At 36.4% G+C, this 144,179-nt stretch overlaps 4 protein-coding genes and 1 non-coding gene across 26 annotated transcripts in view; 2 read left to right on the top strand and 3 right to left on the bottom strand.

Annotated features, from left to right (window-relative positions):
* Positions 1-9,494: 9,494 nt before the first annotated feature.
* On the top strand, positions 9,495-19,884 carry LOC104601861 (putative LRR receptor-like serine/threonine-protein kinase At2g16250). The gene is made up of 4 exons (XM_010265352.3): positions 9,495-12,527; positions 13,718-13,846; positions 17,005-17,027; positions 18,868-19,884. The coding sequence occupies exons 1-4, from the start codon at positions 10,606-10,608 to the stop codon at positions 19,476-19,478; spliced, it is 2,685 nt and encodes an 894-aa protein (XP_010263654.1). The 5' UTR covers positions 9,495-10,605; the 3' UTR covers positions 19,479-19,884.
* A 111-nt stretch (positions 19,885-19,995) lies between these two features.
* On the bottom strand, positions 19,996-20,067 carry TRNAQ-CUG (transfer RNA glutamine (anticodon CUG)). Its single transcript has one exon. It is a non-coding gene; the product is annotated as a tRNA-Gln (tRNA).
* A 26,775-nt stretch (positions 20,068-46,842) lies between these two features.
* On the bottom strand, positions 46,843-79,352 carry LOC104601863 (uncharacterized). 10 transcript variants are annotated; one of them, XM_010265353.3, is made up of 19 exons: positions 79,146-79,342; positions 77,972-78,555; positions 74,852-75,147; positions 70,335-70,412; positions 69,896-70,116; positions 69,558-69,650; positions 69,311-69,394; positions 67,410-67,493; positions 66,300-66,416; positions 62,230-62,335; positions 62,063-62,125; positions 61,883-61,936; positions 61,341-61,398; positions 59,048-59,124; positions 56,215-56,285; positions 55,348-55,408; positions 54,365-54,424; positions 53,268-53,330; positions 46,843-47,121 (listed from the first exon to the last, which is right to left on the bottom strand). In XM_010265353.3, the coding sequence occupies exons 2-19, from the start codon at positions 78,279-78,281 to the stop codon at positions 46,999-47,001; spliced, it is 2,019 nt and encodes a 672-aa protein (XP_010263655.1). In that variant the 5' UTR covers positions 78,282-78,555; positions 79,146-79,342; the 3' UTR covers positions 46,843-46,998. The 10 variants fall into 10 exon arrangements, 9 of the variants coding, with proteins under 9 accessions (XP_010263655.1, XP_010263659.1, XP_088749401.1 ...); XM_010265357.2 differs by lacking the exon at positions 79,146-79,342 and adding an exon at positions 77,665-77,742 and having other exon boundaries at positions 77,972-78,033; XR_735980.3 differs by lacking the exon at positions 61,341-61,398 and having other exon boundaries at positions 79,146-79,350.
* A 2,809-nt stretch (positions 79,353-82,161) lies between these two features.
* Positions 82,162-125,830, bottom strand: LOC104601865 (vacuolar sorting protein 39-like). 2 transcript variants are annotated; one of them, XM_010265362.3, is made up of 13 exons: positions 125,226-125,826; positions 124,494-124,705; positions 121,904-122,035; positions 121,639-121,782; positions 108,235-108,347; positions 98,368-98,803; positions 87,972-88,301; positions 87,329-87,550; positions 86,953-87,195; positions 85,279-85,716; positions 83,329-83,427; positions 82,636-82,859; positions 82,162-82,524 (listed from the first exon to the last, which is right to left on the bottom strand). In XM_010265362.3, exons 1-12 carry the CDS (start codon positions 125,665-125,667, stop codon positions 82,656-82,658), a joined length of 3,015 nt encoding a protein of 1,004 aa, XP_010263664.1. In that variant the 5' UTR covers positions 125,668-125,826; the 3' UTR covers positions 82,162-82,524; positions 82,636-82,655. The 2 variants fall into 2 exon arrangements, with proteins under 2 accessions (XP_010263664.1, XP_010263662.1); XM_010265360.3 differs by having other exon boundaries at positions 82,162-82,859; positions 125,226-125,830.
* Positions 125,831-140,837: 15,007 nt separating this feature from the next.
* Positions 140,838-144,179, top strand: part of LOC104601866 (plasma membrane fusion protein) — a 15,770-nt gene continuing 12,428 nt past the window's right edge. For 2 of the 12 annotated variants that reach the window (XM_088893215.1, XM_088893207.1), the window contains exons 1-4: positions 140,838-141,225; positions 141,304-141,411; positions 141,485-141,612; positions 142,367-142,454. In XM_088893215.1, coding sequence (XP_088749341.1) covers positions 140,991-141,225; positions 141,304-141,411; positions 141,485-141,612; positions 142,367-142,454 — 559 coding nt within the window. In that variant the 5' untranslated portion in view covers positions 140,838-140,990. Of the gene's footprint in view, positions 141,226-141,303; positions 141,412-141,484; positions 141,613-142,366; positions 142,468-144,179 lie in introns of all 12 variants that reach the window. The other 10 variants (XM_088893205.1, XM_088893202.1, XR_016079513.1 and 7 more) reach the window with 7 other exon arrangements.

Here is a 144,179-nt window from a genome sequence, read left to right as displayed (position 1 = left end):
TAGGCAAAAGTGAACCAGAATACAAATTTACCTTGAACCGGAATTTATACTCCATTTGCATCATTTCCAAATACAGCCTTAAGGCTGAGTTTGAAAGAATATAAATACAAATATGTATAATACAAATACATAAAAAATAATACAAAATATATGGCTTTGTATGAACCTAACATGCACGCCATAAATCATTCTTTGGCAGTTGATGAACTTGTGTAGAGGAAATTTGATAATTAATTTCTACTAAAGCAGATTATGGAAAAGATTTTCAAGGATACTATTGGTATATGATAAATTTTTAGAGAGAAAATAGTCATCCCAATGTCTGCATTTCATATTTTCAGCAATTAAGTAGATCTCAATTTGCTAGAATATTGAATGATGATGCTTTTAAATATTAGAATAATTTTCAAAATTCCACTTTCAGCTTTTATTGTGGAAGCTATCAAAAGCCGCCTTGCCGTTCCTTTCAGTATTATTCTTCTCAGACTCAATCTTAGTTTGAAAAATCAAAGGCTACTGGTCGGCAAGCATTCTCTTGGAACCATTTTTTCCAAGTTGAGAATAACAGGAAAGTGACACCGGTTGCAGATATTTATTGACTGCTTTGGTGAGTTTACATTCATTTATATTTTACCATTTTCAAAAGAAACACAAATAAATAAACATCAATGCTGAAGGTGAAGGTGGTGTTGACCCCACCACCTCAATCTAGGAAAAATTCATATCCTTAGGCTGTGTTTGGTTTGAAGAAAAAATAAGGAAAAGAAGGGAAAGGCAAAAAAACTTATATAGGGTTTGTAAAGATTTTTTTACATTTTCCTTTCTTTTTTTACCTTTTCCTTCAAACCAAACATAACCTTACACTAAAAATATGAATCACAGGTTTTAATGTATTGGGGCTACAGCAATCCATGAAAGGCCGTGATACAGTCCAAGGCTATGCCTAAAATTTCACATGAGAACATGAGATAATGTTATGATGGGGTCACATAATACATCAAAGGCCATAATTTTACGATTTTAGCCCAAGACTACACAAAGGGGTAGTGTAGATATCACATATCACCACCTCATCAAAATTGTCTGTAAAGACAAAGATGAAGCTTTTTTTTTCCTTTTTTATAATTTATGGAGAAGGATATCACGATAAAACCTCGTGATGCAGCTTTAGCCATTTGGCAGATAATAGCTCCACTTGATAGGTATCAAATAAGAAAAAGTAAGAAAAGATTTTAATCATGCATGCATGAATTTAGGCTGTATTTGGCTTGAAAAAAAAAAATAGGGAAGGAAAGGAAAGGTAAGAAAAACTATAAAAAATCTGTATAGACTTTCCTACCTTTTCTTTCAATGATTGATTGGATGGTCTTTGGTCACCCCTTTCATCTCTCTTTTTATTTCTTTTTTCTTTTTCTTTCTATGAAAAGGATGCATTTGTTTCCTTCGCATTCCTTTAATTAACAAAAAGAAAAAGGTAAAACTACTCGCAGGAAAATCATCGTACAAGATGTGAACTATTTAATTCAATTTGGAATTGTTAGTGAGAGAGCGGTGACTTACATATGAATGTAGTAATAACTATATATAATTTATGATCCTGCGCACGTGACACCTTTGAAAGCCATACGATTGAAATCTATAAGGGCCTACCTAAGCTCTTGTTTGGCCCACTAAGCCCCAGGTGGGGGCCCATTCACTGGTGGGCCTCAATCATCAGACCATTTCCACAAGGCCACAACAATGAGACAATGCAAGCTTGGGATTTGGTTGCTAAAGAATTTAGCCACGTGGTACATTACATAAGCTGACAATATAAATGAGCAAACGTAATTTCCCAAATTACCCTCTCTCTTTTTTTTTTTTAATTCGACAAGTTTCAGGCTTTCAGCAAATGAATCCCACCCAGTCGGTAAAGCGGGTATTTTATTTTATTTTTCTCCATAACTTATAATATATCTTGTCACGTTATATTAAACACGTGAGCTTAATCTGCTGTAAACCAATCTCATGGCTTCCAAAAAATAAATCTTACCATAAATTAGGATTTTATCAAGTGATATCATCTACTGGCTATATTTGTTTGTTTGCATGGCAATTTTATTTGCACTAATTCAAATGCATAAAGGGTGCAAATGAAAAGATTGCAAAATTTAGTTTATTTTTACTTTAGATTTTACTTTCTTTGCACTGCAAGAAAAAGAGACAAAGTATAAAACTTATAACGAAATTAAACCCAATTCTAAACTCAACTCAATTTACACTCTTGGACTAGTGTAATGAAACTTCACCACAAACAAACTAGTTAGGAGATTTTTCCAAAGCAAGGTCGGTATTGGAAGATGGTTTAGGGAGGGAATATTTTGACAAATCCCATTGAATTGTTCATATTCGCCACACTACTCTTTCAAGTTGTGGAAAACGTGCTGGTTCAATATACAAGTCTAATTGGCCTATTATTATTATTATTGCTATTTATTCATTAGGTTTGTGTTTGGTTGCAGTGCAAATAAGTTTGCACTGATACAAAATTATGGCGATACAAATGATTTGAGGGTAAATTCTGATTTATTTTTGTTTTAAAATTAGATTATTTTGTTTGGCTGCAGTACAAATAAAGTAAATTAAGACATGAAGTAGAATAAAATAAAACCCAAAATAAAATTAAACAAAAATTTATATTTTTTTCATTTGCACTCCCATGCATTTGTACTAGTGCAACCAAGCATAGCATTAGGAATTTACAGTACAAATTTGAACTGATTAATCAAACCGGGATAATCCTAATGAATCCAGGTACTATTGATCGATAAATCTGACTATAACGATTAAAGGGTGGAGGTGGTAACAGCAAATTTGTGTTAACATTGTCAATTTTAGTACCAGCGGGGAAGCAAGTAGGGGCAAAATTTAAAAATGCCATTTGCTGATACAATTTTTTTTTATGCTTATTTGCAGAGATACTATGGTTTTAAAAAACGACCCAGAAATGGAACCGTTCTAGCCACCCATTTTCGGGTCGATGATTTGATCACCCAGTTTGAATAGATGACCCGTTTTGACAAAAAAAAATAAAAATAAAAAATAGAAAAAAACCATTGAACGGGTTGATAGTTCGACCGCCCGGGTTAACGAGTCATTGACTGATTCAATTGTTTTTGAATAGAGACCGGGTTTGGGGTAAAATGGAACTAGATGCCTGAATAGTTCCTGGGCCAAACGATCCGATTGTTCGGGTCAACAATGGTTCGAAAACCATGGGAGATACAATAATAAATTAGGTTATATTTTTTAAAATAAATTAACTATAACTATATTATTATGAATAATAAACAACCACGTAGAACCAGTCTTGAACCGATTATTTAATTGGGATCAAATCATAGACCTCAATATATTGAAAACAATAGTCAAAATAATACTAATTTATTTTTATGTTAATAAGTTAAACATTTTTAACTAAAATTATCTTATTTATTATTTATCAAATTTACTATTTCAAACATGAAACATAATAAAAAAATACAAGATAGATAAAAAATTATATATTTCATAAAATGTTTGGTTTTGGACCTGAATCAATTCTAGACAAATAAGAATGAGAATCAATCAATAATTAATCTAGACAAAATCATGGAACCAAAACCGTTATAACTATGTTCAGTCAATTTAGCTCCATCAGGATAGACCCAAACCATTGGTTCAGCCCTAGTTTTTGTTAAATAAATAAATAATAAATAAAAGTCTATTGGGATGGGACTAGTATAGGCTATCTCAAACCAAACCCAACCTGTTGGCAACACTAAATATTGGGCTCAAGGGGAGAGAATAATTTGTTAGTAAATTATTTCTAAATAAATAAAAATTTAGTAAAATAAATAAATAAATATTTATTGAAATCTATCTCTTAATGTCACATCTCTTTTATTCTATTGATTTATTTTATTAAAATAAATAATTCATTTAATTTTATTAAATAAATAAATGTTTAGATAATAATAAATGAATAAATAAAAGTTGAGATAGAAAATAGGAGAGAGAGACTTGAGAAAGAAGAGGAATGACATTTTATTTATAGGATGTCATAATCGTAAATAATTGTATGTGGCACTATTTTTCGAATGCCATTGAATCAATTACATGAGGAGATTTGTCTTATATGTGGCATTGTTGTAATTTTTGAGTATTATAGAGGTAATTATATAGAGAGATTTGTCTTATATGTGACATTTTTGTAATTTTTCAGACAAAGAGAAGTGAGATAAAAGAGAGAATAAAGAAAAGAAGGGAGAGAGAGACATGTGTCAATAATTTAGAGAACAAAAAACATATAAGTATCTGGTTTTAAACCTTTTTCTCTCGTTATTTCTATTCCTTTTGCAACAAAAAAATTATGTCCATTTGAATAAATTTTTTGATTTAAGAATGTAAAACTGTGTTTTAAAATATAAAAGAAAGGGGAAAAAAACCATCTTGTAGGCCCATTGTTCATTTAAATAGGAAAAAAAAACTATCTGAATTTTTAATTCTAATTTGAATAGGGAAAATTGTTTTTTTTTATTAGGTCGGGCCGGGCTCGGGCTCGGGCCTAGCATATTTCCCTTAATGACAAGTGAAAGCCCGGCCTGGCCCATGAACAAGTCTATTCATGATATGCTCTGGATCGATATACACGAATGCAACAAAAAATATATGATATACAAAATTTTACAAGTATATTACACTAGAAATAAGGTTGAAATAACTATAAATAATGTATAATCACATTAGAAATTTATACTCTGATAATATATATAATGGGTTTGACTATGATATGAAAAAGATATAATAACAAAAAAACAATTGACCAATAAACTAAAATCATAAACACGATAACAAATAAGGTGTTATTTATCAAAATTTATGGGTGGGTTTTGATTGGTCAAAATTCTTTCCATATCATATCTTTTCTGTATCATAGATTTCCCCCAACACAATACACCTTCATATTATGTTGATATTTCAAACCTTGGTGTGCCTTTGCCAAAGTTTAATGCCCAATTCTCCATCCCCACTCAAAAATGGGGGGAAAAATCTCCAAAGGGAAAGATGCATATTCCAACATCTTTGTAAGCTTTGCTATACTAGTTCTAGAGACTGATAAACCTAGTATTTGTTTGGGAGGTCTTTCACACAATGACTTTTTGGCTACATCCATGACTATGATAAACCTAGTGCTTGTTTGGGAGGTCTTTTATACAATGACTCTTTCGCTTTGTAGACATTCTAAATGTTGTTTTTGTCAACCAAATATTTGGAAGGAAAATTCCCGATTAATACCCTATACTTTGTGCCTAATGCCACTTGGGTCCCCAAACTTTAAAATGTTCAGTACCCAAACTTACAAACATGCCAATTTAGTATCTATTGTTAACCAACTGTTAAGTGACATTTGAAAAAGACACAAATGCCCTTTGAGTGTCATCTAATTTTCTTATCAACCATTCAAACGTTGACAAAAAATGAACAGCCCCAAATTCTTGCCACTTCTATTCAATAAAGTTGAGGTCACCAGGTCCAGAATGCCCATTGAGACGCGACCCCAATTTCCTTGAATAGAAGAGAAAAGGATTTGAGATTGTTCACTTTTTTAATAAACATTTTGATGGTTAATAAAGAAAATTAGATGACACTCAGAGAACATTTGTATCTTTTCAAATGTCATTTAACAACTAGTTAACAATAGGTATTAGATTGGCACTGATGATGCGCGACTTAGCTGCTCCCTGCTGGAGGTGATCTGGCTTCTAGGCGGACGGCGAACAGTTGATCTGCAAGAGGATCAGAGAACCCGGGGTTGCTAGCCCGGCGAGGTCGCTCCGATGCTTAAGTCAGTATACTAGTTGCGAGCTAAAGATAGCTTAAGAATTCAGAGAGCTAGAGAGCATATAAATCACGCGTCATCATTTGGCGCCGTTTGTGGGAAACGCGACAAAAAGCCTTTCTCCACCAACAAACACAATCAAATCCATGGCTTCCTCTAACAGCGCCGGAGAAAATGACATGAACGTCTCTGGGGGGCAGCCTCAGTTCCCTTCTATTTGCATTGGTCAGTTCACCATCCTGCTTACCGCAGCTGGGGTTCCAATGCTGACCGTGCCCCAAGCGACCACACAAGTGAACGCGCCACTCCCTCCTGTAGTCGGTGCGATGTTCGCTGAACCGTCTGTGGTTCCCTCTGGAGCCGGACAGTCCCAACTCGACGACCTGGTACACTGTGTTCGGGCCATTCAGGTTCAAATGCAGTAGGTCCAGCAGTATCAACTATACCAACAGCAAGTACTTCATCAGTTTTATCAGCAACAATACCAGTAGCAGTTTCCTCCGCTACAGCAGAATCAACAGCCGGTTCCACCTCGGCACCTGGCAGCGCAACAGAATCTGTCCCGTCGCCAGAACACTCGCCCTCCTCGCCGGGGAGAGACTTCCTAGGTTCCACATCCTCTTGGGAGCTAGGTCTCATCCCGCGGTAGGAGGGACAGACAAGTTACTCCTCCTGCTTCGCAAAACGTGAACAGATTGGGAGACACTCAGCCTGCCAGAGCCATTTCACCCTGGCCTTCGCATCATGAAGGTTCGCTTGTAGGGAACCGGTTCGGGGTTCTAGCCGTAGACTCCAGGCGAGGATCTTCTGTTCACAGCAGGCAGCATCAGCAGTCCGAGCCACTCTGTGCCAGGACGGTACCTGACCACACGGAGGTCAGCAACACTAATGCGGAGCCGGTCAGGAAGCAACAACAAAAGCGTCGCAAGGCACGACGAACTACAGTTCGCAGCCAGCTCGCCGTTCCCAGGCAACCAGAACAAGTGAAAGGTAAAGAGGAGGCGAGCTCAGCGGCCACAAAGACTACTACACTCCTGTTAGGGTCGTCTCCTTTGTCTTCTGAGCTCCTGGCGGCCTCTATGCCTAAAGACTTTAAAATGCCTCCGCTGGACAAGTACGACGGATCGTTCGATCCAAATGATCACGTGGACTCATTCTAGTCCCAGATGCATCTAACTGGGGTTGACGAGTCCTGCATGTGCGTAGCCTTCTCCACGACATTCAAAGGGATAGCTCGCACATGGTACAAGAACCTCATGCCAGGGGCGACCAAAAGCTGGGCGCAGTTCGTGCAGATGTTCACCTCGCACTTCATCACCAACAAGAAGTGCCCGAGGTCTCAAATAAGCCTCCTCAACATAGTTCAAAGAGAAGGGAAATCGATCCGAAGCTACATAAAACGCTTCAACGACACCTGTTTACAGATTCCTGACCTGGATCCCGCTGTAAGACTCACGGCAGCAAAAAGAGGAATTACTCACAAGGAATTCAAGTGACACATAGTAGCCAACAAGCCCAAGGACATCACTGAATTCCTCAAGCTCGCCGACCAGTTCATCGAGACAGAAGAGGAGATGAACCAAAAGAACGAAAATCCAGCGGAGAAGAGAAAAAGAGAAGATGACAAGTCGAACAATAGTGGCAACAAACGAAGAAAAAGTAAATCCCCAACCAGGGGAGGAAACAAATCAGATCACCTCTAGCAGGGAACAGTTAAGTCGCACATCATCAGGCACGTTTTAAAGCACTGGTACTGAATTATCGCATTTTGATAAAGCGACTGAATTGATCAAAGCTTCAACCCTCTAAGAGTACTTTTACAAAAGAAAAGAAAAATGAGAAAAAGCTCTAAAAAACATTAAAATATGCTGCAAATGCACGCATGCATGTATAACAAGCTAACTAATCATAAATGAATACACTTTGTGTTCTCTACACATGAAACCCACATGCTAATTGAGTTGAGTTCGAATTAAGTGCAACTTGGTTCGTAAAACTTAGTTCTAATCGAACTTATATTATATATAATATTTCTAACTTTTCATATATATGTATATAACCTATTATACTTTATATGCATAATTTTTATTTTTATATAAAACTTGGTTTAGTATCGAACTCAATAAACCAAGTTTTAGGCCATGTTCGGGAGTGCTTATTTAAAATAAATGCTTATTTGGGTCATTAAACACTTATTGGTATTTGGGAAATAAACTCAAAATAAGAGCTTATATTTTAACCTCAAATTTCTAGTTTTTTTTTCAAGTGTTTATACAATTTTTTTCTTCCAAAATTATCCCTAGTTGAATTTTAAAATACCATTCATAAAATTTTATAAAAGCACTTTTATGAAAGCACTTTTATAAAAATACTTTTATGAAAGCAGTTTTATAAAAGCACTTTTGTAAAAGTACTTTTATGAAAGCATTTTTACAAAAGCATTTTAAGTGATTTCTTTTATAAAAATGCTTTCATAAAAGTAATTTCTTAAAAGTGATTTCAAATGATATATTTTGAAAATTTAAAAGAAAATGAAGAACAAAATAGCCACAAATGCTTATTTAAGTGCTTATTAGAGAAAAAGACTATAAACGCCAAATATAAAACAAGTGCTTATTCACTTGAAAAAATTGGATGTCAAATATAAATAATAAACACTTATTCGATAAGCACTTAATTTTAACTTGAACACTACCAAACATATCCCTATTACAAGAATTTATGAATCGAGTAGAATTCAAAACCCATCTTTTTGTTTTAAATCGTGCATAAACGTAAACTCAGCCACATCCACCCATAACTATTCAACTAGCTCTTCAGAAAAATTCATTACGTGTATATCCTGGGGCACTCGGTCCAACATGGAAAAGCAGGTCTGCAGAGGACGAATGCTACACGTAAGCAGCAATAAAGTGTTGAGGGACGGAGAGTCCCAGTTCCCAGAGATGAATGAATGAACTATGAAGAAGCTCGACGCGTAGTCAGCCACCCAGGTGGGGAGTACGCATTGGAGCCGTGCCACGTTATTCTTTCTCACTCATCAGTTCCCTCCTCTTCTTAAAAATTCAGTTTGCGCGCGAGATCTCTCCCTCCTGGGAGAAGGAGAGATTTTCATCTTTTTTCATCGTCGTCGTCGTCAACCGTCATCATTATCTTTTGTTACTCCTGCTCCTGCCTTGGAAGTTCAGATAGATGTAGGGCGAGAGTCGAGAGAGTGTTGGGAGATGAGAGCTTGACTACTGATGGAGACAACGTTGACTCAACGAGAACCAGAGAGAGGATAGTGCCGGCCCGGAATTCCCTCAATTTACCAAATTGCCACGTGATTAATTAAGAAACTACCATATATGCCTTTTTGGCTTAAGGATATGGCTCGCATCGGCATCCCTATGGGCTCAAACACTCTGAATGCATTTCCAGGCCTCCAGGTAGTTCCACAAATACTTACGTATATAGAAGCTGAGTTGGACCCACCGACCCATTTATCCTGACCAGATCAGAAACGTAAGCCCAACAATAATTAACAGCTATATAAAATCAATTAATTATGGAGGATTGAAATAATTAATCACAAAAGATCTCTAGATCATTGGATGAGGTCAAATTTGTAATTTAGGAAAATGATTTGAGTACACTTTATGGCAATAATTTTCTGTTTCCTCTCTGAAGAAAAGAAAAAGTAAAAAAAAAACATCGAAAGCTGTTTTGATTTGATTTGAGTGAATCCCTGATGCATACCTCCAGCAAGTAATCAAAATACAGAAGCGGAGAGAGATTTTCATTAGGTGTGATTTCCCCTCTTTATCTCTGCAACCCATCTGATATTCTAATGGGAAAAGGTTTCCACCCAGAAAGGGAAATAATGAGTATTAGTAGAGTGCGGTTCAGCCTCTTCTGGGTTTAGTTGGCTTGGCGCTTGGGCGGGATTACCGGAGGTCAACGCTGGTAAATGAATCGGTGCCGTTGTCTCTCCCCTATCAGTGCCAACTACCAAGTACCAACCCACCTCCTTCGATTCGAACCACCTATGCGGTGGTGAGGTCTTGGTTCGGCCGCTCCTCGACTCAGCAAGTTTGCCCCAGACAAGATTTACAGCTCCGGCAACGCTAGAAAGACTTGAAAAGAAGCAGCTTTTAGTCATTAATGGCGTCGATTAAATGAGCCCCATATTCGCTTCTTTTCTATCCTGTAAGCAAGAAGAGCAACTGTGTAAGAGAACGCGCGTTGGATAGATAAATCAGTGCTCCTTTTAATCTCTCTCTTCACTTATTATTATTAATTATTTTATGCTTGCTTTTCTATTCTCTTTCTCTTTCATCAACCAACCACTAGAAAAGAGAGAGAGAGACAGACAGACAGACAGAGAAAGAGAGATCAAATAGATTGATTAGGTAGGGCGACGGGCATAATTCGGGAAATGGAAAAAAGAGAATCAAAATGGAGCTTCTTCTAGTTCGTTCTTTGTACTTGGGATCTGCACTCAAAGATGAGCCGCAACTGCTGCATTGACGCTCTGGTTTAAGGTAATATAGATTCAGAAGAGAGAGAGAGAGAGGGGACAGATTAAAATAAGCTGCATTTCTGTTTAGCGGTGAGTCCCCAAAACCCTGAAGCTCTTTCAGAGATTCACAGATACATGTGCCTCTAGCTAGTAATGGGATGCATGAGTAAGAATCAAAGATGAAGAAGAGGGAGATGCAGAGCCGTTCATCAACATCGTCGTCATCCAGTGGTCTTATATAGGCATGGCAAATCTTCGAACTGTAATAGAGCTTGCTATCCTCTTCTTACTTTATCAGTCAACGTTCGGGCAGCAGGTGCCGTTGAGTTCCAGCAGCGAGCGGGCTGCCCTGTTTGACTTACGATCGTCATTAGGACTGAGGAGCAAAGACTGGCCGAAGAAAGCCGACCCGTGCTCGGCGTGGGCCGGCGTTCAATGCCAAAACGGTCGGGTCGTCGGGATCAACATATCGGGGTTAAAACGAACCCGCCTTGGTCGTCAGAAACCTCAGTTCTCCGTCGATGGCCTCGCTAACTTGACACTCTTGGCCACTTTCAATTCCTCTGGTTTCTCACTCCCGGGCTCCATCCCCGACTGGTTTGGGCAACGCTTCCGGGCACTCCAAGTGCTTGATCTCCGGTCCTGTTCCATCGTCGGCTCTATTCCTGTGTCGTTGGGAAACTTAACCACCCTCAACTCTCTCTATCTGTCCGACAACAGGATCACCGGCATTATTCCCACAACTCTGGGTCAGTTATCGGGCCTTTTGGTTCTTGATCTCTCGCAGAATTCATTCACTGGTTCCGTTCCTTCCTCTTTCTCCGCTCTCGGCAATCTTACCCTCCTTGACCTTTCTTCGAATTTCCTCACTGGGCCAATACCTCCCGCCCTTGGGACCCTCCCCAAGCTTCGAATTTTGAATCTTTCCAGCAATAGCCTTTCTTCTGCTATACCCGTACAACTTGGTGACCTTTCTCAACTGGTTGACCTTGATCTTAGCGCGAATTCTTTGTCTGGATCATTGCCTTCAGATTTGGTAGGGTTGAGGAGTTTGCAGAGAATGGTGCTTGGGTATAATCTTTTAGTTGGCGCATTACCGGATAATTTATTCTCCAGACTCACTGCGCTCCAATTTTTAGCCCTGAATAACAACAATTTCTCTGGTTTTCTTCCTGATTTGTTGTGGTCAAGGCCAGAACTGCGCTTTCTTGATGTATCCAACAATAACTTCACTGGCATTCTTCCCAACCTCAGCTCAAATGTCAATGCCACCAACGCAGTGTTCAACATTTCTCACAATCGATTTTATGGAACTCTGACTTCCCTACTTAGGAAATTCAGCTTTGTTGATTTGTCCTATAATTATTTCCAAGGGCAAGTTCCAGCTAGTCGGGCTAATGTGTCCCTTGGTGACAATTGCCTTCAGAATGTGCACAATCAGAGGAGTTCGGAGGACTGTGTTTCATTCTATACAAGCAAAGGATTGAGTTTTGATAACTTTGGTGAAGGAAATGTATCAGGGCAACCACAGAAGAGTGACAAGAGGTTGAAATACATACTGGCAGGAGTGTTTGGGGGATTTGGTTTTATTGTGCTCTTGGTGTTTGTGATAATCATGATCCTACGCGCTTGTGGGAGGGATGGCGTGGCTCAAAGAGGGATTGGTGTAGGGCCTATTCCTGCAGGAGGTGATACACCAACTGCTGGGGCCTCTATTAACTTTTCAAATCTGGGAGAAGCGTTTACATATGAGCAGCTGCTCAGGGCCACTGGTGATTTTAGTGACTCAAACTTAATCAAACATGGTCACTCAGGGGATCTCTTCCAAGGTATGCTTGAAGGTGGAATTCTTGTAGTCATCAAGAGGGTTGATGTGCGGTCACTCAAAAAGGATTCCTACATGGTCGAGTTGGATTTGTTTGCTAGGACTTCACACACTAGGTTGATTCCCCTCTTGGGACATTGTTTGGAGCATGAGAATGAGAAGTTCCTGGTTTACAAGTATATGCCCAATGGGGACTTGTCAAGTTCTCTGTTCAGGAAATTCAATTCTGAAGATGACAATCTACAATCTCTGGACTGGATAACCAGACTGAAAATTGCAATAGGAACTGCAGAGGGATTATCCTATCTACATCATGAATGCAGTCCACCTCTTGTCCACAGGTATTCCAGAATTTATTTGTAATTAGTTCCCATCCATGTCCCATTTGTTGTCCTTATGCTTCTTCATCTGCAAACCTGGTGAGTTGGTGTATCATGCATGTTATGGTTATGGTGTAATAGAATCTTTTGCATTTGAGCATGGCATTATGTTAAAGCAGCACTATGCACCAAGCAAATGTAGTTTAGCATCTTCATTGTGTGAACTGTTGGGCATGCCTTGAAGTTTATATTGGTGCTTTGTGCCATGGCATCAAGATTGTTTTGATTGAATGTGAGTGTGCACACATAAACCATAAGATGAATCTTTTTTATTTTTTCATCATCCAAGTTTCTGTTATCCTCTTTTCATGGAGTTTCTTATGTCTTTCTCACACTACCAGAAAGGTGTGTCAGTGAAAAAAACTGGGTCTCTATGTTTTTTGTTGCACTGACACAAGTTCACTTACCAAATGCAAGTTTTAGTGTTGTATAGTAAAGATTTGTTTTAAATGTTAACAAAGCCATGAGCTATTCCAGAATACTGGCTACACATCATGAGTAGGGGTGAATATAATTAGAATGTTGGTAGTAACAGTTTCCTGTAAATTTATAATATTGCTTATCATGGATGAGATTAGCAGTCAGCAAAACTTGGATTGCTATATATTGGAACTTGTGCTTGAATTTGAGGAAAGCCTTATGCGAGGTTGGAGGTGATTTACTGTAACTGAATGTTGGAAAAAGGAGGAATATGGTGCAGGTATGCATCCTGATGAAGCTGCTTGCCTACCAAAGTTGCAGCTTCTTTGATGAGGTTTCACAGAAATGGAAGGAAAAGCCAGAGAAAGGAAAGTGAAGGTAAAGAGAGAGTGAAGGAATTAATGGCATCACCACTAAGAAAGGACTCCTCAAATACAAGGGCTCCAAGATTGCAGAAGCAAACTTTATTCAATACTTAACCTTCAGTAACTTCAAAAGTGAAAGAGAAAATAGCTATTTATGTAGAGGCAAAGGCCTTTTTAAAGAAATTATAATCCAAGCTTGTTTTGATGTCACAAACCTGTGTTTATAATTTGTATTTAATGCTGACCCACTAACATGTTTACATATTTGAAATAATAGTGAAAGGGATTGTTTGTTATCTTGCTTTCAAAAATATTTATCCTTATTACTTCAAGTACTAAACTTTTTTTTTTGGTTGGTGGTTAAAGGGATGTTCAAGCAAGTAGTATCCTTCTTGATGATAAATTTGAAGTGCGGCTTGGAAGCTTGAGTGAGGTTTGTAACCAAGAGGGGGATGCTCACCAAAATGTGGTCACCAGATTCCTGCGGTTGCCACAGTAAGCACTCTAAGAATAGTTTGATTTGGTCAATCATTTTGTATTTGCTACATGCTTGTTGGTTGGATTGCATGTTAGCTTGCACTGCTTGCATTTCTTTGGTTCCTTGGTATGAGGACTTGGTCTTTAGCTGTTCTACCCATTATCTGGTGTTAAGCCTTGATGATGCATCATCTTTTAACCCCTAATGTTTATTCCATGTTTTCTTCTTTAATATTTGATAACTTTTATTAACGAATTAGATGTGTATAGACATTGAAGCTCTAATCAATTGTATACAAAATCTCTATGCCAGAATGCTTTGAAATCCTTGAGAACAATAGCCCAATCCATCAAAAGGGTACTAGCCCACAATAAGACACACCATGGGCCTTCCCTTTGGAGATTTACTTTTTTTTTCCCCTTCTTCGTGGGGGTTACACCATGGGGTTAGGTTAGTCTGTCCCAATTCCCATATCTCTCCAACCTGGGTGAAGGTGGAATCAATCCCAAGTCCCTGCTACAGCCAGCCAGAGACAATTCTAAATGTTTTTTCTTGCTGATATCCAATTACAACTTATATGCATGTGCTTGTGGTTTCATATTCCTCATTGTTAAATTGCATTTGTATCAATATTTAATACTACGAATAGCCCAATCCATCAAAAGATTTCTAACATCTAAAGTAAGACACATCATGGGCCTCTACAATGGAGTGGATATTTACCTTAATTTTGTTTTCTTGATATCCAATTACAACTTACATGTGTGCTTATGGTTTTGTGTATTCTTCATTGCTAATTTGCATTCTGATCAACGTTTTGTACTACACTTTTTCTTTAATTGGTAATTATTGAAATTTTGTTGAGGTACTTGAAAAAACGAGTGTGTGCTATAAGTGACAAGCACCCTAAGACAGAGGCTAGCTTTTGTTACCTAAGTAACCGATATACCCGTTCCTTTCATCTCTATACTAAGGATTCTTTTACAAATATCCCCGAAATGTTTGAGCCCTTCAATCCCCTTGTTTAGCCATCATGTCAACCAATGAATTTGCTGATCTTTTAAACCGAAAAAACAGATAATTATCAAATCTTTTTGCAGATGTTATTTCCTTTATAGCATTTCTGAACTGAAATGCACTGAAATGCACTCTCATGAATGTTTCTTAGCCATCCCATTATCACTTTAGAGTCCCCCTCCACAACTAGATTTTTGAAGTTAAGAGATATGCACAACCTCAATCCCCATAAAGTTGCACACACTTCAGGTCTTGTAGAGTTTCCTGTGCCTATGGGGCCTGAATGGATGACTAGAAAACTTAACCCTCAATTGGAAGATGAAAGATTTTGGTCCTTGGAAACTTCAGGTGATTTCTCAATCAAATCCTTCTTGGAACTTTATCCCTATTGCAGGTTTATCAGAATTTGCTTGCCCTTGGGACAAAATCTGGTGCTCCCACATCCCTTAAAGGTTGCCTTTCTTGTTTAAAAGCAGCCAGCCCATGGGAGGTGTCTAACAGTAGACAGGTTGATAAGAAAAGGAATGGCTCTGTCTAGCCTTCTTTGTTCTTTATGTAATGAAGTTCCAGAATGCACAAACCACCTCTTCATTCACTGCAAATTTTCTTACCAGCTGTGGGCAATGGCAATATCCTACTTTGGTTTACATCTTTGCTTTCCAGAATTTGTGCTTCAGCTTCTGCAAGGTTGGTCAGCTAGGGGTCTGAACAGGAGGGGCAAACTATTGTGGAATACCCTCCTGGCTGCTATCTTCTGATTAATTTGGAAGGAAAAAACTCATCGCATTTTTTACCATAAAGTCTCTAACTTAGAGGAAATTAAAAACAATCTTATAGGTCCTCATTATACATGGGCTTATGTACTTTTGCTTCTTATCAATACAATACAATACTTTGCCTTCTTCAAAAAAAAAATGGTGTTTGAGAATTTGGGCCAGGACTCTGGAAACAAATGAAGACAAAACCTAAAGGGAAAGATGGTCAAGGAAACCAAGAAGATAACGAGAATAACTAGAACTGAGAGAAGAGAAAATGATAACTAGATAGAGGCATATATACACCTTATAAAAATAGATTTTTGTACCCAATATATCATTCACATAAACTTCTAGGAATGAAACTACTTGTAAGGCTACTTTCTCCCAGAAATAATAAATCCTAAACCCAGTGGACTCCAATTTAAAAATTCAAGCAATATATTATTCATATAAACTCCAATAGTTTGGAAGGAGTACAAATACAAATATGTAGAGTACAAAACATTGTATTTTGTATTATTTTTTATGTATTTGTACTGTACATATTTGTATTTGTACTCTTTCCAAACTGAGCCAATGTAACAATTATCATCATGGACTCGTAAACTGTGTGTTTTGATTGTAATTCTCCTGTATCATGAATTCTGTGATCTTGCATCTATTTGATAAGATTTTTTATGATAATAGAATATCGGCATGTTCAAAATGAAAAATGTTGGCCAAAATAGACTTACCTATGCTTGTGCTTGTGCTTCTGCTTCAGTTTAACATGGTTACCTAAACAGCCTCTATTCTTGAGAAAGTTAAAACCTAATAGCACCATACTACATGGTTAACAAAGATTTTTATTTATGCGTGCTTACTAAATCAAAATTTTGAAATATCAATTCATAGCATCAGTTAGAGAAAGTCCAAATACATTGTGATATATAAATATATAGCTGACATAAACCTAGGAAGTGAAATCATGTCCAATCCAGATGACCTAGAATGACCACTTCATTCTTCTGTGGTTAAAGAAAGATAACCTATTCAGAAGACCTCCGTGTGAGTGTTTGTGCACCACATTTTTCTGTGATGTGTTACATTCACTGAAAGAAATTGAATGACTTCCATAGGAAATGCTACTTTTTTATTTCTCACTTCAAAAATATCAAAGTTGCATGTGCACTGCTGGTCCATGTCCATTTATTGTAAACCTGAATGCTTTGTCTCATTTTGTCCTATGAAATGGTTAGTTATAGGTTATGTCCTATTGGAATTTCAATTACTTGCCACATTATATATGCTTTTTTTGGTATTAAATTATATATGCTTCTTGATGTAGATCTTACTGCTTTTAGGTTATCATATCATTTTTTGTTTTTTTCTAATAATAGTATTCTGTTCTTGATGTGCAGGACTTCTGATCAGGGCCTTTCAGGTTTGTACAATTAAATTCCCTTTAAAACACTTCTTAATGTTTCACATCATCTGCTTATTGGGGTGTAAGTTCATAACATGGGTTGGATCTGGAGAGAATCCAGTCAAATCAAGATGCACATTTGAATGGGGAAAACAGATCTGGGTTAGGGTTTCAATCGTAGTCTATCTGATCCATTTATGTACTCAGGTTGGACTCGTGAGAAATATACATGTATGACAGGCTCTTTATGCAATGCATATTTTCAATTGGATCCTTGTTAGATTTGGAGTTGATTTGTTTGGGAATATGGATCTTTATGAGGATCCAAATCCACAAAATAGGGTATTGATCCGAGTTGGATACTGTTTACCTCTCCATCTCATGCTCTACTGTTTGCGGAAAAAGGCCAATCCCAGCTATCTTGGGTCTTAGGAGTGGACTGGATAGGGACCCATCCTTGTTTTTCTCCTCAAAGTGACCACTCTCAGACTCCAAGAATGGCCCTTCATGCTCTACCATGAAGTTCTATGTTGCTCCTGAAAGTCTGAATCTTGACCATCCATAGTCTGCTGCTTGTAGCCAATAGCAAACAAACCATTAATACTTTGATCTGCCCCTAGCTGTTCTAGCCCTTTCAACTTATAACAGATCACTTCTTACTGGTCTTCTCTGCATGTGACCAAACAATCTTGGTCTACTTCATTTTATCACCTATTGGAGATACTCCTAGGTTCCTTAGAATAAGTTCATTTCTGACTCTGCTTTCTAGTGTTCCCACTCATCCATCATGACATTCACATTTCTTCCACTCATTTTTTGGGCATTTTGTTTCTTGATTGTCCAACATTCCACTCCATGCAATGTTATTAACTCAGTGACCTTAGAGCTGTTTTGTTTTTTATTTTTTGAGCAAGTGTAGAAAATAAGAATGTCAATGCATTTTCTCGGAGTCAAACCCAACGAACATTGTTGGCCTTACAACTAAAAAAGGCCATTACCCAATGTTGGTCCCAGCAGCTATCTGGTCTTGGGAGGGGTAGACTGGATAAGGTCTCTCAACCTTTGGCCTTTTGTGTACTAAGTGGCTGTTCTCAGACTCAAACCTGCGTTCTCACACTTGCCAACCCAAGATTTTACCATTACACCAAGTAAATGAGTAATGGTATTCTCCTATCACATTAAGACTTTAGATGCACCCTCCATTTTGCCCATCTTATTCTAATTCTTTGGGTGATATCTTCCACATTTTCTTGTTATGGATTATTGAACCATGATTAAAAAAGGTGAGGTCTATTACAGTCAACTTTGGGTGGTTTCCATACCTTATGGAGTGTCATCCCATTATTGTCAATCTAATTGACCTACAATCAGTTGCATTATGCTAATAGTTTTATTTTCTAGCAGATCAAGTAGGTGTTTGGCATCTATGCCGTTTCCTCAGAAAATGGTGCCACATCAGCACCACATCAGAAATCTGTTTTTTTGGAAAACGGCTGCTGTTTGGTTAGCTGTTTTTTTTTTTTTTTTCCGAAAAATGTTCTCAGACCATGCCTTGGAAATCAGGAAAGGTGTGGTCTGAGAAAACACCCCTTTTGGTGTTTTCCCGTTTTTCTATTGTTGCTAGCAACAGTATGCTGACATGGCATTGAAAAACACTTGTGTGGCATCAACAACAATGGTACCAAATAGAAAATCTGAGGAAACAGCTTACTTATGCAGCACTGTTTTCTGAGAAAATGCCTCAGGAAACGACCGCCCAAATGTTTTGGATATTCAGAATATCGGTTTTGCACTGAAAACCTTCCTTTTTAACTACTAGAACTGATGCCTAATTCCTCTTTTGGTTGAAAATGGGCAGGCTCACCTTCAGCAAGCTGTTCTTATGATGTTTATTGCTTCGGGAAGGTGTTACTTGAACTAGTAACAGGTAAGCTGGGCATCAGCGCATCTGATGAAGCCACAATGAAGGAGTGGTTGGAAAATACGCTGCCCTACATTAGTATATATGAGAAGGAACTTGTGACAAAAATTGTAGATCCGTCTCTTATAGTTGATGAAGACCTGCTGGAGGAGGTGTGGGCTATGGCAATTGTTGCTAGGTCATGCCTTAATCCCAAGCCTTCCAAACGTCCCCTCATGAGGTACATCCTTAAAGCATTGGAGAACCCTTTGAAAGTGGTGAGGGAAGAGAATTATGGCTCTGCACGGTTGAGAACCACATCATCCAGGGGATCATGGAATGCAGCCCTTTTTGGTAGTTGGCGTCACAGCTCATCAGATATAGTGGCCGCTCCAAGCAGCAACAGCAGGGAAGGGATCAGTGGTTTAAAACAGTCCGGGACGGCAGGTTCTCAGGGGAGTGGGCAAGGTAATGGATTTGACCACTCATCTTTTCACAAGAGGCAGTCCAAAGAGATTTTCCCTGAACCTGTTGATGTGCAAGACACAGAGAGACATGGCCAAGACTAGTACTGATTGGGGTTATTGATTTTTCTTTTTGTCAATAATACTGTGGGCTTTTCCATTCTTATGCCTGTTCCATTGTATTTGGATCCCCTGCAATCTTAAGGGTTTGCACTGGGGGTATCCCAATCAATTCTTTGGCTGCTTCAATAGCCATAACGCTTCCTACCATTCAGGTGTGTTGCTGGCAACCCTCAAGGGAAATGTCTACGAGGCAGTGGTTCTTAAGTTGAACAATTCTGGGTTGAGACTTGAGAGAGATGCCAGCCTGCCATATGTGTATTGTGCCAGTGCCATATTTGTATTGTTTCTAAAGTTTGATTTTTTTGGTTCAAGCGAGCATCAATTTTTCTGTATTTGATCATTGTTATTGGTACGTGGAATGTAAATTGTAAAAGGTTTTTTTTTCCCATTGGATTCTCTTATTCTTGGTTTACCCAAATAAATCTAATGTCTGATTATTTTTCTTGTATAGTGTGGTAAAAAAAAAAAAACGCGAAGCTTAAGAAATATAAAATTCTGAAGGTCCCACCGAGATTTGAACTCGGGTTACTGGATTCAGAGTCCAATGTCCTGACCACTAGACCATGGGACCTTTCTGGTGTATCTCTTAGATAGATACTTTTAAATCTTTTATATGAGGATAGGTTATTTGCAAATTCCTACTTCAAAGAATTTCTTCTCAAATGAATTTAACCACTGTGTGCCCTTACCTGATCAACATGTATACCATTTCCTCCTACGTAGACATTGACATTGATGGAAATTGAAATGTAAACTCTGAAACGTCCTAGTTTTTTGTTTTTTTTTGGGGGGAGGCGGGAAAATATATTTATCGTATATAATAGAAAGAGGAAAGAGGGGAGGTGTCCTCACTACATAACTCACATGTGCCTCTCTTATTCTTCTTATTTACACATGCATATTTATTTTTAAATAAAATCATTAAAAATATAACAAGACAAAATTAAAATCTTCATGAGTCTTCATTGTCTCTTATAAAATCCATATTTTCTCTAATAAAATCATTATTCTCTCTCTCTCTCTCTCTCTTACACACACACCTTAATAGTCAGTATTTGTAACATATCCCTTCCCCATTTTCCTTTTAAATCTCAAGTTTTTTTTCTATTTTTTATTAATTTAATGTAGATCTGTTTCATGGGTTCTTTTGGTTCAACAATATAATACAGTAAAAAAACACTTAACATGCGCCTTTGGTTATTTTGGTTATTGATCTCATGTCAAACAAATGTTTTGGCTTTATAGAGCTACAAAACCATGGGGGAAGCCCATCCCCCAAACCCTTAACCCCCCCAACCTTAATGGTAGAGGGATTTGATTCCAGGTCTATGGTACAATTAGCCAAAGAACCTATCAACTAAGTCACTATTAGTTGGTTAAGCAGTTGAATCTCAATAACTAAAAAGGAAAAATATATTTTTCTACTATTTTATACGTAAAGAACTAGAAATATATAAAAGTTTTGGTGAATTACTGTTCATTTTTTCCTTAAAAATAAATTTTAAAAAGCAGCTCGTGCATTGCACGGGTCACTACTAGTTACCTATATATACCTTGAGATGTGAAAAAACTACTTATATTACCTTATGGTTTAAAAAATTACTTATATATCTTAATCATCTTAGAAGGTTAAATTTAACACAATAAAACTTGAAAATGACCAAAATTTCCTTAATAGTTTATTAAATTTCCAAAACATGTCACTCCCTCTTTTATTATTCTTTTTTCCTTCTTTCCTCTCTTCCTTTTTCTCCTTCTACCCTCAATTTTCTGTCGTTGCAAACACCACTAAACGTTCATCAATATATATATATACACTAGCAAGGACCCCATGTGGCGCACATGCTTTGCTAAGTGAAAGTTAAACAATAGAAATACATAAGAGTATATAATTGTTTTATATTTTAACTTTTTAATAACCAGTCTGATCGAACTCAACTCGAGTTGGTTGATTTTCTTATATTTTCCGATTAGCTTTGGTTTAGCAATTTTTCAACCCGACCAAATTAGGTCAATTTTGGTTTGGCCATTTGTAAACCGACAAAAAATGAATCAACCCAACCATAAATAAATAAATAAATAAATATATATATATATAAATCTTTTATATTTTAAATTTAATTTCTTTAATACGAGAAAGTGGAAAAAATCCCATATTTCTTAGTCTAAAATATTTTTCTATCATAAATTTATTTTTTTAATTTAATTTTTTTTAATAATATCATTGTAATTTATTAAATTTAAATTTAATTTTTAAGTTTAAATCTTTTGAACAAACAAACCAAACTGAAAATAGACTCAAACTGATACAACCTGAGTTGATGGGTTTTCACTAATGGTTAATCAGTTTCGGGTGACATACTCTCGACTTGACTAGGTTGATTTGGTTGGCGAAACAACTTGCAACTGAACTGACCCAATCCTTGAACACTCCTAATTTCAGCTAAATTAATAGTCTAATCTTTATTAAATATCAATAGTTTAATCTCCAATAATTATTGAAAATTTATAGAAAAAGTACACAATCATTGAAAATAATGTGCTATTTGGATAGACTTCTACTTTTGTACTTTTAAAAATAACAATTTATAAAGTACATAAAATATTTTTACTTTGGTAATTTTTCTTTCAAAACTGTTTGAATAAAAAATTGAAAAGTATGCTTTCCAAAACAAAATTACCATTTTCTTTTTGACAAAAGCACGTCTGTTTGTACTTCTAGTGATGGTTTCTGGTGGTTTCGGGGGTCTGAGACCGGTGATGGTAATCTAATTCTAGTAGTAGCAAGTAGAGGTAAGGTCGATAGTTTATTGAAGGGTGGTTATACATGTCCACCCATTCATGCGAAAACGAAAGCACAATTTTTCCAAAAGCACTAAGTATAAAAAGCTAACTTCGTGCTTTTGGGTTTTTCATACTTTTAAAAGTATGAAAACAAAAAGTATAAAGTACATAATACAAATACTATGTCGAGTTTTTCGTACTTTTATACTTTCAAAAGTACGAAAGTACTTCATAAAAGCCTATCCAAACAGGGCATAAATTTATGGTGAAAATATAATAGATATCTAATAAAAATACAATAATTACAAAAATACATACATACATACATACATACATATATATATATATATTAAAACAAAGCGGTCAAGAAATTCTCCTTTTTTTGAATTTTTTGTTTTTTTATTCCATGTCAATTTTAAACAACCAATGAGATGCACTTTCCCAATCACCTAAATAATCTATTCTCCTAAAATTTATCCTAAACTACCTCCTCCACTTTCTCCAGAATTATCTCTAATTCCTATTTATTTTCACAATTATTTCTAATTTCGTAGAGAGTTTCTCTCCTAAATTATCTCTAATTTCTATTTATCCTCTCCCCTACTTTTTTATCTATATCCATCTAAAGAAAGTCTGGATTAAAAAAATTAAGAATTATTTAAATATTCTAACAAAATCATATAATAATTTTAAAATATTTATTAAAAACACAAAAAATAATTTTACATTTTTACAAAATATATCACAAAATTATGTACTAACAATTTAAATTCTGTTTTTTCTAGATTATCAACTTAAATGCTTTTCAAGTATCTAATAATATGTAATATATTTAAATAAATAAAATTCGAATAATAAAAAATTTAAATATTTTATAGATTATTTAAATAATTAAATAACTACATATTTATCATAACAATATTTTAAATAGTTAAAATAACGAAATTATCTAATAAATAATTTTATATTTTTACAAAATATATCACCAAATTATGTACTAACAATTTAAATTATGTTTTCCAGATCATCAATTTAAATGTTTTTCGAACATTTAATAATATGTAATAGCTATAAATATATAAAATCAAAATAACAAAAATTTTAAAAATTATTTAAATATTTAAATAACTACATATTTATCATGACTAGGTTTTAAATTGTTAAAAAAACGAAATTATGTAATAAATTTAAAAAATTTCTTTAAAGAAAAAATAATTATAACATAATATTGAAACTAATAATAATTTAATATATTACAGAATTAATAATGAAATTATGTAATAATAGTATAAATTATGATTTTATGGATAATCAAATTCCATAAATAACTAAAATTTTAAAATTTAAATATTTTACATATTATTTAAGTATTTAAATAACTGGGCATTTTAAATAACAAAATATTTAACATAACTAGATTTTAAATGGTTAAAATAAAGAAACTATGTAATAAATTTAAAAATTTTCTAAAAAGTAGAAAAATAATTATAACATAATTCGAGAAAATAACTTTCAAAAAATATTATTTATTAATAATAATTTTAAACTCTTTAGTCTGTATTTATTATATAATTATATATACTAAAATTAATATTTATTGTTTTTTGTGATAAATGTATTTTCAATGATTGTGTATAAATATATTTTGTTTTTTATTTAATAGAAAACTTTCAATAATCATTGGAGATTAAACTATTATTATTGAGAATTTAAATTTAATTTATTGTACTTATTGTATTTTTGTTATAACTTAATAATTATTATTTATTAGATATTAAACTATTATTTAAGATTATACAATTTATTGACTACGTTAATATATTTTTAGTACTTGTTGTATTTTTGTATTTATGTATTTTTTTCATTATCAATATATTTTCAATAATTGTGTATTTTTGCTATAAATTTTCAATAATTATTGGAAATTAAACTATTGTTATTTATTGGATATGAGACTATTAATTTAGCTGAAATTATGAGTGTTCATGAGTTGGTTCGGTTTGATCGTAGGCTATTTGGCCCACTCAAGTTGAATCAATTTGGGACGATTTTTTGGTTTGGTCAGTCGGTTCAAAAGATTTAAATTTAAAAATTAAATTAAATTTTAAATATTATAGTGCAATTATTAAAAAATAAATTTAAAAAATTAGATTTATGATATAAAACATTTTAGACTAAGAAATATGGGAAATTTCCCGCTTTTTCATATTAAAAATTATATTTAAAATAATATATATATATATATATATAGAGAGAGAGAGAGAGAGAGAGAGAAAGTGAGAGAGAGAGAAAGAGAGAGAGAGAGAGAGAGAGAGAGAGAGATATCCATGGCTAGGTCGTACGATTTTGGTTGGTTTACAAATGGCCAAAGTGAAATTGATCCAACTTGGTCGAATTGGGAAATTTTTTAACCAAAGCCAACATAAAATACTAGAAAATCGACCAACTCGGGCCGAGTTGATTGGGTTGGTCGGTTTCATCTGTTTGATGAATAAACCTAATTGAAATTAATTATTGTTATTTTTGTATTATAAAAAATTTATTAAAAGTCGTATATAAAATATGAATAATTATTAATTATTTAAAAAGTTGAAAATATAAAACAATTGTATGCTCTTATGTGATTCTATTAAGGTCATTTACTAGAACACATCTTATAGTTTTATAAATTTACTTAAACCTACCTTATAGTTTTCATTTTATGAAAACATCCCATATATTTTACAACTTATTTACTTAATCAACCTTTCACTAAAGAGTGTTTATTTTGCCATTAGGCCCATGATTTTTTTATTCCAAAAATACCCACAACACTTTTTTTGTACAGAAAACAAAATTAACCAAATATAGCGAATAGAGTGGTTTCTCATGTCTTATAAAGGGCAAAAATGGTATTTTTATTTTCTTTTGATTGAATTTATTTAAATGACCATTAGGGTCAACACTATCATTTTCCACTATCAACTAATGGAAGATTGATTAAATACATTACAAATTATAAGTGGTGTTTTAGTAAAATTTTAACTATATGGTAGACTTTAGTAAATTCATGAAACTATAAGGGTATTTAGTAAATGACCCTTTCTATTATTAAGCATTCGCTTTAATAAATCCTGTGCATTGCATGGGTCCCCACTAGTAAATACTAAAAATATATTAAATTAATCAGTAAATTGTGTAATCTCAAATAATAGTTTAATAGCTAATAAATATTAATCTATAAATTATAAAAAAATATATAATTACTAAAAATAAATTTATAACAAAAATACAGTAAATACGGTAAATTAAATTTCAAAAGTTAAATAATACTTTTTAATCTCCAATAATTATTGATATTTTTTGTTAAATAAAAAAATGGATTTATAAATAATTATTGAAAATATATTTATCAAAAAATATAATAAATATTAATTTTAGTATATATAAATATATAATGAATATACACTATTAATTTTTTAAAGTTATTTTCTATAATTATTAATTGATATAAGTGAAATTAGTTATTTACAATATTATTTAGTTTTTTAAATAATATTGTTATTTAAATTTTTAAAATATGAATTATTTATTGAATTTAATAATTTGTAATATTATGACCAGTAGTATTATTACATAATTTGTTACTAATTTTGTAAAATATTTAATTATTATTAATATGAATATTATGAAATCTATTAAATTATTTTTCTACTTTAAGAAATTTCTTAGATTTATGACATAATTTCGTTATTTTAACTATTTAAAATATAGTCATAGTAAATATTTCGTTATTTAACAATTTCATGATGAATTTTGTAAAAATATAGAATTATCAATAATATGAATATTATTAAATCTAGGGTAAAATACAAAAACCTCCCCTAAAGTTTCTAACAATTATAAAAATCTCCCCTATAGTTTCATTTTAGCAAAAACCTCTCCTCTATTTTTGATAAAATCAACAAATATCTCCCTTCTGTCAATAACCAAGGCGGAAAATGTTAAAAAGATGATATTTTTTCAAATACCTATTTTACCCTTTCTGAACATTGTTCATCTTCTTCCCCATTCAAACCCAGCAGAGGTAGTGGCGGCACTCCTCTAAATCCGATCTCTTCCTCTTCTCTCATCTTCTTCGGCTTCTTGTTCTTTTCCGTTCTTCTTCTTTTTCTCCTTCTTTTCTTCTTCTTCTTCCTCTGCTTCTTCTTCTTCTTTTGGCATTGTCCCCTTCCATTGCCCCTGTTTTCTACCACCGCCCTTGCAACTCTCAACAGCGGCGGTGCTTCATACGAAGCATCTCCCTTTCTGCCATTCTCTCCCTCTCAATCTCTCTTTCCTATTCCCCCTCTCCCCCTCAACATAAATCAATCGAAAAGGCACTATTCCTCCCCTTCCCCATTCAAACCCAGAAGCGGAGCGGCGGTGGCGACACCCCTCTCAGCCACTCCCTTCCTCCCTCTCTCCCTTTCTCTCATTTTCATCTTCTTCTTCTAGTCAGTTGGAAATACCCCCTGTTCATCGCCTTCCATTTGAGACCGAGCGGAGCAACGGTGACAGCAGTAGCAGAATTATGAGTGACAACACGCCCAGTTTGTCGTTATTGTTCTGGATTCCATCGCTGAAGGTGCTTGCATACACGTAAAGTGGAGATGTCCCTATGTTCCCATACACCACTCCTATGCTCTGGAATGCCAGATTCAACGTCGTTCTCTAATCCATCTGTTATATATAATTATATATAGCACACACGGTTAGTCAATCAGCAGAAATTTGTATTTTTTCAGCCCAAAAACAGAGATTAACAAAGAAAAAAATAGATGAATTACTCTCAGACCTTCGTAGTGTGGTTCATCCAACCATTTGAAACTCTCCCAGCCTCCAAGTGGAGCAAGTCTACACGGCGAAGCTTCGCCCATGACAACTTCTGGTCTTGCATAGTCTTTTCTGGTTCTATAATCTCTATTTCTTCTTCTAGATTAGTTTCATTTTTCTCTCCATTAACTTCTTTCCTCTCATCAGCTGGATCTACCATTATTCTTGCTGTATTTAGTTTCTCTATACCCTTTTTTTTCTGGGCTCAGGTTGTGTTATCATCCTGCCTTCATCTCCTTTTATAGGCAAAAAAAACATAGTTTGAATGCGATATAGGAAAAGGCATTCTATTGGAAATTATTTCCAACTGTCACCGTTGCTCCACTCGGTCTCAAATGGAAGGTAATGAACCGGGGGTATTTCCAACTGACTAGAAGAAGAAGAAAATGAGAGAGAAGGGAGAGAGGGATGAAGGGAGTGGCTGAGAGGGGGTGCCGCTGCCGTTGCTATGCTTCGGGTTCGAACGGGGAAGGGGAGGAATAGTGCCTTTTCGATTGATTCATGTTAAGGGGGAGAGGGGCAATAGGAAAGAGAGATTGAGAGGGAGAGAATGGCGGAAAGGGAGAGGTTTCACATGAAGCACCGCCGCTGCTGAGAGTTGCAATGGCGGTGGTAGAAAACATGGACGATGGAAGGGGACAATGCCAGAAGAAGATAAAGAAGAACGGAAAAGAACAAGAAGCTGAAGAAGATGACGGAAGAGGAAGAGATCGGATTTAGAGGGGTGCCGCCACTGCCTCTGTTTCTGGGTTTGAATGGGGAAGAAGATGACTATGTTCGAGAAAGGGTAAAATAGGTATTTGAAAAAAATTATCATCTCTTTAACGTTTTCCGTCTTGGTTATTGATGGAAGGGAGGTATTTGTTAATTTTATCAAAAATAGAGGGGAGGCTTTTGCCAAAATGAAACTATAGGGGAGGTTTTTATGATTGTTAGAAACTTCAGGGAGGATTTTGTATTATACCCTAAATTTTAGGAGAAGAGATTATTTAGGTTATTGGGAAAGTGCATCTCATTGGTTGGTTCAAAAATGACATGGAATAAAAAAAATAAAAAATTCAAAAAATGGAGAAAATTTCTTGACTGCTTTGTTTTAATATATATACTAGCGGAGGGGGCCCTGCATTGCAGGGGCTCACTCATAAACTATCAGGCTCAAGCTCAATTCGAATTAGAGACTTGAGTTCGAGCTCGAGATCAGCTCGAGTAAAAGCTCGAAAGTTTGAGCTTAATTATCTTTGATTGCAGGTCTCTCAAGCAGCTGAGGTGCCGAGCTGAGACCAAAGCTGACCTAGGCCCATAATTGAGACTATAATAAATCGGGCTTTGGGTGTAAGTGTAACCTGTTAAAGATTTGATTACACTAATTGGCAGGTCTTAAATTAGCTTGGTATTTTCATAACAAACCTATCAACTCTTAGTTTGCTCTCTCTTTGTCAAGAATATATTAATGGGTAACAGCTTACATTTCTCGCGATTGGGATAGACAATTTTTGGGCCCTAATATCAATAAAGATAATCTTTTTAACATAATTATTAATTAGAATAGGCTATTTTTTTAAAAAAATATCAAATAGGGGTAGAAACACTATTCATTTCCTTTCTCTTTATAACCACTGAACAAATCTCCCACAAGATTAATAAATATTGATCAAAGATCTCTACTTTTTGTTCACCCTTGTAGTTGTTGTCTTGCTGCAAGCAAAAATGGCGAAGCCCACTCTTGCGTTTTTGCATTTCGTTATGTGTATCTTACTTCTCCACTTAGCATACTCGTGGACCTCTTCCAATCCCAATTTTAAGGCTTTAATGGCATTCAAAACTGCTTCAAGTACCTCTAACAAGCTTAGTAGCTGGAACCAAACCACCGATTCGTGTACCTGGTATGGTGTTTCATGTATTATTATTCTAAATGCTTTAGAAGAATAACTCATAGCAGCTTTGCTCTGAGATGTGGGGGAGAGAGAGATAGAGAGAGAGAGAGGTGGGGAAGATTTGTTCGGTGGTGTGGGGGAAGGAGATGAACAACGTTTCTACCCTTATTTTATTGATATTAGGACTCAAAAATTACCCTTATCAGTTAGAATCCCAATTTTATACAGGTTGGACTTAGACTTTTGATCCTCTGGTTCAGTTTGGATCTAAGATTTTGAGCTTTTTGTTTTTTGGGTTGAAACTGAGACTAGTCATTAATTAATCCAAACCTGATCCACGGAGTATACACATTCATGTATAGATATATATTAGACACCTAAACTTTGTATGAAAATAATAATATAATCCATAAACTGACAAATCAATCATATTTACATGCTACATATAGCAGTGCATGAACATAACAGGCATTTGTTAACTAAGCAACCTGACCTCTTAAACCTAACAAATATGATTGAAAATCTACATATATAATCAAGTTTTCTAGCCAATCCATGAATAGTGGATTACAACTGGGCAAAAATCAAATTGAATTGTGAGTGTTCTTGTCAAATACAAAGATATAGCTTACCAAATACAAAGGGTTTGGAATGTAACTTACCAAATACAAAGATATATAGCAGATCGCGAGTGTTCTTGTCAATAAATAACCTTCACATCATGGACTCAAGCCTAACTACCTACGTATTGCATGGAGCTCACATCAATTACTAGTATAACAATTTATCCTATGCTTATCATTATCTTTTTGTACTTATATCTCTCTCTCTCTTGTAACTAATCTCTATACATGTATGTATACAATTCAAATCAATAAAGCAAATTGATAGATTCACACCTCAAGCTTGACTAGATCTATTATGGTATCAGAGCCTTTGCTTGGCACATGTTTCCTCTCAGTATATATCTTCCATATATCAACCATTCCAACTAGTGTATCTTGTACCCAAACTCAGGTGAGAGAATTGAAGTACTGCTACACGAACCATCAGGTACCCGTCATAGCCCTATCCAACTTCACGAATTTAGTTTTTGTCAAACTTGACTGACACAATTACCTCCTTTGCTCCTCTAATAAATCCAGGATTCACGATCTGAAGTTGGAGCTTGCCCATGTTCATAAAGGTGATTTTTCTTTCACTGATTACATATAGAAGGTGAAGTCTCTATCTGATGCTCTTATAGCATCGGGCTATGTGATTTTGGACTCTGACTTTTGAACTCACATTCCCGATGTTCAAAGCTCGTTGCTTACTTTTGAAAATTAAAGACACTTGCTTGTCACTCTCTTGTTGGTGATTTCCCATCAACCAATATTGCTAATAGAAAGAGAAACACAGGATCTTCACAACAACATTATACATTCAAACCTCCTCGGTTTCCTCACTCCAATGGTAAGAAGCCTCCTATCAATGGTAATTACGTACAAATTCGTGGATACAATGAACATACACCAGCCACTTGCAGGCATTACTTAGAACTTCTTGGGGTCAAGGAATCTGCCAAGAAAGGATCAGCTCTTACAATTTCCTCAACATCTGCAACCAGTGACTCCACCAGCTGGTATCCAAACTCTAGAGCTTCCAATCATCTTACCGCCAAAATCTAAGCAACCTTTCCATTCATGAGCCCTATCTTGGCTTTGATGAAATTGCTGTTGGTATTGGTTCTCACCTATCTATTTCACAGGTTGGTTATGGTACTTTTCAAACCGATAATGGTTCTTTTATATGTTAAGAACATTTTAAGGGTGCCTACTATTACTAAAAATCTCCTCTTTGTGAGCCAATTTTGCAAGGACAACAACGTTATATTTATACTTGATTCTCTTGTATTTCATGTTAAGGATTGGAAGACGGGGAAGCTTCTCTTTCAAGGACCAATTGAAAATGGGCTTTAATTAATTATAAATTATCCTTAGTTTGCTACGAGTTCTGGGTTGTGCATGTTTTCCAAATCTGCGACCATACAAACGCTCGGAGTTGGAACTTTCCTCTAATGAGTGTGTTTTCATTGGTTATAGCCTCCATCATAAAAGCTATAAGTGTTTGTATACATCTCTAGAAATGTGGTTTTCAATGAAAATAAATTTCCTTTTGCCACTTTTACTGGGTTGTCTATCTCGCCACCATCTACTTCTCCTGGTTTAGCTATTGGACCCCCGTTGGTTATCTCTCCTGAATCAGCAGTGCTCAGTCCTTCATTAACAGCTAAGACTTTACCAGTTTCTCTTCTACTGTCCTCTGTCACCTCACTAGATGATGCTACCACTATGATTCCTAGTACTTCCATCTCCTACCAAGAACCCACCCATTGTATCTACACCCTCGATGTGCTATGGAAACCCGCTCTCAACATGGAATCTTTAAACCAAATCCCTAGTATGATTTTGAAGCTATTAGAGCAAGCTTATCTTGATGGATTCCCTCTCAGATCTGCAACTCACTATAGATAGAGTTCTACTGTGAAACAGAAATAGATTGAATGCTCAAAAGAGAGTTTCTAATGACTTGGTTTATTATCCGCGAGCTTACATGTATATATAGGCTTTTGCAGAGAGTTTGAGTTACATCAAAACAGGATTACATCCGAAGGTGATGAACACAGGAGAGTCTGTGGCGGCTGTGGCTCTTAATGGATTGTATCCTTATCTTGTGAGAGGTTGGCCAGGCTATCTCTATCATGTGAGAAACGTGTCCCACTATCTCACTTACATGCCCCCTCAGGCTCAATGGAGGAACATATGTTCAGCTTGTCTCTGAAAGCAGCAAACCGGGAGTGCGATAGACTCTTAGTGAAAATATCTGCAAATTGATCTTCAGTTGGAAGGTAGAGTATAGAGAGTGCCCGTTGTAAAACAAGATCAAGGATGAAGTGAAAATCGACTTCCACATTAGACCTATTCATGGGCCGGGTGGCCCGACGGGCCGACCCGGCCCAGCCCGGCCCCCGGACGGGCTTGAACACGCAAATGGGCCCGCGGGCTTAACCTCGGGCCAAAAAGCCCGGCCCACAATAAATTCGAGTCGGGCTCGGGATTTGCCGAAATAGCCCGGCCTGAGCCCGGCCCGACCCGACCTATAATTAAAGCTAAAAACCCTAGTCGAATACCCCTCTTTCTTTCACCTCTTTTTTCCAGCCGAACCTTTCTTCTCCACATCCTCCACAGTTCTCAGTCCTCACACTCTCAGGCAGCCACACAACCGGCGAAGCGACGAACGTTCACCGACGCAACAACTCCGACGGTGAGTCATCTCCTTCTCTCTCTCTCTCTCTCTCTCCTCTCTCTTTCTTTCTCTCTCTCGTTCCTCTTCTCAAATCTCAGACACCGGCGACAGCGAGGCGGCGAATATAGGCACCGGCGGTGGCGGTGAGTTCTCTCTCTCTCCCTCTCTCTTGCTCAGATGCGAACTGGTCACTGTTAAAATCGCATGTCGCAGCTCACAGTCACCGCGAACTCAGCTCCGACGAACACAATCACCAGCGTTGAGTCCTCGGGCTTCGGGCTTTTTATCAGGGTCGGGCTTGGGCCCAAGTTGTAGGCCCGTTGGTCGGGCCGGGCTTGGGCTCGGGCTCGGGCTCGGGCTCGGGCCTAACAAATTTCCATTAATGAAGAGTAAAAGCCTGGCCCGAGCCCGGCCCAGCCCATGAACAGGTCTATTCCACATGTTTCGTACGAGCTTTGAACATAAGATTCACACTAAGGCACAAAGCACCAAGATTATCACACCAGAAGATTGGTGGAGTAGGTGAAGAAATGTGTAATTCTTTCAGCAAATGTTGTGCCCAAATAACCTCTATAACAACAATAGCCAGAGCCTGAAGTTCAGCTTCCGTGCTAAGAGAGAAATTGGCACACTTTATTGACCACAAAGGTTACATCAGGTCTGGTAATGGTGATGTACTGGAAAGCGCCAACTATGCTTCGGTAAGTTGTTGGGTCTGGCAAGGGAGTGCCATTGATCTTGGAGAGCTTGCAGTTAGCTGCAATGGGTGTGTCCATGGGCTTAGCATCAACGAGACTAGCTTTCTAAAGTAAGTCAATAATATATTGGTTCTAAGAGAGAAGAAACCCAGAGGACGTATGAGACACTTGAATGCCAAGAAAGAAATGAAGTTCATCAAGATCCTTGATGGCAAAGCACTTAGATAGTGCAGTAATGAGTGAATTCACAACAGTGGGCTGATTACCAGTGACAATGATGTCGTCGACATAAACCAAAACATAGAGGGTGATACCTCGATCATGAAAAAGAAAGAGAGAGGGACCCAAGTGGACCCGTGAAAGCCCAGTTGCAAGAGATAAGCATACAACTGGAAGAACCATGCTCGAGGGGCCTTCTTGAGGCCGTACAAGGCCTTATGGAGCTTACAAACATAATTGGGCCGAGTAAAGTCTACAAACCTCAAAGGTTGCATCATATAAATATCTTCATTTAGAACACCATGAATGAAGGTGTTGTGAACATCTAGTTGTCTTACTGACCAATTCTAAGAGAGAACCACTAATAACACGGTATGAATAGTCACGGGTTTGATAACTGGACTAAACGTATTAGTATAGTCAAGCCCGTACTGTTGAGTAAAGCCATGGGCCTCTAAACGGGCTTTGTAATGGGCCAGAGAGCCATCAAAATGCCATTTGAGTTTGAAGATCCATTTGCATCCAACAATATTTGCATTAATCGGAGTAGGTACAAGAGACCAAGTCCCCTTTCGAATAAGAGCATCATATTCACTTTTCATAGCTTGTTGCCATTCAGGATACTTCTTAGCAGCAATGTAAGACATGGATTCAATTGACGCAGCCTGAGCAAGAAAAGCCTTAGGAAGCTGATGTCGTGTCCATCAGGGAACAACACCCGAGGGAACAATAGGAGCATGACAGAGAACATCCTCCAAGGGAAGCATTTTGCAAGGAGGTGTTTCTGTATCAGATTCAATAACAAGTACAATAGTGGGCCCATTTGGTGGAGATGGAGGAGTAGACGCCATGAGCTCATGTGACAATGTAAGTGGTGAAGCTGAATTGGAACTATCTTGTATGGGTTCGGTTGGAGCTGTAATAGGTGATGTGGGCCCACTAGGAGTAATCGGCAACATGGGCTGAGAAGGGGCTGTCAAAGCACTTGCACAAGGAGCAGTAACAGCTGGCGGAGATGTACGTGGGCCCATGGACTGCGACTACAACCCGATAGTGGATGAAACAAAAATAAAAGTACCCGTAGGCTGTGTGGAATGTGGCTGTTGTGGTGAGTCTTCTGCAAACGGAAAACAACCTTCATCAAATTGTACATGCTGGGAAATAATCAACTAGCCTATAGCAGGAAAATAACACTTGTGTCCTTTGTGCATAGCACCGTTACCAAGAAACACATAGCGATCAGATTCGTATTGGAATTTAAAATGGTTATGTGGAGCACACCTAAATGTTCAAAGAATGGTATAGTCAGGTGGGCGACCAAAGAGTTTTTCAAAAGGAGAGATATTTCCAATTACAGGAGATGGGAGACGATTGATTAAGTATATAGCACAGTGAGCGGCGTTAGCCCAGAACCAAAAGGGAAAAGAGGCATGACTAAGGAGGGACAAGGTAGTCTCAGTGATGTGGTGGTGTTTGCGTTCAGCAACACCGTTTTGTTAATGAGTGTGAGGGCAGTGACACCTGATGAGAGATACTGCATTCAGCAAAGTGTTTGGAGAGGCATCGGAATTCTCCTCCCCAATCACTTCGAAAATACTTGATTTTATTAGAAAAGAGGTTCTCCACATTGCGTTGGAATTGAAGAAAAACAATAAACACATCTGATTTGCAAGCAATAGGATATAACCATGTGAAACGAGAAAAATGATCAACAAAAATAACATAATAACAGTATCCATTATTTCCACTATAAGGAGAGGGACCCCATACATCAGACATGACTAATTCAAGAGGGAAGCGAGACTGAAATTTCAAAGGCAAAAAGGGTAACTAATGCCCCTTGGCACATTGGAAAGAATAGCAAAGAGCACCAGACATATCATTATTTTCATTAACACCTAATGAAGCAAGAACTTGACAAACCACGAGAAGAGCTGGATGGCCCAAACGGGCATGCCACTGAGAAGAACTGACACAAACACTGCTAAAAAGTTGAGGAGAAGAACTGATGGACGAACTAGTTGTTGAAGGAGATAAGAGATAAACACCATTAACATTGGGACTGCGAAGCACTTCCTTCCCCGTGATAAGACCCTTAACAACAAAGAAAGATGTATGGAATTCAAACACCAAGTTATTATCTTTTTTAAACTGATATGCAAATAACAAATTCTTGGAAATGGAAGGAACATGAAGTAAGTTGTTAAAATGAAACAAACGATTCTTGTGAGTAAAAGTAGAGTGCCCAACATGACTAATAGCCAAACTTGAACCATTGCTGACTTGTACTTGATCTGTACCACTATAATCCGTTTGTGATTGTAGATTGCTGAGATTCGGTGTCATATGATTTGTTGCGCTTGAATCGGGATACCAATTAGGATCAAATGTTGAAGGAAGCAATGTTGTATTGGCATGATAGGATTTCATAGAAGCATTGTTCTATTCACCATGAAAAGAGACATCGAACCGTCGATAGTAAGTGAGTACAATATGACTAGGACAGTTGGAAAGTTGACAAACAATTTCATTGTTCGAGTGATAATTATTGAAATTCTTACCACGACCACAACCACCTAAATCGCGGCCTCGTCCACCCCTATTGTTGTTGTTCTGGGACCCACAACCACCATTATTGGATCCTCGTCCACCAGTCTGATGTGAATTGTTGTGATTCCCAACATGAGCCATATTGGCTATAGGAGAAACTAGATCTAAACCAGATAGATGTTGGTGTTGTTGCTAAAGCCAAATTTCATGGCTTATAAGAAGTTCTTGCAGATCTTCAAGGGTGAGAGAATATGCATCTAATCTTGTAGTAAGGGAAGTTACAAATGATTCATATTCTAGCCCGAGGCTAGCAAGAAGATATAAAATCATATCATTATCTGAAACAGGTTCAGAGACTGCTGCAAGGCAATCAATAAAATACTTAGCTTTCTAGATGTATTCATGCATAGGGCATGCACCCTTCTTCAAGGTTTGAAGCTAGAGCCATAGTTGAAACACACGTGCTCGGGAAGGTGATCCATACGTTATAGCAAGGGCTTGCGATACTGCAGCTTTTGTTGGGAGCCCAACAACCTGGGCTATAACACTTTTTGATAAGGAAGAGATGATCCAGCTCAACATGAGCTGATTAAAGTGCCGCCATGTATCTGCAAGAGGGTTATCAATCATCATAGTGGAATTCAGGGGATCTGCAACTTTAGAAGGTGGGCAAGCCATCAAACCATCAATAAGGCACATAAGATCATGCACATTAAAGATGGGAAAGAATTGGGCTTGCTAGATGTTGTAGTTTTCACTGGTCAACTTGATTGGTAGGTAGTGTGTGACATTGGGCATTGTGGTAATTGAAATGGTAAGGAATGAAGGTAGGCTGGTATCTAAGTGTTTAGAAACTACAACAACATCAGATTGGGACAAAAGACTACCTTGACCATTAATAGCCATTGTTGGCTCTGATACCATGAAATAAAAACAGACTGAATGCTCAAAAGAAAGTTTCTAATGACTTGATTTATTATTTGAGAGTTTACATGTATATATAGGCTTTTCTAGAGAGTTTGAGTTACATCAAAACAGGATTACATCCGAAGGTGATTAACACAGGAGAGTCCATGGTGGCTATGGCTCTTAATGGACTGTATCCTTATCTTGTGAGAGGTTGGCCAGGTTATCTCTATCATGCAAGAAATGTGTCCCACTATCTCACTTACATACTGTAACTAATCTCCTAACTTGAGTGTTGTACACAAACTCTAACACCTAGTAGTTGTATTGTACTCAAACTACAACTTGTTTCTTATAAATAAATTAAGGTTTGACCAACCTCATTGTCGAACCATTCTCTTAATTTTCTATCTTGGTATTAGAGCCTACCAACATGGCCTCCAACAGCTTGGTTTCTGCTTTAGTCCAGAATTCTCAATCGAATGTGTCTTTAACCAACGGTTTGGTCTCTTCTCCCATCTCTACTTCTTCTCATTATCTCTCCATCAAGCTAAGTGGAGATAACTATCTACTCTGAAAGACTCAACTTTTCCCAATTTTCTACACTGATAAGGTCATGGGCATCGTTGACGGTTCAATCAACGCTCCCCTAAAGGAAGTCAATGATCCTAATGATCCTAATGGTAAGGTGCTGAACCCTGCGTATGTTGACTGGTTTCAACAGGACCAACAGGTCCTTAGCTGGATTATTTCTACTCTCACTGAAGGGATCTTCTCTCAAGTGGTAGGTCTTTGATCATCTCATGAGGTACGGACTGCTCTTGCAAAATCCTTCCTTGCTCCTTCCCAGTCTTGAATTCTTCAAATGCGTAGATAGTTGCAAAGTCTAAAGAAAGGCAATCTTTCTATTACTGAATATATTAGCAAAGCCAAGTGTCTATCTGATAAATTGTCTGTCGTTGCCAACCCCATTAACTCTACAGATCTTGCTTTTGTTTGTTCTAGTCAGGCTAAGTCATGAATACGAATCAGTGGTAACTGCGGTTACCAATCAATCTGATTTTGATCAGCTCGGTATTGATGATGTTTTGGGTATCCTCCTTAGTAATGAAGCCTAGTTATAACAACAACATCCTTCATCCATGGACAACTCGCCATCAACTAATCTTAGTTCTTTCAAAAACAAAAATTAGTCAAATCAATTACCTCAACAGCAGCCCTGTACTGATTCTTCTTCTTCTACTCGTGGCCACAAGCATGGACATGGCAATTCTGATGGACGATCTACTGGAGGTCGAGGTCATGGACATTCTACTATCATCTGTCAAGTGTGCAATAGCCCTAGTAATGGTGCACTCAAATGTAGATGCCAGTATGATCTTAACTTCAATAATTTGCAAATCGAAGAATCTGAACCAGTAGCTTTCCATGGAGGTGTCTCCTCCAATTTTGATATGACTTGGTATCCCGACTCTAGCACCATGCATCGTATGACACCAGACATAGACAATCTGCAAAATTGTTTGGATTATGGAGGTTCAGATTAGGTTAAAGTCGGCAACAGGGCAGATTTTCCGATTTCTCTTATTGGTTATTCGTTAATGTCTTATGCTTCTCATAATTTTAATTTGAATGATTTGATGCATGTACCACACATTTCGAAGAATCTATTATCTGTTAGCAAGTTTACTCGTGACAATGATCTCTTTTTTGAATTCCATCAGGATTATTTTGCTTTGAAGGATTATACGGGGAGACAAATTCTATGAGGATCCAATAGAGACAAGCTTTATTGCTTCCCGAGTAGTCTCGACATCAAAAATGACCGTCCAGTAGCTTTTGTAGGTGAACGTACCTCTGTTCAAGGTTGGCATCAATGACTAGGACATCCAGCTCTTCGCCTGGTGCACCAAGTGATTTTCTAGTTTGGACTCTCGTCTTATGCCGGTACTACTTCGTCTTTGTGTGAGTCTTGTCAGTTAAGGAAGAGTCGTCGTTTGCATTTGTCTTATTCTAGTAGTCAATCTAGTGCTCTTTTAGATTTAATTTTTTCAGATGTTTGGGGTCCTGCCCCTATTGTGTGTAACGATGGGTATAAATACTATGTAAATTTTATGGATGATTATAGAAAATTTACTTGGTTATTCTTGATGAGGAATAAATCCAATGTATTTGATATTTTTCTTAAATTTAAGAAGCATGTAGAGGTGTTATTTGACATAAATATTAAGTGTTTACAATCCGATTGGGGAGGAGAATCAAATGGTTGTCATCTTTTCTGGATGATCACAACATCTCCCATCATCTTGCTTGTCCGCATACTCATGAACAAAACGATGTCGCAGAATGGAAGCATTGTCATATCATCGAGTCTACCTTGTCTCTATCGGCGTCCTCAACTCTTCCCGTCACCTTCTGGGATGTTGCAGCATCTACAACTGTCTATCTCATTAATCATCTTCCATCCAAGGTACTACGTACGCAATTAGTCTCCCTTTCAAGCACTATTTCACACTACTCTGGATTACAAGATGCTTCATGTCTTCGGTTATGCGTGTTATCCTCTACTTCGACCATACAACTATTGCAAGTTTTCTTTCTGATCACTTCGTTGCATCTTCCTCGGATATAGTAGTTCTCACAATAGTTATAATTGTTATCACCCTTCTTTTGGACAACTCTACGTAGCTCACCATGTTTTTTTTATGAAAGCAACTTTTCGGGTGTTCCGGCTTCTCCTACTACCACTTTGGCTCCTTCTGCTGGCGTTACTATTTCTGTACCACTGGGATTCTCTGCCTCTCATTCTTGTTCACCACTGATCATGTCTCCTCAGTCGCATGCCGACCCGATTGTCTCGACTGACTCCACTTCATCTCTAGCTTCTCCATCTTTGCCTGCTAATAGCACCACATAGCACTCTCCTCCCCCTCCACGAGGTACCTAGCGCGTATAGGATTTTCTTGATGCCACTCACCCAGTTCCAACTTGCACACATACCATGCTCACTCGCTCTCTTACAAGTTCTCTACCTGCTCAATCGCACACTGTGGTTTGTTATCCCATTCCTCGGGCTCTTCTGGCTACTCTTCATGATGATATTTCTGAACCCAGTTGCTTCTCTAAGGCCATTAAAGATTCTTGTTGGTGCGAGGCAATGTCCATAGAATTCAATGCTCTTGTCACCAATGATACTTAGACTCTGGTGCCCTATCAATCTCATATGCATGTGGTTGGCACCAAGTGGGTTTATAAAGTTAAACGACGTGCTGATGGTTCTGTCCAACGATGTAAAGCATGGCTGGTTGCTTAAGGTATTAATTAGGTTCCAAGGGTTGATTTCACTGATACTTTTAGTCCAGTTGTCAAGCCAGTGACCATCCGTACAATTATTGCTCTCTACTGCTCTTAAGTGGCCTCTTCAACAATTGGATATTGACAATGCCTTTCTCAATGGTTTTGTCTCCGAAGACATCTATGTTCGTGAACCCAAAGGTTTTGAGGATTCCAATGCCCCTCATCATGTCTGCAAACTTCATAAAGCCCTGTGCGGACTTCGTCAAGCTCCTCAAGCATGGTATTATCGTCTTAGCTCTCATCTACTTCAACTGGCTTTCCGCATGTTAAAAGTTGATCCTTCTTTTTTCATCTACCAGAAGGATTCGGTTACCATGTACTTGCTTATTTATGTTGGAGCTTAGTATTGTTGGAGCTCTCCAATATCTCACAATCACACAACCAAACATCTCCTTTTCTGTTAACAAGATTTGTTAATTTCTTCAATCTCCAAGGACAGAACATTGGGTAGCCATTAAATGAATCTTACAGTACCTAAAACATACTGCTGATCATGGGCTTCATTTTTACTCCTCTGCTCTGCTCACTCTTTAGGCATTTTTTATGCCGACTAGGTCGGGTGTCCGGACGATCAGGGTTCTACTAGAGGATATCTCATTTACTTAGGCCGTAACTTGGTTGTCTAGAGTTCAAAGAAACAACCCACCATTGCTCGTTCAAGCACGGAATCTGAATTCCGGTCTTGTGCCAATGCTACCATTGAATTGCTTTGGGTTCATTCCTTACTCTTGGACTTAGGTCTCACACTGTCAATAATACTGGTTATTCGGTGTGATAATATTGGCGCCACATATCTTGCTTCCAATCCTGTCTTTTGTGCTCGTACACACACATCAAGGTTGACTTTTATTTTCTCCAGGATGTTGTGCTCAAACACACTCTATTAATTCAGTTTATATCTTCCGGTGATCAAGCTGTGGATATTTTTACCAAGCCTATTAGTGGCACTTGTTTCCTTTGTCTCCAATCCATGCTTCATGTCCTGCCAGGACATTTCACTTGAGGGGGCATATTAGAACAAACTTATCTTGGTAGACTCCCTCTCAGATCTGCAACTCACTATAGATAGAGTTCTACTGTAACTAATCTCTTAAGTTGAGTGTTGTACACAAACTCTAATACCTAGTAGTTGTATTGTACTCAAACTACAACTAGTTTCTTATAAATATACTAAGGATCAATGAACCTCATCATCGAACCATTCTCTTAATTTTCTCTCTGCTTATTTTCTATATGAAGCCAACTTACTAACACTAAGCCTTCATCTTACATTGACACCAGTAAAGATCCTCGCTTGATTCTCGTTGTGGCTGATGAATACAAAGCTTTGATGGCCAACAATACATGGACATTAGTCCCTCCTCCCATTGGTAAGAACATTAGACTCAGTTTGGAAGGAGTACAAATACAAATTTATAGAGTGCAAAACCATGTATTTTGTATTATTTTGTATGTATTTGCACAATACATATTTGTATTTGTACTCCTTCCAAACTGAGCCTTATAGGTAATCATTGGGTGTTCTAAATCAAGAGAAAACCTGATGGCTCTGTTGGACACTTCAAGACATGTCTTGTCACCAAGGGATTAAGGAGCGGATTACTCTAAGACATTCAGCCTAGTCGATAAGCCCACAACTATTTGTCTCGTCCTCTCTCTTACTCTCTCCTTTCATTGGAATATTCATCAGCTGGAATTAGCATTGCCTTCCTTCATGGCATTCTTAATGAGGTCTTCATGACATAGGCAGTGCGATATGATTACGTGATCCTCGCTTCCCTAATTATGTCTGCTACCTAATAAGAGCCTGTACAGTCTTAAACAAGTCTCATGGGCTTCGTTCACCAGACTTCAAGATTTCTTCTCTCTCTACAATTTATTGAATCTCGGGTGAATCATTCAATTCTTTCTTCATTCAGTGTTTTGGTTCTACAATCTTGCTATTACTTGTGTATGTCAATAGCATACTCATCACTAGCTCTAGTTCTATTGCCATCTTTTCTCTCATTTCTATTATCTTCTCAATTTGTTATACTGGATCTTGGTCCTACCAACTACTTAGGTATTGAATTGCATAGAACAAAGCATGGACTTCATTTGTCTTAGAAACAAATTAAATATATAGAAGACTTGCTTGTTTATTTGATCACACATGCATGAGGCTAAAACCATTTTATACTCCAATGGTTTCCTCTACTCGTCTTCTACCGGTGGTAAATATCTCTCAGATCCACAACCCTCTATTATGCTTCTCTGATGTTGATTTGACTGGTTGCCCTATTGATCAATGCTCTCAAAGTGGGTATGTAATTTTTTTGGATCCTAATTTGATTTCCTAATGTTCTAAAAAACAACCCACTATTTCCCGAGATCTAGCATTAAGGCTGAATATCATTACCTTGCTTCTACCACTTGGTAGCTGCCCTGGCTACATATGCTATTCTCTACAATCTTATGGTGTAACAACATGGGGGCAAAATTTCTTGCATCCAATCCTATTCAAAATTCACGCACTAAACATATTGAATTGGGCATTCATTTTATTTGGGAGAAATGAATGCCCAAGCCCAATGCTTGTCAACCCTCATTGATCTTGAGGGGGACTGTCAAGGAATCAACTTCACATCATGGACTCAAGCCTAACTACCTACGTAGTGCATGGAGCTCATGCTGATTTCTAGGATAACAATTATCCTACCTATTGTAATGCTTATCATTATCTCTTTGTACCTTCTCTCTCCCTTATAACATATCTCTATACTTGTATATATACAATTTAAATCAATGAAGCAAATGAATAGATTCATACCTTAAACTTGACTCTATTAGCTCTATAGCTTCAATATGCCTTTAATTACTACCTACTCAGAGCTTTAAGGCTGTGTTTGGTTTGAAGGAAAAAGTAGGGAAAGGTATGGAAACCTTTACAAACCTGGTCTAGGTTTCCCTACCTTTTCCTTCAAACCTAAACTGCATAGCCCAAGGGTGAATAATTCATCAAATCTCATCCTTCTTCTAGTCAGCCTTTGAGTAACTCTGTGCCTAATTTGGAGTCACCCCAGTGTAGTGTTTTTTTAAATTTTGTTGATGCAAATCACTCCAATACCCAGGTTAGATTACAGCATGCAAAATATCTGAAAAGTGGGAAGAACACTAGAATAGGGATGTCAGAAAGGAAAACAAGGAGATAAAAGGAGGAAGGGAAGGAACGAATGGAAGGACAGGTGAAGGAGAGAGAATCTGTAATTTTATTAACATTTTGGGGAACTGGTTGCTCTTGAAGCAGAAAATGTTTCCCTTGGCTTTGAGAAGGTTGAGGTGGACGGGGATTCCTAGTCACTGTTGGCTGGATGTGGCTATCAAGGATAGACCATGGAACCTCCAGCCTTATCAGCTGGGAGGCAAGAGTCTTGGCTTCCAGTATGAACATCTCATTCAGCTCAATTCCAGGGTGAATCAATGCACCCATAGATGTTCTAGCTTCCTAGAAAAGGGTTGTATTGGGCAAGATTCAGTCTTACCAGTTGTCGAGCGCAAAGAGCGATGGGAGATTTTCGAGCTGAAATGGTCGCCATTGGTGATGGTGATTTCTTCTATCTAAAATTCGTGGGGAAGAAGGTGGTTGCACGAATAACGACTATTGAAATATAGCCTTCTGAGTGGCAGGGAATGTCGTTCAGTTTTCGGGTCCCCGAGTCCAGCTCCCAACTGACCCATGAGACACGAGCAATGTCTTGTGGTAGCACCATAGTAGATCCCCAGTTCCAACTCAACGATTAAGGGGTAATTGTGCCAACGGCTGCAGACAGATCGGGTCGAATTCAGATTTCGGATTTGATTATTGATATCGGATATTGAATAATTCCATTGATAGATTAAATTTAAAATAAACAAAATATTACATATTAATAAATTAAAAATGACTTTGATATCATATATCACGAATAAAATATATTGAAAGTAAATTTTATGAGAATTGAACTATAAAACATACAAAAATTCAAAACAGCTTTGTTAACATATACAAATCACCCTTTGATCAATAAGATTTGAATTTGAATTTGGATAAATTGTTTTTATTTTCAATGAAACCTGAAAATAGTTTCAAATAGCTGATAAAAGAAGAAAAAGTAGACTAATTTGGCATTTGGTAGTGTAGTAAATCGGTAAATCCACGAGATAGTGGGTTTTGAACCATGCCGCATCACTTTAATGCGTTTGGTTATGATGTGGTGTGGTCCCAAACCCACTATCTCTTGTTCAAAAATATCGGACACACCAATAACTCATGATGTGAACCACCCCACTTATCTCTTGGCATGGACTACACCAAGCTCAAAAATATCAGGCACACCAATAACTCGTGGTGTGAACCAAGCCACTTATCTCTTGGCGTGGATCACATCACGTACATTATCTCATATTGTGTATCTGAGATACATGGAATCAAAACACAAGGTATGGCCTAAACCACACCACACCACACCCTGCAGAATGCCTATGTGGGTGTGGTGTGATTCAGGCTACCGATTTTTGTTACAGTACAGAACACATTTTTATTGTGGCATTGTGTGTTTCAACCACACCATGCCTTTATTTGATGTGGTTGAGAACACACTACCCAATTTCTCAACCACACTATAGAACACTCCCTAAACTGATTTGATCACCATCCAACACCCGTAAGAAGTGAGCTGTTGCAAATTGAAAGGGCTAGAAGGATTAGGGGTAGATAAAAAAAAAGGACATTGAGTAGAAGTAGTAAGAAAATGATTTATCAATAGATATAGCATTAAACAAAATAGAATGATAAAACAGGATTCATGTTACCAATTCTATATATATATATTTTTTTTTGTAATCACCAACTCTGTAGAGATGATGATGATGATGATGATGATAATGATGATGATATGCACTAAACAGAGAGGAATGGTGAAACAGGATGAAGTCATTTCTTTAGAACATTTTGTCAAAATTTCTTATATGATATTTTGATCATTTCTACTTTTTTTTTTTTGCCATGTAGTTTAATTTATTAATGCAATTTAACATCCAATTATAATCCAAATTCAAACTGAATCCAATATTAAGCCCAACAGGTAAGATTTGATCAGTCTGAATGTTATCGAATCACATTTGGATCGAAGTATATCCAATTTAATCCAGTCTGTTTTCAGCCCTATTAATGTTATACAAATTAAATAGATTTTGTGATGTCTAGTCATTAGATTGAAATCATGGGCCTAGTCATCCTTAAAATTTGGAGTTTTGGACAAATATACAAACCTGTTTCCATTTCTAGGTTTCGATATGGGCAAACTATTAGTGTTGATTTAGCCCCAGCTCATAAATATGGTAGAACCCGAGCCCAGATCTGCTTCTGGCACGTTGTGTGTAAAAAATTATTAACCAATCACGATATGGAACCACTGGCGTTTTCACTTGTGCTTTTTTGATAGATATCTCCACTTGTGCTTGGTTACTTAGCATTTTACACACATCATGGTGAACACTAGATCCCAAGTGGTAGACCCCCAAATGAAAAACATAAGATAACCCTATAACGATAAATATTTATAGAACATTAGTTGTTGCTTTCAAATTTTCGGCACTTCATGGGAAATGGTTCACTCAAGAAATTAATTATTTTGGCTGTTAAAGCTAGGGGTGCAAGTGGGATTTAAGCTCAAACCAGGCCCATTCTTAAGAATTGAGCCTAACGTCCAAGCTCAGACTGAATCTGAGGTCAAGCTTGAACTGTTCAACTTGGGTCCAGCCCACAATAAAATTTGATGTATTCAGGTTGGGCTTTGGCCGAGTTTTGGGTCGAATTGATCAATCAGTCCACACTAAAAATTGATATAAATGCACATGTATATGTTTGTATGTATGCATATATGCATGCTTTACCAAAAAAGTATTCATATACATGTATGCATGCAAATATGTCAACATATACATATATGCATGTACAATCGGGCTGGATTAGGGCCGCCTAAGAGTTAAACCTAAGCCTAACTCAAAAAACGAAAAAAAAAAAAAAACTCAAACTTTTAGACCCAGGCTCAGCTTGAGGACCAAAAATCCAGGTACACTACAAGGGGCGGAGTGGAATTTTACCAAGAAAAATTCTAGGCCAATATTCGGCAGAGCAGAAGAAACAGGATTGTCTAGACCTTTGGACTCCTTCAAGTGTGAGTTAGCAATATATTCAGTGGCCGAGCCATCAGTTGCATACTATTATAAGCCTCAAACCCATAATCTCAGCTAGGGTTGGCTCTAGCGTGAAGAAGAGTCGAGTTTTATTTTCCAGGCTGACAATTGACCTGTGTTCTATGAATAAGGTTGTCCTTTTTGTCATTTGAAACCAAGGCTTTATTTGTTTATAGTGCAATTTTGTTTGTATTAATACAAATGCATGGATAGAAGTGCAAATAAGAAAATTGTAATTTTGGTTTATTTTTACTTTGGGTTTTATTTTATTTTTGCTTCATCTGCATTGTGAATAAACAAAACAAAATAAAACCTATAACCCAAAATTTGGATTCAACTCATTTGCAGTCCCATACTTTTGCACCAGTACAAATGAAATTGCACTTAAAAAAAACAATGCATAAAGAACAACCTGGTCCCTTGCCCACCATCCATGTCCATTCCAATCTGTAAGACGAACAGAAAGTTGTACCTTTTCTTACCAAGCAATGGATCCAGACCCAATCACCCAAATCAGCTAGGCTGCAGAGCTGCACTCCCAGAGAAACGTAGAAAATTGAACTAATGGTGCAAGTATGCAACTAGTGCTCATAAGGCTGCTTTATATGTAAAGCGTGAAACACATTTTCATGATAAGTTCAATGAATTTCTTGCACATTTTGTTCGGCAAGACATTGATGTACAATGTCAGAGTACATGAATTACAAGACACCATCTGAAAATGATTAACCAAACTTTCAAAATGGACAAAATTATTCACACCGTAAGAATGTCAAATTCATGTGGCATAAAATCTTCACTGGGTCTGTAGTATTTGTCTGGAGAGTACAAACTCAAGTTGGTCACTTGGCTAGTGTAAAGACATGCAAACCTCTCCACCTGCACAAATATACATGAACCATTACCAAGGAATGTTGGTTTCGTTGATAAATTTCATAAAATACAACCATGTTCCACATAGAGAAATAAGCATTCCTGAGAAAAGCATCCCACTGTCCCAAGAAGAACGAAAGCATAAATGAAAAAAGAAATAAGTAAGATTGCTATTTCATTGGGAAATTAGTTTCCCAAGAACATCCCAAACATTCTTGATAGTTCCCTTGTCCATGATAGACTTCTCACATGTTTCCTTTCACTTTTCATGGGTTGCAAAGCATCCGTAGTCTCATACAGATTTTCTCGGGAAGTGCCAATACCAACAGGGAAAAATGTCTCTAGAAATTATGGCAGATATTGAGCAGATCATGTGGCAAACAGTAGGACCCGGCTTTTAAGAGTTCCAACTTTTCTTCTGATTATTTTCATAATATCCGGAAGGAGTTGTTTTGACTGAGTTCATTCTTGGCCATGAGATCTGCTGAGTTTTGGGCTGATATTACTTGTTTTTATTTACATAGCATAGTTAGGGAGTTATTGAGCCTTAGGCCCATTAGTTTATGTTTTAAGTTAAGAATGCTTACTCAGTTCTTACATGTAACCGACTTACTAAGGGCATACTTGTCTTTGTACTCTCTTTTTTTTGTGAATATATAATCTAATGGAAGGGATGGCCAGACCTAATTTTGGCTTCTCCCATTCTCTTCTATCTCTCTTCTCTTTCTTTCTTTGCAGAAACCTTATCTTCTCTTTCTTTTCTTCTTTCTTTTATAGATTTCATATCAAAATAGGTCATCCAAACTTTCCTACTTGGTTTCATAGCAAGTTCAAAGATTTTTTTATATGCTCCATCATGCAACCCTAGATCGGTTGACTGCATGATGAGGTAAAGGGCTGATCGAAGACTTCAGGTAAGCCCAGTTTTTGGATTTTTTTGGTGGATTTGCAACTCCTTGTAACTGGTCTAGGGTTTGACACCAAAATCAAGAAGAACTGGAGAAAGGGGGAAAGTCCTGATTTAGTAGGACTCTTCATTTTTTACCTAGGAAGTGGTGCTCTAGTTTTCTAGGGTTCCTTGAGGTTTTCTGAAGAGGGTGGCTCAAGTCCCAGCCTTTTTGGAGGCCTCTGGAGGGAGCAACAACCTCTTCTCTCTCTTTTCTTACTCCTTCGGAAAAGAGAATCTTTTGAGGAAGGGGCTTCTAGGGTACCAAGAAGGTGTTTAAGGTTTCTAAAGGAGATAGATACCTTTCTTTTCATCTCAAATTAATTTCCTAATCTCTTCTGGGAGTTATGGAGGGCTATGGAGTTGAAAACAAATTTGTAGGTGAAATGGGACCATGAAAGGAAGTGTTGTAGACCTCTTTAGGGCCAGGACCATCACCACAATCAAGTTAGATGGTACAAACTACTTAGAATGGTCACAATCTGTAAACATGGCCATTGGTGCTCGTGAGAAATTGGGGTATGTCACCGGTGAGGAAAAGAAACCTGAAATTAACTACTTTCGATGGGTACAAGAGAACTACATGGTGATGGCCTAGCTATGCAATTCCATGTTGGCCCATACAAGTAAGAACTTTTTATGGGCTAACACAGCTAAAGAGATTTGGAATGGAATAGCGGAAACCTATTCACAAAATGAGAATGTTGCTAAAGCCTACCAGTTGAGAAACTAGGTGATTACTACTAGGCAAGGAGATAAGTCTGTTGCTATTTATTTTTCAGCCCTCAAAACCTTATGGTAGGAGATAGATCATTTGGAAAATGTGGTTTGGGAAAATAGCAAAGATGAAACAACTTATCAGAAGCTGGTAGAGAAGAATAGGGTTTTTGAATTTCTAGTTGGACTTAACTCTGAGTATGACGTTGCATGACAACATATTCTTTCCCGAAACAGTGTAACTCTCTCTCAGGCATATACCTTTGTGTATGGAGAGGAGAGTAGGAGGAATGTGATGATGAGGAACCCAGGCCTTGAGCAATCAGCTATGATTAGCACAATGGAACCTAATCCGAGTGGGGACAAGGGTGGAAATGAATTGAGGAAGGAGGACAAGATGGATCTGATCTGTTACTACTGTAAGAAACCTAAACATACCAGAGATAACTGCTCGAAGAATTACCTACACCTTGTACTAACCTGGCTCAGAAACAAGAAGGGAAATGTGAATATGGCAGTGACTGGTGATTTATCATGACCACCTACTACAGCTTCTCTAGAGTTTGTTTCAATAGCTACAGTGAGGGTTGAATTAGAAAGATATGGGCATTTTCTGAGTCAAAGGGATACAACTAGTTCCAACTCATTATCAGGTGGACAGCAAGGTGCAAGTGGATCAAGAGGTAGCCATTCTACTTCGTTTGCACATACAAGTAGTTCACATGCCACTGCAAATTATGTATCCACTACAGGTAAGTGGGACCTCCCTAGATTATAGACTCAGGAACCTCAGAACATATGACCAACATTTCCACCATTTTCTCCTCATACCACCTCTGCTCTAGTAGAGATAGAGTTTCCACAGCCAATGAATCACATATTCCCATTGCTGGGAAAAGGTTCATCAAGATAACCGATACCATTACCCTACCTTCTGTCCTTCATGTTCCTAGACAAAGTACTAATCTTTTATCTGTTAGTAGCTTGACAAAGAATTTGAACTGTTCAGTGATTTTTTCTCCTAGTCGTTGTGTTTTGCAGGATCTGGAATCAAAGAGGACAATTGGGAGTGGTTGTGAAGTGAATGGAATCTACCTTCTTGATGCACTTCCCAATCATCAAGAGTTATCATGTCAGCAGGAGCATTGAGTCAAAGTCAGTGGGTCAGGTTATACTTTGACAAATCGGTTAGGGCATTTGTCTTTTGCTTCTTTGCATTTTTTGTTTCCAAAATTGTTTGAGTCTATCAATTTGTCCAGTTTAGAGTGTGAGAGTTGTCAACTTGAAAAGCATTGTAGACATTCCTTTAAAGCAAATAATAAAAGATGTTCTTCTGTTTTTGATATTGTTCATACTGATGTGTGGGGACCATACCATGTTTCCTCTATGGGTGGTTATCGATATTTTCTTTTGTTTGTGAATGATTATTCTTGATACTCTTGTATATATTTGATGAGATCCCATGATGAGGTATCGTCTTTGGTTCAACAATTCCATCAGATGGTGTTGACGCAATTTGGGGTACAAGTAAAAGTGTTTAGATCAGATAATGCCAATGAATACTTTGAAAAAAGCCTGCACCATACCTATTGGAACATGGAGTAGTTGTACATACACTCCACAACAGAATGGTGTAGCAAAAAGGAAGAACAGACAAATTGTAGAAGTAGCAAGAAGTATGATGTTGAGCTCTACTGTTCCAGTTCGTTTTTGGGGTGATGTAGTTCTTACAATAGTTTTCTTGATTAATCGGGTGCCTTCTCGTGTTCTTGAATATAGCACTCCATTTAGCCTTCTTTTTCTTGAGGAGATGTTTCATATTCCTTTAAGGGTGTTTGGATGTGTATGCTTTTGTCCATGTTCTTGGCCCTCACCGCTCAAAGTTGGATCCTAAGGCGGAGAAGTGTGTCTTCCTTGGGTATGCAAGAAACCAAAAGGGGTATTGTTGCTATGGTCCAGTCTCTGGGAGTCAGTATGTTACTATGGATGTCACCTTTTTTTAGTCCATACCTTTTTTCTCTACGGGTTCTTCTCAGGGGGAGTGTTTTAGGGAAGGAAGTGAGCAATCTATTACCACTTCCTGTTCCAGCTCCTTTGTCCACTCCAGTGTCTGACCCACTTATCACACCCACTTTACCACTTCCACTGTGTCCTATCTCTCAGTGTTTTATGATAGCGCCTACGACAGCACAAGGTGGTTGAATCCACAATAGAGGAACCCACGTCACTTCCTATCGACTCATCGAAGATTCCAGGTTCGACTGACACAGACCCAAGTATATCTCTTGTTACCCCTGATGGTTTAGTTCCTATTGATACTACTACTCTTGCTCCTAACACCATTACAAATGACCTTGATCTCCTTATTGCACTCAGAAAAGGGAAGAGGAAGTGTACTGCTCATTGCATCTCACACTATCTTTCCTACAATGGATTATCTCCTTACCGAGCCTTCCTTTCCTCCCTCAACTCCTACCCAAGAGTGTTAGTGAGGCTCTCTCCAAACCTAAGTGGAAGAACACTATGTAAGAGGAAATGAAAGCATTGATTAAAAATCAGACATGGGAGATTGTGGATTTACCTGATGGCAAGGAGACAGTTGGATGCAAATGGGTTTATACAGTGAAGTACAAGGTTGATGGGAGTATAGAAAGGTACAAGGCGAGGCTGGTTGCAAAAGGATACACTCAAACTTATGGCATAGATTACTTGGAAACTTTTGCACTAGTGGCAAAGATGAGCTTAGTTTGGATTCTTCTATCACTAGCAGCTACATACTCTTGGCCACTCCTTCAACTTGGTGTGAAGAATTCTTTTCTTAATGGAGATTTGCAAGAGGTGTATATGGATCTTCCAACTGGCTTCTATAATGATGTAAAAAGGGAAAGGTATGCTGGTTGGAGAAGTCTCTATATGGTTTGAAGCAATCACCCAGAGCTTGGCTTGACAGGTTTAGAAGTGCATTGGTTGTATTTGGCTATACTCAAACTCAATCTAATCATACTCTTTTTGTGAAGAGGAAAGGGTCACTTGTGTCAGTTTTGATAGTGTATGTGGATGACATTGTAGTCAAAGGAAATGATCTAAGTGAGATTTATACCTTGAAGAAGAATCTGCACAAAGAGTTTGAGATTAAGGATCTTAGGGAGCTAAAGTACTTTTTGGGCATTGAGGTGGCAAGGACCAAGCATGGGATCTTCATCTCACAGAGGAAGCATGCTCTAGATCTACTACAAGAGACAGGAAAACTTAGGGCAAGGGCAGTTGATACACTTATTGATCAGAACCACAGGATAAATGCTTCAGAAGGTGAACTAGTGAAGGATGTTAGAAGGTATCAAAGATTAGTGGGTCGGTTTCTATACTTATGTATGACATGACCAGACATCTCTTATGCAGTGAGTGTGGTGAGTCAATACATGCATGCCCCACGAGTTCAGCATTGGGAAGTTATTGATAGGATACTTTCCTATTTAAAGGGACACCCAGGTAGAGGCATATTGTTTGCTGACCATGGACAGTTGAAATTAGAAGCTTACACAGATGCTGATTGGGTAGGGTGTCTAGATGATAGGAGATCTACATCAGGAGATTACACTCTTATTGGAGGTAATTTAGTTTCGTGGAAGAGTAAGAAACAAACAGTAGTAGCAAGGTCAAGTGCAGAAGCTGAATACAGAACCATGGCACGTGGTGTTTCAGAGCTTCTCTGGATTCGCTCCTTGTTAGGGGAGATTGAAGTTGAAGCCGAAGAACCTATGATGCTATACTATGACAATCAAGCAGCAATTAACATTACCCACAACCCAGTTCAACATGATAGGACGAAGCATATAGAAGTGGATAGACACTTTATAAGGGAAAGGGTGACATCCGAAGAAGTTTGCTTACTATATGTCACATCTGACTTATAACTTGTTGATGTTCTTACAAAAGGTGTTGCAAGAAACAAGCTAGAGCATGATCTACACAAGTTGGGAATGCATGACATTTATTCCCAACTTGAGAGGGAGTGTTGAGTTTTGGGCTGATATTACTTGTTTTTATTTGCATAGCATAGTTAGGGAGTTATTGGGCCTTAGGCCCATTAGTTTATGTTTTAAACTAAGAATGCTTACTTAGTTCTTACAAGCAACCGACTTACTAAGGGCATGCTTGTCTTTGTACTCTCTTTTTTTGTGAATATATAATCTAATGATAGGGGTGGCCAGACCTAATTTTGGCTTCTCCAATTCTCTTCTATTTCTCTTCTCTTTCTTTTCTTCTTTCTTTTACAGTTTTCATATCAAAACAGGTCATCCAAACTTTTCTACTAGATCCAGGTTGGAATCATGGTATGGTATCTCACCCTGTGCATATACCAATACCATTGTAATGGGCAACTCATAGTTTACCTGGCAGGTGTACAATAGTACATTGAAGAATATAGAATCTTTAGAGTACAGTGAAGAAACCTCAATAAGTTGTTTGAAATCCATATAAGACTGACCTGATGTGCAAAGCGAGAGTTCTGGTAGCCAGTCTTCATGAGTTGTCCCCAGACCTTGTGAAACTGATACAGATGACAAAAATGTGATAAATATATAATGAAGTAAACAGCAGAAAGAGAGAATTAAAAAATAAAAAAACTAAAATGCAGGACAGAATTTGAACATGATATGCATTCATCACTAAGGACAGAAAATTAAATATCTAAAGTTAACTAACATATGAAGAACCAAAAATCAACTATGTTTTGGTAAGTGAATAGGAAATTGGATTAATTGGAGGGAGAGGATCCCTCAACATAAGTACATAGAGTACTTGTTAACAATGCAGCAGCTAAAAGACAACCAGATATAGAGACAAAACATAGAACATGCAACAGCTATTTCAGACTACAATATCATATAGACAGCAAGATGTCCTCCCTGATTAGCATAGAGGGAGATAAGTATCATGTAGTTAGCCAATTAATTCATTTGAACCCTTTGGTCAAAAGTGAATATTGACCATCTTTGCAAAATCTGGCAATGCCTCAGGTACCTTGCTTCTAATCCCAGCAACATTAAATTTTAAAAATAAGTTTGGGCTGACAAAAATACATACAAATGGAGTTTCCAGAAGACCCAATTCCATATTTGATGTCAATATTTTCCAAACTCCAGTGGAATCTGAAATTCAACCCATTTTTGGGTTTCTGAAAGCCCTCCACAAAAATGCCATTTTGTTACATAAGCAGGGTCTGTACAAAAGATATCCTTCAAGAGATTTTTCCATCTGGAAAGAACTAATTTTCAAAAACACTCAGATAAATGAATTTCGAATCCATCAGTTCCTTACATTACAAAATCTCTTCCTTATAGACAGAAGTGTTCTCAAATGGAAAGCATAAAAATAGGTTGTACACTAACGACTAACCCGTAATTTCAAATCCATCTGATTGTAAGTATGCTCATGCTCAATATGCAAACAATCTCATGATTCATAATAGATGAATGGAGTCTCAGAAAACCCACTTCACATAAAAATGTAATGGCACAGTTATTTTTCCAGTGATAGTTTCTTAACATGAAAGATTACCTGGTTGAAGTAAAGGTTACTTACCCATTGGTGAAAACTTCGCTGAGCCTGTTGATGGCGAAGACGAACTTCCTCCCTTTGAGACTATCAATCAGAAGGATTGAGAAAACCATATAAATAATTTGCTGGGCCTAATGCAGTTTTTTTTTCTTTGCTTTCTTTATGATGGCAAAGAAAATTAGAGAAGCAGAGAGAGAAAATAACAGATGAAACCCCCAAAAAATTATGATGAGAAAAGACAATTAGAGAGCTTCAGATGAAACTGCAAGAAATAAACAAATGGCTAATCCTCCAAAAACAACACCACCCAATCGGTCAACTAAATTTATGTTACCGATTTATTTCCTTTTTGTAATATCTGGATTGAGTATCTTCTTTCCATGTAGAACTTGTCATGTACATGCTTAAGTTACAAACTTGAAAACCTAATTAAACAAGCTTCCATGGAATGCTCTCACTTTTGGAAATTTAAACTAATTAATTAAAAGCAGAAAAATGTTAAAAAAAATAAAGACTGTTTCTAGGTAAACATCCCTATAATAGACATGAGACAGATGGTCACTATGTCTCAAAGCTGTATGATATTGTGCGCACTTCGGCAGTTTGGCCTAAAATGACCATTTGGGCCCTCTCAAAACCCTACACCACAGCCCACAGGCTCCTTGTTACCATTGGGAAAGACCTACAATTTCAGCCAAGTTACCGCACCATTGAGATCTTAAGGGTAGGACTATGACTAAATGCCTGACTCAAGCGATATTTACTTGGGGGCTGTTCATATTCTAATTATATTCTTTTAATTGCTTTGGTTGAGATAGATTGGATGTTTCCTCTTGCATATATTCTTTTAATTGCTTTGGTTTGCCATATTCTAATTATAAGATACTTGGGGGCTGTTCATCAAAGCATGTGATTTTTTTTATAACAAACAGCCCCTTAAAAATTAAGAAAGAAAAAAGAAAATATATTTTTGAAAAGTTGCACAAGAAAAAGTCAATGTGGCTAACCTCCAATTCCTCCAGTTCAGACAAAAAATTCTGCTTTTCATCAACACTCACATCTTTGAATCTGAAAAAGAAAAAATAAATAAATAAATAAAATAATTTTCCTGAGGAACAATGGTGGCTGCAGTTAACAGCCCAGGACATTCCAGAAACCCTAAAAGTCCATAAACATAGATCCAGAGGGCCTGAATGAAGCTGTAATGGGTCCAACATGAATCCACAGCAGTTATTGAGAGGTGTTGCTGCTCTATAGTAACTTTCTATAGGGTGCAGCAACCACATTCCTAGAACCTTGAGTGCTTTCCTGGGCTGGCCAAAACATGATAGCCAGGTTTTCTATGTATGCACTTTAAATATGCTATTTTTTTCTATTTTTAAGCCTTTAAGTATTTAAATTATGCATGCATGAGTATTAAAGATTTAGTTTTTTTTTATGTTCATCTCTAGGTAATCTTCTTTATTTATTTTGAGATTATTTTCTTAATTACTTAATCTCAAAAATCTGAATTATTGTTCTTGATATTGAATTTCAGGATCTTTACATTATTGATAAAATATAGCCTTATGTTGTTCATTGAGATTGATTTGACTACATCTTTATCCCTAAAACTTTCCTAATATAAACATGTTCCATGAAGTTTTATTTTTTCATTTCCTTGATCACATTGTCTGTTTGGGGTTTCAGTAATCAATACAAGCTCCTAAAAATAATATTTTATTTTAAAGCTAGATTTAAATTCTAAAAAAAATTCTAGATAACTCTAAAAGCCACCATAAAAGGAATAAGTATTATGAAATGGAGCTGAATCAGACTTGTCATGTCTCTGATGATCAACTCAGAGCAGAGTCTATCCTTGGCATAATGCTTACTTGAGAGACCACTTTAGATGATGTATTTTGTCTTCAACAAGATCGCGCTCTTTCCTCAACAACCGAAGTTGCTGCATCAACAAAAATTACAAAAGATAAGAAACAAAAGGCAGTCAAAAAGTCTTTTTTTTTTTTTTTTGGGGGGGGGGGGGACTAATTGTACACTATCATGTCTATATGGACCTTGATTCAACAGTAAGAGTCAATAAAAAACAACATAAAATCATTTCATTAGGGAAAGAAGAATAATTTGTCACTGCTTCCTGATTCAATGATGGTATCACTAGAGATGTACATTGTACCTAATTTGGGCCAGCCACAACTACCTAACCCCAAAATGACTATTTAACTATTTACATACATAATTTTCATATGGTTGCCCAAAACAACTGTGCCCTGTTCACCCCTAGTTTTTTTTTTTTTTGAAGATAAATAAAGAAAATTTATTAAGAAAAGAGTAAACAGCAGATGATGGGCAATCACCCTGAAGAAATAAGCAAAAAACTACAACACATTCCAACCCTCCAACTCCCAAAAGACAAGAAAAAACCTTCACAAGGGAGCCTTTCCTTACAAAACAAGAACAAAAAAAACAAAATAACAGCCTTCCAACCAGAAAACCAACCCAACAGCCAGCCAAAAACATTAACCTCAACTTTCAGAACCCTTGCCTCGCCAACTAAAACCACAACTTAAACAAAAAACCTCCCACCTCACTGCCAAAAGAATACTGATTAACTTTACTCACCCTTTTTCACCTCCAGAAAAACTTTTCTTGCAAACTCTTTTCCTCCAAAAAAGTGCAGACCCAAAATTTTGCTAACCTGCACTGTCTCAACCACTTTATCCAGATCCAATTTTTTTTCTCAACTAGCCATGTTTGATCTAACACCTCTTTATCCTCACTCTCCCCTACCTGTGAATCTTCTCCACCCAGTTCACCCCTAGTTTAGCCATTGAGTCAGAAAGCATTGTTCCTGATCAATGCACCCAGTAAATGTGATAGCCAACTGTCAAGTTGTTCGATATTCCTCATGATATTCTAGTGTTGCCAAGAACCCTGGTGGCCATTCCTCAACCAGCCCACCACTATCATGTAGTTCACTTGTTCCTAAATGGGATTCCCTTTTAAACTGTTTTCTAAGAAAGCTTTACACAACCATTGAGATGGACCAAATACTTTTAAGTTGTAAGGGGTGATTCCCCTCTCTTGTGGGTTATATCACTCTGATTAAAAGTGCCTTTCTTAGTATTCTCATCTACTTTTTTCTCTGTTTTCTTTTTTTTTCCACAAGCATACTTTGTTTCTCTGTTTACAATAACAGTCTCAGTTTCCAAAAGGTTGGAACAAAGGGACTTTCTATGGAACAGAAGGGTTAGCTGTTTTAAACCATTGAGAGGTTTGGGTATTCAAAAGATGAATGCGGTGAATAAAGCTCTTCCTGGAAATGGCTCCAGGAAATGGAAGAGGGTAGTACCTACTGAATATGGAGAGTCAACTAATGTTTGGGCATCTAGATCAGTATCAGGTTCTTGTGAGGTCAATTTCTGGAAAGGAATTATGGAAGTCTATGAAGATTTTGTGTCTCTAAAACAATTTAAAGTAGGTGATGCATCATGGGGACTACTTCAGTTGTACAGAAATGCTTAGTACCCTTTGCCCTAGACTGTGTAAAGTATCTCATCAAGTTTGAAATAACAACTGTGATTTTTTTTTTTTATTTTACAATACAAGACTCTGGAGTGGTTTGGAAATGAATCTAATATCATAAGGCATGAAAGCTATTAAAAAAAAAGGTCATAGGACACAAATAGATCTCTCAGTTAAGGATTCCTGCATATTCCTACGCTCCTCCAAATTCACATAATTTCTTCTTTGAATTGATCAAATGACTAAAAGCATAAGCTATTAGAGAACAAAAGAAAGGGAGAATGTGCATTTCCTTGATGAAGACCTCTCTAGACTGGAAAATAAGCCTCTAAAGGACTGAAAACTAGGGGTAGATGTTGTATGGATCACATATAATTTTTTTATTTAAATCTAGTTTGCATGAAAGGACCATTTTACCAAATTTAATCTAGAGATAAATCCCATCTCACTTTTGGTTTGCAGCAATATTACTTTTTTGAATAAGAATTACCTTATTTTAATATTAATTATAAAGAGACAATTTTAAGATATCAATTCTAGTTAAAACACTTTAGAGATTAGAAAAATAACATAACTGAATCATCATCATCATGATTAAAATAATTGAACAATAAGTTGAATTCATCAACATTCTGTCTATATTTTTCATGAAGGTAAAAGTGCCTAATTTCGTTCTGTTACCCATGGAAAAAAATCAAAATTTTAGAAGCACCATCTAGATCAAATAAGTATCATCATATAGAAATATGACAGAAATGTCAGTTAAAAAAGATAATTGTAAAGACTTTCTGGTTCACTTAACCATTTACAAACAACCAAAGATGTCTATGGTGTATCAAAGCAAAAATAAAATGAATCAACAAATTCTCAAGTAGGAAGGTAGTTGATATCATCTTAACAACATATAACATAATTTAAGCAATCAAGTTGCATGATATGACAATCAAGCAAGATGGAATTTCTGAGTAAAAAACAACAGTTAAAACCCATGGATAAGCATAGATAAAGTTATGCATGAAAAATACATAACAAGTCCTGAACCATCAAAAGCACAGGCTGCCAACCATATTTTGTGTCTGCTTTTCAAATAAATCTTTAGCCAACATCTAGAATCGAATATAGAGAATATAATCAGCATTCAAGTAACATATATGGTTTGCAAATAAGGCATGTTATGAACACCTTACGAGTCTCCCTGGACTCCCAAAGGAGTTCCACCTCCCTTTCCAGCTCTGGAACAACAAGCATTGTTCTCCAACCTTTAAAACAAGAAACAAACCATAACTATACAAAGAAACAACAATGAGTATAAATGGATTCACACCCCCTAAAGAAAAAAAAAACAATAATCGCATGACTAAATAGGATGAAATAACATTTTGCTAGATTTTTGAAACATCAACTACCTGAATGCACCATATAAATTACTCTGATAAAAATAAACCACTTTGAAACTATCAAAGCACACAATTCATGTTAACTAATGTACTAGGCTTCTCTACAATGTTTTTTTTCTCCTTTTGATTGGTAAGTCATCCATTTTATTAGTTGTGGTAAAAGAATGGTATTATACAAAGAGAGAAGTGTCCCAAGCTCCACACAAAGAAATTTAGGCTAGCTTTTGCTACCTAACTGTCTAACACAAAAACCAGAGTACTTGTACTCCCATACAATTATACTGCCTGATTAGTACCCCTCAGTACAGCAGATTTCTGTTCACACCCTGCCTTACCACATCAGCCTTACAACTGACCGATCTTTGGGTCCAAACAAAAGATCTTAGTTCTCTAGCCAGATGATTATGTCATCTATAAATTGCAGATGGGTGATACTAGCTCAAATATGTCATACGTTAAAAGACAGAAGCAAGAAAATTATATTCTTATACAGAGAAAAAGGATAAATCAATCATAGAAGTATAACAAATACTCTAAAGTGCATTTCACAATATATGGTTACTTCTTGTGCACAGATGTTGCTTTTGTTACTTACCTAGATTTGTACAAATATCTAAGATATGTTTGTGAAATTCTAGTTGATGCAATCTCCTTATATCCCAGTAAATAGTTTTACCAACCTAGATTGCTTAGTTTCATTTTATTGTCAAGAGTATGAGTTATGCATAATGATGACTTTTCATCATTTTTTTCTTTGTTTTGGTTTTGGTGTGTGTGTGTGGAGGGGGGGAAGAAGGATAAGCTTGTATTAAGGTGGACTCTAAAATCAAAATCACAAGAAACATAATATAGATGCCAGCATCTTTTACTTTGGTAGAATATAAGAGATGTATGGTGCAATTTCCTTATATATGTAATTATGAAAGTTACCTTAACAGTTTTACACATTTCTTAATTTTTATTCTTCTTTCATTATGTTTCAGTTAAATTCTCAGATATATTTCCATCTCCCAAGTGGCATATATGCAACTATATTCAAACAAAAAGCAAAGACATGGAAATTGACATTTAAAACCTTGACATCCATCAACATAAAAAATTTATTTTTATACTTTTCATTACAAAAGAATGAAAAATCAGCAATTTGAAATTATTTTAGAAATTATCCAAACAATTCAAAAATCTGTAATCAAATGGTTAGTCACATAGTTGTCAAGGCGACGCCTAGGCGGGCGCCTAGGCAACAAGGCGCCCTTTGAGGCTCGCCTCACCCAATCGCCTAACAGTTTTCTACTTCCTACTATAAAATACTTTTTTATTCATTCTTTTTTGAGATGATAATTATAAAATAGACATTATTAAACTAAAATAATCATTTTGTGTGTTTATACTAATTTCTTTTTATTATTTTCTTATTTATTAGGGTTTAATTAACACAAACATTGCTAAATGCTGTATTGAACCCTCAAAGACTTAAAAACCTGAACCGATAAGTAAGGAAGAACTAAAAATTTTATCTAATCAGCACATTTTCCTCTTCCATATATTCTTCTTCTTCTTCTTCTACTACTACTACTACTACCAATACTTTTATTTTCTTCTTTTCCTATAACAAAAATAAGGGTTCAGCCCCTATATTTTTTGAATTTTATTTTCCTTCTTCCTTTTCTTCTCATGAATATGTTGATTTTCTATACTTAAATATGAAATTTATACTTTTCTTATGAAAACCATGAATAATTATTAAAGAAATATGGTTATGGTACCTAGGGAACTACCCTAGGATCTATTTTTTAACATAAAAAAATCCATCACCTAGGCGACTAGGCGCCCCCCAGTCGCCTAGCCTCACCTTGGGGCCTTGAAAACTATGGTTAGTCATAATATCTAATTACAAATTACAAAACTAGTAAGAAAAATTAGTAATAGTTTATGTTTTAAACAAGTTATAATTATATATGCTATTGCATATCACAATGAATACTAAGTAGCAGTTAGAATAATTCTAATAAATTCAAAGGTTATCAAGAAGAGCAAAGAAACCAATACAAGAAAAAACAATGGAAAAGAAACTATACCTAAAACTTTTTTACTGCGTAAAATATCTCCATATATGTGATCCCCAATGTAAAGGACCTAGTTCATATAAACAGAAACTTCTTAGAAATGGCGGGAGAAAATATCTATTGTAAATAATACAATAAAATCCAAAAAAGAAGAAAGCTTTTCTAATCAGTTTTCATTCTAGCCACAACAAGAATTCATGGGGGAAAACTGAGAGGAAAATCATTTCTAATAAGTTTCCATAAAGGATAGACTTTCAAAAAGGTCAACTCTCTTTCATATTCAATTTTATATAAGCATATAAGACAAGAAATTGAAAAGAAAAGAAGTTTTTATGTTGAATTAATTTGTTACGAATGATAGAATTAAAAGTTTATATAATTCATAATTAGGCCTTTGTACATATGAAGCATCTCACTAATGATAAATCAATGATAGAAAAGAAGTTTGTAATGTCCTTGTTATATTTTCAGAACAGCAGGGTATTAGCAATCATTAATGAATTCCTTTGACCATTTTATTGATAAAAAGAATGTTGGACCAAGTGATGCAGCACCTGTGAACTTGCTTCAATTGAAAGTAGTTTATGAAGATGGCCAACACTTCCTCCCTAGAAAATGCAAGTTCCAGAACATCATCATTAACCAACAAGAATTTAATTTATACATCATAGAACTTTGCCATTAATATATGGCCATCTATCAGAGGTTAGATAAGAAATAAGTTAAGTGAATACCTGGAAAACTCTACAAGCCTTTTTTGATTCTTTAGATGGTAATCTTGGTGATGAGTTTCCAATCTTTTAGCCAAAAAGTAAGATCAACAAATAAGTAGAGACATAAATAAGATTTAATATGGAATCCAAAGACAGGAAAGAATAGCATGAGAATTACAAATACTAACCTGGGGTACTGGAGTTCCATTATCTGTATTAAGTAGCATTCCGGACTCTGGTTCAACCTCAAATAGATTTGCACGGTTATCTTCATGGAAAAAGCTTGGCTTTGAGCTGTAGACATCGAACCAAAGATGATAAGCAGTTTTTTATGCTAGGCATAAACAACTCCTTTAAGTTATAAAAAAATAAAAAAAAAAAGAGTAAATTGACTAGGCTAAAAACCATGTACTATCAATAAGGAACTGCATATATTCATTGAGATATCTTAATGTAGCACAATACAGTTTCTGAACATAATGGCATTTTTCTAATGCCAAGTGGTAGTTTTCTTCAAACCAGAACAAGTAGTGGACAAGCACTAACTTTTTACTAATTCTTTTCCTTGTTAACTAAAATAGAGCACAAAGGGCCAGTGGTACAAAAGTCTCAAGAGAACCAAACCCATTCAAATGGGTCCCCTTGTAAAATACAGAGCTGCAAGTCCTACCCTGGCTAGAAAAAGGCCCTTGGAAAAGAACACTTCTCCATGTGAAGCAAGTTAGCCATCAAATTAGTATATCTAAGAACATAGAAAAACAAGGGGTTCATCCTGGAACTCAGGGACCTTAGCTCTCTGGTCATCTGATGTTATATTGCCTATTTGGGAGGGCTTTCACACAGCAGCTTCTGGATTTTCATGGTGGGCCCCACACAGAAAGCCTAGAAGCTATGTCTGGTGAAAAACCTGGGGGCCATTTGGCAAGTCTTTTTTGAAAGATCTTCTAGAAGCTCTTATAGTCAAAAGACGATGTGAGCTTTTACATCAAGATCTTAACAGCTTGAAGACCGTTTGGTTAAGGCACGTCTATCTGCGTGAAGATGAGTTGAAAAAAAAGGCGAAAAGCTCCATTTGGAGCTTCCCGAAAATAGCCCAAAATGGGCTTCTCACGTCTTTTCGAGGTTGTGGCTTTCGGCAGTTAGATCTTTTCCCAACCAAACGGGAAAAGACCAAAACACGAGCTGCCGAGCTTCTAAAAAGCTAACAGCTCACGCGAAAAGACGCGCCAAACGGAGCCCTGGAAAACCCAAATACACTTAAATTGAGCTGATAAATTATCTTTCCGGGGATGTTAATTTTAGTAACTTGTTCAACGTGGCTAAGTCAACACAGCTCAAACAAAGCTGAAGACCTCCCAAACGAGCTCATAACCTCAAAGAGCCTGATCAGCTATCCTCATTTAACTGGTTTTTCATGATTTGTTGTTGTCTAGAAATAGATAAAAGAGGTACAATGTAGCAAAGATATAAGGTCTGCTATAATCAGAGTTGTGGTAGGATGTGCAAATATCCAACGATGAAATAAGGTTTTGATGTTTTGTATATTGTCCAAGAACTACAACAGAAAGAAAAGAAGGCTGGATAGTATGTACATAAAAGTGGAATTCCATTAACTAGAACATCTGATGAGGCAAAAAAAAGAAGAAAATTGAAAAAAAAAAGTGAGCGTACTCTGTTTTGCATGTTTTTTGTAGTAGGATCCCAAATTGTTGTTTTTTGGTAGCTTTGTTGACAGTTTGGGACCAGGGGTATTTTCGTCATTTTATAAGCCAGATTCTGGTCAGGGGCAGTTAGGTGCATATCTGTTGGGTTTTGGTCTCTTGGGTCTTTTTGTAACAAAATTTATCTTTTGGGGGTTCATTTGAAGTTAGTTTTGTTCTTAAGGAGTTGCTTGTGAGAGGGAAACATTCTAGGGCTTTATGTGTAAATATTTTAATTGGCTTCTCCAGCAAGCCATTGGGTCTTATAAAAGAGAAGGGGGGCTGTTTCTGGACTCTGGAGGGGTTTTTTGGTTCTTTCTCTCTTGTTTGAGTTGTAGCTCAGCCCCAGCTAGGGTTTTTAAGTATTGGGAGCTTGGGTTTTGAGGAGTCAACCCATTTTGGCACCTTTCAATCCCTCCATCGCTGCATGTCCGTGCGGGAGGCCAGCTTACTTCAGCTTGGTATTTCTTGTGCTTATTGCTGTATACTTGAAGTGTTGCATGTAAGTTGTTTTCTGACCACATCAGCATCAGATAGAAATAAGAGAGGAAAAAATAGAAATATTCTGGTTTAACAAAGAAGCCAGCATAAGAAATAGAAAACAATGTAATTAGATTAGAAGAATAAAAGAGGGGGAAAACAGGGAATTTTTTAATAAATTGTATGGAAAATAGGTAGATATTCCTCACAATATAGAGATGTACATTAATAGAAATCCAAAATGACCGTGAGTAGCATATAGAGATGTACTCTCCCCTGTACAGTGAAAGAAGAACAGAAAATGATGTCATCCCATTGTCCCCTGAAATAGACTGTCTTAAAATTGCAAAGACCTTGAGGATGGAACCCAGCATCTAGGTTTGTTTCAATCCTTCTAATTACCACCTTCATTGTAGACAATCTTCTCCTTCCATATAGTCCAGCATAAAGCAAAACTCAACAAGTTTCAAAGAATCTCTCCCCAAACATTAAAAACATTCACCAGCCACAATGAGATCAGCATTGATAGATCTTTTAGCACTACCAATTGCCACTTAAATAGCCCCAAGTTTTGAATGTGATCTTTCTATTGCAATGTACTAATAAGTGCTTGACTGATCCCTCCCCTTGGCCAAAAAGATTGCAAGCCTTTTGCAACAGAGAAAATCTATGGTAGAAATGCACACTTGTGAGTCTGGGAGGGAAACATGAGAATAGTGAGACCCATACTTTTTCCTTGATTCACGTGGTAAATTTTGAAAATTACTTTCTCTTAAAAGACTTGTTTTCTGGATGAGACAGAAACTCTTTTGGATGTTCTTCATTATGGTATGCATATATCACTTTTTTTAATTGATGACATACACATATAAAATTATTAAGAGAAAATTTTCAGGTACCACCACCAAGTGTTCTCTTGCAACAAAAGCAATAGCTCATCTCACAATTGATGAAAGCTACATGTTGTATAAACAAAACAATGCCATATCAAAAGTTGTTACTTATTAAAAAAATTAATAAAATGGAAACCAAAAAGATAAGAATGTCAAAGCCATCAATCTCAGAAGAAAACTCAACTCATCTCAGCCTTAAGCCCGTTTATTTAAGTCCATAGATCATTTACTACCACTTATCCCATGTTTTCTTTGGTCTTCCCCTTGCTCTTTTTAAGCTTTCTACTTGCATAGTTGTACCAAGTCACTCTTTCTCATTAATGCATTGAATATTTATCTATTAAACCATCTCAATAAACTTTGGCCCATCTTATCACCAATTGGGGCCACTCCCAAGTTCTCTCTTATTTGCCCATTTCTAATTGTGTCCTTTCTAGTCTCATTTATCAATCTCAGGCTTCTCAGCATACAAGAATGCTGGTCTTATAGCTGTCTTATATAATTTTCCTTTTAGTCTCATTGATATACACCAGTTGCAAGCACACCAGATGCATTTTCCACTTCAACCACCATGCTCTAATTATTTGTGAAACATCCTCATAAAAATCTCCCCCATTATTGTTGATTTGTCCAAGGTACCAAAAATAACTAGTTTGGAGTATCACCTAATCAATTTTAATTGCACCCTATGGTTATTGCTATTCTTACTAAAATTATAAAATATGTATTGTCCTAGTCCAACTTATATACATATGCATACAATGTATTATGCATATGTATATAATTATGGATATGACACTAAACACAACAGAATGGCAATGGTGAAACAGGATTCATGTAGCTGACCCCATATAGTTAGGACAAGGCTATGACAACAGACAACAACAACAACAATGTTTTTTTTTTGGTTTTGAAAGGTGAAAAGAGTAATTGTATTGAGTGTAAAAAAAATATATATGACGACAACGATGATGGCAATGATCTTGAAATCTTTTGATTCTAAAGATACTCTAAATTATTCAAACTTTGCATTAGGCCCATCTTATAGTCTTATCAATCAATACTATATCATCTACGCACAGCATACACCACTGAAATCACAAAACTATTAACAAATTATGGGCAGAAAGACTGTTTTGCAAGTCCAAAAAAGCAGAATATAGATACGCAAGGGAAGAAGATAACCTGCCAGTGATAACAACATCAAAATTTTCAAGCCAACTATAATTGCAAGAATGAATACCATCTGTAGTTTGATTCCCACAGAGGAAATTCATCACAACATTTGTGTAGTCCCATAAACTGCATAAGAAATTTAACAGATACCATCATTGTCTCATACACTGAGTAAAACCAACATCAAGCAGTACAGAAAAAACAAATAGAAAGAAATATAGAAAAAAAACACCTAAATTTTCAACATAAGCACTGTGTAGTATTAGGAATAGGCTAATCTTCGAAAGACAATGAATCTCCTCTTCATTTAACAAGAAAAGAGAACATCATATAAGAAACTTGTATGGATATTGGACCTGTTTTAAAGAACGGACTTTCCACCTAGAAGTTACAGACATTTCATAGGATGCCTTGTAGGAAGATTGGTTTGCCATATTGGGCAGGTAAAAAGTGATCAAATCTTCTCTTTCAAGCGTACCTGTGCATCATCTCTTCATCTTTAAAATTCCAGTTATAGTGGCAAAGAGGATAGAGAATATTATGAGAGACTTCTTGTGGGATCTTGATGACTGTAAGTCTAAGAAGACGCACCTCATTTTTTGGGACATAGTTTGTAAAAGAAGAAAAGAGGGGAGACTTTGTGTGGGAAAACTGGTAAAGAGGAACTGTTCTTTCTTACAAAAATAGCTGGGAAGGTTTCTGTTAAATTCTGATAAATTGTAGCGTAAAATAATTAATAGTAAACATGGCTCTGCTGAGAATGGTTGGGATGCTAGTGTTGCTGCTGCCAAGACCACCCTATCCTCTCCTTGGAAATCCATTTATGGCCTTCTTAGCTCCTTTCTGTCCTTCATTCATTATGATGCCTCATGTGGAAACAAAGTGAGATTTTGGGGATATCTTTGGTGGGTGAGATGGCTTTAAGGGACAAGTAACATTATATTTACTCCATTTCCACTTATAAAAAAGACTATTATCCATTGGCTACCATACTTGGAACTTGGGTTTGAGAATAGATCTAAGGGATTTTGAGCTTCCTGTTGTTCAAGACCTTATCTCATCAGTGTAAGGAATTTTCTTTGATACTGCATCCCTTGATAAGAGGGTTTGGAGTCTTACCCATTCTGGATTCTTTTCTTGTGTGTTGTTCTTTGATTGTGCCTCCTCCTCCTCCCTGATTGGTACATTCCCTGCAAAAGATATCTGGAGCAAACCTGTCCCACCTAAGATTAAAGCTTTTCATTGGGAGGTCTACCACTTAATAATCCACATTTATTAGGTTCTTCAAAGAACAAGACGCAATTGGTGTTTATCCCCCCCCCCCCCCATGTTTGTGTTGTGTATGACAAGTAGTGAAACTATGCATCACTTACCAATCTCCTGCAATTATATCTCTAGCATTTGGGTACACTTACTTTCTATCTTTGGATGTAGGTGGGCCCCTCCTAGAGAAATGAAAGGCTTGTTTGATGATTCATTCTTCTCCCCCTGAGAAGAAGAGGAAAGATTTTATGGAGATGTACTAGGGCAGTCATAATTTGGTCAGTTTGAGAGGAGAGAAGTGCAAAGAGTCTCAAGGGGAAGATCTTACCAAAGAGGTGTTTGACTGACAACATCAAGATCAAGGTTATTCATTGGGCTAAAACAATACCTACTTTCCATTCCTTCTCAGTGGATGACTTTATTAGAATTTTTTTTTTTTTTTTTGATGATAAATTGGCAAGTTGTTGCTTCTTCCTCATATACATCCTTGATGCCAACACTCTATTCTTGGTCCCCTCTTCTTGAAGGCCAAATCAAGCTTAACTTTGATGGTTGTAGCTTGGAGAATCTAAGCAGACGGGAATTTTGGGAGTTTTTAGACACCATGATGACAAGATAGTTGCTTTATATCAGGAGTCAGGACCTATTGGAACTGGTAACTCTATAAGAGCAGTTTATCCAGTTGGTAGTGGAAGGAGATTCTAGGACTATTGTTGGGTGGCTCAGGCAAGGGAGTGAGGAACCATGGCAGTACAGACATATAATGAGGGAGATTAAGCGTTTTGCAAGAGCATTAGGAGATACATTCTAATGGAGTCCAAGAGAAATTAATTGCTTGGAGATGTGATTCTGTCCTCTAAATCTGATATTAATTTCTGATTACAGCAAATAAAAAGGAAAAAGAAAAGAGGAATACAGAAGAAAAGAAGAAGAGAAAGGAGAAGAGAGTTCAATGATGTTCTCTCCTCTCTCACTAATCTTTTATTAATCTAACTTAATTAGGATTAATTACAAGTCTGCCCTTAAGTGGGCGGCCAGCTCATCAATAACTTAAAAGAATTACAAAAAAGTTAACAGGCCCATTAACAAATAAAGAATAAAAAGAACACTACTTAACAAAAAAAAAAGCACTAGGACCCATTTGGCCTAGTCTCTCGACACTTGGCAGATGGGTTAGCTAAATAGGGGACTAAGAGATCTCAAATGTACTTGGGAATTATTTCAGGAAGGGATGAATGATATGTAATTCATATGTTTAATGGACTGTGGGTGGGTAGAAAATGCTAGCCCAAACTGAGGGGTGTAATCATATTGTACTGTATACAACTCTCAATTCCTTTCATAAATTAAAAAAGTTCTTTTTAGTGATCAAAAATAAAGTGATTTTGTTGGTTCATTTTGCATTCAGCTAAAAACAACCATAGACTGAAACAGCAAAATATAGGATTACCCTTTGCAACTGATCTGCCAACTTCAATCGGCAGAACTAAAAATAAGAACACCATGAGCTGCTGCTATACATAACTTATGTTTTGGTCAAACATTAGTGGCATCCAAAGTGACCCAATTCCCTTTCCTTTTGACATAGTATAGTATTTTAAAACCAACCAAATATCAACCAGAAAAGCTGTCTAGGTGTCATACATATTATAGGCAATATGTATTATATGCATATGCGTGTATTTGTGTATTTGTGTATGTGTGTATGCATGCATGCATGTATTTCTTACAAAGAATTAGTAAAAGTACATCATTACCTGTTTGTCACCAGGAATGTGGCACGACCAGAATCTCTAAGCATTTTAATCATAGGAACTATTGAAGGATCCTCATTTATGTACCTAATAAATAAACAATACCACAGTAAAATGATATTACATCAATACAAATGATTGAAGATTTTCTACTAAATTTATGATATGATAATATAAATATTCTTAATGACAATTTTACTCATTTTCTTCCTTATTATAAAACAGCTCAACCAATGCATATACTTATTACTTTTTAGGATCTTTTGCAACCATTTGCTTCAAAGTTCCATCACGATGGCACAAGTCAACTGCAGCTCGAACATCTTTATACATCCGAGAGTAGCTTGAAGAATGTAATACAATATATAAGGGCAGAAAAATAAAAAAATAAAAAAAAAAACAAGAATCAATTTACCCATTTAAAATTTATCATGGAAAATAACCAACTTTGAAAACAAATGAATGTAAAATGACTATACTGTTTATTATGCACCAAATCACTGTAGCAAAATCCATCCATAACAAATAACAAGATGAAAGAAATGCATGAAACAATTGAATTGAAAGGTTAATGAGTAATTTTCATACTCAGCATTATTTGGTACTTTTCCAGGATTATTGTCCTTGAAGTCAACAAGTTGGGCAAATAGGTAAGCTTCTGCTAGTGAGAAAAGAGTATCAATAAGAGCATAATCAGGCTCATCAAATGAATCTCGTAACAATGTGTTTCCATAAGTTGCAATTTTGTCTTCCTTAGACATCTCTCTAAAGCCATGATAGGCTACTTTCACATATTTGTGCCGATCCATCTGCAAAAGAACAAAGAAAAATTTGTTGTATACAAGAACTGAAGCATGTTGAAAGTCAAAAGTTGAATTAATCCAAGATATTAGCAAAGGTAGTGTAAACCAAGCATCTAAAATTGTGGAATAGAAGAACAGGATGCATGCAGCAGAATGCAAAAGGGCACAATAACTGCACAAGTGCCTTAACAAACAGAATTTACATCTCAAAACCAGTGACTAACCTTTAAGATGTTGCCTCTCTTCTTATCAAGAACCAAACCCCTGACCATGTATTTCCAATCAAATGACCACTCCAGTAACTGCATAAGCAATGTCCATCAACCAACCTGCCATCTCTTGCTTCAACAAATAACAGCCATACAAAATGGAATTGCTCTAGAACTAGATCAAAGAGAATTTTAAATGACTATACATAAGGCAAGAGAAAGATCAATCAATTCATTAAGAATACATGAGAAGTAAGTTGAGATTGAAATTGTGCAATAATAGTGTAAACAGTAGGATTTCAAATAATGTTATTGGTTCAAGATTTTGAGTTAAAGAACGAATGTAGTAGAAACAGGAGAAACGGGATCAATATTAGAAATTTCAGTGAATTTATACCAAGCAAATACTGTGTAATCTCCTTTTCTTTTTCTTTGGAAAAATCATTTTATTATCTAAACGAAAAGCTGTGTAAAATCATGAACAACATAAAATTCTCTTAATTATTTGTGTCCTAATAGAATGACCCTTAATATGTATACCAAAACTAGAATGGGTGTTAATTAACATAAAGAAATTTGTAATAGTTTGGAGATGTCTTCCCTTTTCAGTCTTTTGGGGAATATGCAAGGAGAGAAATATAAGGCTGTCTGGAGATAAACATAGGAGAATCAAAAGAGTGGTGGCTGATATTGCTAAAATGACTATAGATTTGGGTGCTGGTTCTACCAGATTTTGCCCAGACACTAGATCAAAGTTTAGCAATAGATTTTTGAACGTATTGAAATGTTACATGTTGTATACAGATAGCCAATCAACTTGGAGTGGAAAATTTGATAGTTGAGGGGGATTCCAAGGTAGTAGTGGGCTGGCTGACAAGTCCAGAAACAGCTTGTTGGGGCTACAGGGATCTGTTAAAAAACGTTAAATGGCTGACAAGAAATATGACAGTCGGGGTTCAGTGGGTTAGCAGATCAGCAAATGCAATGGCTGATTCTCTGGCCAAGCAAGGGGTATCAAGGGGAGATCTGTTCTGGGATACCTTGTAATTGTGTTTCTGGCTTGTGTGTGTTTAATGCTTATGGTTCAGTCCTTGGGGGAGGTAACACCTTGTGCCTCCTCCTAGGCTGACTGTACTTTCTTTATTTGAATTAAGAAAATCACTCTCATTTATCAAAAAAAAAAATGTTAAATGTTAATGTATCAAGGTGTTTCTTTAACACCTTTCTTCAGATGTAACTTTTCATTTTTGATTTGTTAATAAATTTCTTTTGATTTTTCTATCAAAAAATATATATATTATAGTAGAAAGAGGGAAAAGTGGGAGGCAAGGGGTCTTCCAACCTCAATGCTTGAATGGACCTTTCTTTCCTCTCCCTTCGTACATATGTGGTTTATTTATTGTTTGAAATTAAAAAAAAAAAAAAAAGAGCATACTAAAATCCTTCTTAACTCTCTTTCTCTCTCCAATAGTATACGGGTAGAATGTAGAAACCTCCTCCTATCCTTCTTACCTCTCTCTCCAACAATCTATGGTTAGAACCTCCCCATGCCCTTATGTTTCTTTCCTCTTAACTCTCTCTAAATCCTGTTAGACAGTTTTGTATGCCCTTAGCTTCAATCAGAATGATGTACTTTATGAGTTTATTGTGAATGAATAAAGATACATATTTGATTCATGTTCCCTCAGTATGTTTTCTGTGTAATACCCTTAAACTGGACACTTAATGAGACTCGTGTTAGTTTAGAATGTTCACAGCCGGTGGGTCGGTCTGGGGAGACCTATCCTGACAAGGCTGACACTGTAGTGCCACCAAGTCGGTTGGGGTGGCCTGTCTCAGCTGCCAGGGTGAGACCCTAGGCACATACAGTGTAGGATTAATTGAATCTTTGAACTGGACCAGATTTCCAGTATTGCCCGGGACCTTGGAGATTGATGGGCAAAACTGGAAAGTTACACCCGACCCCTAGACTCAATTATGATACTGCACTAGGTGTCGGATTGGGCTATCTTTGATGTACCAATCAGTGAGATCCTTAGCGGGGGTCAAAACCTGGGTATGTTGGGACAGTCCGAGAATTCATCCGAGTGGGTGATCATAGTGACAGGATCAGCCCCTTTGCCGGACAAAGGTAATGATCGGGGATGCACTCTCACTGATGGAAACCAAGACTGCCGGCAGCCTATTTCAACCGTTGAGATTTGTTTTGCAAAATATATTTTATATAAGATATAAAAGTATATATATGGTTTCTAAAATGTTTGCAAGAAGGTTTTAATTCCCGGGATCCATATGAGTGGAGAGTGCAACACTGTTCCTTGCAGCCGAGGGAGAGGTCATCTCTTGTCGGGCAGTGTATGATCATTATGGGCTGAGAGGTTAAGTGTAAGACCATTGAGGATAATACCTGATGGGCTAATCTTGCATCTGCCCACAGTCCCTGGGTGTTACAAAGTGGCTTGGCCCAGGGGACCTCTTAGGGTAAGTATTGGGCCCGTAGAGCCCATTTGATGGGTTTCAAGGGGTGCACCGTCTTTAACAGTGTATTCGGCCAGGCCTTGTAACAAAGGCTGGGCCGAACCCATGTGGCTGATGTATAGATCAATGCTTGGGTCCCACGCCATACAAGGAAGCCCAACTGGGCAGCAGTTAAGAGGGTTAAGTGAGCACATAAGCTTAATGGGCCTAAAGCCCATTTCAAACTGGGTTGTTTATTTAGTTAATAAAGGGGCGAAATCTGAAGTGGATCAGCTAATAGGATTGGGCTTAGACCCTATCCACTTAGAGAGTCCAAGATCTAAATAAGATTTAGATCTGGAAACCTCCTAATCAGATTAGGAGATGGCTAATCTGATCTCCAGATAAGATAAGGATTATCCCTTATCACTTAAAGGGACTTCTAACCCAAATGTGATTTGGATTAGCAACTCCTAATCTGATTAGGAGCTGATCCCTTTAAGATTATAAAAGAAGAAGGGGGCGGCAGCCTTTAGATATACACTACACACAGATCATCAGGTTTTCTTTAGTGCTGAAATCAAGAAGAGAGAATTCTGCTCCCTGCAAATACTCTCTTGCCGCCTCCCTGTTCTTGCCGCCCTGTTTGCTAGTTCGATCTCCACTTGTGGGAGAAGTCAAGATTGGATCTTGACATCAGTCCTTTGAGAAAGGATTGAAAGGAAGCTGTGCTCACGTACCATCTTGCTGATTCTTGCGAAGGACAGAATTCTTAGAGAAGAACACTACTGATTCTGCTCCACCTGCACTGCACCATCTTCAGTGGGAGCAGTCTTTGGATCCTTCCTTGGGCGTGAACACCTTCATTGGGAGATATTACTTCTCCGTATCAGGTATAATCCTTCCCACTCCTTTTTGTTCAGATCTGGTTCAGTTTATGGTTCAGAATTGATCCTTGAAAATATGATTTTCTAAATGGGGAATACGATTCCCAGTTGAAGGGAGAGAAAAATTTTTGAAATTCGCCCCTTATTCCTCAATCTTTTGGGCGTCCATAGGATGGATCTCTCATCCCTTCAAATCCATCTCAACTTTATCTAATAAAATTGCTGGTGCAACTTGAGCAGGTTGGACCAGATTTGGGGAAAACCATGTCCAACCCTAAGACATGGACCTCTGGCCCACCTGAGGACCCAAGACCACCCCAAGCTAAACCCAACACAATCCACACCAGACTCAGGCTTGTGGGGGCTTAGGTGGAGGTTCAATCAAGCCTAGGTGGATTGGTCAGGTTTCTCTTTTGGATACATCGAAAGACAAACTAAACTAATGAGGAAATGCATGGCCCCAAGCATCATGGGTTGGTTAGGTTTGAAAGTCTTCTTACTCATGCCTTTCACTTCTTTCATTTTCTTTATAGCCCAATTCAGAACTATAAAAAAGGAAATTTTATACAAATATCATTACATAATTCATATAATCACACTCATATACTCTAAAGGGAACATAATAGTGTGAATATATACATGTATGCATAACACAATACACAATGTACATTTATGCATGTGGTAAATATATTATGGGAGGTTGGACTGGTTCAGGATTGAAATACTCTACACCTCACCCGACCCCCATCTTATAACAAGTGAAACCTCTCTTTTATTTTATTTCATTCTTTTTCAATTAAAAATTGGACACCAAATAACATTAAGTGAAGATCATTGAAGATCATACTAGGATTCTTTTTTATTGTTAACTTCACATTTTATTAAAGAAAAGATTACATAGCTTGCTTGTCATAGAAAAGCTTACACACATAAGAAATCAACCAACAACAAAATGTCATGCTAGGATCATCTGATTAGTAAATTAAACCTACATAACTCCATTAGAAAACAGTGATTTTGATGAAATCTGAAAAGCCATGGGATTTAGTAGCTAATCATTTGGGGAAGTTTTTTTCTCCATATCAGTTTGCATAATCTTTCAGAATTGAATAAATGCAGAAAACATGACAACATTGTCAGTTATTCATGAAAAGGTAAATATAGATGAAGCGCACAATGCACACAAACCTCTGGAGGGTATCCCAGATCATAAACCAGCTTTCTAGTTGTGCCATTGTATGCAAGGGATTCAAACGTTTCAGGCATGTACTGTGCTAAAGTGTAATCCATATCAAACCCAACTGCAACAATATTTTTCATGTTTAAAGATCTGTTGCAAAAGATCTGTTTTCCTATATCAATTTTGTGCCCCCCTTCATGAGATGACCAAATACATCGATCCTGAGCAGCATCATTAGAAATGGGATGTTGATACTGTGATGTCATCCCATCCATTATATTATTTGTATGAAATCGATTAAACCCTGAAATTGATTGCAAAATTAGCATTAAATGGTACTATAATATCATATAAATATGTGTAAACATAAATATGTGTGATATATCATAAAAATATATAAATAAATCAACATGTAATATGTTTAAATCTAGAATAACAATTTGATTTTATGACAACCAAATATTGTTACATTTATATAGTGAATCACCATATCCTAATAGTGATCATAAAATAGCATTAACAGCAAAAGGGATTGTAAACTACTGTGAGTATGACGATAAAAATCTTATTTAATCAACAATGACAAACCTCATTGAAAGGGAGAGAAATGAAAAAAGAGTAATATAATAGCTGATCATAGGAAAACAAGGACAAGAAACAAGAAGAGGGGAATAATGAATACAATAGAAGACTCCATACAGCTACCTCTATCTATTGCACTCCTGTTTATGGTTGCATATAAAAAAACAGAAAATGGTTGTTTATGGTAAATTAGAGTATACTTCAATTTAATAGTTAATACATGGATACAAACATAAATACATACATAAGGATTGTTTTTAAAAAAAAAAAAGGTAATTTTCACATGCCTGGTTGCACTTCATTTCTTGAACACAAAGTGACTACAAACTTTTTTTTATGCATAAGTGACTACAAACTAAATTGTTGTTTTTTTTTTCTGAAAACAATCTGTTTTCTGGACAAGGACCTACCATACAGTTGTTAATCTCTGTTATTTCACATGCAAATAAATAAGGCCCAGGAATTCAATGTTTCAAAACAATTACAATTAAGCCTACATTTAGTCAAAGAATACACCTCAATCTCAAGGCATTAGGCAATTCCAAGGTGTAGCACATGCAAACACATACAGACAAGTATAAGTCTCTTTTTTTTTCTTTTTTTGATCAGCAACAAAAAATTTATTAATTAAGAGAAAAAGTTACAGCTTTTAGGTAGCTTTGGCTACCCCTTACACACTTAACACGGAAATGTTAAACAACAGAAAACTTTAAACTTTTTTATTTTACTATTCAGCCCAGAAACAATGCTCTCTGTTAACCCCTTGCTTAGCTAAGTGATCTGCTAGGCAGTTGGTTGATCTTGGAATCCATTGAGAGACCAGTTAAATTCATTCCGGAAGCACCATGGAATCTTCTCATTTCATTTCAGCCAGCTGATAATAACCTTAGAGTCCCCTTCAAGTATAAGTCTCTTTATTTTTTGTTAATCTTTCTTTTGAGCTACAATAAGAAAGAGAAAAGAGGTACAACAGCAGTCACTACTAACAACAACGCTCAAAACAACCAAATCCTAGAGTCATCACCCTCATAGTGTCAGAAAATAAAACTAATCTTCCTTCAAACCTCGTCTTCCATCTTCACTCCATTTAGTTTAAAATTTTCACCTCTCTACTATGAATCACATGTCTTTCCTTAAACTTCAACTGCACACCCTAACTTTTGCCTTTTCTTTTTCCCTTCTAGCCCTAAAAAATTAAAAACTTTTATTGCAAATTCCTCACCACCTAGAAAAATAACCCCAGCTTCTTGCCAACTTGAACTTCTCTTTCAACCACAAGATTCATATCTAGCTTGTTATTAACTTCATAGACAGGAATGACATCTTCAATCTCCTCATCACAGGTTTTTTTCTTAAAACCTTACCCATCCAACCTCTTTTTTGTATATCCATTCTTAACAAAACTCAAGCCACAAGTTGCTGTGTCATCACAAGAATCAAATGAAAACATTTCTCTTTTGTTAGATTTGGAATTGATGAATTTTGCTCATTATTCCCCTTCTCTCTACTATGACCTTCTCACAATATATTTGTTGTATATCATACAGAAATTGTACCATTCCAACATAAAGAATCTATCAGTGATCAAAAGTGAATGGAGTTTTGTATGTGTATTGGGTGGGGGTGGGGAGAGAGAACTGTGTACATAATCAAAAGAAACTTTGGAAAGTTCCATAGCATTATATTTATTAAAAATAGTGCAGTTCTTGATTTCATTTGAACATAAATGAAATCTTAAGGTCATATGGATGTCTGTAGATGATATCATATATAAGATCAAAATTCAAGACCAAGTAAAGTTAAAATTTGAAATTCACAGAAAAAATGTAGGAAATGGGTAGGCCAACAATTGGATAGAGTTAGCCTCCTTTAGCACAAGCAAACCAAATAAGCTCAACCGCATCATCAATACTCATTCCACACTTCCATAAACAACAGCTGAAGCAATACCTCTAATCAGGCACCAAGAAATGAGTTGTTAAATCAATTACAAGAAAGCTACTAGTTCCATGTATTCCAACAAATCCCTTTTACTTATTCAGTAAACACATGGAGTCCAAATAAAAAATTGTTCTTATTTTCCCCCACAGCATCTTAATTCTTACAGAACAACCACTTCTAAATCCTAATACCACGTATCTCTCAAATTTGGAAAGGTTAAATCCCGTATATTGGACAAGAAACTCTACCGACCCTTATTTAGCAAACTAGCCTAGAAACAACATAGTATGCAACTTACCTTAATGATTGATAGAAACAACCCAAAGTGCACGATGCCCTGTTCGGCTGTTCCAACTCGAACCCGCTCCAGTAATACCTAAAAATTCAAGTTTCCAAGTAAAAAGCAGCCCTTCCTCCTAAAACAATTTACTATCTCTACACTCTCCTTCTCAACATAAACAACTCAACTATGAAACCCGATTAAACCTAAAGAAATACTCTAGAAATCACCAAAGTTAGCGTGAACAATGAGCTCCAAGTAACCCAATAGTAAGAAAAGGCAGATGGAAAAAAAATAAAAATAACAAAGAGTAAAAATGACGAACCTCCTAAGTTGAATATCCCTCTTCGCCTCCTTAGAGATGGACAGTCGACTCCAGAAATGAGACGAGAACCAAGAACTCCCGAATTAAATCCAATTCCGGAGGCGAAAGGAGGAGAGAGATCAAGCGAGAGAATAGACAGGCAAATTGAAAACGGCCTCTTTGAAATTCGCATCTTGAATTTAAAGATGCATCTCGGAGCAGTGTGCGTGAGTGGATAAATCGAATCAGTTCCTTGAAACGTTGTCGCTCGACTAGTTGTTGCTGTTGTTGACGATGATGATGACGATGACGAAGATATTGGAGGAGACATTAAATCTTTAATTCATGTTGTTTAGGTGGAAAAGAACTACAGAGAGCAACAGAAAGAAAAGAGACTAAATTGGAGGGAACCACATTCGGAAGGGGAGCTTCCTCCTAAATTCTCGTCAACTCTGGTTGCAGTTGGAAGAGCAAGATGAAGTAGTTGAGTTGTGGGGGAGTCCTACGCTACGCTAGGCCAGGCTTTACAATTACGATGCGCCACGTGGTTTTGGCGGGGAGTAGAGAGAGAGAAAGCTTGCTTCGCGTGCGCCCGCGCCTATAACCTGCGCCGTGGATGCATGGCTATATCATTAGCACAGTCATCAAGATTGATCCACAACTCCAAAGGCTGTGGCTGTCAATTGACGCTTTCTGTCTACGGAAAAACTACCAAGCTTTTGGGAGTGGCAAGTGGCGCAGTGCGCTGACGGGGAGAGTGGAACCGAGGAAGAAAAAGCATCTCCATCGTGCGCATTGCGCACCCTCCAGCTCACACACATGCGAAAAAGTCGATTCTCTTTGCATGAATGGATAAGACAGACAAAACTGGATATAAAACTCTTCGCGTTCAACCCATTGCGTGAATGGATAAATTAAAAAAAAAAAAAGAAAAAAGAAAAATGAGTCTCCTCTCCTCTCTCCTCTCAGCAGAAAGGAAAAAAAGGAAGAACAAACAACTCATATTCTCAGAAGCATCTAATTCCAGAAAAGGAAAAAAACAAATTCCATTTGGTTGGAGAATATGCTTCATTGCTTTCGGGATATGAATCTTTTATTTATTTATAAAAAAAAGAGTAAGAAATATATACTTGATTCTGTTGGAGTGTTTGGACATTTTCCGAAACCAAACCAGGATTAGGTTCGAATTATTTACCAAATCATCGAGATTGTTTATAGAAAATCCCGGCCGGGAAACTTCCAGACGGCAGCTAGGACTTGGCGGAAACGGACTCGGGCATCGACTTCCCTCGCTCAAGGCTGGCCAAGAAGCTGTACATTTTCCACCGTTCTAACTTTGTGAAGGCCAACGGCCCGAGAAGAAGAAGAGAGAAGAAAAGTAGAGAAGTAATGCCTAGAACGATTATTTCCAGCATTAATTTTTATTTCTTATAAATTACAAGATTGGAGGGTGGGAAAGCTTTTCCCGGGCAGTATATTTATTGGAAAAAGGTCCCATAGTCATAGAGATACGGGAGGAGTAACAATCAACATGTTCCTACTCCCCTAAACAGGCTGAATGTATGTGTAGAGTGACAGAGTGTAGTTGGGCTCATCATTGTCCATGTGGCTCATGTAAGAGGCCATCGAGTCCAGCTGTACCATAACAAACAAAAACTGCTAGACGAGTGGGCAGAGCAGCAGGGAGCAGAAGCAAAATGATGAGAATGAGATCATGGGTGGGGTGGGTGATGATGTCTGAATCCTACACGCGAGTCAAGATACACCACGTAAGCGTGACATGTGGGATCCACGTGTAACAATCCGGCTGATGAAAGCATGAAAATGGTACAACCGGAAGTATTGTTTGCAGATGAGATGGACAAGTGGCGTCACGGCAAAAGAGGAGGCATTGAACTGTCACCACAGCGACGTGACACAGCGTTCATTTTTTAACTGCTTTTTATTTTTCGTATCAAGCTTGTTTTTGTCGTCTCGTTATTAGCAATTCCTATGATGCCGGAAAGTATGATACCCAATATGATGTCACATGATAAAAAGGAACTTCGTGCAATCGCCAATAAGATGAAAAGGAAAAGTTTATGATGCTGGAAATATGGGAAAGGGTTTTATTAATCAAAAAACTCCGTGAATTTTTATGAAAATCCACTTGATTGTTTATCACTTTTATGCCCGTTGATTGGTTATTAGTTTTTTTTTTTTTTTTTTTTGCATCATATCTTTTCAGCCTTGAAATCCAATTTGGTAAAAAAAGTTCAAGTATTTTTTTGTGAGAAAAAAACTATGATATCGGAAAGACATGATATGAGAAGGCTTTGACAAATTAAAACCCCCTTATAAATTTGATAAAAAAAACTACTTGATTGGTTACCAATTTAATGATACTGGATGATTGATTACAAGTTTTTGTTTGTGAGAAGTAAAATTATGTTGTTGATACTTGATTGTTCTCACCTTATAAGAAAAGAGGATGGAGGTAAGAGGGTTATTCATTTGGAGTGAGGGAAGAAGTAAAATGATGCAGTCTCCAATTTTTATGAGATTGAACTGAGGTAGAAGGTAGTGCAAATTTTGCATCAGTTTTTAAGAGACAAGATTTGTATTGCCAATGTGCAAATGGGACAAAGTCTTAATTTGGAAGGAGTATAAATATAAATATGTAGAATGCAAAATCTGATATTTTGTAATATTTTGTATCTATTTATACTGTACATACTTGCATTTGTACTCTTTTCAAACTGAGCCAAAAATACAAATTTTGTATGAGATAACAACAAGTTTCAAACTATCGATATTCTCCATATGTAAATTTTGCATATCTCAAGTTTGTCTTGATCAAAATGCTTTATTTTCCAATTTTTTTTATTTAAAATTTTGACTGGTGAGTGGTGGCATATTACATCACTTATTAGCGTTTGAAAAATAAATAAATAAATCATCTAACAACTGGTGATCCAGTGAACACATGTGTTGATGCTTGATGCACACCAATACATTGCAATATTTTGAATCTTGGATAGCAACACAAATCATAATTACAAACAAATGAATACAAAATTAAACCGAATGCAAATTTTGCATTCGGATCAGATTTGTACGGTAATCAAACAGAGGTTAAGGTTGTAAATTAATTTGTAATAAAGTATAATCAAAATTGGATGAAACTACATATGTCTCCATTAGATTACATTTTTCCTTAGTAACCAGAATACCTTCTGCTAGGAATGCTGGGAAGCAACACAAAAGCTGCAAAATACCTTGGCTGTCACTGCCACTATAGAGTATAGAAAAAGGTAGGATCCACAGTTCGACCAGATTTACCTACCATTCCACTTGTTTCAAACAATGAAGAAATGATGAACCACCTGTTTATTTGTTTTGAACCACTCTATCTCCTACCCACAATACAGTGTAATGGGAACATCTCCCCATGAATGACAAGGGACTTGGGGAGATATTCCCCAACACGTGCCTGTACCCTGTAGTGTTCTGTGGGTAGAGAATTGGGGATGTGGAAAAAGTTTGAAGATCCGAGCTCTGCCCTGTCCTTTTCACTTTTATATGGTCTTTCTTCCCTCGGTTGTGCTAATTTGTCAAGTAATAGAAAATATTCCATCTAATGCCCAAATTCTGGCTCAGTTTGGAAGAAATACAAATACAAATAGGTAGATAGCAAAACTTTGTACGTATAAATATGTACAGTACTGTATTTCTAAACCTTGTATTTGCTCCCTAATCCCTACATAATAATGAACTAGATTGGGGCATTGAACTAAGTTGAAGTAGGGAGAAATTTTTCAAAATTTACAACGCACATCTGGAATTATTGTTTTTCCTAATAATGAGGAATCCTGGGTACTAGTGATTGTTTAAATAGCATGTGGACAGAGTATATGATCAGTATGATACACCCCAATTTGTGAATTGTTGCTGCACTAAATCGACAGTAGCAGAAAGTTCCCTTTAACAAGCTTTTTGTTTATTTATTTATTTTTTGGGATAGTTCTTGTTAACAAGCGTATCAATGTGTAAGTATATATGAGTGTATATATGCATGCATATGTGCATTAAAAAATTGTTATCAAGCATATCATTTTGCGTTTAATTTGGGGAAATATACAGATACAAATCCCGCCTCTCCCCGAACACTAAATATATAAACTTCACAACCAATTTCCCAAAATGTAGCTTTAGTTGGTTAAAAACAAAAAAAAAAAAAGCTGTAAGATAATATATTTTGTTTCTTCTTCCTGAAACATTTTTGCACTACAGTTCTTTCGGTGGCATTGCTGATGACTAAATCTTGCCATGCAGGACTAGTTGCTCGCACGAACATTGTTAAATACATCCTTTAACCAACTTGAATAACAAGATTGCTAGACTTGATGCTTCTCACACACACACACATTGAATAACAAGATTGATATAGATGCAAATAAAGCACACCCCCCCCCCCCCACACACACACACACAAAGCTCCATTTTCATAGAAACCAAATGTACAAACTTAGTTATAATTCTCACATGTCGCACTAGGGAGCATTGCAATGAGATGCTTTACTTCTTAGTCATGCCTGTATTAAGAGGGATAAACAAATGACATGAGATGTCATATAACAAGGTTCACATGACATCATGTCTCTCACCAACTTCACTCCAGGAAAAACAAGGAGATGCGATCTTACTCAGGAATGTAAAAGCTAAATTAGGCCCTCTTCCTTAAAGGTGACCCTTTCACCACGGCTTTCATACTCTGTGAGTCTCTAAAGCAAACAAAATGCACAAGTGTCTTTCCATTGGGGTAGACTGCAAAAACACTAGTCCCTATCTTTTTGTTGCACAGAGAGCACATGCTATCACTGCTTATCTTCACAACTGTTCTCCTTTGTTTATAAAGTTCCTCTTTCACCTGCTTCATAAAACAAGTAGATTTCCTAAATACCTCAATTTAGCAAATTCTCTGGTTGGTTTCAAGTAATGCTATAGAAATTTTGAGGGCATCAAAGTAAGAAATTGAAAAATGAGACTATAAGTCTATAACTAGTCTGTTTAAGATTCAGACTTCAATGAGGTCTAGGCTCAGTCCTGTACAGACTAGAGTGTCTAAGGCATGCCAGTACACATAGTATACATAGCAGGCTGGTCTGAGCAACCATTATATGGTCACTTACAAAACCTCCACCATTTAGTTGAGTTGAACAGATGATTGTCACCATTAATTATTCATCCTCTTTGTATAAAATTCCTACCCTTATTTGTGATTGGCAATGTCCAGAAGAACTTGAAATAGAATATTACAATTGAATTAATGTTTGGTATAGAAGAATCACAATGTGCAATGGATACTGCACATTTTGACTCATAGCACTCACACTCACCTGCAAGTTCTCACTTTGTCGCAAGCTCTTGATCACTGAGAAGTTACGGTGTGCTTCACTGGTTGTTCTCAGAAGTGGTCCAAGAAATGGAAGCAAGTTCTGTCAAAACAACAGAACTCCTCAATGACACACAGAATCAAATTATATGACTCATAAGCACAATTAAACAAAAGTAAATTGATGAATAGCATCCCATTCAAAAGTGCAAATATTTGATTGTTTCCTATTTGGCCATCTGTTTACATAAACAGATGGGGATTCAGATTTTAAAAATTGCATCTGTTTGAATGGATTGGATGCAGATCTAACCCTATTTCATCTCATTAAGATCCAAGTCTGATGAAATTATATAATTATATAATATGTGTGTATTATATTATATATAGATGCATATATAATCATGTATATAACATGCATAATAATATATAATTATATAAGTTTATGATTGATAAATCCATCATTTTATATTTTATACAAATTGATTCTATATGTTTGTCAAAGAATGGTTAATTTATTTATAATTTTTAAGTTTTTTTCATTATTTTAAGATGGTGAAACAGACTCGGATTAAATCCAAAATCCAAAAGAATCTGAATCTGATCTTAGACCCCTTAAATCTGATGGGATTTTGGATCAGATTTAGATTTAGGTTTTTAATAATTATATTGGCCCAGGAAAAAGGTAGGCCACATTGAAGAAAGAATAAGAGAAGGCAAGAACCAAATCTGTGTTTTCTTCTCTTTTGGGACCCAAAAGATCTTGTCGCATGGAAGATTCCTGTGTTGTTTAGACTTAATTAAACAACCCAATAAACAGACTAGTTCCTTGTATCTATATGTACATGTACATACACGTGCATAATAACTGCTTTGACAGTTGCAACATTGGAAACCAAGGAGTATCAGGCATCAATTGACCATTCAGGAATCAGGACCCATATGCATCAGGAAATCCATTTGGGTTGAATTGCTATCTTCACTGCAGGGGCGGCCATTGGACCTTTATCTAGGATGCAGCAGATTCAAGGAGACACTCAAGAGGTCATTAGGTGGATGCAGGAGGTTCAGGCCTTTGGCAGATCTATCATTATCTTCAGGAAGCTTGACCCTTGGATAATGGTGTTTAGTATGAACACCTTGTTCAGTTGAGTTCAAAGAGACAAAGACCAGTGATTTCTTTTTGCAAACTCTCTAGATAGAGGGAAAGCTAGTTAGGCTTTGTGGGGCCTAACAACGAGTACTAGGACCTTTTTTATAATAAAGAACACATCTCATTAAATTAAAAGAAAAAAGGATAATACAAAATAATAAGTGAGATTTAGCATGCAAAAGAAAGAAAAATCAACTGATTAGAGGATTAAAACCCCAAAAAAACTTGACATTATCAATTACAATATCTAATACAATGAGGGTGAGCCTTGGCGCAACAGTTGGGTTGCTCCATTGCAACCTGGGTGACCAAGGTTTAAATCTTAGAAACAGCCTCTCTGTATGTGCAGGGGTAAGGCTGCATACATCTGTCCCTCCCCAGACCCCACATTGGTGGGCCTTGTGCACTGTGCTGCCCTTTTAATATCTAATACAAGAAATACCTTTGCACACCCCTATTTTTATACCTCAGATGATTAGTACAAGAAAAAACTTACTTTTTTCATATATATAAATATATGTATTAATACTTTGAATTTTTTGACATGAGATGATGTTATCCCAATTGGTCAACATGTTTGCCATGTTATACAGAAAGAGTTATATTATGTCTTGCATTTATATACTAGACTAGAAGGAGAAGCTAAAGATGCAAGTAGATCATCTTTGTACCAAAAATTCTGTTTCTTAATTATTTTCTCTCCTCTCATGTATATCTTTGTTTTCCATACATTGTAAAAGCTTAATGGAGTACTATGGCATTTTAGAAGTTAGAAAAGCTTTTTTATGAATCAGGTTGTACCTGTAGCTTAGTCTCCCTTGGTAAGAGTTTAAGAGCCTGAGCTCCATTAATTCTATCCCATCTCCTGCTCAAAAGATCTAGGACCTCATCAATCATCATGGTAGAACCCCCTTCCTCACTTTGTTCATCTCCATCACCATCACTTCGCCCGCTACCGTTGCTGCTGGAACTGATACGAATGTTGTCTGCACCCTCTATCTCAGCAATTTTCTTTGCACGAGCCCCTTTAGCTCTGGTTGAACCAACCTTCTGGATGCCAGTATGTTGAGATGATACTAGATTTTTTATCCGCTTTTCAAACTCCCTTGTTGTTCTCAGAGGATTAAGATATATTTGCAGAAGGGTTAGATAGATGTTGCTAAAAGATTTAGAAGGCTGATGCTGTTCGCTCTCATAGACACGATCGCAGTAGGCCAGTGCCATATCAGGAACATGAAGCTAAAATTTGACAAATAAATAGGGGGTTCAAAAGATGTATAAAACAATATATATATATATAGCCACATAAGAGCTTATTCAAAACAAGAAGGAAAATTTTTCATATGGTCCCCATCTTAGATTTCAAAATTTAGATGCAAACTGCAGAACTGACTTCAATTTCACTTATCAACAAAGATTGAAGTCTTGTTCAAAATCTCCAAATTCTGAAATTCTGTTTTGGCTTTGATGGTCATCATACATAGAAGAACTAGAATAGAGACAAGAATGAAAAAAAAAAAAGGAAAAGAAAGAAAATAAGGGTAGAATAAAAAATCATGCTTTCCTTTTAATTTGCACTTAAAAGTTCTACAGAATCCCAAATGAAATGAAAAATCCTACCACGATTTCAATTAAAACTCCAGTTTCAATCCTAATCAAAGGTCAAAACCCGGTTTGAAATCAAAATTTATAACCTTGTTTTCTAATGACCCTTGGAATTCCATCCAATTCTTTTAGAGCAAGTCCCTTGTTTCCCTCTTAAGGTTGGAGAAATTCACTCTAATAATCAAAAGAATAGCATGCAAGTTCCCAATACACCAATTGGGTGTGGATAAAATAAGCTTGTAAACCCAACCCAGAGGACAAAACTTTCTCTTTTAACTCTATCTTCAGCATGCATTTGATATACAGATTGCTTTATGAAATAAATAAAGAGCTTTATTTACAACTGGGCCTAGTCTTGTTTCAGCCATTTTTCTGGCGATACATACCATGAGGGATAACATGGTACATTCTGAACTTACAAAGGTTCAAAATGCAATTACCACTAAGCTAATTGTCAGCTGTTCAGAAGCCCATTTCAAGTCCTCATGCATGAGTTGGACGCAAAAAGTTTGAACTGTTTTGAAGAATAATTACTATAATCGAGTAAATGAAAAATAATGTTAATGGGGTCCTTAAATGTGAATACTTCATCCAGTGGGTGCAGAGATAAGGTAATTCTCTAGTCGATTTGTTAACTAGAGAGGAGTGGGACAGGGCCAGTTGTATTGGGAGACTGCCCTTTCAGGATAGACTTGAGATTTTTTGTTTATTGTTTTATGAAGGGATGAAAGAATGTCATTTTAGTGGTACCTTAGTTCTCCAACTATGGGAGTCTCATTTTGTACTCTATATTTCACTTCTTAATGAAGTTCTCTAGATCTGTTATAACTAGAACAAATGAGATGCAAATTTGAGATCACAGAGTAATACCTTATGTACATAGAGAGATAAGGCAAGCTGGTGTTGATTCATTTTCCCCAACAAAATTGCACGTTCCTCATACAAAGCATCAGATGGAAGACGCTTCAACAGACCCTCTGGATTATATCCTGAGATACTTTCTAAAGCAGACAATAATTTCTTGCGTGTTGGAAAATAAGCTTTCTCGTCCCACTTCTGTTGAGAATTTAGATCAGCATACCATTCAAGTACCTCTGAGAGGTAGATTTGCACCTATGAAACAGAACCGATGAATAAATATAATTCTCTTTTATGTAAAAATAACAACATGATAATGGCAGTCATTTAGGAAGGAAATACTATTTCAAAACTGCTATGAGGAATATGAAAGGAGAAATTCTCGCACCATTTCATTCTGAAGGTTTCCAGATATTCCATTTTCATTCATTGCAAGCATAAGTTCTAAATATGTAGCTTGCATATTTGGTGCATGCTGCTTTAAGTAAGAATTGACCAAATCTGCTGGAACATTTCCAGACAAAAAGAGCTCAATTGTTTGTGTTGGACAGGTCTCAAGAACATGCATAGAGAACTCCAGGACAAGCATAGGTTCTGTTCCACAGAGAGGCTGCACAAGAAAATCCATTGAGAACATGTTAAAAGATCAATTAAACATCAGCTTCATACTTAGTACATCAAACCCCCAATTTCTTCATTATAAACTTTTGAGGCCACCAATATATATATATATATATATATATATATATATATATATATATATATAGATATACTGCTTGGTCACTAAACTAAAAATTACTTCACAAGCAAGCAAAAAGTGATGAATTGAAACTTGCCTTATTGATCTGGAATCCCCATACCTTACTAGTTCATTACCCCATGGGATGCAATAGGATGTTATAGAATGAAACAAAATTTAATATAAAATCCATATTGCTGCTTTTTCAGCACTCTTGTTCATTTTTCCATCATCTTCCCAAGAATTATAGCTTCTCTACGAAAAAAAGTATGCTCTGAATGAGAAGACTTGCCTTCAGATACTCAATAATCATTTCTGGTTTGAACTTTTGGGTGAGATCAGATTGCTGTTGTTCCGCGTTTGATTCTTCTACCAATCGAGTCAGAAGTGTTAGAGCTTCACGGTGCATTTCATTGCACTTGTAGAGTTCCAGCAATGCAGTGTTACAACTCTTTTTCTGCAAAAATTCCTCACATATTTTTATATAACAATAGTTGGGACCTTTAAGTAGCTCTAGTGCAGCTGAAAATTGCCCAGTAAGAACCAGAGCCTGGATTAATGCTGTATCCAAAATTGCAGCCATCTCTCTAGCCCCTGAATTAACACGGACGTTCCCACGGCCCTAAGGATGAAAATAATTTGTGGTTAGAGAACAAAAATACCAAATAAAAAAATATGCCTAAACTGAGGTATTTATCCACTTAATGATTTCCCAACAAAATCCATGAGGTCTGTGGTTTCAACCAATACTTGTTCATAATTGCAAGCTAATGGAAGCCAATAATATAGAAAAAAAAATCCATTAAAATAGAACAACATCAAGAATTTTGATATCTGTGAAACTTAGGCTTGGGTGTTCATGTGTCAATCTAAGAGATAAGTACATGGCATCAATGATCAACCATATCATTATACCTGATACATCAAATGTTATTTCCTTTGGTGCTGTGAGAGATATTATACAAGAACATTATTCAAATAGAAGTGTAGTCCATGGAAGATAATAGTAACTACAATCTGTTCACATGGATGTAACTGCCATGTTTCAACATGAACATGGGGTTTCAGACACAGTAAGCCACCAAAATCCAGAAACATTTAAACATGGCTATACATATACATATGTAAACATGTTTGCATGTACTATGAAGGCATGTATTTATATGCTTGTGGACTTTGCATTTTACCAAATAGAAATTAAAAAAGAAAAAAACAAACAAATGCAGTGGATTACAATATAAACTATATAGGGCACACCTTTGTGTACATCTTCGAGGTAAATAGGAGTAGACACATTCATGTGTGTCCAACTGTATCTGACTGACACTTCTTGACACAGGTGGCTGCATATCATAGTGTACTAGTTATTTTGCAGCCCTAAAATCAAACATCAGTTTCCAAATGGTGCAAAAACAACCATCAACCCCTCTTTTATGCCAAAAGGGTTCTCAAATTGTGGATTTTAGTATTCATGTTATGGGAAGTTAAAATTTTCAAGTTGTACAGATAAAATAGCTCAAAAGATACTTATCACAAGTTAGAAAGGCTTCCATGAGTAAGCTAAAGAGTTACCAGATACATGACATGACCACTATGTTTACATTAAAATGGTTTTCCCATCATGAATTTCAGATATATGCCTCAAAGATGGAATATGTAAACTATAATAAGAAAAGAACACTAGTTATTGGATGTTTCTCCATGAATAATGTTGCAATTTCTCAGTCATAGTTAACATAAGATAATTTTATTTTAGATGACTGTAGAGAGACTGGGCCAAATGGGCCCTAATATTTCTTTTATGTTTAAGTAATGTTATATCTGTTTTATGTGTTAATGGGCCTGTTAACCTCTTTTTAAGTTCTTTTAAGTTACTGCTTTGCTGGCCGCCCACTTAACGGACAGACTTGTAATTAGCATGACTAATTAAGTTTAATAAAAGATTAGTGAAGGGAGAGAGAAATCCACCGAACTCACTTCTTCTTCTCCATCTTCTTCTTTTTTTTTTTTGATAAATAAAATCATTTTTCATTAAAATAATGATTAGATACAAGAAAAATCCCTCAGAGGCGCAAGGAGCAGCCTCTCCAAATACACAAACTACAACAGAGAATACATGAATGTTGAAATTAAAACAAGTTACAGTTGTGCCCAGAACAATGTTTCCCTATTTATCCCTTGTTTTGCCAAGACATCGGCAAAAGCATTAGCTGATCTCCCAAACCACTGTACTATTATAGACATATTTCTTGTCAGCCATTTGAATTTCTTTAGCTCATTTTTGTAGCCCCAAGTGACATCCTCCAGATTATTTAACCAGTCCACCACTGTCTTAGAGTCTCCTTCAATCAGAAGCTGCTCCACGCCCACTTCTTTTACAAGAAGTATTCCTTGTATTGCAGCTAACAGTTCTGCCCAGATAGAGTTCCCAACACCTAAAGGGGTAGAGTAGAGTAAGACAACCTCTCCAGCCTCATTCCTCAGTACACCTCCCATCCCAGAGGGACCCGGGTTACCCTAGCTACTCCCATCAAAATTCAGCTTCAAAGAACCAAGAGGAGGGGGGACCCAGCTAGTCAATACCCTTACCTTGTAGGAGGAACAGCTTGCTACCAACTTCCAAAGGTGATACCAAAGACAAAGATTCAGGCATGGGCAAATTGTTTCCACCCCTTCATTAGAGCCTCTTACACCTCCCATCACTACTGAGGTAACAGGTCAGCCTTCCTCTGACCCACCTACTACCTTCCCAGACCTTGACCTTCCTATTGCCCTTCGAAAAGGCAAGCGGAAGTGTACAGCCCATTGTATCTCTAAACATTTGTCCTACAACCTTCTATTCCCTACCTATTATTCTTTTCTTGCCTCTGTTTCTACCCCATGTGATTCCCAGGTCTATACCAGAAGCCTTGTGCAAACCTGAATGGAGGGATGCTATGATGACTTAGTTAGATGCTTTGCATAAGAACCATACATGGGATATTGTGGACTTACCTGAAGGGAAGGAACCAATGGGTTGTAAATGTGTATTCACTATTAAATATCATCCTGACGGCACTATTGAGAGGTTTAAGGCTCGATTGGTTGCTAAGGGTTACACTCAAATGTATGGTATTGATTACCTCGAGACTTTTGCTCATGTGGCCAAAATGACATCAGTTCAAGTCTTGTTGTCTCTAACTACTACTTTTGATTGGCTCCTTCATCAGTTTGATGTTAAAAATGCCTTCTTGAATGGCGACCTACATGAAGAGGTCTATATGTCTTTACCTCCAAGGATGTATGGAAAGGAAATGCAAGGGAAGGTGTGTAAATTGAAGAAGTCTATTAACAGCAGAAGAGAGGAGAAATAAGGAAGAAGAAGAGAAGGGAAAGGTTTTGGAGTTAATTGAACTGACTGGCGGCGCTAGCTTATATTATTATATATAGGGTGACCATAATTAAAAAGGAAAAGACCCTTATGCCCCTACTTAAGTTAGAGTACATAAACAATGATAAAAAATCCAGACCAAACATACCCTAACTCAACAGAATACAAACATAAAAAGTAAAGTAAGCATTCAAACACTCGCCCTCAAGTTGGGACATAAATGTCAATCATGCCCAACTTGTCACACAAATTATTATGCCGCACATGATGAAGGCCCTTGGTGAAGATGTCTGCAAGTTGTTCTTTGTTCTTTTGAACTGACATATGGAATGCACACTTCTCCGCTCACAAGTTTTTCTCTAATAAAATACATGTCCACTTCAATATGTTTTGTTCTATCATGGAGGATTAGGTTAGCAGCTTTGTTGTCACAATAGAGTGGCATAGGTTTGTTAACTACAAAACCCAGCTCTCCTAACAAGTTTTTTATCCACATGATTTCAGCAACTCCATGAGACATAGCTTTGTATTCTGCTTCAACACTGGATCTAGCCACTGCCCACTACACTTTGCTTCTTACTTCTCCAGGTGACTAAGTTTCCTCCCACAAAGGTACAATACCCGCTCGTAGATTTTCTATCATCGCCTGCCCATGCCCAATCAGCATCTGTATACACCTCCACTTTCAAATGCCCATGTTTCTGGAATAGAAAACTAGCTCCTGGGAACTTCTTAAGGTATCTAAGGACCCTTTCTACAGCTTCAAAGTTAGTTGTCTTAGGGTTATGCATGAATTGACTAAGGACACCCACTACATAAGCAACATCAGGTCTAGTCATAGACAAATATAAGAGTCTCCCTACAAGTCTCTGGAACTTCTTCACATCTTTCAAAAACTCCCCCTGATTGCCTCCCAGTTGATGGTTGGGTTCAATGGGTGAATCAATTGGTTTCACTCTTAACTTGCTTGTATCCTCTAATAGATCAAGTACATATTTCCTTTGGGAATTAAAGATGCCTTTTTGAGAGCGGGCGACTTCAATCCCAAGGAAATTACATAAGAGGCCTAGATCTTTCACCTCAAATTGGGTAGCCAGGAATTTCTTCAGCTTCTGTATTTCAGTCTTCCAATCCTCTATGACCACTATGTCATCAAAATACATAATTAAAGTTGGAATTTTCCCTTCAGCTTTCTTCACAAACAAAGTATGATCTGACTGGCATTGTTTGAATCCCATCTACTGTACAGCTAAGTGAAACTTACTAAACCAGGCCCGAGGTGATTGTTTCAAACCATATAATGATTTTTTTAACCTGCACACCTTTTGCTCACTACCTTTGGCACAAAAACCTAGAGGTTGAACCATGTAAACCTCCTCCTCTAAGTCACCATTCAAGAATGCATTTTTAAGACCCAACTTGTGAAGTTCCCAGGTGAAGATTAGCTGTCAATGAAAGGAGGATTTTGATCGAATTCATCTTGGCTACTGGAGCAAAAGTCTTTGCATAGTCTACTCCATATACTTGTTTAAACCCTTTGGCCACCAATCTAGCTTTGTACCTTTCTACCGAACCATCAGCCCTATGCTTTACTGTGAATACCCACTTGCATCCCACTGGTTCCTTTCCTTCAGGAAGATCCACCAACTCCCAGGTGCCATTTTTGTGTAAGGCATTAATTTCTTCCTTCATTACATCTGTCCATTTAGGTTTGGATAAGGCTTCTACCCCATTCTTAGGAGCAAAAACACTATCAACAGAGGAAAGGAACACACGATATGAAGGTGAAACATGATCATAGGGCACAAAGTGAGAGATAGGATGATAGTACAAGATTTAACACCCTTTTGTCTTAGCAATAGGAACATCAAGATCATTAATAACAACGGGATCACAATCAAGAGGTTCAAGAATATCAATGGGAACAAATGTACCTGGTTGACGAGGAGGATCTGCCTCTAGAGAGTCTAATGATGTTGGTTGCACAGTTTTAGGTTCCACGGCTCTTGAACTCTGCTGGCTCTTATGGCGGTGAAGAAAGACATGAAATGGAGGAGGATCAAGCAATGAAGGTAATTGAATCTGAGCCTAGGTGTGTTTTTCCCCCTCAACCCTACTCTTTCCCTAAGGAGAAACCGAGAAAAAAGGTTGACTCTCAAAGAAGGAGACGTCCATGGAGACATAGTACTTGTGTGAGACAGGATCATAGCAACGATAACCCTTTTGAGATAAAGAGTAACCAAGGAACACATAGGGAATGGCACAAGTATCAAGCTTACCACGAGTAGGAGACAAATCATGAACAAAGCAACGACACCCAAAAAAACGCATTGGAATAGGGGACAGAGGAGCTGTAGGAAACAAAATTTGATGTGGTGGGGCCTTGTACTCTAGCAACCGAGATGGCATATGGTTGATGATATATGCAACGCACATGACAACATCCATCCAAAAGCGTTTCGGAACATTCATATGGAGTAATAAACCACGAGCTACTTTAAGAAGATTACGATTTTTTCTTTCAACGACACCATTTTGTTGGGGTGTCCTAGCACAAGAGCTCCGATGAAGAGATCCACATGAAGCAAAGAACTCTGTGAGATCACTATGGAAGTACTCCTTTGCGTTGTCCGACTGGAAGATATGAATCTCAGTTTGGAATTGAGTGAAAATCATGCGTAAAAAATATTTCACAATCTTTGGCACTTCGTCTCTAGATCGCATAGGATAAACCCATGTATATCTAGTGTAGTTATCAATCAAAGTAATGAAATACTTATTTCCAATCTCAGAAGGTAGAGTAACAGGACCATAAACATCAAAATAGACAATATGAAAAAGAAATTCAGATCTTTTATTTCTTAAAGGAAAAGAATTTCTACAATGTTTGCTCAATTAACATGTTTGACATTACAACTCACTAACTAACAGAAACTTAAATAACTCAGGAAATATAAGTTTTAAAGACTCAAACGAAAGATGACCAAGACGATTATGCCACAAATAGGCATGACTCTCACAAGATGAACTTAAGGACTCTGTAGCCACAAAACTGGCTTTATTCTCCAACACGTAGAGACCATCCACCATGCTGCCTCTACCAATCGTCTTCCCCGAAGCCAAATCCTGAAACACACACGAAGGAAAGGTCACTGAACAATTCAAGGAGTGAGTAATACTGCTAATGGAAAGTAAATTGATAGGTAATTTAGGAACATGCAACACATTAGAAAGGGTAAGACCAAGAGGAAGGGAGATGGTTCCTTGACCAGCTATGGTGGAAAATGACCCATCAGCCAGTTTCACCTTATCTCTCCCAGAGAGGAGGTTATATGCCTGAAATAAATTTGACTTACCAGTCATGTGGTTTGAGACTCCAGAGTCATTTATCCAAGGGGAATAAGATGTATGGGATGACACATGGAAAGTAGTTACAGTGTTACCTAATGTAAACGCAAAGGAGGTAGAAGGAGTAGGGTCGGAATCCATCTGGCGAAGTGTCCTACCATATAATTCCAAGTAGCCACGAAAGGAGTTGATGATCTCTTCCTTGGGGTCATAACCAGAATATCGCGCTTGGGGTACCATGCGACTAGTCTCTTGAGATGCCACATATGTTGAATTATATTTCTTCTGACTCTGCTGGGTTGGCTTCTTACTCAGATTAGATGTTGATTTCTTACTCAATTCCTGAGCCCATTTAGGCTTATCATGAAGATCCCAAATTCCCAACATGTGTCTCTAGTGTGCCTGGACTTCTAACACTAAGTGCACCAATGCTTGTCTTTGTCATCCACTCTCTTTCGTGAATCACCATTTTTAAAAGAACCTCTGACATTTAAATTTGCACCCCCTCGGATAGCTAGTGCAACCACCTCCCCCTTTGTACAATTCATCACACTTCTACTCTCTTCAAACTGAACTAAGGCATAAACTTCTTGAACTGAAGGTAAGTTCTTACTTCCTAAGATTTGTACCCTCATGAATTCATATGTAGGATCCAGCCCCAAAGAAAGGCAAATAACCGTTGTTGGGAAACAAGTGACTTTCAGGCCTTTGCATCTTCATCACACTTCCAATTCACATTTTGATAATGATCCAGTTCCTAAATTGATGTCAGATCTGAGTAATACACCGAGAGACTCCTCTCCCCTTGCTTGCAAGTGGAGGATTCAGCTTGTAATTGATATATCTTTGCATAATGCCTCTTCTCTTAGGTAGATTTGGCTTGTTCCCATATTTCACAAGCTGTTTCAATCCACATAAATGTCTTCCTTACTTGTGGCAGCATGGAAGAGTCATGACATCACCATACTATTTTCTTGGTCCCATCCGTCATGTTCAACACTACCAGTCTTTGGTTTCTTCACTTTACCATTAATATACCCTATTTTCCCTCTATCAGTAATGTAAAGTTTAATTCCCCTAGACCATTCAAGATGGTTCAGTTCATCAAAGGGAATTACAGCCATGGGGAAACTCATATCCATCCCCCCCACTCAGTCCATTTTGACCTCTTAGAATTCCAAAAGTTGCAGAATTCTCAGAGGACATGACTCAAACACTTTTCAGATCCTACACACACCTTATGAGACAGTCCTAGAAACACACCAAAGATGCAGCCCACATGTACACACTGCAATTTGAACACAATCTGAACACAAACCAGCTTTGATTGTCCAAAAAAGAACAAGATTTTAGGTTCATTTCAGTGCTGTACTGCCCTAACAATCACACTCCAACTTCCAGACCATCCAAACACATCGACTACCAAGAGGGGTCATAAAACAGTATGGTCACACCACAAAGGTAAAAAAACCAGGCCATCCACGACCTACAGGTCTTGTATTTTCAGGTATGGATCACATGATCCATAAAAGAAGAGGTTAGAACCTCACAACTTCTCTAACAGCATTCAGCAGTCTTGATTCATTTGTTTTTTTCTTGGTACACAACCAAGAGAAAAGAAAAAAGGTAATAGAACAAGTTTGTACCAGTCGTAGGTCAGCCTTTTTATCACAGTCAAAGAAGACAGCAAAATAAGGAAGAGATAACTTGTTCGATCTGCACTCAGACCTAGTAGAACCGCTCTGATACCATATTAACAGCAAAAGAGAGGAGAAATAAGGAAGAAGAAGAAGAGAAGGGAGAGAGAGGAGAGAAAGGAGAAGAGAAGGGAAAGGTTTTGGAGTCAACTGAACTGGCTGGCGGCGCCAGCTTATATTATTATATATAGGGCGACCATAATTAAAAGGGAAAAGACCCTTATGCCCCTATTTAAGTTAAGAGTACATAAAAAATGATAAAAAACTACTTTAACCAAACTAAACGGACCCTAACTCAGCTGAATACAAACATAAAAAGTAAACATTCCAACAAAGTCTCTTTGTGTCCTCAAACAGTCCCCTAGAGACTGGTTTATTGATGACATTGTGGTTACTGATAATGACACTCAGGAAGTGATTAAGCTCAAAAGATTTCTTAACACTGAATTTGAGATAAAAGATTTGGGGGACTTCAGATATTTCTTGGGAATTGAAGTTGCTAGATCTAATGATAGTATCTTCATTTCTCAACGTAAGTATGTTCATGATCTCCTTGCAGAGACTAGTAAACTTGGTGCTAAACCGGTTTCCACCCATATAGGCCTAAACCATAAGCTTTCTGCTACTGATGGTGAACTGTTGACTGACATGGGAGTGTTCCAGAGAGTGCTCAGGAAGTTGTTACATCTCTGCATGACTTGGCCATTTATTTCCTATGCAGTTAAGTGTTATTAGTCAATTTAGGCATTCCCAAGAGATACACATTTAGCAGCTGCAAAAAGAGTTTTGTGCTACTTGAAAGGCACTTCAGAGAAAGGTATTCTATGTGCCAAACATGGTCACTTGAAGCTAGAGGCATACACTGATGCTGACTAGGCCAGATGTATTGATGTTAGGATATCTACCTCAAGATATTGTGCTTTGGTGGTATCTGGGCCCCTCTTGAAAGAGGCTTATAAAGCTTAACTTTGACAGAAGTAGCATGGGAAACCCAGGAAGGTCAGGAATTGAAGGTGTATTCAGGGATGAGGAGGGTAAAGTGTGTGCAATATTCTCAGGCTCAGCAGGTGAAGGAGATTCACCAAGAGCAGGACTAATGGCAGTTATGGAAGGGGTGCAAAGAGTTAGAACCATGAATTTTAGAAAGCTAATCATTGAAGGGGATTCCAAACTGGTAGTGGCTTGACTACTGAATGAGGAAAGTAGGATGTGGAAATACAACAATGAGAAGAAAAAATTCAAATGGATTACAAAGGACATGGAACCGAGAATACAGTGGCTGAAAAGAATAGCTAACTCGATAGCTGGTGCACTAGCCAAGCAAGGGGTTGGGAGAACTCTAACATTTTGGGCACAAATGTAGTTTTTTAATTATAATTAAAATTAAAGGGGAGAGATAAGATGGCTTGTCTCTCTCCCACTTTCTCTTGTACACTTTCTTTTAAATTCAATGAAGCTATCAGTTATTCATCAAAAAAAAAAAAAAAAAAAACATTGTCTCATGGAGAAGTAAGAAACTGTTTGTAGTTGCCAGATCCTCAACTGAAGCAAAGTATAGGGCAATGGCACATGGAGTGTCAGAATTATTGTGGTTGAGATCACTTTTGGGAGAGTTGGGTATTGACTATGCGAGGCCAATGATGCTCTACTGTGACAATCAGGCAGCTATCAACATTGCACATAACCATGTTCAACATGTCAAAACTAAGCACATGGAAGTTGATAGACACTTCATACAAGAGAGAGTTGCTTCAGGGGAAGTTTGCTTACCATTTATTGCTTCAAAAGAGACTATATAAGCAAGTTCGGCATGACTAACATCTATGCTCAGCTTGAGGGGGAGTGTAGAGAGACTGGGCCAATGGGCCCTAATATTTCTTTTATGTTTAAGTAATGTTATATCTGTTTTATGTGTTAATGGGCCTTTTCTTAATGAGCCTGTTAACCTCTTTTTAAGTAAGTTACTGCTTTGCTGGCCGCCCACTTAAAGGGCAGGCTTGTGATTAGCATGATTAATTAAGTTTAATAAAAGATTAGTGAAGGGAGAGAAAAATCCATCGAACTCTCTTTCTCTCTCACTTTTCCTTATTTCTTATATCGATTTTATATCAGGTTTGAAGGACAGACTCACATCTATGACACTTGGCAGCTAAGAAAATATATTTCAGTGTTTCTACACAGATAAATTTATGACTTCCAAATCAAATTAGAAAAAGAAAATTATGCTGCAAGCCGAAGAGGATAGGTAGGGAACACTAAAATCAGTTATCTACCTTGTTTGAACTCTTAGGCCTGTTGAGATCATAAGCAATGTGACCATCACCCACAGCATCTGAGACAACCTCCTCAGTTCCCTCAATCGTGGCCCTTTCAAGAATATTGTATCTCTTCTTCTGCAAGAACTTTATCAGTGCCATGAGAGTATTGTGGCTCATCTTCTTAGACTCAAGTGTTGCAGTCTCATCAGACTCTACTAGATGCAATGGAGATGAGGACTCCATATCATCTGATGCATCTGAAGAAACTCTGGAGAGATGAGAACCATCCCATGTAAACTCAGGCACATTTTGCATCTCAGAAATCACCTCTGATTTGGGAAGAATGATAGATGGATATAAAGCTAATACATAGGTGATCTCTACTTGAGATGCCAAAAACTGTTCCATGGCCTCCTCGTAGTTCCCATTATCAAACAGATAGTGCCCATATCTGAAACCAAATAACTTGAAACTAAAATTAGGTAACAATTTCCTGAAAGAAGTATGAACATTATGATAAATGTATAAAATGGCACACTAGTAAGATTCCTTTAGGTTAGAGAAAAAATGGACACAATCCAAATGATGTAAATGAATTTCTGCAGAGCATACAAGATCACATGAATATTCCATATAGTATTTTTCACATGAAGAAGTGTCATCCAACTAACCCCCTAAACTCCAAATCAAGAGAAACAGAAGTTAAGGCAGCTTTAGCTACAAGGGTACATGACAGATTTCTGATTTCCATGGATTGACACTCATATATTGACCAGCAAGCCACTCCTTTCTTTCTTTTAGTTTGAGAATACAATAATCCCTCGTATATACCACAAAATGAAAATCTCATGAACTTTCTTGTTTTTTTTTTATGAGCCTGGTTAGATACAAGCTGCAGGCTCTAAAAGAAGAAAAGAGGATGTAGGTTGAATTACTGGCATAAAACCTTCATATGCTGTTTGTTCGCATTGCAAACTCATTTGCACTAGTACAAATCTATGGGGTGTCAATGAGAATAATGCAAATTTTGCTTCAGGTTTTACTTCATTTGCACTGTAAACAAACAAAACAACATAAAACTGAAATGAAAGTAAAAAAAACAACAATTTGCTCAAAATTTATTTGCACTCCCACACTACTTGTGCACCAGTGCAAATAAAATTGCACTACAAACAAACAATGCCTCAGGAACTTATGGTTTAGAGAGAGAGAGATTGGATGGGTCATAACTTAAATGAACAAAAGTATATATCTTTTTTGTTTTTAACTTACATAAAAATATCAAGGAACTTATTTTTTGGTGGTGCTGAACGAAATGTACAATCTACAGCAGATGGAGCCAGCCCACTGCTGCTCCCCCCCCAAGTCATCAGCAGCACCCTAAGTCCCTTCTTTCATCTAAGTGGATAGTCACTCCACTCCAGATAGTGTCAACAATTATTATGCTAATTGATAGCTGAATGAGAAATAAGAAATGATCATGCATTGTACATCAGCAATCATATGATTTGTTGCGATCATAAGATAAATAGAATCAATAAATGTCTTATAAAAATAAGTTTAAGAAGATTGAATGGCAGATAAGGAACATTCAACTGAAAATCCAATGGGTACAAAGATTGGCTAATGGTATGGCTGATGCATTAGCCAAACAAGGGGTCACAATGGATCAATTTTATTGGACTCAGTTGTAAAGTGAATACTTGTATTTGGAAAGGTAGTAGAATCTGTACTCTCCAAGGGATGTATGAAAGTTGATTTACATACATATCCAATGCTGTTCATAATTAATAAAATTTACTGTTACTTATAAAAAAGTGTCTTCTTTCTGGAAAGCAGTGCCGAGTGAAGAAATTGACAAGTGAATCTTGTTACTAACAACACAGTTACACAATCAACCCTCTATTAACATATGAAGAGATAAACAAAGTTAATAACTAGTACAGCTTTAGATGTTTTCTATATATTAACAATGACAGAAAAATGCTTCATTATACAAATACAAGATCTAATTTTGTAAAGCAGATGAAAAATGAACTTTATATGGTTCCTCTGTCTTAACAATAGGTAGAAGTTTTGGTAGATGGGCTACATACAATATGATATATACACATATGATTAGATATAAATATCACTCATACATGGTATATACATGTAGCACATGTAACTGATATATACAGAACTTTATTCTAATAACTAATAGTATACTGTAACATAACATCGAAAAAATAATCAGTTAGTGCATCAGAAAGATTATTGTCTACACACCATGGAACAAAGTTTGATCCTATGGATTATTAGATAGTATTACATTAGTAGAATGCATTATTAATTAATAGAGAACTCACATGTCTGTGTGGCATAGACCTACACATACGAAAATAGTTTTGCCAATCAAGGTGTCTAGAGAAGTTAAAATGTTCCAATGTTACAACATTTTTTTTTGATAAGTAAAATGATTTTATTAATTGTTAACATGGAAATAGGTGGGGTTGAGAGAGAGACCTTATGGAGCCATTACGCTACTTTCATATACTTTAATTGTTAACATGGAAAACTTCTATTGATTTGTGGGAAGAATAGGTAATATTTACAAAGGAAGTTGTGCCTCACCTAATATATTACAACAGGTATCCAATCTCCCTACACCATTTGACCCCTTTTTTCTATTTTCTTTTCTTTTCTTTTCTTTCCTTTTTTTTTGATAATTGTAGAGATGTAGAACAATAATATGATTATTTGTAGTCCCCACTGCTGCATGTCTCTTCATGTTACTGTTAGTATGTTAGCTGGATTAGTTGGTAGTTATTTCAGTTATTTTTTAGCCTACGTAAGTAGTAGGAGTAATACTGGTTTTTTACCATGTTTTAAATTATTAATATAAATAGTTGAGTGGGGCAACAACTTCATTTATGACCCACACTCTTTTCTGAAATTTTCTCCTCTTCTTCTCTTCTTCTTCTTCTATTCTTTGCATTCTTTCTTATTGAATTCACATCTAAACTAAGAATGATTGCAATCTTTCTAGACAAGTTGGTATTAGAACCAACCTGGGGTTTCTCACGTGAGTCTAATCAGGCCGACTGCATGAGAACTTCCTAGGGTTGGAAGTTTTAGCAAAGATAGGTCAATCAGCTGGTTCCTGGAAATTGCCGGTAGAGTGCAGCAGATGCCCGCGGGGTTGTAGAGCCTTGGAAGGTGTCCAGTGATCAGGAAGAATCAAAGGAAAGGAAGGAAGTTCAAGGTTAGGGTTCAGACTGAAGATTGGAGGTGGCAGCTAGACTGTTCTGGTTAAGTTTCAGTTTGTTTTTGATATCAACTTCAATAAGAATTTGATTTGAGTCATCTAGAAGGAGCGGCTGGAACTTTTCTGTTTTCTCTAGATTTCTTTTTAGGGTTTTTCTAAACCTACGACCAGTTCTCAGATTTAAACCCTAGATCTATGACTGTTATCAGTTTCTGGGTAACAGTTAGACTTGTTTCAGCACTTCAGATTAAGTGATATTAATTTCTGGGTGATTGTTAGACCTATTTCAACCTTCCAGGTCGGCTGTTAGCAATTTCTGGGTGTAATTACATCTGTTTTCAGCATTAAAGGAGTTCCTTTTTGATAAATTTCTTAATAGAGATGGCAGGAACTGGATTAAAAAAAAAAAAAAAAATCAAGGGGAAAGTGTTTTGGCGGCTGGTAGTACTGGAAACATGACTGGGAACACTTTTCAGATTACCGACCTTAAATTTGATGGATCAAATTACTTGAAATGGGCTCAATCAGCCATGATGGCTATTGGGGGTAGAGGAAAACTGAGCTATGTGATGGGGGATGTAAAAGAACCAACCAAGGAAGACCCAGCATATTGCAAATGGGTTCAAGAGAATTATTTGGTCATGGCTTGGCTGTGCAACTCCATGCAGCCTCACATCAGCTGAAATTACTTGTGGGCAAAAACTAGTACGGAGATTTGAGACATCATGAAAGAAACCTACTCCCAACCACTTAATGTTGCTAGGGCCTATGAGGTGAAATGTGAAGTAAACAATCTTAAGCAAGGAGAGAAACCAGTCTTAGTTTACTTCTCCACTTTGAAATCTTTGTGGCATGAAATTGATCACCTAGAGACAATTGAATGGGAAAGTCAAAATGATGCACAAACTTATAGAAAACAAGTTGAGACCAATAGGGTTTTTCAATTCCTAGCTGGTCTGAAATCAGAATATGATATTGCGAGCCAACAACTCCTCACCAAAGAAAGTGTGACTTTGTCTCAAGCCTATTCTTTAGTGCACAATGAAGAAAGTAGGAGAAAGGTTATGTTGCAATATCAGCCTATAGAATCAGCCTTAGCAGCAGTGAAACCAAAATTTGGGGTGACAAGGAGTGGGATATGAAGCAGGAAGATAAGACGGAGTTAGTGTGTAATCTTTGCAAGAAACCAAAGCATACCAAAGACACCTTCCTTTATCCATTGGCAATCGCATGAAAGAATTGTGTATTCCCATCCCCTTCCTTTTTCCGTTTTTGTCTTGACTTCTGTCTCCAAGATATTTTCTCTCTCTTGAGAACTTCTTCCAATTCTTTTTTTTTATTTCCATCTTAAATCCCTCTCTTCCGCACGGAGATTTCTCTCAATTTCCACATTGTCCAACTCTTCGATCTGGGAAATTAGAGTCAGTTTCCTTTCTTCTAACCTTCCAAAATGATCCCTATTCCACTCCTTTATTTTGGATCTTAATCTTTGCAATTTCTTATGGAATTTGATTCCTTCCCACCTTATTCCTCTTAGTTCCTCCTTCCACCAATCATCCACTTACGAATAAAGTCCGGATGTGTCAACCACATGTTTTCAAATTTGAAAGGAACAGGGCCATGTAAGAAGATTTCTGTTCCTAATCTAATGGGGCGGTGACTCTAGGCAACGCCCTGGAAACCAAACCTTCCCAATGATTTTCCCATCCTCTATTGAACAGAAATCTATCCAACTTTGAGCATTGTGGATTTTCCTGAAAATTGGACCAAGTGAAATTGGATTGCAACAGGGAGATCTCCTTCAATTCACACAAGTCTATGAATTCATTAAATTTCCACGTACTAGTGGTGATAGACTGATTGGGATTAGAAGTTTCATTGGAAAATCTTATCACATTGAAGTCCCCTCCCAAACACCAAGCACCTTCCCACAAACCCCAAATTGCATACAGTTCCTCCCACATATCACTTCTCTCTCTATAACTATTTGGTCCATAGACATTAGTTAACACCCAATTGAATCCATCCTCCACGCTCTTGAATTTTACTGATATGGTATACCTACCTATCAATTCTTCCATTGCTTCAAGCACTTCATCCTCCTACAAGATCACTATACCCCATAAAGCCCCCCCAAGGTGGAGCCTCAACCCATCTTATTCCTCTCGATCTCCACAAACTACTGATCAACCTTCAATCCAATTCTGTTAATTTGGTCTCTTGCAGCATTACCACATGAGGATCCTCTCTTTTTATTAGGTCTTTTATCACACTCCTTTTCCTTGCACTCCCCAAACCTCTTACATTCCAACTAATTAATTTCATGTTTTCACTTTTTAATTTGAACCCTCATTTTATTTTTCCTTCCTATATTCTTTCATCAGGAAGAGAAGGGTTATCCCAACTGAATCAAGGATAGACAACAGCTTAGCAACAAGGGAGCACTCAACCTCTCTTAACCCTCTTCTAAAACCCAAATTCCAAGCCCCCTCTTCAGAACCAGAGTAAAATGAAGAAGGGCTCATTTTTAACCAAGGAAAGGGAGTAAGTTGAAGGGAAAGCATCTTTAAGAGTTGAGTCACCCATCCAAAGGTCCTCCCAAAAGCAAATTTTAGACCTTGAATAACAACCCCAGCTATTTTGCAACAGTCCATGTAAGCTTGCGATCACCTTATGCCACAGTTTCTCACTTTCTAGAGGAAATCTCCACAACCATTTCCCTAGCAATGCTTGATTTTTACAAGTCACATTCCCCAAACCTAAACCACCTTCTTTCTTACTCAAACTCACTATTTCCCACTTAATCAAATGGTCCTTCTTCCCTTCCCCAGGTTCCTAGAGAAAATCCCTCATTAAGTTTTCCTACACATTGGCCACTTTTGGGGGGATCTTTAAAACAAAAAGGTAATAAACGGGGAAGTTTTCCATAGTAGATTTAATTAATGTTAACCCACCCCCTAAAGAAACACAATTCCACTTCCACACTACCAACCTTCTTTCAAACCTCTCTACAACTGGCGTCCAGAAGTTCAAGCCCCTTGGGTTACCCCCATAGGTAGCCCTAGGTATTTCAAGGGCCAACCACTAGTTTGACAGCCTAAGGCCTCCACAATTGCTTCTAAATCCCTCTTTGCTAGGTTTACTCCTACAACACATCTCTTCTTGAGGTTTATCTTCAAGCTTGAGATCTTTTCAAAAAGGTTCAGCACTAGCCTCAGCCTTTTTACCTATTGCAAATTAAACTCATCAAAAAATCATTGTGTCGTTTGCAAATTGTAGGTGAGTAACCACCACCTCATCACTTCCTACCCTCCACCCCCTTATCAGACCTTTTTGGTATGCTCTAGAAATCAGTTTACTAAGGACACCTACAATTAAGGTGAAAGTGGGTCTCCCTATCTAAGGCCTCTAGAAGCTAAAAAGAAGTCCCTTACCACACTATTGACCAACACTAAGAAGTGAGTAGATTGCAACAACCTTTTATCCATTTAAACCATTTGTCACCGAAACTACAATTTTTAAAACCTCTAACAGGAATGACCAATCCACCGAGCCATAAGCTTTCTCCACATCCAATTTACACACAAACCCTTTGCTTCCTTTCTTCTTTTCTCCTCTACACATTTGTTCGCTATCAAGATTTGGTCTATAATTTGTCTATCATGCACAAATGCCCCTAGGTTAGGAGTGGTGATGGAAGGAAGAACCTCTTTTAGCCTTAGGAACAAGACTTTGGTCACTATTTTGTAGACACTAGTCACCAGGCTGATTGGCCTGAAGTCTCTAGGATTCATGGCCTTAGGCTTTTTTGGAATCAACACAAGAAAGGTTGCATTGAGTCTTGGGTTTATTATGCCTCTATCATAAAATTCAATGAAGACCTCAAACAAGTCAAACTTGATTATATCCCAACAATCCTTGATAGAAGGCTAAGGTAAACCCATTCGGCCCTAGTGCCTTAGATCTACCCATGGAAAATACAGCCCTTTTTGTCTCTTCTAGGTCAAATCTCCTCTCCAACAGAGCCCTACTATCTCCATCTAATGAAGGCCAATCTAGACCTTCCACTCTCAAATTGTCCTCAAAGGGCTTTTTGAAGCAATGCTTATAATGGTTAACAATGACCTTTGCTATATCCTCTTGATTAGTGACCTCCACTCTGTCCCTTACCAATGTGGACAAAAAATTCTTTTTCTTTCTCCCATTTTCCACAGCATGAAAGAATTTAGCATTGTCGTCACCCTCCTTTATCCATTTGTACCTGGATTTTCAACTTCCACCCAAGGTTCAAAGTATCGGAAATGCAAGGTGTATCAAAAAGGTAATTTTAAGAGGCATATCGAGATACGCTTTGGAAATGCATAAATAGATACGAACGATAAATCAAGATATTCATGGATAAGCTAGAAAATCCAAAAAAAAATCCTTTAAAAATATGAAAAATAAAAATGAGTTTTATGTGATTATAACTAATTTATATAAACATAAAAACCATTCTTTAATGATTTATATAAAGTATTAGGATATAATTACTAACCATCGAAAAATAATAGAAGAACTAAAAAGTGTGTGTGTGTGTGTGTGTATACTAATATTTATTAGTTAATATTTTTAAGCCATTTATTATATAGATTTAGATAATATTTATTATGTATACAAGTCAATATATACCTTAATTTTTAATAAATAGATATAATTTGTATTCATCTTATTATTATATAAACTTTAATAATCAAATTTTAGCATTTGTTGGGAAACATCCACCAAGGCAAGAAACATTACTTTAAGCATAAAAAAACATGTTGTTATGACAAGCAATTAAAGTTGGCATAGTGATTAATTAATTATTGTTGTAAGCAAATGACTAGGGTTCAAAACTTGTTACCTTCGGTCTGTGATTTTTAACAAGTTATTTGACTTAAATAACATTTAATGATGTATTAAATGTCTTAATTAAAGGTAACTCAAATGAGCATTTAATTAAATAATATTAGTATTTAATGACATCTCAAATTTAAAGGCTTAATTAAAATTGATATTAATGAGAGAGAGAAGAGAATAATTAAATTTAAATTTGAATTTAAAAAAGTGAGGGAAATTAAATTTGGGTGAAACATAATGTGTATCAGCTCGTTTCGGGATTGTATTGGCCAATACATACCCGAAACAGTCCGATACAAGGCTGATACGGACCTGTATCAGTCCGCTACGGACGAAAAAATACAAAACCATCTAATTGTATATGTTCCATGTATTAGAACTCTTCCGAAACAATACACATCGGCCGGTACGGGCCGATATGTTGCAAAATTTAAAACCTTGCTTCCATCTTTCCATCCGGCAATGTGCTTCCCTTTGAGTGGGACCCCAATAAGTCCTGCTAGTGCATCTGCCTTGGCATTTGCTGATCTGCTGATCTTTGTATCCATCTGAATGTAGCTCTCAGCTCCCTTGAAATGAAATATATATTGACCCATGGTGCCATGAGAAAGGTTTTCTAGACATGCCTCTTGTATGTGGTCTTCTGGTGCATATGGAATAAAGGAATAAAAAGGGCATTTCAGAACAATGTGAATTCCTTCAATCCATAATTAAGACAGCTGTAAATGAACAGTAGAGTCATCCGTTGGGTATATGCATCAAAAACCATTAGGGATGTTACAGTTTATAGATCGTACATTAAAAATGTTTAGGGGGATTACAGTTTATAAGATCATTAGAGAGTGGATCACAATAAACATATAGTGACAGATGAACTCCAGATTAGAGAGGTTACAATTCTGACTTCCTCAGTTCAAGCCAAAACCAAGACAGATGTTAATTACCATTAATCCCTTTGGCATAGACACAAGGAAACTAGAAATCTTTAGGGAGACTACAGTTGATAAGATTATTTGAGAGTGGATCATTATGATAAAGTGATAGATGGATGCTTGATTAGAAAGGCTACTAGAACTCTGACTTCCACAGTGAACAGCTTGATTCAATGTATTCCCAGATAAGTAAAATTGTTAATTGAAAGACTTGCAATAGAGTGAACTTTAATGGCTATTTCATTACTAAGGCAAGGGTCTATTTGTATATTTTATCTAGGGGACCCAATTCAGGGTATGAGAGTCTTGGATTTTTTTGTAATACAGAGCCTTGGAGTTTGTATTTACATTCATTTATTTTCTTTCTTGTACATATACAAGAATGCTATTTTTGGTTGCAAAGAACATGGAAAGGAAGAAGATCTAAAAGAAAGTGGCTTTCCTTAGCTTGTGTGACAAGGGAAACCAAATGAGAAAAGAGAGTCGAGACAAAATACTAAGGTACATTTTCTTTTTGACCTCTTTTATTCTCTCCCCTAAAAAAGGTAGAGAAAGCAGAAGCAAAAATTGAAGAGTCATAGTAACCAAAAATGGCCCCACTCTCTCCTAAGAGAAAATCTATTCTTTTCTTTTCTTTTCTCTTAATTTTTTTATTTTGTTTTCCTTTCTCCCATTTTATTCACAACCATGCATTGTGTATTAGAAAATTTCTACTGTTTCTGAAAATTTTAAATGTTCCTATGTTCTGCCTGCATTGAGAAAATAATCCTGGATACAAATATGAATATCCCATTAATATATAAATGCTATGGGAAACATCACCTGATATGGATGGAACTCTCCTTTGCTGCTCGAAGGTTTGCATCCTCTGGTGGAAGCAGCTTACACAAAGTCAAAGCTTCCTCAAAATTCCCAGATGCTGTTAATTGTATAATCTACATTTTAAATGTGACAAGAAAAAGAAACACGTAAATAAACCACTGCAAGGAGTAAAGCTTAGTGTAATTGATAATACTACAGTATTACACCTTGGTAAAAATTCTGAACACAGGTATAACAAGTACAACATTTTACCCACCAATATCTGTAACATAAACTAACATATTATTAAAAAAAAGAGAAAAGAAAGTAAGGAACTTAGTAAACAAAAAGAAAGAAAAGAAAAGAAATTGAATTATTAATTAAACTTCTTAAATTATGCTAATGACAATATAGATAGTCCCAGGCTACTTGATGAGCCAGATCCTTATAAAACCACTGATGTTCTAAGAATTTGTTACTTTTCCACCACATGCACAATTTTCCTTTGTTTTAATAAATCTCTTTTTTATTGATTCAAAAAGGAAAGAAAGTTAAATTAGATAGAAGGATTTGCATATGACTATTAAGAAATTCCCAGTACAGCTCTATTTGTCTTTTCCCCTATCCCTAAAAAGGCCATTACCAAGTGCTCGTCATGGCTATCTGGGCTCTTGGGAGGAGTGAACTGGAACTAGCGCCAATATGTGTTACCTTCAAGCAGGTGAAAGAGATTGATATCATTCTTGTGCCTAGACAAGCCAAACATTGAGAAACAAATTAACTTGGCTGCTATTCTTTGTTAATACAAAACCAGCATGTTTTTTAATTTTTATTGTCTAGACAATCACTTGTGAAATAAACAGAGAGTGGTCTTGGTTGATGTGTTATATTGGTTTTTAGTGGATTGAGTTGGATGGGGATTTCCAGGTTGTTGTCATTGGTTGGATATGAGGTCAAGATTTTAATGGACTATCACGGACATGTCATCATCATTGTCCATGCCTTTTTTTATAGGAAAAATAAAATTTCATTAGAAAAAGAAAAAATCATTACAGCCTAGCCAGATGTTTAGGCAACACCTGCAATATAAACTAAACCATCAATATTACCCAAAGTACAACTCAAAATAACTTATCCAGATTACAAATTTGGAATCCCAAACTTCCCCAAGGTCCTCTTGTTAACTTATCTAAATTCTGGTAATACCAAGACCCAATCTGCAACAGATTTGCTAACAGCCACCACCAGTCTATCAACATTCCATGCCTTGTCTTCAAATACCCTTCTGTTTCTTTCTTTCCAGATGTTCCAGCAATACTGCAAAAGGTATGCAACTCCAAATCAGCCTTGCTTTCTTACTTCCTCTAATCTTTGACCATGCTAAGAAAACCTCTGTACATACTCTCTTCTTTTTCATGCTACCAACTTCATCTTCAGTTTGAACCTCCTCCTTCACTCTTCATTGACAATTCCTTCTTCCCTCCTCCTCCCACACCTCACCCCCTTCCCCAATAGCTTTACTTTTATTATATCCTTCCTTTCTACTCCCCTTCCCCACCCAAAAAGAATAACCCAAATGACTTCCCAACCACCACCTGTCTGTCCACTAGCCATTCAATACCCGCCCTCCTCTTCTTAGTGTTAACGTCTCCTATAGCCTCTTCCGCTTCAACCCCTCTACCAACTCTTCTCCCTCCCTTATATCCTTCTCACACTCCTATTGTTCTTCTGTCTCTTTCCTTTCAACCCCAACCCTTGTACCTCCTAGAATCACCGTTCTTCTCCTATTATAAACCCTACGTTGATCCTCCACAAATTTTTTCCTCTTCAACCTACTCCCCCCATCTCCAACTCCTTCAAACCCAGTTCCCATCATGGTTTCAAATGTTGCAACATTTCGCTAATGTCACCCGACATATGTCGATGTCGAGGCTCACCGACATGGAAATGGATGGTAATATAAAAATTACATTATTTCAGTTGACATTTCCTACATTTCGGAAATTTCGACCAAATCAGTCCAAATAACCAAAAAAAGACAAGTTTTCCTATTATGTCGACAGGATGTTGACAAATGTACATTAATAATATAATATATTAATATAATACAGTATATTAATATAAATTATTCCATTAATAATTTATATTTAATTTTTCAAATAAAATATTTATAAGAAAGAATTAACAAAAAATAAAAACAAAACAATAAATTAATTACTTTATAATAGAAAACATAAAATGTTTTTCAAGTAATAAAATACTAACTAGTTAGTATTTTTAAAATATTTATTAAAATCAGAAAATGTTTATTAAATTTTATAATAAATCACATTCTAAATTTAATATAAAAACCAGAATAAATTTATTAAATTTTATACTAAATCATAATTTATTATAAATTTAGTATTAAAAATCATAATAAATTCATTAAGTTTTATAAGAAATCAGAATTTATCATAATCTTAATACTACAAAAAGGAGAATCGGTTTATTAAATTTATAACAAAACATAATGTATTATAACTTTAATATTTAAAAAAATCAGAATAAATGTATTTCTATTTACTAGTGTAAAATAAATATATTAGAATTTATAATAAATTAAATTTAAAAATAAGAAAAGAAAATATCGGGTAACCTTGTAAAAACATCAAAATGCATAATAAATCAACAAATCATCATTTACTAATTTGTTATTGATCTTAGTTTCTTAGCTTTATATAATGGTTGGGAATAAGATAATAGTCTAGAAATATGTATTAGTGCTTCTTTTATCATTTTACAAAAAATCATTGCATATTTCCACAATGTCTCTAATTTTTACAATATTTCCCCTTGACATTTCCGACATATGTCCTATATTTTGGTAAGCGACATTTCCATCGACATCAACATTTTAAACCTTGGCTCTCATATTGTCTTCCTCCCTATCAGCAACTCTAGGCCAGTTGAAGATGGAGAAGGTAGGGATCCCGATCTTACTTCATTATTCAATTGGCAATAATTTCTAGAGCTTTCACTCCAGGTGTCTTCTTCTGCACTCCACCATCACTTCAGTAATCACCTGATCCATGTTCACTAAATCTCCACCTACGCAATCCACTTCCCCTAGGACTCTCTTCCCATACTCGAAAATGGTATTTAGCAGTTGAGCTCCAGCCAATGAACTACTCAGTCGTGGTAATCTCTTTTTCTTTTGATAAGTAAAAGATCATTAAATTTCATTGGAATCAATAATGATAGGCATCGTTACAAGCATCCCAAAGGGAGGCACGAGATGCAGCCTCATCACTATTAGAACAGAGCTAGTACAGTAATTACAATTGCGCCCAATACAACTGATCCCTAATTACCCTTGCTTAGCTAATGAATCAGCCAATGCATTAGCCTCCTTCCCCACCCACTGTATACTTAGATTCATCTGCTGTGTTAACCACTGAAACTTCTTCATTTCATTTCTATAACACCAAATCACTAAGCCCGGATCTCTTAGCCAACCTACCACCACCTTTGAGTCCCCTTCAATTACCAGGTTCTCCAAGTTCAAGTCTTTGGCAATCTGAACACCTTGTAAGACTACAAACAGTTCAACCTTTAAAGAGTCTCCAATCCCCACCGGTCCTGAATAAAGTGCTAGTATGATCCCTCCATTTATTATGACTCCTCCAATTCCCAAAGGACTTGAGTTGCCTTGATTGCTCCCATCAAAGTTTAATTTCAGGAAACCTTCAAGAGGAGGTGTCCACACTGGCCTTTTTTTAATCTTCTGCACGGAACTAGATGCCACTGAAAACTAATTCCTCCACATATCATCAAGGGAGAACTGTCTAAATAAATCCAGAGTTAGTAGCCAATGTATAACCCTGGTCATTACACAGTCCAAAATCTGTTGTTTGCTTCTCTCCTTCTCTTGAAAGATTCTTGCATTTCATTCTTCCCATAGGATCCAAATCACTGCTGCTCTAGTACACCTCCACATTATTCTTCCCCTTCTTTTTGGCCAAACAGGGAGAAAAACCAATCCCAAATGTCTACAGTAAAGGAATAGGAAATTAGTAAATGGTAACAAGATTCACCAACGGATTTGCAAAGAGTGCACCAGTTCGGGGAAATACACAAGAAAGGCCTTTTCTTTTGTAGGTAATCCACAATGTTAATCTTCCCATAAGCCACTTCCCAACAAAAAGCCTTAATTTTGGGGGCAACCGGCTGACACCAAACTTCCTTAACAGGAAAAGAAAGAGGGCTAGGGTACTGGCAAAGAGCAAGAAAAAAAGAGGCACAAGAAAATAAACCTTAGAACTTGGACACCAAACTCTTCTATCCTGTTTAGAAGGCTCTAGGCAGACTTTATCAAGAAGAAGTAAAAGCTCTGACAAGCGAGTGACCTCTTCATCCCTCAATCCCCTTAGAAACCCAAAATCCCAATTATGATCCAAAGACAAAATAAGAGGTATTAAAAACTTCAAGATCATCTCATTTTTATACAAGTGTTAGAATGCTCGAGTCGGGTATTTTGGTCATTCTGGTGTATCTTATTGAAAGTGAAATGTCTATTGTATCTGAGTTTAAGTTAAGTGTCCCATCTTCTATGAGGGACAAAATTGTCTTTCTTGTAACGCAAGTTTTCATGAATAAAAGTCAAGTGGGTCGGCTAGGAGAGGTACTTTTGTACATCCTCTCTTCTAGTCTGGCCGAATACTTTTCTCCTCTCCTTCTTCTTCCTCTTTCTTTTTTCTTTCTTCTTTCTTCTTCTCTACTTTGACCTAGAAACAACTAGGGTTTATTCACATGGTATCAGAGCATTAAGGTCTGGTGTTCGTTTTTTTTTCTTGCTGCTGTCTTCTTCCTGGGTTCGCTGCCAGCTTCACAGTAGGTTTCTTCATCCTACAGCTGATCTGATTGAAGACTCGATAAAGGGCTGAAAAGGAGTTGTCGTTTTGAGGGCCTGGAGGTGAGAATGCCTCTGGCCGGTGCTGTGGTGGTCGTTGAAGTGGTATACTAGACCCTCTATTCAGTGTACGAAGAGGGCTAGTCGTATACAGGTATGCACACTGCTGTCGTGTGTTCAGAAATGGACTGTGAATGCTGATTTTTTTTTGTGTGCATCGAAAGTTAGTTGTTGTGGTGCTGGGTGAAACTGATACACATATCAGTCATTTTTTTTGTGTTTTCTTGCTCACATGTGTGCTGAAAGAAGAGTGGTAGACTGCTGATGTCCACGACAGCAGTGGTGTGGTGTTGATTGTGTTGTGGTGGCTGGCATATCTATGTTTTTTTAAATGCTTAAAAGTGAACCCCTAGACCTTGTGTGTAATCAGTTCTGCAGTTTGCAGAACAAGTGTTCGATGAAATGACTGAGTAATTTCAGTAGTGGTGTGTTGGTGGTAAATGGTCCTGCAGTGTGCAGTCCAAGTGTTTGATGTGTTGACTGAATGATTTCAGCTTTAGAGTGTAGTGTGTAATGTGCAGTTGAAGAAAGTGGGTTGGTGGTATTGTAAATGAGATAAGTCTTGTGACAAGTGTGAGATTGTGGTGTATATTCAGAGGAGACATAATTGAGATGGCTTCATCTGTAGTTGGGAATGACAACAAAACAGGCATCATGCTCTCTTCAGATTATCTAAGTGTTCAAATGACATCCATCAAGTTGAATGGTGAGAACTATATACCATGGGCAAAATCTGTGGAGGTGTTCTTGAAGGCCAAGAGGAAAGTAAAACATGTGAGGGAAGAGAAACCTTCCTCTGATTCTCCTGGGTTCAGTGATTGGGAACAAGATGATGCACAGATAATGACATGGCTTTGGAACAGCATGGAACCAAAGATTAGTGTGAACTTCATGTTCCTAGATACAGCCAAAGAGATCTGGGATCATGCTAAAAAGTTGTCCTCTGGACAAGACAACACAACTAGGGTATATCAATTATACCAAGAGTACTTCAATTTGAAGCAAGAAAGTCAAAGCTTAGAAGAGTATTATGCAAGTTTGAGAAACATCTGCAATGAGCTAAATGTGTATCACCCTCTCACATCAGATGTCCAGATCCAACAGCAGCAACGTGAATAACTTGATGTGACTAGGTTTCTTGTGGGCTTGAAGGCCGAGTATGAGCCTGTCAGAGCACAGATATTGGGGGGATCAGCTCTCCCCTCACTTGAAGAAGTTTTTGCTCGTCTTAAGAGGACATCCATTGAGTCAGTGGAACATTCTTCCTTCTCTGATAGATCTGGTCTGGTAGTGACTAAAGGGAGTAGTCGTGGAAGTAGAAGTGGTGGTGGCAGCGGTGGCCCTCCAAGCAACCGTGGTGGACACATGTTTAACCGGGCCGGTGGCCGGACTGGAGGCCGTGAGTCAGGGAGAGGCCGTGGAAAAGGAAGGGGTAATGCTCAGAGAAAATGTACACATTGTGGCTTAGAGGGGCACACAGTTAATTTCTGCTATGATTTGCGTGGTCCACCTAACACTTGGGCTAACCATGTTACATCTAAAAGTAGTAGCACAATTACTGAAAGCCAGCAAACTGCACCAACCCCCTCCACACCCACTTGTGCTTCCGGGCAGGAAATGGTGAGTGTACCATGGGCAATATATGAGCAGTTCCTTCAAACATCTCAGCAGAACACAGCTACACTTGCCCATTCAGGTATGACTTGTTTAGCTTCCAAAGCCTCACCCTGGATCATTGATTCTGGCGCCTCGGACCATATGTCTGGGACTCCTGATGTATTTTCTTCCCTTTCTCGCACCTCCACATCTCAGACAGTTACACTTGCTAATGGTTCTACATCTCCTATTTGTGGTGTTGGTGATGTTGATCTCTCCTCATTGTCTTTAGCATCTGTTTTATATGTTCCTAAGTTCCCTTTTAACCTTATGTCTGTTAGTAGATTAACCAAGTCCCTTAATTATTCTGTAACCTTCTATCCTTCTTCTTGTGTGTTTCAGGATCTCAAGACGGGGACAAAGATTGGTGGAGGGCATGAAGCCGGTGGTTTGTATTACCTTGATGGTGGTGGCCCTCCAGTGGCTTTTTAGTCATCTCTTACTCCTCTCCAATGGCACTGCAGACTTGGTCATCCCTCTCTCAAGGCTTTGAAGCTGCTAGTTCCTTCCTTGAGTCATCTTTCATCATTAGATTGTGAGTCATGTCAATTGGGAAAACATCATCGAGTCTCATTTAGTCCAAGAATTGATAGTCGTGTCTCAAGTCCTTTTGCTTTAGTTCATTCTGATGTATGGGGTCCAGTTAAAGTGGTGTCATACAATGGGTTTAAGTATTTTGTAATCTTTGTTGATGACTTTTCAAGGATAACATGGATCTATCTTATGAAAGACCGTAGTGAATTGTTCTCTATTTTTCAGAAATTTCATGCTGAAATACGCACTCAGTTTGGTGTTAATATGAAAATACTTCGCTCCGATAATGCCAAAGAATACATCTCCTCATCATTTCAGCATTACCTAGAACATCATGGAATAATTCATCAAACTTCTTGTGCCTACACCCCACAACAAAACGGTGTAGCTGAACGGAAAAATAGACATCTTCTTGAAACTGCTTGGTCCTTGATGATCAATATGCATGTCCCAAAGCACTTTTGGAGTGACGTTGTTCTTACATCCTATTTTTTGATAAATCGGATGCCCATGTCAATCCTTGGAAGTCAATCCCCTTTCTCCGTGTTGTTCCCCACTTTGTCTCCCTTTCCTCTCACCCCAAGAGTCTTTGGTTGTGTTTGTTTTGTTCAGCACTTGGGGCCTGGAGTAGACAAGCTAGATGCTTGGGCTACGAAGTGTATTTTTCTTGGCTACTCAAGGACTCAGAAAGGGTACAAGTGTTATAACCCTAAGTTTCATAAATCGTTTGTGTGCCCGGATGTCACCTTCTTTGAATCAGTTCCTTTTTTCTCCAATGCCGGGGTCTCTTCTTCTCCCTCTGTGGTTCCTCTTCCTGTTCCGATTGTGGACCCCCTTCCCGTAGCTCCCACTCCTACTGCAGATGCACATCATATGCCGGTTACTACAGAGAGGCCGCCAATTACTCAAGTGTATACTCGCAGAAGTGCTTCGGCTCCTCCTCCACTTCAGCACCCGTCAACAGATCCTGTTACTGCTCCTTCTCCCTCAGATCTTCATCTCCCTATTGCTTTGCGGAAAGGTAAACGTACTTGTACTTCTCATCCCATTTCAGACTAAGTTTCCACTGCTCACATTTCTGCTTTCCATTGCAAGTTTATATCATTACTCTCTTCAGTTCCCATTCCCAAGACTGTACAGGAAGCCCTTGCCTCTCCAGGGTGGCGGCAAGCCATGGAAGAAGAACTCTCTGCTCTACAACATAATCATACGTGGGAACTCACCATCCTTCCTCCTAGTAAGCACATTGTTGGGTGTAAATGGGTCTATACAGTGAAGCATCTTCCTGATGGCAGTGTGGAACGATTGAAGGCACGGTTAGTGGCCAAGGGCTATTCTCAGTTATATGGTGTGGACTATATGGAGACATTTTCTCCTATGGCTAAAATTGGTTCAGTTCGGGTGTTGATCTCATTGGCTACTATGTATGATTGGCCTCTCCTACAACTTGACATCAAAAATGCCTTCCTACATGGTGATCTTGTTGAGGAGGTGTATATGGAGCAACCACCAGGGTTTGTTGCTCAGAGGGAGGTTGGTAAGGTGTGCAGGCTCAAAAAGGTAATCTATGGACTGAAACAATCTCCGCGTGCATGGTTCGGCAGGTTCAGTGAAGTGGTGAAGGCCTTTGGGATGAAACAGTGTCAGGTTGATCATTCCGTGTTTAGCTATAACTCGAAAGATGGAAAAACCTTGCTAGTCGTGTATGTGGATGATATTGTCATAACTGGAAGTGACAGCAATGGAATTGACAGGCTGAAAAAATTCTTACAGGACCACTTCAATACGAAAGATCTGAGGAAGCTAAAGTATTTCTTAGGAATAGAAGTTGCGAGGTCAAAATAGAGGATCAACCTATGCCAGAGGAAATATGTTCTTGATCTACTTGAAGAAACAGGGTTGTTAGGTGCTAAACCAGCAGAGACTCCTATGGAACTCAATGCCAATTTAAGTGTGGATGCAGGTGATGAGTTTGATGATCCTGGAAGATACAGAAGGTTGGTGGGAAAGTTGAACTACCTGACCATTACCCGACCAAATATATCATTTGCTGTGAGTGTGGTGAGTCAGTTTATGCAACATCCCCGGGTTCCTCACTGGGAAGCTGTTCTGAGAATTGTTAGGTACTTAAAGGGTGCTCCAGGTCGTGGTCTGTTATACCAAAAAGGAGGACCTCTTGAGATAGTAGGGTACACAGATGCTGATTGGGCTGGCTCTATATCAGACAGGAGGTCAACCACAGGGTATTGTACCTTCTTGGGTGGCAATCTTGTAACTTGGAAGAGCAAGAAGCAAACAGTGGTGGCAAGAAGTAGTGCGGAAGCAGAGTACAGGGCTATGGCCCATACCACATGTGAACTAGTATGGCTGAAGAACCTACTACAAGAGATGGGTTTCTCAATTGACAAACCCATGAAACTATACTGTGATAACCAAGCTGCTGTTCACATCTCATCCAATCCGGTCTTCCATGAAAGAACTAAACATATTGAGGTGGATTGTCACTTTGTGAGAGAGAAAGTGATAAGTGGGGTAATAACTACATCTCATGTGAGCTCAGGAAATCAGTGGGCAGATATCACAAAAGGATTGTCTCGGGGAAGAATAGATTACATTTGTAACAAGCTGGGACTATATGATATATATACTCTCCAGCTTGAGGGGGAGTGTTAGAATGCTCGAGTCAGGGGTATTTTGGTCATTCTGGTGTATCTTATTGAAAGTGAAATGTCTATTGTATCTGAGTTTAAGTTATGTGTCCCATCTTCTATGAGGGACAAAATTGTCTTTCTTGTAACTCAAGTTTTCATGAATAAAAGTCAAGTGGGTCGGCTAGGAGAAGTACTTTTGTACATCCTCTCTTCTAGTCTGGCCAAATACTTTTCTCCTCTCCTTCTTCTTCTTCTTTCTCTTTTCTTTCTTCTTTCTTCTTCTCTACTTTGACCTAGAAACAACTAGGGTTTATTCACAACAAGGAAAGGGAATACAAAGAAGGAAACAAATCCCTTAAAGGCCAATCACCGACTCACAAGTCTTCCCAAAACCGGATTTGAGTCCCTAAACAAGTATCATACTTGACAAAGCTGAGGAACTAATAGCGAAAACTATGGATTGCTTTCCAAGGTGTTGCCGAAGTAGTCTGACATGATACACCAACATCCCAACCATTCTCCAACCCCCCATGAATATTGCCCACCACCTTGTGCCACGAATTCTCCCTCTCTAAAGGCCATCTCCATAACCACTTCCCTAAAAGAGCCATATTCTTCTTCCTCGCATTCTCAATACTTAAACCACCTTCTTTCTTACTTCTACATACAACCTCCCATTTGATTAGGTGGTCTCTTCTAGCCTCACCCGGCTCTCAAAGCAAGTCCCTCATGATTTTCTCTAATTTCTTTTCTTCCCGTAGTGGAATTCTAAAGAAAGAGAGGAAGTAAATTGGTAGGTTAGCCAAGACTGATCTTATTAGGGTAATCCTACCACCAAAGGAAATATAGTTTCTCTTCCAAGCAGCCAATCTCCTTTTACATCTCTCCAAAATTGGGTTCTAGAATCTGCTCTCCTAAGGATTGGCACCTAAAGGAAGACCCAAGTAGGTCAAATGCGCACTTAAGGCATTCCCCTCCAAATTAATCCCTACTAGGCAACTCTTGTCTAAACGATTCAAATTTGAGATCCTTTCAAACTACTTGATCAATTCTTTTAAATTCCTCATCCTCTTGGTATCTCCCTCTTCACAAAAAATCATGATATCATCTACAAACAAAAGGTGAGTAATTGGAACATTGTTTCTCCCCACTCTCCAACCCCTAATTTCATTTTCCCTGCCATCCTTAGAGAGAAGTCTACTAAAAACATCCGCTAGTAAGGAAAAAGAAAAGGTGAGAGAGGATCACCTTGCCTTAACCCCTTGCAAGCTAGGAAGAAGTCTTTCACCACTCCATTAACAAGAATAGAATAGTGACAAAACCGAATACAACCAAACACCCAATTGCACCATCTCTCCCCAAATCCACGCTTTTGCATCACCTCTGTTAAAAGTTCCAATCCACTAGATCATAAGCATTTTCCAAATCCAATTTGCAAACAAATCCTTCTCTTCATTTCCTCTACACATTCATTGGTGTTTTCTCACAAGAATAGAGAGAGGAGAGAAGAGAGAAGAGAGAAGAGAGAAGAGAGAAGGGAAGAGGGAGAAAGATGTGTGAAAAGCAAAAGGTTGGGCTGGCGACGCCCAGCTTCTCTTTTAGAATAATATGATGTAACAAACATAATATTTTCTTTATGTTGTTATATCAACTATCATCCCTCAGGCTACCTCAAGGAGGTGTCTGTTATTTCTTTCTGCAACACCGTTTTGTTGCGGTGTTCTGGCACACGAGCTCCTATGAATGGATCCATGAGAAGCAAAGAACTCATTGAGCTCCCCATGGAAATATTCCTTCACATTGTCTGATTGAAAGATCTGATTTTTCAACATGAAACTGTGTAAACACCATCCTCTGGAAATCTTTCACGATCTTTGGGACTTCATCTCTGCTACGCATGGGAAATACCCATGTATAACAGGAGAAATCATCACTCAATATGATAAAGTATTTATACCCGCCCTCTGAAGTTATTGTAGCAGGCCCCCACACATCAGAATGCACAATATGGAAAGGAAAATTGGATCTTTTATTACTTGAATGAAATATTGTTCTACATTGCTTCCTTAACTGACACGTTTGACAATGGAAATTTGACACGGAACAGGACTTAAATAAAAAAGGAAACAAAGACTTCACTATTTCAAAAGACACATAACCTAACCAATTATGCCACAAAAAAAGACTCTTATTTGACTGACTATGTGACTCTGAGGATGACACCGAGAAACCAGCCTTGTTGAGAGTGTAGAGACCATCCACTAAGCTTCATCTACCAATCGTCCTCCCAGAAGCGCCTGGTTCAAACTATCTCTACGACCTGTAACAAGGTTTCTCCAGTTATCTAGGGTTTTCGGGAAAAATCTCCAAGAACCTGCCCTAGGCTTCAACTAAGGATGAAAAACCTCCATAAAACTCTCCAAAAACCTTCCTAACTAGGTTGCATAAGTAGCTGATTGATCAACTTATCAGTTCTCCATACACACTATGTATGGGCAAAGAAAAGAGAAAAAAGTCGAAAGTAAGAACCCGCTCTGATACCAAGTTGAAAATTACACCTACAGTAATTCGGATAGTGCAAGAAAAGAAGAAAAGAGAAAGAGAAAGAAGAAGAAAGAAGTTTCAGCAATTGGTTGTGGAAGAAGAAAAGAAGGGAAGAGAGAAAAGAAGAATTCGAACCTCTATCTCTAGCCCCCTTTCATCACTTCTATTAATAATTCTTAAGTCTGAGTACAATTACTCGGATACCCTTAATGGGGCGGCCAGCACTAAAGAAATAATTAAAGAAAATAAAAGAAGGCCCATAACTAAGAAACATAACTTTTAAATACTACTTAAAAGAAATAAAGAACACTAAGGCCCATTCTCACTACAGTGAGCAGCGAGTCTTCACAGTGATTCAAGAAGCTAACAGTCTCTCCAATCACAAACTCCAATTATGCAAGGGAATTTAAAGTGGCTTGTGAACTGAAAGCATTCCTTATTGATTCATGTGGCTAACTCATCCAACTTTTCATTCTAGGGTGGAGAAATAGTGGAGCCATTTCAGACAGAATGGCTGAATAGGTTTTTCTTTTACTCAAAAACTAGGGGGATTAGAGAGAAGCTAGAAACGTGGAACAAGGAGATTTTTAATGATGTCCGGTGGTAGTGCTCTCGGTACCTGGTTTACCCAGTATAGAGATATCCCTCTTGATGGCAATGGAGATATACTCAAACTTCTAGAGACCTAAGCATATAATAAAAAATTAAAAAAATAAAAAACTCATTTTCATGTCTTCAATGTATGAAATTTTTTAAGAATCATATTTGTCACCTTTGGTGATATAGGAGATTCATCTAGCATATTTGGATGGCAGGTGGAGGGGCTTTGGTCTGTCAATATTTGTTATAAATTGCATTAATTAGAGAATAATCAAGATGGCTAATAAATTTAAGTTCCTTTTCTTTTTCCTTTTTCTTCTTTGGTCTTATAGTTTGAGGCAAATAACATAATCCTAGGGCAAAGATGGTGTCAATATTCCCCATTGTACAGCCACTAGAAATACAGGGGCCTTTTCCAATCAATTGGAGTGTTACTCTAACAAAGTTTAATTAAATACTACCAGACTTATTACTGACAAGAAGTTTTACCTGTGCCCCAATAGGAACAGGAAATAGCCCATGGATAGAGCTATTTAATGCAACAATAACAGAGTTGTTGCTCTGGAGAAGATGATGAACATTGCGGAGAACAACTGTCTGTACCAATGGGTAAGGAGCTCGAAGGGAACGGATCTGCAAACCTCAAACAGTAGGATAAGAAAGCATAAATACATGGTTAACAAGGCAAAATGGAACATATTTGAATAGAAACGGTGTGAAAATGTTTTCTTGATGTGCAAAAACAATTTGCTACCTCTATGTGTCTTGGTAAGAGAGCTATTGCATATGGCTTATGGATGACAACAACTGAGGGGGCCTCAGACCAACATATCCTGCCATCTTGAAGAAGCTTCCCATTTTGGTCAACAAAAACTCCAATATTATCCTAAGAAACAAATTGGATACATTAAACTGTTAGAATTGCTCATAAAATTGAACTTAGGTTAAGGATATTTGACTGTAATTTATTGTATTCAGTGCATCAAATCAGGTAGGTGGAACATAATTATAAACAGTCAGGTATAAACCAATTAGGATAAAAGCATTTGAATGAGAAATGGTTCACTTCTACCATTTTACTACATAGCAACGAGCCCATTCAAAGTGTGGAATCTATAAACATGAAGTTAAACTTTCATGTCAAGAATACACAAACTATAGAGCATTACATATAAAAAAGTATTAAGAGTTCAGTACATATAGAACTTCAACTAAATTGCTAATTACTACTATAAATGTAATCATTGTTTTAAGCATATATTAAACTAGTTGTTTATTGAACTTTCCTATAGTGAGAATTATGATTTCTAAGGGTTTCTTTTTAGGTCTGAGAGCTCTGAGAGTAAATAATAAAGGTAATACAGTTCAAAAGCAAATAAGAGAAGAATACATGAAAATATTTTATGAATGCCATTCCTTTAATGCATCATCTGGTCCGTGTATCCTATTGGATGATGCTACCAGCCAAATGACTTCTTTGCTGATGATATTACATAATTCTGTGCATTTATACCAACACTTAGCATCAAATGAAAGTCTCAACATTCGTTAAAGGATGACTCCATGCATTTCAATGACTTAATCATCAAGAACCACTTCATCATTGCATGAAATTACAATGTTGATCTTGGGCCTCTTGGCATCTCAAGTCAAAATGAGATAAGTATTGTATCTACCTATAGGCAAGTACAGGATCATTATTTAGCTTCTCGGCCCAGTCCCTTGTTATCTCTTATCCAGTATATACAGAACATTTTTTTAATTTTCCCATAGATTGTTGGGGCATCAGATAAACGTTAACACAAAACATGTTTCCCAGATAATATTGGACAAATACAGGCATATCTACCTCTATCTATACATTAAATATACTCAAAGACATATTATGTAGGTTATTTTGCCAACTACTGCATTTATTCAACACACAAAATGCACAGTTACACATACTTGTATACATGTCTGTCTGTGCATGTCCATGTGTATATGCATATATATGGTTGCTTTCACATTTCTAGATTTTGGAGGTTTCCTGTACTGACATTTTATCAGTGGCAACCAAGGAATTTTATTAATACGTTTAAACAGAAATTACAAATTTACATGGCAAGAGGGATTTTGTAGACTAACATACACCACATCTACCCCACCAATTCTTTCATTAGGCTCCCCTTGGAACCTCCCCTACAAGAGACTCCCTCTATTTACCCCTTGTCTAGTTAAAGCATATCAACCATGCTGTTTGCACACTGGGAACCCATAAACCCATTGGAATGTGACCACCATTTCTTCAGCAATTAATTTGATTTCCCTTAATATAGACCTATATATCCCAGTACCCAGTGCTCTCCTTCTTAACCATCCCAATACAACCTTAGAATCCACTTCTGCTATGACGTTTTTGTAACTTGGACTCTTTCCCAGCCTCATCCCTTGTAAGAATGCCACATTGGAAGAGATATTGTCATGCAACTAGTTCTACAAAGAATGCACATATTGGAAAAGATGAACCAATTTGACCTTTTTTGAAGGATATTGCAAGTACCAATTTTCTCATGTACCACCTCCCAACATAGAACTTTAATTTTGGGTGGAATTGGGTCAATTTAAACAGCCTTCACTGGAAAATTGGGACTCAACAAAGGGTCAAGGGTTATAACCTTGAAGAAGAAAACAAAAGAGAACAAGCTCAATGCACAAGCCACCCATATTGTACAATCCCTTTTAGACAAGTCCAAGTGACCCCCCCCCCCACCCCATGACTCAATAAGAGAGGAGACAACAAGTGTCCTCATCTCTGAGGCCCCTCCTGAAATTCAAATTCCAAGATAATCCATTGATGGACAAAGAAAAACAACATGAAACCAGAGCATTTTTGGACACAGTACGAGAGAAAACAGAAGGAAACTTATCTTTGAAAAGTAAATCCCCCCACCACAAATCAGCCCAAATTTTGGTTTTGGTCCCCAAATGAACCTCCTCTTTAGTGGTCAAAGAAAAACTGAGAGAGTGAAGAATTAGCATTTCAAGGAGCAGCATGAGTAGCAGCCAACCCCACATCCCATCCACAGCCAGCATACCATGAACCATGAATACTTCAACTTACGTTGTGCCACAGACAATGTAGGAAAATCACGATTGTGTGACTTGTGTCTGTTCCCCTTGCTATAGGTTCTTATAAATTATTATTTAAAGCAAAATGGTGTAGGAAAACCTATAATGCAATTTTTATAAAGTTTTAAACTGTTTTATAAAATAAAAGTTTAGAATTAGACAGTTGAAATGGGAAAATGAGTTAAAGACTAAAAGTGAAACAGAATTAAACAATTGGCAGAGAAGAAAAATACTTTTCCCAAAAGAAGCTCTCCAGAAGGAAGAGGGACCACTAGTGGTGGGGCAATCCTTCCAGAAGGAAATATCTCAGATAATGCACCATTCATTGCATTTAATATCATGTATTCCCTTCTAATTCCCATGCATATATTTTCACCGCACCAAGCCATGGACTTCACCAAATCAGGAACACTAAACTCCTTCACCTCCACAAATCCTCGACCTCCTGGCCAACCAATACAACATTATTATATTCTACTGAATTAATAAAGTGGTGAGAAACATTAAAACAATTCATATTATACCAAAACATGGCAAATTTTAGCAATAGAAAAATGTTTTGAATAGGTTAAATTTTGGAAAAAGCCATAAGGAAAGTCGAATGGAAGTTAAAACATAGAGCTTTTGATGGAAATGCATTTAGAAGTTACACAATATACAAGAAATGGGTAAAAAAGGAAGAAGGAAGAGGGAGAAATGTCGAAGATATTTATTTACCCTCTAAAAGAAGTAAATCAAGTAACTCTCGATAAATCTCTGTTCTATATGATATGACGGGAAGACCGCCTATAATGAAAAAGGTTACTAAATGATCGATGTTACCTTAAGGAAATGGTAACAGATTCGCCTGAAGAATTGCTCCTTTCTTTCTCGTATGAATTTAAGCAAGCATTATATGATACAATTGATTGAAAAATTCAGGCAATACAAATTGACAAAAATACAAGCTGAATTTAGGGAATTACCGTCATGCCTGAAAATACAGACTCTTTTCTGTTTCGCGAAGCATAAGAATCCTCTCCGGTCATCCCAACAGAACAAGTTGGCTCCTTTGGCCTTGGTAATCACGGCTACCGTCTCGACATTGGGGAGCCGATGAAATGCGATAGATTCGGACAAGGACACAAGAAGCTCCCTCGACACTGAGACCTCCATTGACACCAGAGGCTTCTTGGAGAATCCAGTAATTGTTCTCTCCAAAACATAGGGCTCTTTACGCATCTCCGGATTCAGGTAAAGGCGATCAGAAGGTGGCGATCGATCAGATGCTGAGGATTCTGGAACGAAAATCCTGATACAACCATCGGTGCAGCCTAGAAGAAGCTTGGAGCTGTATGATCCCACGGTCTCGATCTTCGACGGGCAGTTGTTGAGAAGCTCGAATGAATCATACGCACTGTGCACCATTTCGCGCGTTCACTCTCTCTCTATCTCTCCTCGCTCCTCACCCTCTCTCCCTACGCTCGGTTCTTTTGTTCAACAGGCTGCCAAAACATCCCGCGTAAATTACCGAAGCCGCAAAAAGGGTCTCTCTGTTTAGTGGTAAGTGGTAACGACTTTTACGTTAGCTGGTCCATTTGTGTTTCTACATAAGTGCTTATTAGGTGATAATGTTTCGTCCAAAAGCCTCATTTTTTATTTTCCATTTTTACCCTTATCATGTTTTGTATTTTAAAGCTTATTTTCACTTTCCGTTTTTACCCTTTATATTATTATATTTTTATTTTTCCAATTTTATTTAATTAACGGTTAACACAATTTATAAAAATGAAAATTGTGTTTTGTATTTTATTTAATTAACGGTCAATACAATTTTATTTAATTAACGGCTATCATGTTTTATATTTTAAAGCTTATTTTCACTTTCCATTTTTACCCTTTATATTATTATATTTTTATTTTTCCAATTTTATTTAATTAACGGTTAACACAATTTATAAAAATGAAAATTGTGTTTTGTATTTTATTTAATTAATGGTCAATACAATTTTATTTAATTAACGGCTATCATGTTTTGTATTTTAAAGCTTATTTTCACTTTCCGTTTTTACCCTTTATATTATTATGCTTTTATTTTTCCAATTTTATTAAATTAACGGTTAACACAATTTATAAAAATGAAAAGTGTTTCATCAAAAAGCCTGATTTTTTACTTTTCATTTTTACCTTTATCATGTTTTGTATTTTAAAGCTTATATTTTCACTTTCCATTTTTACCCTTTATATTATTATGTTTTTATTTTTCCAATTTTATTTAATTAACGGTTAACCATTTATAAAAATGAAGATGTTTTGTCAAAAAGCTTATTTTTTACTTTCCATTTTTACCCTTATCATGTTTTGTATTTTAGAGCTTATTTTCACTTTTCGTTTTTACCCTTTATATTATTATGTTCTTATTTTTCCAATTTTATTTAATTAACGGTTAAGTGTTAACACTTGTAATTGAATAATCTCTGTACCATTTATAAAAATGAGGATGGTGACAATGTTTCATCAAAAAGCCTAATTTTCACTTTCCATTTTTACCCTTTATCGTGTTTTTTTTATTTTAAAGCTTGATTTTCATTTTTCATTCTTACCCTTTGTTATGTTTTTTATTTTTCAATTTTATTTAATTAACGGTTAACACTTGTAATTGGATATTTAGCAAATAAAATAATAATAAGACTGCTAGAACCTACTCCTCACCTTATCTGATCTTCTCTTGAAGTGCCTACCTAATGAACCTCTTCATTGATTAGAGCCAACATGTGTCAAGTATCAAATGGTTTGCCCAAACCACAAATTTGAATTGAAGGGAGGAATAGATTTTTTTCAACCTCTCTCTTTCCATCATGGAACAATCGATTAGATGATTAAATGAAGTTTTTTTTTTTGTTTTCTCAATGTTTTTTTCCCAATTGTCTCCACTAATGTAATAAGTTGTATTCGATCAAGAAATGCTCTTATCATTATATTGATTCACTTTAGGGTGTTTTTCCTCGACAATCATTAAGCTAATCTGGTAATCCGATGATCATGATAATTATGAATTTATCATATTATTGAATAACAAAATAATTATCAATAATTATTGCTAAATTGTCAATATTTTTGTAATAATCGTAAATCATTTTATAAATTACTACTATTATTTTTTAACTATTAATAACCTCAATAATTTCAACATTAAAAATAATTTCAAAATTTTCAAATTATCAAATTATATCCTAGCATTTCTTTTACATCATAATCTCCATAGTAGCACACCACGTATACATTGCCATGATTTTTTTTGCCTTTATGTAAAGCCTCCAAATAAACAAGTCTACTTAAAATAGAAGTGGGTCATCACTTCTTTGCACGTGATGTCTGCTCGCCTTATCTGATCTTCTCCTAAAGTACATACCTTACGAACCTCTTCATTGGTTAGAGCCAACACGTGTCAAGTATCAGATGGTTTGCACAAACCAAGAATCTGAATTGAAGGGAGGAATGGATTTTTTTCTACCTCTCTCTTTTCATCATGGAACAATTGATTAGATGATTAAATGAAGCTTTTTTTTTTCTCCTTTTTTTTTTCAATTGTCTCCGTTAACGTAATGAGTTGTATTGAATCAGGAAATGCTCTTATTATTATATTGATTCGTTTTAGGGTGTTTTTTCTCGATGATCATCAAGCCAATCCGGTAATCTGACACCCTACCAATGTAATACCGTAGGGGTTGTACTTGATAGGGTCGTAGGGGTTTGGAATGCATTTTGTTGGTAGCAGATCTGGACTCTTTTATATAAATCAAACTGATGATTGATTTGAATCTGAATATAAATGAACCAAGATCAACCTATATCCTGATGCTAGTCGTTTAGATATGCAAATAACGGCTCCACCATTGACGAGCAAAACGACAAGAGGCAAAAAGCCAAATGTCATCATTCAAAGATTAAGCGAAAAACATAAATTCTAAAACCCCAGTTCTCTCATTTAAACCCCTCTTTGCATAGTGTATCTTTATCCATTCCCCCTACTTTACAATAGGAAGGAAGTAGTAGAAATGGCGTCTCTCTTATCCTATGCACCTTTCTCCTCAAAATAAAGACAACAATATAAATTACTAAAAAAAACAAAGAAATACACAAAAAATATAGAAAATCATAAAAATTTTTATATATACCATACTAAAAAAATGAGAATGTTGCAATTGGTATGGTCAAAACACCCTAATTTTACTTTCCAACTTTACCCTCAACTTTCTATTTTTCCCCATTGTATATATTTTCACTGCAAAATAATTATGAAAAACATAAAATGAAGAAAACAATATAAATTACAAAAAAGCAAAGAAATACATATAAAATTTACAAAAAATATAGAAAATCATAGAAATTTCTATACCTACCTACTATACTAAAAATGAGAATGTTGCAATTGGTTTGGTCAAAACACCCTGATTTTACTTTCCAACTTTACCCTCAAATTTCTATTTTTTTTCTTTTGTATGTATGTCATTGCAAAATCATTATGAAAAAAATACATAAAATGAAGAAAATAATATAAATTACAAAAACAAATAAACAGAGAGAAAAATTACAAAAAATATAGAAAATCATAAAATTGAAGAAAAAATAAATTACAAGAAAGAAAGAAAAACCACAAATTATAGAAAAATAAACAAAAATTGTAGAATAAAATAAAAATTTATATCCACTATCATATATAAAAAATGAGAATGATTCAGTTAGTGTGGTCGAAAGACCCTGATTTTTCATACTAATTCTACCCCTTAGTTTTTTTTTTTGTTATTCTGACATCCAATTCTATATGAGAGTGCATGATTGTTGTTGGCAAAAAAAAAAAAAAAAAACCATTGTCCTTTCTAAAAGGAAATTGGGTGGGTTAGGTACTTAGGTTTGGGTTGAGCCTCAACCCAACCCACTTGACCCATCAACCCACTAATGACCCATTTTGGGTTCAACCCAAACCTACCATAACCCAACCCAACCTGCCCAACCCATTAATTTTTTACATAATACATAAATTCTAGAAAAAAATATAACTATAAAAAAATACATAATATATAAATAAAGATATAAAATGTAGAAAATAACATAAATTAAAGAAAAATAAAAATTACAAAATAATTATAAAAAACACAAAAATGAAGAAAATAATATAAATTACAAAAAAAAATAAATACACAAAAAAAAATTACAAAAAAAAATGTAGAAAATCATAAAAATTGATGAAAAATAACAAAAATTACAAAAAAACAAAAAAAACTATAAATTACAAAAAAATGAAAATAAAAAAATTTCATTCCATGGGCCCTGGACATGTTTGTCAATAAGGCCCAAGTCTTCTAAGGGAATTGGCCACTAGGGTTGTATGTTATCATGTGTGTGGTTGTTAAGTAGGGCCTACAACTAATGTCCTAAGTCATATGCAACACTGTGACATATTATGAATTGTTCGATTGTTTTATTCTTGGACAAATGCGCAGAGGTGCTCAATATGCCTAGAAGGTGTTTGCATACATGTTACATTAGTGGTTGGTTGATAAATTTTTCTTTCAACTAATTTCTTTATCTCGTCTTAGTTAAAAAGTAATAAGAAAATGTTTTAGGTTTAAATGTAAGTCATTTAATAGTCATCTAAGATAATGACTTATACTATTCAATGGTTACTTGTGTAAAATAGCATAATAGCTTTGTTTACTTCTAACCATTAATAGTAATTACTTTTATAGGTTTTAGGTTATTACAAAACAAGAGATCGGTTAAGAGTGACATCTCCTATTCTCCATAAATTTTGTGTTTCATTGGGATGAATTGTATTTGTATATAATGTTGTTGAATGTAATTTTGTCATTGATTTGGTGTACTAATGTTTCAACCTAATGCATTTGCATCCAACATTATGCATATTATAAAATTTAGATCTTGGCATTTTGTGACGATAGTTTTTTTTATGTATTATATAATTGTCATAGGACTTGAACATTTGTAAACTTTCATCTATGCTTGAGATATAAAAGTATAGTCATACATCACCATCAATATCAAATACCTCATGCATCGCATGGGCCATTCTACTAGTTAGTAATTAAAATATGGGAAAATCTCCCATTAGTATCTTGTACTTTGGGCTTAGTGTCACTTTGATCCCTAAACTTTAAAATGCAATAATTCAATACTTGTACTTTCAAAATGTGTCAATCTGGTACCGTTAACCGACTGTTAACCAGTCGTTAAATGACTTTTGAGAAAAACGCAAATGCCTTTTGAGTGTAATCTAATTTTCTTTATCAACCATCCAAACATTGACAAAAAATGAATAGTCCTAAAAGTTGTGGTCCAAAATGGCCACTTAGACATGACCCCAACTTTCTTGAATGGAAGAAGCAAGGATTTGGGATTGTTAATTTTTTGTCAACGTTTGGATGGTTGCTAAAGAAAATTAGATGACACTCAAATGGCATTTGTGTATTTTTCAAATGCTACTTAACGACTAGTTAACAATAGGCATTAGATTGACACGTTTTAAAAGCTTGGATATTGAATTGTTGCATTTTAAAGTTCAAAGACCAAAATGACATTAGGCCTAAAGTACAGTGTACTAATTGGAAAATTTCCCTTAAAAAATAAGTGCTTATATTATTATAATAAGAGAAATTGTCTAAAACTCACCATGAGTTTTCAACATTTCTCTTAAACTCACCACAACTTCTCAAAATGTCTAAAGCTCACCATGTCACTAACTTGACATTAAACAAACTAACGGGTGATAATATATTACCATTTTAACCTTCATAGAAAAATATAAAATATGTACAAAATAAATTGGCGGGTGTTAATATATTACCATTTTAATATTTAGACATGAAAAAAAAGGAAAAAGTTCAAAAAATATTTCCGAATATAAAATACATAAAAAATATAGAAATTACAAAAAAAATATACATAAAAATTTATAGAAATTAAAAACAAAATAAAAAATTATTTTCAAATTATAGAAACTATAGAAATTGAAAAAAAAAACAGAAAATAAAAATTGTAGAAAAAACACCAAAAATTATAGAAAAACACAAAAAATACAAATAAATAAACAAAAAAATACAGGGAAATTTATAGATTGTAGAAAATAGAAAATGTAAAAAAATAGAAATTATAAAAAACATTGGAAATTATAACAAAACACTGAAAATGCAAAAAAAAAAACAAGAAAATTGAAAACTGAAAAAAATACCATTTTTCCTCTAACTCGCCATTCAAGGGTAATTTGGTCATGAAATTTGTTATTTATGCTGACATGGACACCTCTGTTAAGAAGCATTAACGGTGCACTAACAAAAGGTGAGTTTTGGAAAATAAAAACTTAGTGACGTGGTGAGTTTTAGACATTTTGAAAAGTTGTGGTGAGTTTAAGGGAAATGTTAAAAACTCATGGTAAGTTTTAGACAATTTCCCTTACAATAAATACATTTGGTGAAAAAGCATTTATTTTCCAAACAGGGATAATATACGTATTTTCAAAAATCAAAATGATGTGGGTAGTCAAGACAAATCAAATAAGTGCTCAAAATAAGTGTTTACTCAAATAAGCACTAAATTTTAAGCACTCAATTTTAGCGTATTTGGAACCTGGCTCAGTTTGGAAGATCACAGATACAAATATGTAGTGCAAAACCTTATATTTTGTTTTATTTTGTATCCATTTGTATAACTACTTGTAATTATACCAAACTGAGCCTTAGGTGCTTAACAATGATTCACCTTGCAAAGTAGTAACTCCCATGGAACGAATGTTGATTCGATTAGAACTCGAATCCAATATGTTTAGCACAAAAAATTTGGTCTGTTTAGTGAACAAATTGAATATTGATGCCGCGTGATCCAGGGGTGTTAGTACAATGTTGTTGCATTACTGTTGTATTTTGTGATGAGGTGCCGATTGGCTAGCCAATTGGTAAGATCTCATATTAGTCTTAGCAACATATACTTGGGACCAAATCCCACCTGTACTAGTGCTAAGGGGTTATGGGTTTGAGGATGGGCTACTTATGGAACAAAGAAAAAATACAATTTTGTGAAAAATATGTGTTATCACATCATTCATGTTTACCACTTCAATAGGAAAATGTATATATGATTGGGGATGAAATACCTCTCAGTTTGGAAGTAGTACAAATGTAAATATGTACAGCGTAAATACATACAAGATATATGGTTTTGCACTCTACATATTTGCATTTGTATTCCTTCCAAACTCAGCCTAAAAGATACAACATTTTAGTTAGAAATAACAATTTGTATTGTTTAGGTTAAGGCAGCCAAGGAAAGCATAAAGCCATCAATCCATATGATGCAGGACTAAGAGTTTTAATAGCTGGTCTCAAAGACGCTTCAACACAAAATATAGACAAAATCATTGCATACAATGATAAAAAAGTTGTCACTTATTGGCCCGTATTGGCTGATACGTTTTGTATTAGAGCCTTCCCGATACGCCCCTATAGGGGGTGTTTCGGGTCGACAAGTGGTTTAGAGGGTTGGTCAACTTTAAATCAGCCCCTCTGAACCAGTTTCGAAAAAAAAAAAAATAAACACACACACACACACAAAACAATACCTTGATTGTATATAGTGACTGTAAATAGTTATTATTGTTCATGCAAAATCAAATTAAGGCTACTATGTGGATAGAGCCCCTACACCAAACGAAGATCTATGAACTGTTAACACTAAGTTTGGAAAGAGTACAAATACAAGTATGTCCAGTGTAAAACCTTGTATTTGTATTATTTTATACTCTTAAACCTTGTATTTGTACTCCTTCCAATCTGAGTCTTACCTTACATTTTCTATGTATATTGTACTGTACATATTTGTATTTGCACTCCTTTCAAATTGAGCTTAAGAAAGGAGTACAAATGCAAATATGTAGAGTGCAAAACTATGTATTTTGTATATATTTGTATTGTACATAATTGTATTTGTACTCCTTCCAAACAGAGCCTTGGAAAGAGTACAAATACAAATTTGTAGAGTGCAAAATCTTGTATTTTGTATGTATTTGCACTGTATATATTTATATTTGTACTCCTTCCAAACTGAGCCTAAGGAATTTCCACCAGATCTTTTTTTTTTGTACATAGGAACTTCAATCAGGCAACTCATGTTTTTGCTTATATGGCTTCTAAAGCAAGAATATTAACTACCTACAACTCGAGTAGGAACTCTCATGTAATGTTTATCTATAAATTAATGTGTGTTGAAGCACTTTTTTTAAGGTTTATATGTTTTCAAAACATTTCAACTATAAATATTTTTATATTCACAAATTTTTATTGATCAATTCAAAATGCAATGACAAGGTAACACCATTGTACCAAACACCTCAATGTCAAAAAAAGAAAAAAGAAAAAAATATATGATTCATCAAATTATATAATTGTATATATTTTACGGAAAAGTATGGACATGCCCAATGCAGATTTCTGAATTTCATTGTAGATCTATAAAAATTCAAAATGTTAAAAACCCTCCACTCTATACACCAATACCCATGTATTTTATTCTTTGAATAAAAAAGAAATGAGGCCGAAAAAGCCTTGACCAATCCAATCAAAATATTCATGCCCTCTCTTCTATGCCCCCCTCCCCCTAATAAAGCCTTTGACGTTGTATTAAAGTCAAGGAAATTTCTATATGGAACCCATACAAAGGTCTAGGTGATTAAAAGTGTCCATCAAATGATAGAAGTTGCAAGTTGCCAGCTAGTCTGTTCGTAAAGTCTCTAGCTGATTGTAAGAGAAAGTAGGATTATCCCAGTTGCGTATCCCATCTATACTACTTTAAAAAGTACGAATGGCCTCAAGAATTTTTTTGGAATTTCCTGAGGACAATATTTACCCCTCTATATTTAAATTTAATGGTAAAAAAATGAGAGCAAATAAGGTAATTGGTTCTTGATATTAAATGAGTTAAAAAGAGCTAATTTAAAGATATTCAATGCATTCAATCCTCTCTCATTAAATCCAACATTTAAGTTATTAACTTGCATTCATGTTTATTGAATCATATATTTAAGTCATTTTATTTCTTCTCATCATTAAGTTCTATTAATTAATTCCATACTTAATAAATTAATAATTCCAATAACATAAAAGCTTATACCTTTAAAGTCTACCTAGCAAAAATAGTGTTTTCATCTAAGTGGTGGTAAGAAATTAAATTATTTTGGGTCAAATGGGTTAATCCATGCTGTCACGATTAAATAGTAAAATTAAAAAATAGATAAAACAAAAAACATATAAATTAAAAAAACTGGGAACATTTTTAATATACATCTTAAACAATAATAAGTATACTAAATAATAAATCTTTTTATTAATGATGAAAATGGAATGTAAAGTTTAAAACCAATTGGAAATAAAAATATTTTCCTATTCTCTCTCATTAAATCCTATATTTAAAATATATTTTTCTCATCATTAAATTCTTGTAGTTAAATCCACAATATTAATTTTAATAGTATAAAAATAAATATTTTGAAAAGTAATTTGAAAACAAAACCATTTCCTTCCCTCCCGGTGGTGGGAAAGCAATTTGACCATTTGAAGTCAAATGAATTAATAAATAATGCCATAATTAAATAATAAAAATTTTAAATAAATAACTATAAAATGTAAGAAATATTTTTATTGATGACGAAAATGGAAAGCCAATTTCAAAATCTACCTAGAAATTAAATGATATCATAGTCAAATAATAAAATTTTTAATAATAGAAAATACAAAGAATCACAAAAATAAAAAAAAAAGATAAGAGAAATTTTTGGGTACATATTTATTGTTATGTATTTATAAAAAATAAAATATTGGGTACATCTCTAATATTGTACATTCATTATATTGAACAAAAATAAGTTTTATACATAAGAAATAATTTTATCAATGATGGAAATGTAATACAAAATTTAATGTCAACCTAGAAATCAAACAATTTTTATTTTTAGATGATGGGTTAGTGGTTTGAGTAAAATGATATCATAGACAAACAAAAATTAAGTGTGATAAGTAAAAAATATTTTATATAATTTAAAGGGAAAGCTATAATCAAAGTCGGTTGTACATTTAAAATTAGGTTGTAGGTTAGTCTAAAAACCAATCAAACTCTAAAAACCAGCTTTACATTTCAAATTATAAAAATCCCCGCCATTTCATCAAATGCTTATATGGTTGTTGCTAAAATGGGACTCTTATTCCATGTTGGACACAACGGAAAACCTATATCAAAAATAGGTTTTCAGTTTCTCTCTTACTCCCTTTGTCTCTCGATCTCCCTCCCTTATCTCTCACTCTCACAGTCATTTCTCGACCTCTCGCTCCCTTTGTCTCTCCCATTCTCTTTGTTTCGGTTTGTAGCCAAATCAAAACCTTTCTCTCTATTGTTCTCCCTCAATCTTTCTCATTTTTCTCCCTCATTCTCCCTCTCGGTCAAAATCCCATTCTCCCTCAATCTCTATCGTTCTCCAATTTGTGTAAATTTCATAGTCAAGAGTTTCTTGTGAATTTTATCAAATTGGTGTACTAATTTTTTAACCATACCAAGTTGGTCTCATGTTCTTTTATAGGATTTGATTAATACCATATAAGTGTGTAAGAAAATAAGAAAATAAAAAAAATGAAAATGAGAGGGAGAGAAACTGAGGGAGAACGATAGAAATTAAGGGAGAAGGAAAGATCGACAGAGAAAGAAAATGAGAATGATTGAGGGAGAACAATAGGTAGAGAGAGAGAATGAGAGAAATTGATATAGAGAATGTAAATACAGAAAACCAAAAACCATTTTTATTTATTTTCAAATCACATAGTCATTGAGCAAATAAAGATGACTGTGAGTGAAAGAGAAAGAGAGAGAGAGAGAGACTACAAACCCTTTTCTTATTTTCCAATCTCCCAACAGTAAAGGGCAATTTTACTATAAGCCTTTTATCGTGTCCAATATGGATTAAGAGTCCCATGTTGGCAATAGCTACATAACCCTCCAATGACATGGTGAGGGTTTTTATAACTTGAAATGTAGAGTTGTTTGTTAGAGTTTTGTTGGTTTATGGACCAACTTGTAACCAAATTTTAAATGTACAGCCGGCTCTGACTACAATTTTTCCTAATTTAAAACTAATCCAAAAGCAATGCTATTTATTATCTAGATGGTGGGTCAATGATAAAACTTTTCAAAAAAAATGCATGATGTCATAATTGAATAATAAATATTTAAGTTTATTTTTAATCCTATTGTTACTTTTTTTTAATTTTCAATTTGTATCTTAACTATGATATGTCTAAAATTAAAGTAATTAATATGAAGAAAATTTCTCACGTGCAACGCATGTGCTTAATTACTAGTTATATAAAAAATACATATAACTATGGCCCCATTTGGTTTGCAGGGATAGGGGTCTAGAATCGGAATTGGAATGGGCTATTCTGATTGACTACCTCCTCTCAAATCTCATTGGCTACCTTACCACTCCTCACTCGTACTCAGGGGTGAGCATAATTCGATTAAAACCGAATAATTGAATTGAAAATTTTCAGTTTCATTTTCTCAGTTTGGTTTTTTTGGGTTTGGGTTTGGGTTTATCATTTCGATTAATTCGATTTTCGGTATCGGTTTTTAGAATTGGAAATACGACTAACCAAATAAACCAAACCTTGATATATGTATATATATATAAGAAATGGGTGCTCTCTACATCAAGGAAATGGAATCTACTCGTGCGAGCACCAATTTCCTATAAATAATAATAATTATAATTACTGTATATATTAACAGGAAAGGAGTGCTCTCTACATCCATGAAATGGAATCTACTTGTGCGAGTAGATCCCATGTGTGAGCACCCATTTCCTATAAATAATAATTATAATTATTGATTATTATAGTAATTAGTTACTGTAATAATAATAATGATTGATTATTACATTGATTTAATAAATATATAATTAGTGATTATAATTAATAATTACTTTTTATATTGTTAATAACTAGATATTTACTTCAATTTTACTTTAAATTAAAATTGTAAATATTATTATTAAAAATACTGTTAATAAATTTAGTAACCCGGTTTTAATAATTACTGATTATTATAGTAATTTAGTAAATATATAATTAGTGATTATAATTAATAATTAATGTTATTATAAATATTGTTAATAAAAAGATATTTACTTTAATTTTAGTTTAAATTAAAATTATAAATACTGTTATTAATAAATACTATTAATAAATTTAGTAATTATTGTTATATTAAAAATAATTAAAAATGTTATTAAAAGTATTGTTATTGATTATTTAATAAAATATTCCAATTACTGATTATTACTGATAAATACTATTAATTTAATTTAATTTTTGTAATTATTAATTTAATGAATATTATTAATAAATCATATTTATAAATTTAATAATTACTGTTATATTAAAAATAACTAAATAATTTTATTAAAACTATCATTAATGATTATTTAATTAAATAGTATAATTACTTACTATTATTGATAAATGTTGTTAATAACATTCTGACAACCGACGATTCAACCGTCTGGTTTGAACAGATGGCCCGTTCTGACAACAAAAATTACAAACAAAAAATTACGAAGCCATTATGGCCACCGGTTTTTGGGTCGACGGTTCGATCATCTGGTTCGAACGGATAATCCATTTTGACAACAAAAATTATAGGCAAAAAATTGAGTTTGTGAGGTCTATTAAGTAGTATCATACGTGTTATGTCATTCGAGCGTGTGATTCATACGACCCGAAAATGGAACCATTCTGGCCACCGATTTTTGGATCGACAGTTTGACAGTTTGGTTAGAATGGGTGGCCCATTTTGACAACAAAAAGTTATAAGTAAAAAATTATGGAACCGTTGTGGCCATCGGTTTTCAGGTCGACGGTTCGAACATACGACCCATTCTGACAATAAAAATTACAGGCAAAATATTGAGTGTGTAAGGTCAATTGAGCAGTATCATACATGTTATGTCATTCGAGTGTGTGCCTCATATGACCCGAAAATGGAACCGTTCTGACCACCGGTTTTTGGGTCGATGATTCAACCATCCAGTTTGAATAGACGACTCATTCTGACAACAAAAAATAAAAAATATATATATAAAAAATAGCCAAAAACCATTGAATGGGTCAACGGGTTGACGATTCGACCACTCAAGTCCATGGGTCATTGACCAATTCAATTGTTTTTGGCCAGGGACCGGGGTTGAGGTAAAATGGAACTAGTTGCCTGGATGGTTCCTAATTAAAAAAAAGGACGACCCATTCCAACAACAAAAATTACAGGCAAAAAATTGAGTGTGTGAGGTCCATTAAGCAGTACCATACGTGTTATGTCATTCGAGCGTGTGACTCATACAACCTGAAAACAGAACTGTTCTGGCCACCAATTTTTAGGTCGACGGTTTGACTGTTCAGTTCGAACGGATGCCCTGTTCTAACAATAAAAATAAAAAAAAAAACCAAAAACCATTGAACGGGTTAACAGTTTGACCACTTGGGTCAATGGGTTGTTGACCGATTCAATGATTTTTGGCTAGGGACCGAGATTAGGATAAAACGAAACCGATTGCCTAGATGGTTCTCAATTAAAAATATAAAAAAACAGTTAAAAACCATTGAACGAGTCAACAGGTCAATGGTTCAACTACTCAGGTCAATGGGTCATTGACCGATTAAATGGTTTCTGGCCAAGGACCAGGTCAACGAGTCAACGGGTCAATGGGTCGATAATTACATTCCAACCCATGCGAAGGAGGGCCCCTCCACTAGTATTATATTATTTAGATTGTGTTTGTTTACGGTGTAAATGTTGGGCTGATGTAATATTACACTCCAATTCAGTTTTGCAGATGTTTGGTTGGAGTGTAAAAGAATAACGAGTATTGATGTAAAATTCAATTTTGAGAGGTTTTTACATTGATAATCAATGTGAAAAATACATTGAAAAAAAATCGATGTAAAACCCCATTGCTTCTCCCATTGAAGTAAACTCCCACTCGTAATAACGTCTCTCTTCTCTGTCTCCTTCCTGCTCTGTTTCATCCTTGCTTTGCCGACGTCGTTACTTCTTCGTCATGCACCGAAGCTCACTGTTGAAGCAGCTTCGTCGATGTCATTGCTTCTCCGTCGTGCACCAAAGCTCGTTGGTGTCATTGATTCTTCGTTGTTGCTTCGCCATTTCATCCATGTTTCTTCGTTCCGATTGAGTCTTTAGGAATTACCCAAGCACGGGTTCCTCAATACTTCTCCCATTGAAGCTGGCCACTAATAAGAGTCCACCATATGCCAACAATGGCATATTTATACCTACCTCTAAAACTTGTAGCCACTTGATTATTACTACACAGGACCCAAAATGGGAGATGGAGGAAATGCCATTGAATAAGGTAATGGGATTCATGATCAAAGTTTTTGCCATTCAACAACCCATTTTCTTTCTGATGGTTGGGTTCCGGTGTGTGTCTCCAACCCGAAACATAAATTACAAATTATTAACACTCTGTCAGAGGATCAAAGTTTCCGCCATTGTTTATTTTTTGTCTCCAACTGTTGAATATGCTATGAAGCAATTCGGTGCAAGGTATTGTATATTCCCTCAACTTAAACTGCAACTATGGTCTTAAAAAACGTAACAGTGCCACTATCGTCACTTTGATGGTTTTTGAACCTTTGATCAGTCCATAATCGTTCGATGAAATGCCTCACAACACAAGCATAAACTATTGAGTTATTACCATCTCGATGCGGTTCTATCATATGAGCCTTCGTTGAAAAGGGTTCCCCACAAAAGGCCCTTATAGACTACAAAACTGTTCTCTGTACGGTCACCCAATTTGATGAACAAACACTTGTCTATATTCTTGAATCCTACCAGATATCATTGAATTTTGAAAGTGAAAGCTGTATCCACACTAGCATTATTAAATATGGGTTCCAATCATATCCATTCACTATATCATCTCTGATAGCAAACTATGGTGCCTATAGTCACATTGACGATGGTAGTTGGCTTCTCGGTGAAATTCCTAATGGGGTTCGATATGGTATCTGCAAATTTAATTATTGCAGGTTGTATGAAAACATGAGAGTTTGATAATGTAGAGTGTTTTCCCATTGTATCCTCTTTATAGATCCAACAACCACAATCATCGTTATTTAAACAAGGGTATATATTTACATCGATGGGTATTCTCCAAATGTTTGCAAAGGTCCTAACATATATTTTACATCGACCAGCCAATGCATCAATGTAAAACTCTTCGTTGTAAATTTAGATTTACAATGCAACCAAACACAACCTTGTGTATTAATATATGATATATCCAAATTTGCTTTCATAACATATTATAATATATAGTATATTATTATTATAGATTATAACATATAATATATTATATACATTATTAAAATTCGATTTTAACCGAAAACCGAACTGAAAATTTCGGTTTTGACCTATTTGAAGCCTTCATTTGGGCAGTTGCCAGTAGGTGGGTTCGGACGTGATATCCGGATCGTAGTTGCGAATAAGGGATTGGTTGGGTCGGGTGAGGTCGGATGGGATCTATGGGATGTATTGATGTACATGTGGATAAGGCGAACTTCGTGATTGAATGTTGAACTGCTTGAAGTTCAACAAGAGCTCGCTCGATCACTTCCGCCATGATTTCAACAGGAGCTCGCTCGATCACTTCCGCAATCTCCGGTCTTCCTCCGATAACGGCCAACGCCACCTCGACAGCGCTCCCGCTAAACAAACCGGAACAGCCACAACTCCAGCACTCTCTGACTGGAACTAAAACTACTCGACGAAATGCTGCTTTAATCTCACTCATCGCTCCTCTCGTTCCCTCCCTCTGTCAACCCGCTCCCGCTACAGCTTTCTCCATCGGCATCTGTACGGTCTCCTCTCCTACCTCCATGTCAACTTCTTTTAACTTTTGATGGAAGCCTAATTGGTTTATTGCTTACGCAGCAGGACCAAAGGACTGGTTGAGGGAGCAGAAGAAGAAGGCTTCTAAGTTCATCTTGGCTCCAATTGATGCATCCCGAGAGAGTCTCCGCACTGCGTATCGTCTACTAAGTATTTCTTTTCCTACCTCAACCCTCTCTCTTTGATGTTCCCTTTTAGAATTAATTTACTCCGATTTCAACAGCGAAAAATGCTTCTGGATATCCGAAGGACTTGGAAGAGATTCAGAATCTGCTTAGGTCAGCCGCGAGGGATTGCGTTCCACAGGAGAGGAATTCATTCGTTTCCTTTCAAGCTAATACAGGAATCGAGGTTCAGTTCCTAAAGGATCATGCTTTGTTTTGGTAATTTAAGTTTTGTATATAACGTAATTTTCTCTGAAAAATATAAAGAAATTAAAAACTTCCCAGGGTATGATTTGAATCTCCATTTGATAAAGCTGAAACAGAAATGAAATCAGATGCCATAACGAGAGTCCGAAGTCCTTCTTTTCTCCTTTTTGGTGATGATCAAACGCTGGGAGGTGACTATTGTTGCCTTTAATTTATCTGTTCACATTATATATAATGTATTATATTTTAATAATGACAACTAAGGTCAAGTTTGTATTACCTACGAAGTGTCAAAAGGTATTTTTTTGCCCAAATAGAGAACCGAAAAAGGAGTTATGCAGTGTTATTTTTATGGCATATAAACTAAACGAAATATTATAGTTTATAATCATACCATTTTTTGGTAGGCAAATGGGGCTACAGGAGGGGTAAACCTTCCCCAAAACTCCCAGGGCTCAGGTGAAGGTGTGATTAGATCCCAAGACTTCGCTAAAACAAGTCAGAGTTGGCACTGTCATCATACCTGAACTCTATGTACTTTATTGTTTATAATTCCGTTAAATTTGCAGAGCACTGGTTTCAAGAAAGAGGCCCTTTATATGGTTTATGTCAGAAGTCACGATAATTAGAAAATTAGATTGCAAGTGGGTTTCCGGCACAGCAGAGTATCTGCAACATATGAATTGTGGAGGCATTGGTTTATAATTTAGCTAACCATAATTCCAAATACGCAGGTTTGCACATTCCGTCTGATTGTGAAGAATGCATCTTCATTACTTGACAATGCTAGTCCTGTAAAACTCAAGGCTGAAGCCATGTTAGGTGATCTTATAAGGTTGCAATTATTACTCTATATTTTCTTTATGTTGTTATATCAACTATCAAGTAGCTCTGACCGTTCAAAAAAAAATCTTTAGCAAATTAGCATAACTAAGGATTTGAGTTAGTTCATGCCTCCATTGTGATGATTCTACCCTTCCATATCCAAGTACACTTTATAAGTTGATTTTTTAGCATTCATCACTAGTCTTGATTTTGTTTGATAGTTAATTCTTGTGAGAATACATCCTGAATATACACTCTTTAATCTTGAAATTAAGCATTCGCTTTATTTTTGTCTATGTCTTGTGCATGAGAAATTGAGAGTTTGCCACCAGTTAATTTTGGTGTCTCTTTGATGTAAGACGATTCACAGGAATACATGGAAATATTTGGAAAACATACTTGAACACTGAATTGTCCAATGGGGGGTATTTCAATATAACCATGTTCAGTTTCTAAGTTGCTTAGGATAGACTGATGACATCAACAACATAAACACAGAAAAGTGCCACAAGTTTTACTCTGCATCCCTAGGTTATTTTTACCTGACTGGTTACAGATTATTGAAGCTATTTCTAATGAAAATAAACAGCAGAACTGCACAAGAACCCGATAGGAATCAGCTAGCTCAATACAAACTTATAAGCGGAACCAACAATAAAGACACTTGAGAATTTTACAAATGTCTGCCCCCAATGGCGGACCCTCAGTACAGGTTACTCCCATTAGCTCCTCATGCCAAGGAATCTGCTGTGGAGTTTGCAGATCTTGCCGCCTGTGTAAATGAGGTGTTCAAGGCTTCAAGCTGGATGCTAAAGATCTAGCCTCTCTTATCTCATGCACCCAAGGGCCTCATTAGAGAACAATTCTGCATGTATGGAATTTTCAGTGCTGATAGATCCTTTATAAATGTTTGAAACCTCTCCATTGTGGTTACCCAAGGCTACAGCCATCAAATTAATCTTTATGCCATTATCTTGAGGAGGTATCAAAATGGCAGGAGATGCCTCTCCTAGCAGACACTGAAACCACATACTGCTATCTCCTTATAATGTCTTCAGAACTGAACTTTCTGAATTTCTCTATTGTTTGGTCCTGTGAATCTGTTATGGGCCCGGGAATAGGATCTCGTCATGGGTCGGTCCACGGGGAAAACCTCCTGTTTTCCCTTGTTCCTCCATTTTCTTGAGGAACCTATTTTGGTGCCTTAATGGTGATTTGTTCAAGAGATCACCAACTCTCCTCACTCTTTTCTTGACTGAAATTTTCGATGCCTTCATTCAATAATAGTGGCTCCTTAAATAAGAGATTACAAGAGTCCTGCTCTTAGGGAGACTCCTTGCTGAATAGGGAGACCTCCAGCTCTATCTTGATAAGATAAGACTGATAAGATAAGATAAGTCTCTCTTAATCCTAATCTAATAAGATAAGATAAGATAAGTCTCTCTTAATCCTAATCTAATAAGATAAGATAATCTAATCTACTAATTTAATAAGATAAGATAAGAATAACAAGATAGTCTAATCTAATCTGCCGAATGGATAAGGCTGTTGCTGCCGAATTGGATAGGATGAGAACACCAGATCATTGTTGCTGCTGCTCCCGATACGCGTCCACATCAGAATCACTCTTAGTCTTAGTCTTAGCATACTCAGTTCAATCAGTGCACCCTTCATTTGTGATTTATCAAAAGACATCCTTTCCACCCTGCCCCTAAGTTTTTA

Source organism: Nelumbo nucifera, chromosome 1 (assembly GCF_055504915.1).
Source record: "Nelumbo nucifera cultivar China Antique chromosome 1, China Antique-T2T, whole genome shotgun sequence".
NCBI lineage: Eukaryota > Viridiplantae > Streptophyta > Magnoliopsida > Proteales > Nelumbonaceae > Nelumbo > Nelumbo nucifera.
Note: the sequence above shows the minus strand (reverse complement) of the source record. Positions and strands in the feature narration are given on the sequence as shown.

Bases quoted from the DNA above. Each gene is read 5' to 3' on its own strand.
- LOC104601861 (XM_010265352.3), top strand. From the start codon at position 10,606: ATGGCAAATCTTCGAACTGTAATAGAGCTTGCTATCCTCTTCTTACTT. The intron at 13,847-17,004 runs GTAAGCACTCTA...CTTGATGTGCAG, and splicing joins AGATTCCTGCGGTTGCCACA to GACTTCTGATCAGGGCCTTT. The intron at 17,028-18,867 runs GTTTGTACAATT...GAAAATGGGCAG, and splicing joins TTCTGATCAGGGCCTTTCAG to GCTCACCTTCAGCAAGCTGT.
- LOC104601863 (XM_010265353.3), bottom strand. From the start codon at position 78,281: ATGTCTCCTCCAATATCTTCGTCATCGTCATCATCATCGTCAACAACA. The intron at 69,651-69,895 runs GTATGAAAATTA...ACATTCTTCAAG, and splicing joins AAAGTACCAAATAATGCTGA to CTACTCTCGGATGTATAAAG. The intron at 55,409-56,214 runs GTAAGCATTATG...TTTCTTTTTCAG, and splicing joins CATCTAAAGTGGTCTCTCAA to ATTCAAAGATGTGAGTGTTG.
- LOC104601865 (XM_010265360.3), bottom strand. From the start codon at position 125,667: ATGGTGCACAGTGCGTATGATTCATTCGAGCTTCTCAACAACTGCCCG. The intron at 121,783-121,903 runs GTAGCAAATTGT...TGAGGTTTGCAG, and splicing joins TCTTACCAAGACACATAGAG to ATCCGTTCCCTTCGAGCTCC. The intron at 108,348-121,638 runs GTAAAACTTCTT...TTTAAAATGTAG, and splicing joins CTGTTCCTATTGGGGCACAG to ATTATACAATTAACAGCATC.